Source organism: Adiantum capillus-veneris, chromosome 3, assembly GCF_014529385.1.
Source record: "Adiantum capillus-veneris isolate H3 chromosome 3, ASM1452938v2, whole genome shotgun sequence".
Lineage (NCBI taxonomy): Eukaryota > Viridiplantae > Streptophyta > Polypodiopsida > Polypodiales > Pteridaceae > Adiantum > Adiantum capillus-veneris.
The window spans coordinates 21,436,498-21,577,172 of record NC_140933.1 but is presented as its reverse complement, the minus strand read 5'-3'; the positions used below and the strand labels follow the sequence as shown (position 1 = coordinate 21,577,172).

At 43.4% G+C, this 140,675-nt stretch overlaps 1 protein-coding gene across 2 annotated transcripts; it reads left to right on the top strand.

The window, feature by feature from the left end:
• The first annotated feature begins 19,200 nt into the window (after positions 1-19,200).
• On the top strand, positions 19,201-68,208 carry LOC147460588 (uncharacterized). Of its 2 annotated transcripts, none has more exons than XM_086508039.1 (6): positions 19,201-19,651; positions 19,822-20,368; positions 56,771-56,856; positions 56,931-57,008; positions 61,830-61,925; positions 67,828-68,208. In XM_086508039.1, exons 1-6 carry the CDS (start codon positions 19,358-19,360, stop codon positions 68,092-68,094), a joined length of 1,368 nt encoding a protein of 455 aa, XP_086364165.1. In that variant the 5' UTR covers positions 19,201-19,357; the 3' UTR covers positions 68,095-68,208. The 2 variants fall into 2 exon arrangements, with proteins under 2 accessions (XP_086364165.1, XP_086364168.1); XM_086508042.1 differs by having other exon boundaries at positions 19,203-19,651; positions 19,822-20,364; positions 56,776-56,856.
• The last annotated feature ends 72,467 nt before the right edge of the window (positions 68,209-140,675 follow it).

The following is a 140,675-nucleotide window of genomic DNA, read 5'->3' as shown; positions in this document are numbered from 1 at the left end:
TAGAACGCTGCATCTTACCCAAAATACAGCCTTCACAAACATGTTTGACATGTGCTTCAAGAGGCGGCAAATAAGCAACCATATCAGATTTCTGCAAACGCAACAAACTGGCAAAATTCAGATGACCAAAACGTGCATGCCAAAGTTTTGCATCTGAAATAGCCCTTGAATCTGCAACAGCATTTGCAAAATTTTGTCCACACTTGTCATACAAAGTGAGCTTATACAGCCCACGTCACAAAAGCCCAGATGCAACAATTTCATCACCAAAACTGAGATCATGAACTGTACATCTGTCATTCACAAATTTGACTACAAGTCCAAGTCTAGCAAGTGCGGATACAGACAAGAGATTCTTCTTCATCCCAGGTACATAAAGTGCATCAACAAGTGTGAAAGAACTGCCATTAGCAGCAGTAAGCACAATCTTTCCAACTCCCTGAACTGGATAAGAGGCATTGTTGGCACAAGTGACCGAATTCCCATGAGGGACAGACTCGAGAGAGGTAAACAATTCACGATGTGAAGTAATGTGCTTTGTAGCACCACTATCGAAATACCACACATGTGAATCTGCAGCAACTGACAAGCATGCATCATGGACAGCAAGATTGTAAGTGCACTCTGCGCTAAAAGCCCATTCTGCATCAACATCAGCATCACAGTCTCCTTTCACAGAAGACTCAACAATGGCTGCATTTGTAGTGGAACCAGCATTTGCAGTGGAACCACCCTCTTTCTTCTTAGCCTCTTTGGCCTTCAACTTAGGACACGACTTGATCAAGTGATCATTGGCTTTACAATAATGGCAACGCATCTTCTTTTTGCCCTTATCACCAGAATTTCCAGACGAAGTACTACCAGCAGAAGCATTAGGAACATAATTTTTGCCACTCGCAGCAGAACCATAAGAAGTGGCTGCATTGCTGTTACCACCCTTTCGTTGAGAAGCAATAAAAGCCTGTTCAACTGCACGCTGTCTAGTCCTGTTTTTTCTGGACAGTGACTCTTGCAACAGCAATGTGCATAATGCATCAAACTTGACAACTTCTGGATTTCCTTGGGTCATGAGTCTCCAAGTACTAGCAAAAGTCTGGTAGGAATCTGGTAAGGCATCAAGAACAGTCTGCACAAGGGAACTGTCTGAAATGACTTCACCTACATAAATAAGCTTCTCATTGATATCCTTGACACTAGCAAGGAAAGTGTCCATATCATCTTCCTCATGCATAATCTTCGACTCCAGCTCTTTAGGCAGCAAAGCAATTTTAGCCTCATTGCGGCTTGCATAAAGACCTGCTAGAATATCCCAAGCCTGTTTTGCAGATTTTGCTGAATGGATGTGAGGAACAATGGTGCGCTTCACAGACAACGCAATCAATGCATGAGCCTGTGCATCCTTAATATCCCAACGAGCTTGTTCTACCGTAGGCAAAACAACTCTAACAGCTGCAATCCTTGCAGCAAGACCTGCAACATCCTCAACATCGCCTACATCCTCAGAACTAGGACGTACATCAATGCCCTGCACAATGTTCCAGACACCTTGTGACACAAGAACATGTTGCATCATATAAGCCCACATAGGGTAGTTGTCCTCATCCAACCTGTCCTCAACAGCAAACATCTTGAACGCATCTGTGTTGTTGTTGTCAGCCATGGTAAATGTTGCACCTGATGTGAAAACTTCCCGAAAATACGAGAAACGAAGCGGCCCGGGAACAACCTGTGCTATATAGCATAAAGCGTAGAAGACTATAAGGCACATGTTATGCAGAAAACGGCACTGACAGAAATTCTGCACAAAATGACGAAATAGCCTGTGCAGTACTGTCTGTAGTGGAAACGGAGGCCGAAATGAGCCCAAATCAAAATTCTGAGCAGACCAAGCTCTTCGAGCTTGCCCAAAATTTTTGTCAACCTGCGAACGCTCGTCAAATCTCACTGAAATCGGAGAAAGTGAGCAGGCGTGTGCTGGAGCAGCTGACGACTAAGCCCAGGAGGACGTGACCTGCTCTGATACCAATTGTTGGAATTAGGGTTGCAGAGAAACACACACAGCTTGGAGAAGACAAAGGAAGCTCAAGGCACACAATAGAGAGTGTGTTACTTAGTGTGCAATGGAAAAATAGATAGCTCTAGAGTAATGGGCGTCTATACAATGCACGGGGGAAAAAACCTCCTAAAGAGAGAAAAAATGCCCCAGCGGTCCTAGTGTGTTCACACACATCACTACCACATGTATATGGTAACACAAATAATGGCACAAAACCAATGTAACATTTAATGGCCTAAATACTTGTGTGTAGCAGAAATTAGCATGAACATAGTGGGCATTTCATTAGAATAGATTCCTAATGAGAATTACAAGAGTGCTTGGGTGGAGAGAGCAACAAAAAGCATAACACCTAGTTAGATAGCATGAACATTACTTTCAAAAGAGAGAGAAATTAAGCTATTGACAACAGTTGAGGACAGGATTTGCATGGAGCCGGTCCCCCCTCCAAAAGGCTTTGTATTATGGTTTCTCCCATCAAGAGAGACATTGTACAATACAATTCTTTGTGTTCCTTCAAGACTAGCTAGTGCAATGAAGATGAAAGCTTCATGCACTAAGAAAAAAACTTAGCAAACACAACATCAATTATCCCCGGTCTCAGACCCAAGACCTCACACACCTTCAAAGATGGTGAGACCTAGCAGGGTATGAGAGTAGATTGAGAGGAAGTAAGAGTATTCTTACGAGAAAGATGTACATCTCCTCACATAATCACTCATATTAGCATAGCTGAGCTTAGTAATTAGCATGGTAGAGGAGATGAGCATGCATTGAAGCTTGGCTCTTGGTTGGATTTGCATCAGAAAGCCAAGAGTTGTTGGTGTAGGTCTCCCTTCTTGGAGTAGGTGGTAAGCTTTCCATTAAAGCTTGAGAAGGAGAGAGAGTCTTCTTTACTTCACACATGAGATTGTGTGAGTGTGTGTGTGATAATGCCTTGCAAAAATCAGCCCCCTCTCTCTCTTGGGCGACCCCTCTTGCTATCCTCTCATTGGACCTCCCTAGGGCTAGCCAATGACAATTAAGCAGCATAAGTGATAGACTTCTGACACGTGTCCCCCTTTCCCCTTTTGTGAGAGCTTTAGGTAATTTAATAATTCAACTAAACTCCCATTGGACCCCTTTGCCTCGTGGCCAATAGGAATGAGGCAAGCCATTGGGCTGTTGAATGCTCATTGGACCCCTTGGGAGACTGTCCAATAGTCTTCTAGAGGACTTTATTCTCATTGGTTCTTTTATTAAGTGTTTTTAAATTAATTAAACTAGATTTACTCTAGCCTAATTCTCATTGGTCCACCTCCAAGGCCATCCAATAGGAATTGGGTACACCTTGTGGGCATTTGGCCTAGGGAGCTGACATGTGTCCCTCATTCCCTTTGTGTAAAGGGAGCTTGTGTGTGTGTGTGGCTAGGCTTGCCCCCTCCTCTGTAGGGATTTGAAAAGACTTTTGGGGCACACACAAAGCATCCAATTCCCCTATGGTTGACCTTTGGACACAACCTTAGCATTTTGGAAGTCTTAATGGGCTGAACCTTAGGGTCTTTTTAGCCCATTGTTGCACATGGCTCTTTTGCAGATGGCCCCCCCTTTGGATCCCTATTTTCCCTCCTTTGGATCCCTACTGTGGGCGGTCTGCTAGCTTAATCAATATTCTAGCTTTTTCTCCCCTGGCACTTCCCCATATTAAATGATCAGTTTAACATGAGAAAATCATTTAGGAGAATTAGATATTGATTATTATGACATTACCTCTCTCTTGAAATTATAGTCATCCTCGACTATGGTGTAGAGAAGATAAAGCATATTCATGAGTCCTTTTCTTAGCGGGTAGAGGATCCCTATGTTACCCTACGACATCATTTCACAATGGATGACTAGTCCATTTGGCGATTGAGAGCCTGAGGCTACCGCAAGCATGTCTGCACATTAGTCCTATCAATCTTCCATAGTAGAGTGACAAGCTCTACTTGGTGTTTGGGAGACGTCGTCTCCGCAAACTTGATCTAAGCATGCATACTACTTCATTTTTGTGCACAATAAAGAGAAAGAGAGTCTTATAAGACAAAAACTTTGTTCATTTTTTACATTTGCTTACTCTTGGGAAGCATTGTAAGCATTGACAAGGTTTAGGTTATCCTTTGATTGTATGCCTTGCATCCATCTAGCATCTTCAAAAGGATAATTCTTAAACTTAATAAGATATCGTCGGATAGTCTTACCGCCTCTTAGTACCTTGTCTTCATGTCGGAGAATGGACTCGGGCTGCAGCACCTCCTCTTGGTCCTCGATCTCCGGTGGGTCTTCAATAGTTGGTTCTTGAGGTGGCTCTCCTTTGTAAGGCTTTAATAGGCTCACATGGAAAGCATTGTGTATGATCCAATGATTGGGCAACTTGAGTTGATAGGCCATCTCATTGATTGGCCTAAGAATCTGGAAGGGACCATAGTACTTTTTTGCTAGTTTAGCATAGTACTTTTGGTGGCCCGTAGGATTCTTGCCCGTCGTGTGCCTTAATCGAGCCTTGGGAAACTTTAATAAGACCCAATCATTTTCTTTAAAGGTTTGGGCTCTTCTGTGCTTGTCAACAACAACCTTTTGTCTTTGCTGTGAGATAGAGATAGCATCCTTAATCTTTTGAAAAGATTCTTGTAGGTCTCGGCTGTACTCATCTGCAGCGAAGATCTTCCCATGTACCTTAAGTAGCAAGGGACTTTTTGATCTTCCCTCAATTACCTCGAAAGGTACTTTCCCGTGGAAGTATGTATAGTGTTATTGTAAGCATACTCCACTTAGGGTAAGTACTTCTCCCATTGGGATCTTTGATCTACTTCCGTTACATAGGCTTTTAGTAGATCGAGAATTGTTAGGTTAGCTATTTCACTTTGGCCATCCGTTTGTGGATGATAGGCCGAAGAGAAGTTTAGCCTTGTCCCTAAATTCTAAAAGAGACCCTTCCAGAAATTACTGGTCTTTCTAGGAGCTTGTTTACTGAACCTGTCTACTATCGTCCATATTCCCGTATTCCCATGGATAGACTTAAGCAATCCAAAGATAAGATCCATTGATATGCTCTCCCATGGTGAATTAGGGATTGGCAAGGGTTGAAGCAATCCAAGTTGCTTCCCTCTATCAAATTTTGTCTTTTGGCATATTACACATTTAGGTGATTATGTGAGGAGATGTACATCTTTCTCGTAAGAATACTCCTGCTTCCTCTCAATCTACTCTCATACCCTGCTAGCTCTCACCATCTTTGAAGGTGTGTGAGGTCTTGGGTCTGAGACTGGGGATAATTGATGTTGTGTTTGCTAAGTTTTTTGCTTAGTGCATGAAGCTTTCATCTTCATTGCACTAGCTAGTCTTGAAGGAACACAAAGAATTGTATTGTATAATGTCTCTCTTGATGGGAGAAACCATAATACAAAGACTTTTGGAGGGGGGACCGGCTCCATGCAAATCTGGTCCTCAACTGTTGTCAATAGCTTAATTTCTCTCTCTTTTGAAAGTAACGTTCATGCTATCTAACTAGGTGTTATGCTTTTTGTTGCTCTCTCCACCCAAGCACTCTTGTAATTCTCATTAGGAATCTATTCTAATGAAATGCCCACTATGTTCATGCTAATTTTTGCTACACACAAGTTTTTAGGCCATTAAATGTTACATTGGTATCAGAGCACAAGGTTTCTCTTTTCTTGCTCAAGAAGGGAGGTCCTCAAGCTAGCTATAAATGGTTGGTATTATTAATTGCTTGTTAGTAAGTAGAATAGGGATTTTTCAGCCTTGCAGTGCGCCTGCCTTTGTGCAACTAACGGGGCATCACCGTCCAGAGCTATGGTCTTAATAGTGGAGTCCTATGGGGGTTGCCTACGGCTTAACCACTATTGACCTATTAGAAGCTTGACAGGATCCGGTATTGTTTTGGTGTTGAACGACCCTCTCTTCTAAGCCTGGCAATTAATGGTATTCGAGCCACGGGTACAGTAGCTTGAGTGCTTTTTCTAAAGGGGTAAAGAGGAGTAGCAACTAGGGCTTGAAGTGCCAAAGTACACCTAAAAAGTTTACACCTAAAAGTTGTTAGAATGGCTGACAATAGTAAAGTCAGTGAAATTAATGTTGAGAACTTTGATTTTGCTAATGAGCAAGCTACTAATGATGCTCCGATGCTTGTTAACTATCTTGTTTCTAGGCTTCAACAAGCCATGGGCAATCCATCTCTCCAAAGTGAAGTGCAACGGTAGCTCCGTGCTCACGGGATTCTCCAAGCTCACCACCATGACGAGAGAACACCTAGGAAGCCTCCTTGTGAGACTTCCAAAAGAGGTCTCTCTCCGATTCGGGAAGATGAAGAGAATCCATACGAAGGGCTCAAGAATTTACTTCTTGATGATGCATCTCGTTCCCAAAGGAGAACTCAAGAGCCTCCACCGAAGGAACGAGAAAGAAGTGAGTCTCCCGCCACCTCGACGGAGATGGCTCCACGAAGACGGCGGCCTAAACGCTCTCCATCACCACCAAAGTGGAGAAGACCATCGCACCCTTCTCCACACCATAATTCAAAGAGGGATGATAATGAAGGAGTACGAGCGGAAGTGCGACGCGAGAGAGAGTGCGAGAAGAAGAACACGACGATATGGTGAACTCGCTCTACTGTAATGTGTAGAGCATAGTGAGTTCTTATTAGGTTTTTACAAAAGAATATGTGTACATACCTGGCGGCCCGCCCACTTACCTGGGCGACCACATTGGGCTTTATACCCCAACAACCTCCCACTTAAAGTCCAATGTGGTACTTTAAGTGTGAGAGAAGCTACTATACAAGCTAATATACAAGAGATGTACTACCCTACACCTAATGCTTGCGAAAATGCGCAAAGCTCTCTGAGGGAAGTCCTTTTGTAAGTAGATCAGTAGGATTTTCTGTGGTGTGAACTTTGACAAGCTGAAGTTGCTTATCCTCGAGCATTTCCCTGATTGAATGATACTTCACATCCACATGCTTTGTCTTTGAGTGATTAACTGGATTGCGAGCTAATTGTATAGCACTTTGACTATCACAATATAACACAGGCATCTCTTCTTTGATTCCCAAATCTGTTACTAGTCGATTAAGCCAAATTGATTCTTTGCATGCCTATGATGCTGCAACATATTCAGCCTCTGTAGTAGACTGAGTAACACAATCTTGTAATCTAGAACGCCATGATACTGCTCCACCAGCCAATGTAAAGACGTACCCTGACGTAGACCTTCGGTTGTCTAAGTCACCTGCATAATCTGATTCTGTAAAACCCTTTACACTTAGCTCCTGACTCCCATAGCATATACACATACTCTTTGTAGCTTTCAGGTATCTCAATATTCCTTTCACTGCCTCCCAATGTTTCTTGCCTGGGTTTGACATGTATCGACTTACTACTCCCACTGCAAATGCAATGTCTGGGCGAGTAGCAATCATTGCATACATCAAACTTCCCAGTGCAGACGCATATGGAATCTTATCCATTTCAGCCTGTTCTTCCTCAGACACAGGACAATCTTGTTTGCTAAGTTTCACATATGGTGGCAATGGAACACTCAGTGCCTTTCCCTTCTCCATATTGAAATGTTGCAAAACCTTGTCAATATATTCTTTTTGAGATAACCAAATCAACTTCTTTGATCTGTCTCTCTCAATGCGCATACCAAGTATATGACTTGCCTCACCCATGTCTTTCATGTCAAACGATTTTTCCATCTTTGACTTCAAAGCTGAAATTTCTTCCAAGTGCTTGCCAGCAATCAACATGTCCTCCACATACAAAATAAGGATCAGCCAACTACCATCCTTAGCCTTCTTTGTATATAGACAGTGATCGAACTCACTACGTTTGTAGCCTTGAGAAAGCATAAACTTGTGGAATTTATGGTACCATGCCCTCGGTGATTGTTTTAAGCCATAAAGACTCTTTAACAACTGGCATACCCAATCTTCCTTGCCTTTCTCAACAAACCCTTCTGGCTGCTGCATGTAAATTTCCACATCTAGATCACCATGCAAGAACGCTGTCTTGACATCCATTTGGTGCAACACCAATCTAATATGGCAACCAATGCAAGAAAGCATCTCAATGTAGTCATCTTGACCACCGGAGGGAAGACTTCATCAAAGTCAATGCCTTGTTCTTGCTTAAAGCCCTTGGCAACAAGCCTTGCTTTGTACTTTGGCTGACTATCATGAGCGGTGATCTTATACCTATAAACCCATTTACAAGGTAGAGCCTTTTTGCCCTGTGGTAATTTAACTAGCTTCCATGTCTGGTTTTTATGCAGAGCTGTCATCTCTGACTGCATGGCCAATTGCCAATTCCCAGAGTCCTTCATTTGCACTGCTTCCTTGTAACATGAAGGCTCATTGCAATCAGTCAACATGACATAGTTCATAGATGGAACAAACCTATCAGGAGGTCGCGTGACATGTCCAGATCTACGCACAATAGGTGGCTCAGGCTCAGCCACAACCTGTGGTTCCACTCTATCCTGTCCTTGCTCCTCTTGAGCCCTGACATTTTGTCTTGCACGTGCAGGTCCATCTTCTTGGAAGACAACTCTTCTAATCTCCTCAACCCTCTCTGGTTTAGAATGATATTTGGATTCATTAAAGTGAACATCATTGTTGCGGACAACCTTTCTGGATTCGGGATCCCAAAGTCTGTACCCCATCTCACCAGAATTACCATAGCCTAGAAAGATGCACTTTCTACTCTTTGGCTCAAGTTTGTTCCTAAATTCCTTTGGAACGTGAGTATATGCCTCACAGCCAAAGACTCTGAGATGCTTGTATGAGGGCATTTTGCCTGACCATACCATCTCTGGCACTGAATCCTTCTGCAAAACCTTGCTAGGAGATCTATTTACAAGATGAGCAACTGTTGATACAGCTTCAGCCCAAAACCCATTTGGCAGCTGTGCATTAGACAACATACTTCTGACCTTCTCTTGTATGGTCCTATTCATCCTCTCAGCAACACCATTTTGAGGAGGATTGTAAGGAGCATTAAGTTCACGTTTTATACCTTTTGACTCACAAAAGTCCTGAAAGGCCTTTGAAACATACTCTCCACCATTGTCTGTGCGTAAGCATTTAAGCTTCTTGCCACTCTGATTCTCCACAAGTGTCACAAACGTTTTGAAAACACTAAACGCTTCATCCTTGTGCTTGAGAAAGTAAACCCATACTTTCCTCGAGTAATCATCTATAAATGTCATAAAGTAAGAAGCTCCCCCTAGAGATAGGTTAGGCATAGGTCCACACAAATCACTATGAACAAGTGCCAACTGTGTATCTCTTCTACTGCTTCTATGCTTATGTGGCTGCTGTGTTTGCTTACCATACAGACAATGTTCACAGAATTTAAAATCATTAAATGAAAAGCCAGGCAAATAACCAGAACGAGACAAGATTTCCATTCCCTTCTTGGACATATGTCCTAACCGGCTATGCCACAAAGAAACGTTCGGCTGCTCGGTTACATTGATTACATTTTTAGAGACATTTGATACATAAATCATGTAAAGTCCTCCAGACTTTACTCCATGTGCTACTGTCATAGAACCCTTGGATATCTTCCACATGTTCAGTCCAAAAGTGGTGACGTAGCCAGCATCATCAAGTAAACCTGTGCTGATCAAGCTCTTTGTAATTGCGGGAACATGTCTCACATTCTTCAGCGTGAAAGAAGAGCCATTCTGAAACTTCAATTGAACATCTCCAACACCTAAGATCTCACATGTCTGCCCATTGCCTAGCCGAACATGATCTTTAGTGGTCACATAAGAAGTAAACCACTCCTTGTTTGGAGACACATGAAGTGATGCCCCTGTGTCTATAATCCAGTCACTCAGTGCATTTCCATCAGATGTTGTAAGAAGAGCTGAGTCCATTGTATTCTTCAAGAAGTAGATGTTTCCTGACACTAGACTGTCATCCTCTGCAACAGTGTTTGTCACATTTATTTATTGAATCTTCACTGAGGACTTGTTCTTCTCACCATGGTCTTCAGCTTTCTCTTTGCCTTTTTCTGCTTTCCATTCTCTGCAGTCTCTTTTCATGTGACCCTTCTTGCCACAATGGTAGCATTCTATGTCACTCTTGCCTTTAGCAATGCGGGATTTGCTACGAGACTGATTCCTCTTTCCACCTTTGTACTTTTCTTTGGTCCTTCCCCTGACAACTAAGGCTGATCCTTTTCCTTTGTCCATTGTCTTTCTATTGGTTTCTTCAGTAAGCAGACTTCCTTCTACACCTGCTATGTTCAAACCATCTGGAGGTGCAGAATTACTCAAAGCTGTGCGAAAAGTGTCCCAACTTTCCGGCAATGTGATCAACAGGAACATAGCTCTAACAGGTTCATCAAACTTGACACCTTGAGCTGACAACTGACTATAGATTGTGTTGAATTCATTCAAATGATTGGACATAGGTGTCCCTTCTTTCATCTTCAAGTCAACAAGCTTCTTAAGCCAGTATACCTGTGAGGCTGCACTCTGCTTCTCATAAAGATCACTCAGCTTTAACCATGCTTGATAAGCCGACATCTCGTCTGCTACATTGAAGTAAACGCTTTCTGCCAAAGTCAGCATAATGGTAGAAAGTGCCAATTCATCCATTTCGCTCCATTCATCTTCGTCCATATCTTCTGGTTTTATCCCCTTGAGCTTTATAGGTTTTATCTGCTTCTTTTGTACCAACACGTGCCAAATCTGCTTCTTCCACAATGGGAAATTGGTTTCATCCAGCTTCTTGATATTGTAAAGAGCAGTGTCCTGTGATCCAGCCATAGCTACGCTTCACAGTGGTTTACTTTCCTGGGAAAAATTCGGCAGAGTTTCCCCTGTAAACTGACCTCTGAACCAATATCAACCCGTCAAATGAGCCAAAAAATCTTCGGATTCTGCATAAATTTCGGCAGAGTCTCCTTTGTAAAATGGCTCTGGTGTACTAAAAAACAGACCAAAAAACAGCTCAAAAACACTGTCTCTCTGACACTGTAAGCTGCGGGTAAACCTGTCCTGCACTTGTACTGTCTGTGACTGTCCTGTCAATGTCTTGAAAGCATAGACTGCGACAATGCCTCAACTGCAGTAAAGCAAAGATGCAATCCCAACTGTCTAACTCACAGTCAATACATCCTAGCTGCCTATCTAAGGGTGCTCGAGGGATCGCTCCAAGACCTGTATCACCGAAAGGATCTCAACATTCGAGAATCCCCCAGCTCAATAAAACCTCACTCGACCCTCAACAAAGGCTGCAGTAAATCTGACAGTACATAGACTTCCCACAAAGTCATACATCCACAAATTTCCCACTATATGCTGTAACTGCTGCGGCGGTTGTTTGCTGCGTGACTCACAGCCAGCAAACCCTCAACAGACATACATCATCTCTGACAATACATCCCATGTGGAAGTACCTGCAATGTCAGGATGAAATCTGGAATATCAAGCAGCAAACACAAGCTACCTGATGAACTAGTGGATGTCGCCTACAGTCTGTGTGTAGATGCGCCCGTGTCGTATGTGACACGCCTCAAAGAATTGTGAGCCGTCCTTCGATGTGTAGACAGCCACAAATCCACACTCTGGGAGTGTCGATATCCTCAACACCTGCAGTCGTAGGCCGAAAAACCCCAAATTTGCAGAGTCGGATCTGCACCCGTCGAGACCACATAGTCGAAAATGGTATGCGCAGACCTTTGTCGAAGCCGAACGGTGGCCGAGATGACCTCAGAATGAAATTCTGAGAACACCGAGCCCAATCTGAGTTGGTGACTCTAGCCTCCTGCAGTGCTGCCCCGAGCCTCGATCTGAGCTCTGATACCAGTTGAAGGAGTACGAGCGGAAGTGCGACGCGAGAGAGTGTGCGAGAAGAAGAGCACGACGATATGGTGAACTCGCTCTACTGTAATGTGTAGAGCATAGTGAGTTCTTATTAGGTTTTTACAAAAGAATATGTGTACATACCTGGCGGCCCGCCCACTTACTTGGGCGAACACATTGGGCTTTATACCCCAATAGATAAAAAGCAAGAGAAGAAAAAGGCGAGAAAGAGGACACCCTCTTCTCCATCTTCTTCATCCTCTTTCTCTTATGAAAGTGATGGTGAGGACGACGAAGATCAAGACAAGAAAAAGGCAAGAAAGAGGTCACCCTCTTTCCACCTTCCTCAAATTCTTCACCTTCTGAAGAAAGTGATGGTGCAACCTTTGAACCATCAAAAAGAAGAGGCCATAGGAAATCCTATGCCGCATGGAAGAGGTCGTCCAAGCTGAAGAAGTTCAAAGAGGGAGGGAAGAGCATCTCTTTCCTTACCTATGATGGCACCTTTGGTGCTACGGACAAAGTCTTGGCCTTTATCCCACAATTTGATGCGGCGTTTGGAGATGAGGGCTCCACGGAGTCCTCTAAGCTACGCCATGTAGCTATGCACTTTCAAAAGTCCGCCAGGCAATGGTGGCTAGCCTACGAGCCAACGGTGAAGCTCTGCGAACATGGAAAGCTTTAAGAGATTCCATTATGAAGCAGTTTTTGGCCACCGATGCCAAAGACAAAGTACTCACCGAATGGCGAAGCTTAAAGCTCTCTCCCTATGAATCCATCCACAAATATGTAGACAAGTTTTGGGACCTACAACTCAAAGCCACTGTCTTCAAAAATTTGGATTTCGGAGAGGAAAAGAAACAATTTTGTGCAAGCTTAACCGAAGAAATGGCGGAGTATGTCAACTCCCAAAGGCCACGTACCATATCGGCGATAATACACCATACTATGGTGGCCTCTCGAATCAATTTCCAAACGGGGGCTAAAAGAAATAATAAGCCCACGAAAAACAAGGGTTCCAATGAGCCTAAGGGGAAGGACAATGTCCAAAAGTCTCCTAAGGGCAACTCCAACAAAGCTAAAGAGAAGGGAGTATACAAAGGTAAAAACAAACTCTCTCCTGAAGATCTTGAGCGTTGTCGCAAGGATAACCGGTGTTTCAAGTGCGGCGAACAAGGGCATGTGTACCACGCTTGTCCCCAAAAGAACAACCGCCAAGATCCTCGTAGAGCTACCTTGGTTGAAATCCAAGAGGAGGAGACTCACCAAATTCACCACAAAGGATCTCCTCTATGCCATGCTTGGGGAAAGGTAAGAGAACATGATGCTTTTATTCTCTTTGACCCTGGTTCTACTCACAATTTTATATCTATAGAGTTGGCCACCAAGCTAGGCATACAAGCCTACGAGATGGGAGATGTCCTACCCCCGCAGACAGTGCTTTCAAGGGGCAAGAAGCTTCAGTCACTCCCTTAATCGGAAAATTGAGGCTTCATGTCCAAAGCTATGGGGACAAATAGGATTTCTTTATCTCTCCTCTCAAGCATGAGGATGTAATCCTAGGGGCACCATGGTTTGATCACCTGGCTGCCAATGTTAAATTTCCTGAAAGGAGAATCTCCTTTAAGTTCAGGAAAAAAGACATGTATATAGATGCTAAGGAAATGGGTAACACTATCCCCATTATACATACACCAGCTTTCAACAAGTCAATAAAGAGCTCTATTTCCGTGTACATGATTTTTGTTAAAGATTCTCAAAATGAACCTAATGCTTTAGCAAAAGAAATAAAAGCAACCAAAAGGAATTAGAGTTATCCAATTTTCTCAAGGGGTTTCAAGATGTTTTTATTGACGACATCCCTTGTGAGCTACCTCCTAAACGAGGTAATGAAGACCATGCAATTGAACTTCTTCCAGGAAGTTCACTGCCTAACAAACCTCCTTATAGAGTTTCTCAAGCTCAACAAGAGGAGATTATGCGGCAAGTGCATGAGTTAGTTGAGAAGGGTATGGTTAGGCCTAGCTCATCTCTATTTTGCTCACCTGTGCTATTACTATGCAAAAGAAAGACGGCACATATCGTATGTGTGTCGACTATAGAGCACTAAATAGGATCACTATCAAGAATAGGTTTCCCATTCCACGGGTAGAAGACCTATTTGATAAGCTACAAGGATTGACCTACTTCAATAGGATTGACCTAAAAAGTGGCTATCATCAAATAAGGATAGTTGATCAAGACATTGTAAAGACCGCATTTCGCACCACATTTGGTCTTTAGGAATACATTGTCATGCCTTTTGGCTTGACCAATGCACCAGCCACATTCAACCGCTTGACGGAGAAGCTGTTCAGGCCTCATCGAACCTTCACTGGAGTGTTCTTTGATGATATTATCATCTACTCTAATTCATTAGACGAACACAAGCAACACCTCCAGGTAATATTTCAAGTTTTAAGGGAGAATAAACTTTATGTTAATCGAAAGAAAAGTGAATTTTTCTTGCAAGAGATTCAGTATTTAGGTCACATTATCTCTCAAGAAGGCATCCAAATGGATCCATCAAAGTTAGAGGTAATAAAAGGATGGCCTAAACCAAAGAATCTTCATGAATTAAGGAGCTTTATAGGTATGTGTGCATACTATAGACGCTTCATAGAACAATTCTCATAAATTGCAGGACCATTACATGACCTAACAAAGAAAAGCGTTAGGTATACATGGTCTGCTAAGGAGAACAATGCTTTCGAAAAGCTTATCTCTCAACCTGTGCTTACACTACCGGATCTCTCAAAACCATTTGAGGTCCAATGTGATGCTTGTGGTGATTGCCTTGGAGCTGTTTTGCTTCAAGAAGGGCACGCCATAGGCTATGAAAGTCGACGGCTCGACCCTATTGAGCAAGTTCTAGGCATATATGAAAAGGAACTCCTTGCAGTTCTACATGCCTTAGACTCATGGAAGCACTATTTATTGGGGACTCCTTTCATTCTGCGAACGGATCACCAAAGTCTTAAGTACTTCATGACGCAGACCAAGCTATCCGACAAACAAATGAGGTGTGCAAATTTCCTTTCGCAATTTCATTTTCATATTGCTCACATTGCTGGCAAGCATAATCAAGTAGCTGATGCACTCTCAAGACGGCTGAGAGTGAATGCGGTTTCCATAGCAACTCACAATGATCTATCCTCAATGATAGATGAGTATGCTATTGATCCCGATTTTAGAGATGTGATTTCAGCCCTTGCATTAGGGAAGAAAGAAGAACCATTTACTTTACAAGATGGTTATCTTCTCTATGGCAATAGACTATGTGTTACTAACTCACTACGTGAGAAAGTAATGTATGAATCTCATGCTCCACCTTATGCGGGGCATAGAGGGATTCAGTCTACCTTAAAGGGAATTGAAACATATTTCTATTGGCCTACCATGAAAGTGAACATACAAGAGTCATATTAGCATAGCTTAGCTTAGTAATTAGCATGGTAGAGGAGATGAGCATGCATTGAAGCTTGGCTCATGGTTGGATTTGCATCACAAAGCCAAGAGTTGTTGGTGTAGGCCTCCCTTCTCACAAGCTTGGAGTAGGTGGTAAGCTTTCCATTAAAGCTTGAGAAGGAGAGAGAGTCTTCTTTACTTTACACGTGAGATTGTGTGAGTGTGTGTGTGATAATGCCTTGCGAAAATCAGCCCCCTCTCTCTCTTGGGCGACCCTTCTTGCTATCCTCTCATTGGACCTCCCTAGGGCTAGCCAATGACAATTAAGCAGCATAAGTGATAGCCTTCTGACACGTGTCCCCCTTTCCCCTTTTGTGAGAGCTTTAGGTAATTTAATAATTCAACTAAACTCCCATTGGATCCCTTTGCCTCGTGGCCAATAGGAATTAGGCAAGCCATTGGGCTGCTGAATGCTCATTGGACCCCTTGGGAGACTGTCCAATAGTCTTCTAGACGACTTTATTCTCATTGGTTCTTTTATTAAGTGTTTTTAAATTAATTAAACTAGATTTACTCTAGCCTAATTCTTATTGGTCGACCTCCAAGGCCATCCAATAGGAATTGGGTACACCTTGTGGGCATCTGGCCTAGGGAGCTGACATGTGTCCCTCATTCCCTTTGTGTAAAGGGAGCTTGTGTGTGTGTGTGTGTGTGTGTGGCTAGGCTCTCCCCCTCCTCTGTAGGGATTTGAAAAGACTTTTGGGGCACACACAAAGCATCCAATTCCCCTATGGTTGACCTTTGGACACAACCTTTGAATTTTGGAACCTTAGCATTTTGGAAGTCTTAATGGGTTGAACCTCAGGGTCTTTTTAGCCCATTGTTGCACATGGCTCTTTTGTAGATGGCCCCCCCTTTGGATCCCTATTTTCCCTCCTTTGGATCCCTACTATGGCCGGTCTGCTAGCTTAACCAATATTCTAGCTTTTTCTCCCATGGCACTTCCCCATATTAAATGATCAGTTTAACATGAGAAAATCATTTAGGAGAATTAGATATTGATTATTATGACAACCAATAGACTATAATGCACCATAAGCGTGCCAATGCAAGTAATGAACCGCCTTTGGATTTCAAATATGGAAAAACCACATAGTCACAAAATCGCGATACAAAGAAACACTGTCAAATGTCAGACCCAAACGCAACTCAGACATATAAACTAGTCAGCCAGTCGTTACGTGGAAAATTCGAGTAGTTGTGGACACTATTTAATGTCAAACACTTTAGGCAAAAACGCAATGCAGACAAAAACGTGAACGTTGGAGCCCAAAGAGTTGGAGATACAATCAAAGAGCACTCGATATCAATTGTTGAGTGTATAAGAAAACAAGAGAGTGCTCTGCACTCATGAGTAGCAAGATTTTGTGGGAGCTACAAATCTGCATGCTCACTTTGTTAATGATATGTTTTACAACATCCATCAAGCCAACAACCGCAAGTGAGGGTACCAAGCACTTTAATGCGTTTACCTTCCGCAACCTTGCGATCTGCATCTGACTCCGTCTGTTGAGATGCCATAAGCTTCGCAATGTTTGTCACGTCGCCCAAAGAATCTTCAATTTTTTGATATTTTCGATGGCGTGTGTCTCGAGTAGTGTTCTTAGCCATCAAATTTTCTTTAGTTATTGATGATTGTGTGCCATCTACCCCATCTTATGTGGCATGTGACGCCTCAATAATCTCCTCGTCCACAAAGCCTCCCATTGTAGATGCGTGGGATTCACTTACTACGTTTGCTTTGATGTGCATGTATTCATCCACTATGTCATACCAATCACATGTTATCTTGCGACCAATCCCCGAAGTGGAGTTGTGAAGATGCAAGTTGCGTGGCAACTTTAGACCAAAGGTCTACACCCTGTTTCGGAGTCTTCCCAAATTCATCATGTATAGCTCCACGAACGTGTATGAGTTGTAGTACCCACACGTCCTTCCAGCTCTCTTGTTCCTTCTTCTCCTTGTTGTTCTCATCTATGTTTTCCTTGTGTGGCTGCATCTTCTTCTTCCCTTTTACACCTTTTTCTCCCACGTAAGTGCCCACCTCTTGAATCCTCCTTGTGGCTGGTAGTTTGGTCACCGCCCTTTGTTGTGGCAAGTCCATGCCCATATTGGTAGCCTTGTTTGCCATCATTGTTGTGTGGCTGTCACCTCCACTCGTGGTTAATTTGGAAGAGCTGATCATCGAGCTACATGCTGGGTTTTAGGTTTTAATTGCTGGTCTGGCCTAAAGCCAAATAGAGACCCACCAAAAGGTGACATAGGAAAGCTTCCATGGACCAAAGGGGGGGAATACGAGCTTTGGGTGTATTGGGAAAACACAGGAGTGAAGTCATTGTCTTGGGAAATCTGGGAGTACTTGTCGGGCATTTGAGAGTCCATCTCCCTATTCCACAGAAATCACAAAATTTATGTCTCTCTCTTATATATATATATATATATATATATATATATATATATATATATATATATATATATATATATATATATATATATACATAATTGCTCTCCCTCTCTCACTGAAAAGAAACATGAGGTTAATAACCAATGCAAAACAAAAGGTAAATAACATTTAAGAGACAACAACCAAGAGGCAAAGTGCTAACCGGCCAAGAACCAGAGTGTTGATTAGTGGAAAAGTGCAAATTGCAGCATCCTGGTGTTCTAATTCTCGAATGTAATACCTTGAAAATTAACCTGGTAGATGAAGAACTATAGCTAGGCATCTATGAAGCGATTATGACGAGTGCCGCTTGCAAGCCTACAATGAGCCAAAATTTGATTATGACGAGTGCTGCTCGCAAGCCTACCATGGGGAGACAACAAGCCAAAATTCGGCTCATAGTCTTCTGATTCCATTTTTGGAGTGGTTCAGACGAATCAACACACATCAATCCTTGGAGAAGGAAGAGTGGTGTTAGGAAAAAGCAAGACTCAATCACCCCAAAAGATAAAGACTGTGTATGCGCTTGGCACAAGGTTGCCTATTTCTATAGAATCCATGCATGGAAAGGGCCACCTTGATGTCTCAACAGCGGTACACACAACAATAATACTCTTTCTCTCTCTCTCTACAACATTTCTATCAACACTATTATGAGAACACAACAAAGGAGTTTACCTGGTTGAGAGCGTGCAAATGAGACCACTCAGTGGAGGCAAGGAATGGAGAAGCAACGCACAGGACAACCATTGTTGAACGCGCAGGCCGATGAGAGTTGAACTGTTGAGGAGAGCAAAGGGCGCCATATATTTTCTTAGAGCGGGAAGACTCGTGTATTTTGATTGGCTGTGTGGATGCTGGCCAACCTTAGGGTGGGTTCAGACTGCGCGGTGGAAGAAAGCAAATGTTTTTGCAGCTTCCAGGCGGAAGATGTAAGCATGTATGGGTTCCACTCTCCAATGTTTCACACAGAGCGGTGGTAGAGAGGGAGCGAGCAGCTTGTGTGGAGCGCAATAATTGGCTCGAAGAACTGCTGTCAGGGTGGAAGAGGCGTTCTTCCGAGGGCGGAAGGGGGGGGGGGGGGGGGGGGGGGGGAGGGGGGGGTTGGAACATCAATTGGGGAGGGTGGAAGAGAAGGGGCCCCCTTTTTCCATGACGTGGAGGAACTTTTTGTTACTTCCACCGCCCTATGTGAACGGGGCAAGCCACATGACAATTTTTCATTGGTCCAAGCTAAACTAAAACACTTCCGTCGGACTGATGTGAACCCAGCCTTAGACAACCAAGACTCGCTGGCCAACTTCCCTTGCTGGATGGGCATGCACTGGAGTCCATCTCAGCAGCGCCCACGGATGGCCTCGCGCTGGTGTATAACAAGGTGCGTGATGGCCTACGTTCTGAACTTCATCAAGTGAAGGCGCAACAAATAGCCTGTATAGAGCCCGTTTTCAGCGTTTATTAAAAGCACTCACCAATCAGAACGTAGGCCAAGGACAATGCGGTGGTGTAAGAGGAGAAGAGCAACCAAACTGCGGAGGCTTGGGTGCCTAATCCTGCCTTTCTGTGTAGTGGTACCACCTCTCCTCCTCTACCTCTGCTCCCCACTTTCTCCTCCTTCCCTTTTCTCTTCTCTTCCTCTTTTCCCTCCCTCCTCTTCCTCTGCTTCTTCTTCTTCTTCTTCTTCTGCTTGCGCATCAGCTCTCTGCCTCCATCCGTCCCACTTCTGTTCCATCAGCTGTGTCGCCACCTGCTTCCCGCGCATCCGTGGCCTCTGCTTTCATCCCTCTCAGGTACGATCTCTTCCTTGGAAGACGTGATTAAGCATCTTTCTATTCACGGGGAACGAGAGAGAGAGAGAGAGAGAGAGAGAGAGAGAGAGAGAGAGAGAGCCGTGACCAATCCTTGTGGGTGCACAAGATCAAACTGTGTTGCGCTGTACCTTTGTGTCGTTTGCTCGCAGGTTGATATCTGTAAGGACTTTAGGCAAGACGAGGATTTCAACTCCTCAGAAACCAAAACATGCAGTCATTACAAGAACAAATCATTGGATGTGCCCTCACTCATGAGATTTCATGGAGAGCGCTTAACTTTACCAGTTGTACATTCTTCCTTCTGCATGGGTAACCATGAGCAATGGATAACCGGGCTAGCAATGGTGGCGGACCAAAGATATTTGCCATACGGAAAGCCAAACCCTCATCACGAGGCAGAAAAGCTTATACCTGCACTTTTGATGCATCAGAAAATAAAGGAATTGGCCAACACAACTTTGTATTGGTTTGCCTCTCAAAATGAACTTTCAAAATGGGCAGTTGGTTTCATGCAAGCAGTTGGTATGGAGGGTATTGTGCAATTCTTGGAGCTGCCCAAGAAGGATGAAGCAGCCGTTTGTTTTGAGGATGCTGTGATATTCTCGGCACCAACAAACCTCTGGTACATTCCAGATAAAAGCTGGAACCAGTGGCTGCAAAGAAAAGTTCTACATCACTGCTCTATTCCCTCTGTAGGTAAAGTCAAACCTTTTTCAATGCTTTTAAATGTGGTCATGGATAGATAGACTTGCCTGCATTTCCTTTTACCTTACCCTGAAGAGAGGGAGTGAAGAGTGTGGTAGAGATGTGTAGATAAGAGAGAGAGAGAGAGAGAGAGAGAGAGAGAGAGAGAGAGAGAGAGAGAGAGAGAGAGAGAGAGACCTGATGGGGTCCCAACCAACCCTCTTAAGTGCCCCCCACACCGTTGCCGAAGTGGGATTTGCTTTTGATTGCGTAAATGGAATGTGCGAACTCTATTGACTCGAATGATGACTGTTGCCGCGGTAACTCCTTAAGACGAGGCACCTTTGGATGCTTCTGATGTGGGATTGCGGATTGCCACCAAGGGGTAGATCTGGGGCCGATTTGCACTCCCGTTGTGAGAGGAATGAAGGGCTAAAAATGTAGATCTTGATGATACCAATGATGGACAACAATGGGAGCACTCGATGCCGGCGAGGGAATGGCCAAGCACATGCTCGATGGCTGCCAAAGTACCGGACCGCAATGTGGGTGGCTAGCTAGTGCAGATCTGCGCCGATTTGACAAGCGAAGGGCTGAAAGTTGAAAACGGTAGGGATTGATCTACAAGTTGAGCAAGTGCTAGGCTGAAAATTGCTAAGGCTGGCTGATTTGGTCCAAAAACGCTAGTGTTGATCTAGATCCCAACGTTGCCTGCTGGCTCTTCAAAATGCTATGGTGAAGTGAGCGCTACCAAATCTAATGGTCAAATGTTAGGCCAAGTGCTACCTTTATAGGACAAATTTGTTGGTTATAAAGTCCTTGAGGTTGAGGTAGGGCAAAAGTGGAAGAGTAAGTTATAAAATAAATCATAAAATGATTTAATAAAAAATTTTTTAATTTAGTAGAGTGTTTGGGTGAAACCGTCGGACATCTACCCACCCAAGAATCCGATTGACGTGGGGAATGGCTTGTTGGATTTCTCTAACTTAGAACTACATGCACGCCATGCCTGATGCCCACCGTAGTGTAACAACACCTATCAAAACGCTTGTACAAACCATCTATGCAAGAGGGTTCAAAAATTGGAAAATTGGCTCTAGAAGTTGATGAAGCATGTCCACGTGGCACACAAAGCCATGTGCACGTGACATCCTCTCTTGGTACCGAACTCCATGCACGCCATAAGATGGTCTTGGATGAAGTTCCTTCTAGATGATGTCCTCCATGAGGACTTTTGGGAGAGGCTCCCTTGGGTGATATGGAAATGTCCAAAACATTAGGATGGTGATGATGCACCTACTTGCAAACAATGGACTGCCTCTTGGACCAAAGATGCCCTTGTTGGTTGCCGGCAAATGATAACCTTTGCTGCTCCAACTCTATTGGTGTGAACCACCAAACTGCAAACCGGATGGAAGCTCATAGAGCGGATGGTTGGATATGCAAATGTCGATATCCACGAAGGTTATCTGTCAGCCTATTCTGCCCCTACGCGGAAAGATTGGCGAGAGCAACGCGGAATGGAAGATGAAGATGGATATGTCCTTTGGAATGTCCATGAACCATGGCAAGTCCTCTGTATGATGTTTCATGAAACCGCCAGGTAACTCCTCAAAGAAAGGCTCTTCTTGGGGCTTTGACTAGATTGCCGTATGATGGAAGCTCTAGATGAATCCTCTTCTCTGCAACGGATGTGGTTGCGAATGTAGGCTCACGATGCTTGCGAACTCTTGCGGTGGTTGCCTCAGATTAGAACCCTTAGCTTCCAAATTGATGGCTACCAATTGCGAAGATGATGAAGATGGTGTTGACTTCATGTGCTGCCAAAGATGTGCAGAGATCAATGACGATGCAAGGTCTCTTTTGGAATGATGGAATTCTCCAAGCAGATGGGAGAGATGGTTAAACAATGCCGAGACTCTCTTATAGGTTGATCTGAGTGGCACCTTCCTTTGCCGTCATAGGCCACTAACAAATTTTGATACTCGCAATCAACATCTTCAAGTTTCCAATGCATGTCTTCAATGATGCTATTTGTCATGTGGAAGAAGTTATGATTGCAAATATCCATGCTAGGATTTCTTTATGGCGAGGTGGTCGAGCGCGCACACTAAGTCAACTACCCTCTCACAGGCGCACCACAGCTGTAACCCCCGGTATACAGTGTTTGCATTTCCTACGCTCAAGGCGCACGGTCCTTCACACAATGGCAGGTCGTGCAATTCCCTGAGTGAAAGAAGCGTCCTTGGACGAAATGCTACAACACACTCAAACAATAGAAAGAAAAAATAATTCCAAAGATTAGCGATGCCAGATTAGTGCAAAATTACAAAGCTTTGATACTGCAGCGGAATTGAAATGGTGAAGATCTAGGTTTTACACTTCTAGAAATTCCTTACTTCTTTTCCTTGCATTAGCGATTCCTTTTAGCTTAAATGATGGTTTTTTTAACCTTTCCTTGAAGAAAGGGAATTAGAGAGTGGGGTAGAGATGAAGAGAGAAGAGGAGAATGACACCCGATGGGGTCCCAACCAACCCTCTCAAGGCCCCCCCACACCGTTGCTGATGTGGTATTTGCTTTAGATTGCATAAATGGATTGTAATATCTCAAGTGCAGACTCTACTGACTCGAATGATGACTATCGTTGCGGTAACTTCTCAAGGCGAGGCACTTCTGGGGCTGATTTGATGCACCTTTGAATCCTTCTCGATGTGGGATTGCGGATGGCTACCAAGGGTACACATGTTTTACACTTACATCACTACTGCTTCACAGGTCTAGGGCATGCATGTACGGCTAGTGTCCCTCCGGACTGGCCACCCTCTGCATATGCATTTAGACTGCATCACTGTCCGGACGCCCACTTTGTCCGGGCGTCCTCATATATTTCTATAACAAACTGCTACATGTCAAAGCCTAAAGAAAGGAGCCAACTTACAGATGTGGCCGAGGGGCCTAAACCCTAAGAAGAACAAGTAACAGAAAAAGTCCACCCAACTTATGGGGACTCCGTCCGATGGGGCCCCAAGTGACATAAAGGATTAAAATAAAGCAAGAGCCGCACACACGCAAAAAAACTGATGACGTGGCAGATTTCGGAAAATTGCATTGGCATGATGACGTGGCAGGTTGTACGGATTTCCGCGTTTTGCGTTGGTTGATGACGTGGCAAGCTTTACGGATTTTCGTAAATTATGCTAGCAGCTTTTGGCATTGCTTTTTGGACCAGAAGCTTTTGAGTTTTAAAGGCTTTTTATTGTAACTGCTTTTTAGGCCAAGGGCCTTTAAATATGAGATTAGGGCTCATTCTTTGGCATGCTTCCTGGAGAAGGTGCAGAGTCTGGAGTACCGGCTTGTACTTTGTTGATGTGATATAAAGAAATACCGAAAGGGACGCCAAGGTTTGGGGCCAATACTCTCTGGGGTAGAATTCCGCCACTCCATGTCGCGTGTCGTCTCTCTCTCTCTCTCTCAGTTCAATTGTTAATGAAGTGCTAAAAGTCTGTTCAGTCTGTTCTTCTCTATTGGCATGTGGTGCCCGCCTTGTGACAATGGTATCAAAGCATCATGCGTGTGCTTTTCTGAAAGCATACCGGTCCTACAAAAGAGCATACAGAGCTATATTGGATTTTTATGCGCAAAGTAGGCCAATAGAAAAATGTCTCAACCCCTTTTATTGATGCAGCAATACCTCGATGCCCCGCATACGGTGGACAATGACTCTCAGTCATAAGCTTTTGTCTCAATGGCACTAGTCACACATAACCTGCCATGCATAAGCATAAATTCATCCTTGAGAAGGTAATGTTCATTGTGCTGCCCATTGACAATCTGATGATAAACTCTGGCAAATTTTTCATCATCAGCATACTATTTCTTCATTTCATCAATGATGATAGGGAATTGAGAGGGCTGAAATCTGTGGCTTTCTTGACAATGCATCGCCAACAACATTCTTTTTGCCTTCCACGTGAATAATCTGAAAGTGGAACTATGACAAAATGTTTGCCCAACGCATATGCTTTTCTGACAATTTAGCCTGCGTCAAGAAGCAGTGCAACGTCTGATGATTTGTTTGGACAACAAAATCAGCTCCAAGAAGGTAGTGTTTCCAACTTTGAAGCGCATGAATTACGGCCAGTAATTCTTTTTCATAAATCTGCATAGTCCGCTCTGGACCTTGCAAAATTCTACTTTCATAAGCCACTACACGGCCGTCCTGCATTAGCATTGCACCAATGCTATTGCCACAGGCATCACACTGGACAATAAATGACTTCCTGAGATCTGCCAAAATAATCACTTGCTGGGAAGTCATTTTTTCTTTAAGAAGATTAAAGCTGAAATCTCCTTCTGTGTCCATCGAAAAGAGACTTCTTTCTTCCAGAACGCATGAAAGGGAGAAGCAATCTCTGCAAAATTGCGTACAAACCTCCTGTAGTAAGAGCATAAACCCAGGAAGCTACGGACATCATGGACCGTTTTCAAATCTAGCAAAGTCCTTATTGCTTCAACCTTAGCAGGATCCATTCTGACGCCATCCTTTGACACTATATGCCGGAGGAACTGAATTTGCTCTAAGAAGAATTCACTCTTCTTTGATTAATGAGCAATCTGTTACGGCGTAGCTCATTAAAGACTGTTATCAGGTTTTCTATGCTCCTCTTCATTCTTTGAGTAGACTATTATGTTGTCAAAGAATGTTCCGACAAATTGTCTGTATGGGCAGAAAATCTTGTCCATCATCCAACTAAATGTAGCAGGAGCATTCGTAAGGCCAAAGGGCATTACTAAGAACTCATATAGACCAAACGTGGTTCTAAAAGCAATTTTGTGAACATCTTTAGACCTGATCTTGATCTGATTGTATCCACTCTTCAAATCGATCATGTTGAAAATAGACACACCCTCCAAGCGGTCTAAAATATCATCGATCCTCGGAGTAGGGAACCTATTCTTAATCGTGTTTTCGTTCAATGCGCGGTAATCAATACACATGCGCCAAGAACCGTCCTTCTACACTAATAGCACAGGAGAGCAAAAAGGGGATGAACTTGGCTGGATCAGCCCCTTCTCTAACCGCTAGTTCTCCTGGCTCATAATCTCTTTCTGCTGGGCTGCACTAACCCTATACGGAGGTCTATTCGGTGGGCTACTGCCCAGTGTTGCCAAGAAGCGTGTTTCTTCACTCATGGAACGTACGAAATGTTTCAGAAACATTTCTGTATGAGTTTGGACGTTTCAAACGTAAAGTCAAGGCTCATGTTACATGTAAACCTTGAAGCCTCTTGTTCTTTGTTTCGGTCATGAAATCCTGAATGTCATGAATGTAGCTTCTGTCTTGCTTCTAATGATGAAAGTTAGTTCTATTCTCCCTCTTTTTCATGTCTAATTGTAAGGTAATGCTTAAAACATAGATCTCAGCTTATACCACTTAAACTTACGTACATTTCTTTAGTTTGCACGAAACTTCTATTTTGGCGTTTCTTTCTCGGACGAAACCGTTTCGACTATGGTACTGCTTGGCACCAAATCTATTGCACGATCCTCAGACCTCTCCGGCGGTATTTGTGAAGGTAACTAGTTGGAAAAACAATCACAAACTGTGTTAAACATTCTGATCTGTCTCAATTTAGCACAGATAAATTTGACTCATTACTTCACGTGCAAAAATCAAGTACTCAGAAAGATGATTCTTAATTACAGATGAGATGGCAGAAGGAGATACAATAGTTACAGACTCTCCTTTCAGCTTCACATCCAACACATGAGTCTTTCCCCTGTGTTCCAAGGTCAAAGTCTTGTTAAAAGCATCTAGCACACCATGCACTCTGAACATCCAAGGTATGCCCAACAAGACATCACAGCCCTCCAATGGCATGATAAGAAATTCTTTTGCATCCACATAGGACTGTATATGCAAACGCAGTTTCCGGAGAATGGGCGTCACAGACTCTCAATGGCCAGGGCATGCCAACCCTGCCTCAGTTGTATATCCCATCTCATCAGCTCTAAGCCCAAAGTGGTAGCAGCTATGGCGAGATAAAGTTTGCTCTAGAACCAGGATCAAAGAAAATGAGCACATGCTGGTCCCTAACTTTACCCCAAGCTCTACAAAGCTCACTCGCATCTGTAGCTGGCTTGTCCCCCAGCATATCTGGCACCAAACCTGCTGTTGTCTTGGGCTTTTTCCCTTTTCTGTCCTCATTGTCTTCTGCATGAGTTGGTCTCTTGTTATTGTCCGGACATTTGGATGCAATACGACCAGTCTTTTCACACTTAAAGCATTTTCCCTCAGCCGTCAATGCCTCTCGCTCTTCAGCAGATTTCTTTACAAAAGGCTTCTTCTGTTCCTTTGGCTGCTGTACATTGGGCTGGCCTGTTTTCTTCTTAAACTGCCATGCTTTACCTGTGTTCTGAGGAGTCTGAGTAGCCTGTTTTCTTAAAGGTTTCTTGGCTGAGTATTTCTCAGACTTGTCCTGTGCATTGCTGCCCTTAAAACCACTCATCTGACCCAATAACAAAGCATTCCCAATATTAGCATTCTCAATCAGCTGAGTCAATGTGGTAAGCTTGGTCTTTGTACAATAATTTCTTAGCTCTTTGGGCAGCCCATAACAGTAGTGCTCTATCTGCTCAGTCAATGGCACCTGCCTGTAGGAAGTAATTGGAAGCAAAGCCTTCCAAAACTTTTTGTTATAATCTTCCAAGTCCCTGCAGTAAGTTGCATCTAGATTACGCCATGCTGACATAACCTCAACTTCAAACTCAGTAGTCAACCATGTAGACGCAAACACCTGTTTGAAATAAATCCAAGTGGCAGGAGCCTGTCCTTGTAACAGTAGAGTACTCCACCACTGGCTCGCATTTCCTTTCAAAAAGGTGGCAGCTTTTTTGACCTTAGAAAGATTAGTAAAATTCCCTCCAGCGAATGCGGCATCAAATTGCTGTAAGAAGGAAAGAGCTTTGGTTCTGTCTTCAAATCCACGAAACGTATCAAATTGCATTGCCTGACCACTTCTTTGTATGGATTTTGCTTCTCAAGAGCCGTCATCGGGTCCATAGGATGTGCCTGCAACATAGGTGCACTAACAGGCGGCATTGGAACTGTAGGACCACCGATTACAGGGCCTATGGGCATAGTACTTGCTTGCTGATTTTGAAAACCAGCCGTACCAAAAGTGCCCTGCAGCATGCCAAAACTGCCCTGTACGCCCTGAAAACCTGGTTGCATGCCAACGTTGCCGTACATAGGTTTGGCATCCAAGTATGGTCTGTTGCAAAGCTTGAAAATTACTTCCCTGTCCATTAAAGCCAATATTAGGCTGCTAGAAAGTGGTGGGCTGAACTGGCATAGCCTGTGGAACTGGTATTTCAGCCACCTGTTCTTGAACAACGGGAAGTGGTGTAGGAGCCTCAACTGGCTCCACACGTTGCCTAGGGGATACTATTGCCCTGTACGCCCTGAAAACCTGGCTGCATGCCAACGTTGCCGTACATAGGGTTTGGCATCCAAGTATGCGTACCTTCAAACATTGTTCCTGGCATATATGATTGATTTTCAGACGCATAACCAGCCATGGTCTCAAACACTGATCCTCCTCCAAAGTAACCAGGATGTACATAGCCTGTGGAACTGGTATTTCAGCCACCTGTTCTTGAACAACGGGAAGTGGTGTAGGAGCCTCAACTGGCTCCACACGTTGCCTAGGGGATACTACTGCATCAACAACATGTGTGGCCTGTAACTGATCCCCAACCTGTGTCCCAACTTGATGCAAAGGAACAGGAGGTTGCAGAAGTGCTTGGAACAAGGGATTCTACATAACCTGTGTAAACATGGACACTGCAGCAACAAGCTGAGTCCTAAACGCATCCTGATCCATCAAGGAAGCCGAAGGAACTTGTGGTTCTGCCATAGCAGGTGGCGGTCTAGACGACTCACCCACCTCATAGATAACAGGAGCCTCATGTTTGTCAGCCATAATTGATAATCTGCGTGTGTCTACACCCAAACAAACCTTGGCTCACTCTTTAACGAAAAAGTGATTCAAATCCCGATGGATGGAACCATGTAACTAGCCTGTTCAAAAGAAAAGGGCAATGATCTACTTTCTATTCAATGCTTTCACCCAATTAATTAGTCGCCACTTTACCTGTACTCCAAACGCAGAGAAAGAGAAGAACTCATAGAAGCTAGATTGCTCCTGTGCTGACTCAAGACACCAGATAGGCCCCTAAACAGGCGCCCCTTGCGGTATTTCTTTAATTTAGAGAGAGGGAATGACAATTAGAGTCCCTGGAAAGCAACACTTGTATCGAGCTAGTGCTTTCTAGTTTCGGTAAAATTTCGGCAGCATAACGGCACCGAAATTGATCCGAAACAATTTCCAAGGCTGGCACTCTGTTCCATTGGCATAATCCCTCAGTCTAGAGCGCAAAACAGTAAATTTCAGGCTGCTGTAATTTCTGGTTCAGCTCTGTTTTTGACCTGTTTTGGACTCACTGTGGTCCCTTTACTGTTCCCCGCACCTTTGGCCAAGTGCCCCTTGATTCTAGTAGTATTCTGAGCACAAAACAGCCCCAAAACAGAGTAAAAACAGCAAGCAAATAGTGCTGAAATTACTGCGTAATCAAGAGGTTATTACCCTCTTGGGTGCCTGCTTTGGTGCAACAGCTAGCTACACCTGTTCCTGTGCAAAGAGGCTCTTGCCTCGGCACCGAAAGCATAATTCCCCACAGCTGTACATTAGTCAAATGAGGAGCCCACTTGAGGGGCATAACATAACTGTACGTAGGGTGTTGGGGAAGGAGCAGGTGCTCAAGGTGTTGCAAGAGGGGGCGATGGAAGAGAGAGAGAGAGAGAGAGAGAGAGAGAGAGAGAGAGAGAGAGAGAGTTAGTTTAGCCCACGATTGTGTATTGGGCTTATTCTTTGTTTTCATTAAAAGAATAAGTAAGTGACCTAGAGGGTGTTCACACCCGTCCGGCCGGCCATAAGGCACTTAGCCTTTATTTCTTACAAACTCCCACCTAAAGGCAAAGTGCCTTTGGGAGATTAAAAAATCAATTAACTATGGTACAAGAGCTGATTTTGCGACTTACTCACACCATGCCCATCAACTGACGGCAATATGCAAACCGTTCTGCTGGCAAGCCTTTTGTCAAAAGGTCTGCAGAATTGTCATTTGTATGTACTTTGACAAGCTCAATAGATTTATCCTTAAGTACACTCCTGATAAAGTGATACTTCACCTCAATGTGCTTTGTCTTGGCATGAAAGACAGGGTTCTTTGCCAACATGATAGCACTTTGACTATCACAATGCAACACGGGAACCTTTGCATTAATGCCAAGATCATCCACCAAAACGCATAAGCCATAAAGCTTCCTTACAGGCCTCAGTAGTAGCTACATACTCAGCCTCAGTGGTGGATAAAGCAACACACTTTTGAAATCGAGATATCCAAGACACTGCACTACCTGTGAAAGTAAAGACATATCCTGAAGTAGACTTTCTGCAATCTGGATGTCCAACAAAGTCTGCATGTGTAAAGCCATCCACACTCAAATGCGACTTCCCAAAGCAAATGCACAAGTCCTTTGTGCCCTTCAAATATCTCAAGATGCCTTTCATTGCTTCCCAATGCTTTTTGCCAAGGTTGCTCATGGATCTACTCACCACTTCCACCGCAAATGCAATGTCTGGACGTGTGGCGACCATACCATACATTAAGCTGCCTACTGTTGATGCATAAGGAATCTTGGCCATTTCAACCCGCATGTCATCCGATTTTGGGCAATCATCTGCACTAAGTTTCACATATGGAGGTAGTGGTGTACTAAGTGCCTTTCCCCCCTCCATATTGAAATGCTGCAATACTTTGGTAATGTAATCTTTCTGAGATAAATAAAGAAGACCCTTCTCCTTATCTCGAAAAATACGCATGCCCAAAATATGACTTGCATCACCAAGATCCTTCATGTCAAAATGCTCACGTAAGCTGTTTTGTAATGCATCAAGCTCTTTGACGTTTTTACCCGTAAGAAGCATGTCATCTACATACAAGGTAAGCAATAGGAGGCTTCTATTGCTTGCCTTTTTTGTATACAAACAATGACTGCATTACTTCTTTTGTACCCTTGAGATCTCATAAAAGTATCAGACTTGTGATACCATGCGCGCGGAGATTGTTTCAATCCATACAAGCTTTTATTGAGTCTACATACTTTCTTCTCCTTGTCCTTGACCACAAAACCTTCAGGTTGCATCATATATATGATCTCACGCAAAGTACCATGTAAAAAAGCTGTTTTTACATCCATTTGTCTTAATTCCATATCCAGAGCAGCAACCAAGGCTAAAACGATCCGCAACGTAGTAAGCTTTACTACAGGAGAGAAAATCTCATCAAAATCAACACCATGCTTCTGCTTATACCCTTTTGCAACCAAATGTGCCTTGTATTTTGAAGAAGCAGTTGCAGTGACTTTCTTTTTGTAGACCCATTTACATGGCAATGCTTTTGCCCCTTTTGGCAAATCTACCATGTCCCATGTATGGTTTTTCTCTAAGGAATCCATCTCAGAGAGCATTGCTTTGTACCATTTCTTATTGTGCGTTCTACCAGTAGCCTCTTTATAACAAGACGGCTCCCCACAGTTAGTAAGCATTACATAGTCCATGGAAGGAACATATCTATAAGGAGGCCTACTCTCCCGAGTAGATCTACGCACCCAATGATCCATGGCAGGTGGATTTTCAGCCTGCATATCCTCAAAATCAGCGGGCTATTGAGCCGGTTGCATTTCATTGAACGGCTGATTTTGTGCATCCTCGTGCTCCTCAACTTGTGGCGCATCAATGGCAACTGCATTGGGCTGATTTTCAGCACCATTTTCAGCTTCAAAACACTGCTGTACATTGGGCATTCTTGGCTGTCCATAAGGTACATCTTCCCGAAAAACAACCCTCCTGACTTCCTCGGTCCTAATGGGCTGTTTATGCATGCATTTCTCATTGAAGATGACATCATTGCTGCGTATAACCTTTCTCATTGCAGGATCCCATAACCTATACCCCATTTCACCATCTTCACCGTATCCTAGGAAAATACATTTACAAGACTTGGGGTCAAGCTTGGTGTGTAGTTCACTCCTGATGTGAACATAAGCCTCGCAAACAAACACTCTCAAATGTGCATATGAGGGTGGCTTGCCGGATGACACCTCCTCAGGCACTCTTCCACCCAAAGGCTTACTCGGTGACCTGTTAATCAAGTGAACGACTGTACTAACAACCTCTGCCCAAAAACTATGGGGTAACGCAGCATGTGACAGCATACAACGGATCTATTCAGTCTTTCTGCAACTCCATTTTGGAAGGGTTAAAAGGAGCCGTGAGCTCTCTTTTAATGCCCTTAATGTCACAAAAGTCCTTGAAGCCCTTTGACACATATTCTCCCCCATTATCCGATCGCAAAGACCCGAGTTTCTTGCCAGTTTGGTTCTCAACGTATGCAAGAAACTTCTTAAATGTATCCAATACATCACTCTTTAAGCGAATTGGATACACCCACACCTTGCGGGTCGCATCATCAATGAAAGAAACAAAATATTTCTTTCCCCCTAACGATAATTGTGGCATCGCACATACATCAAAATGTACCAAGTCTAACTATAAAGACTTGGAAGAAAGAACCCTTTTATGTGGTGTTTGAGCGTGCTTGCCAAAAATACAATGTTCACAATGTGAAAAATCAGCAAACTTCAAACACGGCAAATAACCACAATGAGGAAGAGTTTCCATTCCCTTTTTACTCATGTGTCCCAACTGGCCATGCCACAAAGAAACACTTGGCTGCTCGATTACGGCGACAACATGGTCACAAGCACTAGAAACATACAAAGGATACAAAGTGTCACTCTTGGAACCTTTAGCAACAATCCTGGCACCCTTGCATATTTTCCATTTGCTATCACCAAAGGTGGTGTGATAGCCAACAACATCCAATGCACCAATGCTAATGAGACTCTTTTTTAACTGTGGCACATGTCACACATTTTGCAACACAAAAGTCATACCATCTGCAAAAGACAAATGCACACTGCCAATGCCTGCTATATCGCATGCAAAGTCATCACCCAAATGTACTTTACCATGATTGCCACCCTTGTAATCAGAGAACCATTCTCTGTGTGGAGTTACATGAAAAGAAGCACGTGAGTCAAGTATCCACATGTACATATGCTCATCAGAGCCCAAGACAAGAGTTTTTGCATCCAAGGAAGATGCATTAAGCACATCATTGCTACTCTTACTGTCATAATTAGAGGCAACATTCGCCTCTTCAATCACAATTGAGCTCTTTTTGGCTTTCCCAGTGTCTTTTGCATCAGCATCTGCCTCTTTGTTCTTCAATTTCCTCCACGCATAACATTCCCGTTTATAGTGGCCCTTTTTGCCACAATGATGGCACTCCACATCCTTTTTATTACGGGACTTGCTACGCCCTTTGCCTTTCCCATCATTCTTCTCCCTTTGTTGGGATCTGCCCCTCATATGCAATGCATTAGAAGCAGTCACACCGAAGCATTGTTCTTCCTGTTCATCTCTTCCATAAGAAGAGAACTCTCTACATCCGTGTAAGACAATGTAGTGTTGGTATTGCTCAAAGCTGTCCGGAAAGTATCCCAGCTTTCAGGCAATGTGCATAGCAGAAAAGTAGCTTTGAACTCCTCATCAATCTCAAATTTCAAGTTTGTCAGCTAACTGAAAATTGAGTTGAACTAATTGAGGTGTACCGACGTTTGCGTACCCTTCTTCATGCGGAGATCCATAAGCTTCTTAAGCCAGTAAACTTTACTAGCTGCACTCTTTTGTGCATAGAGACCCTCTAATCTCTTCCACATGCCCCATGCAGTGTCCTCATTCTCTACATTGAAAAGCAAACTCTCGGACACAGAAAGCATAATGGTGGAGCGAGCCAGCTCGTCCACCTCTTCCCGTTCCTCACCTCTAATGTTTGCAGGCTTCTGACCCTCTGTCTTGATGGGCTTCGCGTGTTTTTTTTGCAATATCACATTGTAGCATGGCTTCTTTCAAATGGCATAGTTTTGCGCACCCTCAAGCTTCTTGATGTGCAGCAAATTGCCACTTTCACTGCCGGAAGCCATTGCAACAAAGACAAATGCAAAGGCACTTGTTTCTCAAGGCTAAACACGCTGAGATGAGTGCAAAATCAGCTAATAGACCCTGCTGTCCTGAAAAATCAGTACTTCAAAACCCCTCAGAATTCGCCCAAATTGGCGTACATTCCTTGCGAAAACCTTGCAAAATTTGTCCACAAGGTGAAATACATCAAATCAGCCCTGAACTTCGCTGAAATTGACCTAAATTCAGGCCTGTAATTCACTGTTTTGCTGAAATTTCAGACCTGTCCGCCTAAAACACCTGTGAATCTGACCTGTAAGCAACTTGTTTCACCCGTAAAGCTAATATTTTGTCTTTGGGAGGTCAAAACACCTTAAATTCAGCAAAACCCCTCTGCTGTGCACTTGTGGATGACCCTATATAGGGAGCAAGGGGGAGTCATTTGTAGTGTATGCAGCCAGGGGGCAGCCCTTTTGAGGCTAGGCAGCTAGCGGGTAGAGGAGGGGCAGCTCAGCATTTTTGGGCAGCACCCTCACCAGCGTTTTTGGTGCAACCGGTAGCTTGCAGAGGAGGAGCAGCCCAACGTTTTTCCTTGGGCAACACATCATGGGCAGCAGGTCAGTTCCCTAGCGTTTTTCCCCTCAGAGCTCCAACGGAGACGACATGATCGCTATGTTGTAGAGCACCACAACAGAGGTGCAGGCACATGAGAGGAGGTTCCATGCTCTCTACACGAGACATGTTCACCTCTTCTCTTCAGATCAGTTCTCTTGCTAGGAGAAGATCCCGCTAGAGCCTTGGTTCCACAGGAGGCTAGGGCAACCCATGACGAAACCGTGATAGTGGTCTCATGTGCAGGAGCAGTTGGCAGTGTCAGTAGCAGTCTCAGTTGTGTGTGTCTTCGGGTCTATCCATTGGCATGTCAGTTCTATGCCGGACCACCCTTGGTCACTTGTATGAGCAGATTGTTGTCAGCATGGAGAGCCTTTCCCATATCTCTCTCTCTCTCTCTCTCTCTCTCTCTCTCTCTCTCATTCTCAGATGTCCTGTCTCATTCTACCTATGTGATCTCTCTTCTACACATATGTGCCTTGTTCATGTGTTTGGCATTGTAGGTGTTCTAGATCGGAGTCGAGGTACCCACCAAATCACGAGCCAGGTCTTGTCCTTATTGCATCTTCCGTTGCCACCTTTGACATGGTATTAGAGCTCTATGGTTTTACGACCACCTGAGTGCTCGGATATGGTTGATCCGGTGCGGTCTTGGACATGATTGAGAGAGAAGAAGCTTGCTGTTTTTTTCTGGTCTTCTCCAAGTTTGGGGCAGCTTTGGGTATGTGGAGGCCTTGGATCTTCGTCTACAACTTCCCCGCCTTTACCCTTGATTACCCCGACCTCTCTTCACCGAGGGGAACCCGATGGAGACTTCAGAATGTGTAGCAGTGTTGGATTGCTTTAGTTATCCCATATGAAGTCATGTTACCGTACTTTCCTGCAAGGAGAGCAAGCATGCGGTTGTTGGATCCAGAGGGGGAGCTACTAATTTTCGGCTTCTTTTTCAGAGAGAAGTGTTTGTACGGCAGTAGGATCTTCTTCATCCCTTTTGGAGGAGTTTACTATGGCCGTGTTTTCTTCGAGAAGATGGATTGCCTTTTGCAAATGCACATCTTTCTTGGAATTGTCGACGGAGCTTCCTATCCTTTGGGTAGCAGGTTGATGATTCAGTTGCACTTTTGTTCCAGATTGTGGATTATGGATGACAAAGGGGAATTTCTTCCCGACTTGAAGCTGAGGATGTTCTATGATTTTTCATTTTCCATCTCTGGATGGAAGTTGCAGATCAAGCTTCAGTAGACTCTTGTTTATCAGGTATGCAGCAGTTCAGGTACATGTTCCAGTGCATGTGTTGGACTTGGCTTTGACAGGAAGAGGGGGATACTTCTACCTCCAGAACCACTTCTTGTTTGATCATCTGACTTTCTTGGATGAGGTTTAGAGGTGGAGGATGTGGTGCTAGACCCTTAGCCAACAATGACAACAATACGAGGAGATTATATTGGAGTATGGACCCTTCCTTTCTCCATGTTTTCTCCTTTCCCCAGTAGTAGTGTGGCCCTACAGATTTGGTTACTTCCTTGCCCTCTTGTGAGCTTGTCAGTATCAATTGTGGGATAGTATACGATCCTTGTCAGCTAGTCTACACCGGTTTTGGGACAATACGAAAAGACGTGTTTGAGTATGTACACAGTATTCTATTTGTCAAAAAGTAAAAGCCCCTAGGGGTAAGCAGCAAGGCCTCTTGCTACCGTTGCCTATTCCCGAAGGCCCATTTCAAGACATTTCCATGGATTTTGTAACTAATCTTCCACCTAGTTTGCATTCAAGGAATACTCAGTGTTTACCATCGTTGATCGTTTGTCACGTGACACATCCCAACTCTATGTGTCCGTGGACAAGCTACACCATAGTAGGGTTCCTGTCAGTTAAGTCAGTTTAGATTAGCAGTGATCTGGCATTTTTGTGACATATCCTCCGGTTGCACACAGCATGATCATCGGAATTCCCATCGGAATCCATTAGCATCAGTTAGGGGAATTTTCCAGTGCATTTAGCCTATTTTCCTATTTTTGGTTATTTTCACTTATTATTTTTAAGTGACTTTCCAACAAAAGTAGGTAGGGCAATTTTGCTAAGTTAATATATAAGCAAACCCAAGTTCACACTTTCTGGCAGAAGAGGCAGCAGGAGCTTCCCGCTCCACAGGCAACTTCTCAGTAGTACCCCCCCTCAAGGACCCCTAGCGTTTCTGTTCCCTGCAGTAAACCACCATCTCTGGCGTTTCCTCTCTAGCTGTCACTGCCATCTCCATCAACACACTAGCGTCAGCAGATTTATGCCGCCGCAAGGACCATCAGCATTAGCGTTTTTCATTTGCAGAAAAGCCTACTTTCAGCCTTCGTTTTTCATCCAAAAACGCCAGCAAGACCTCAGTTTTCTCAGCGGTTTCAGCCCATGCTTGATCGTCATCAACCCCCAAGTCACCTAGCGGTTGCAGATTCACCTAGCCTGAAACCGGCCTGTACTTTCAAAAAGGGCGGTAGACTTTAGACTTAAACCTTATTTGCTTTCACCCATTTAATTTGTCGCCCACTTTACCGGTACTTTCAAGACACAACAAAGGGGAGAGGGATACAGGCTGCTAGATTGCACCTGTATAAGTAGACCGACACCAGATTGGCCCCTAACTTAGGCGCCCCTTTCGGTATTTCTTTATTGTTCAAAAGAGGGAATAAACGCTGTGGTTCCCTACAAGCTGCCCCGCACAAACTTGGCTGAATTTCAATTGTTCCGGCCCGATTTCGACAGCATAAGTGTACTAGGACCCTTCACAGTCAGTATTCCCACGCATTGATTGACTTTCCCGACGCACATGGGCACTTTGCAAAACCTGGCGAGAATCTGCAGCACGCTGAATTCTCTGTTTTCAGCCCCGAAAATGCGCCAGATCACCTGTATAGCGGTCCCCTCACGTCCCCGAACTTCCTGGGGGTATTAGGGACCGTTTAGGGCCAAAACCCTAAACCTGCAAAAATACACAGCAGGCTGTAATTCCCTGTTTTGGGCTCCGTTTCGCGTGCTGGTCGCACCTGCAGCAAGATCTCGAGCTCCCGCACCTGTAGGGCTACTTGCCCTTTGAATCGGACGAGATTTCTGGTGTGAAACCTTTCCGAATTCACTTGTACCTGCGGGGGATTAGCCGCTAGCTAATCCAGTACCTGGGCAAGAGGCTCTTGCCTCGGCAATCGCGCATGAACCCACATAACTGTACATTGGTCAATTGAAAAGCCCACTAGAGGGGCATAACATATTGCCATAGGGGAGAGAGAGGGCAGTGCGTAGCGTGAAGGGCATCACTCCTGGCACCGCACTGTACATAGGAGGGAAAGGAAGCACTCCATAGCTCTTAACCTGTGACAAAAACTGAAAATGAGCCTCTCCCAGCTTAAAAATCAGCGCCTATTTTCCTGCATGAGGAAAGTGCACCAGAATGTGGCACTCGGCGCATTTACAAGCATTTTCCCGTTTCGGGGTTGCCGCCTAAAAATCTCCCAACCGGTTGCCCGGTTGACTTCACGGCAGAGTAAGAAAATGTTCTCCTTGTCATTCCGGAGGTAATGACGCAAACACATTTTCAGGTCCCAAAATAGCAGTTCCCTAAATTTTAGGAGATGCTGCCATTGCATCTCTCTAGGTCATCTGACCCCCTTTGTACACTACAGCCACACCCAAAACTGAAATGTAGCCTCTGTAGCAAAGGATTCCACTTTGGCTAGTCAATGACCCCACTTTGGCTAACCATAGTCCTTGTCCAACCTTAGTGCTCTCTTGCCCTCAGGCCTGGACTCCCTGTGGACGGTTCCACACTAGCTATGCAATGCAGGGCAGTTAGATTTCCCGAGGGGTGTTTCCAAAAAGTGAAAGTAAATAAATAATAAGAAAGGCATCTATGTCGTACATGCTCCTAGTCAACACTGATGTATTCAACACCTGTCGACACATGTACGACACATACATGCCTATTGTCAACCCTAGTGTATTCAACACCTTGTCGACACATGTATTGCCTGCGTGTGAACCCTGTCCCAATGACATAGTGGTAGCTTCGCACTCTGCCATTGCTTTGAGTCACTAACTTTCCAATGACAAAATGGTAGCTACACATTTTGCCACTGTCTTATAGTACACGTTGGATCCCGTAACACTTTCAAGCATCCCTAAACCGATAGTTTAAGAATGCAGTTACACATGTACTCTTTAATAGAAGCTATTACTGTATCCTTGACAAACTGACAAGAAATACCCACTTCTATAGCACTAACCAAACTTTTGGACATTCCATAAGAGCAATTGCCAAACTGACAATCTGTACAGCTCTAACATTCATGTAACATGTACTTGATTTGAGCTCACTTTAAATACCATGTACATCATTTGTTTCAAAAGCCATTGTCACACTGACAATCCATGTAGCTTTGAAACTCAAGGGGTCAAGGTAGGTTGCAAATTGAAGGCTTCAAGGTAAAGTGATAACACAGTTGGTGACTCTGCAAGTTCACCTTCTTCCATCCACTTAGCCTCCATTGGTGGATAGTTTCTGAACTTTACCAAGTAACGCCTAGCAACCTTGCCTTTCACTTTCCTTTCTTTGTGTGCCAAAATCTGTTCGGGGACCAAGATCTCGTCAAGTTCCTCGACTTCCGGCTGATCTTCAGCTGGCATATCTTCTGGCACATCACCCACATAGGGTCTGAGAAGACTCACATGAAACGCATTGTGAATCTTCCAACTGTCAGGCAATTTCAGCCTATATGCAACATCACTGATTATGTCGCACACTTGAAAAGGCCCATAGTAACGCATGCTGAGCTTTGGAAACAGTCTTTCCTTGCCCTTCATCTTCTTTAACCTTGCCTTTTCAAAGCGTAAAAGCACCCAATCACCAAGTGAAAATACCACTTCACGACGGTGACGATGAGCTGCTTTCTTTTGCTTTGCTTGAGTCTTTTCTAAGGCCACTTTGACCTTCTTGTACATTTCATCCATGTCCTGAACATACTTATCTGCTTCAAATATCTTGTCCTTTGTATGCAGTATGGGAGGAACTTTCTTGCCACCTTCAACTATCTCAAAAGGTGCCTTGTTAGTTGATGAATGCACTGTATTATTGTATGCATACTCCACCAATGGCAAATACTGCTCCCACTTTCCTTTATGCTCTGACACGTAGCACTTTAGCAGATCTAGGACAGTAGAATTTGCCTCTTCTGACTGCCCATCTGTTTGAGGTTGAAATGACGAAGAGAATTTGAGCGTGGTGCCCATATTCTCAAACAAGCCTCTCGAGAACAAACTTGTCATGCGTGGATCACGATCGCTAACAATCGACTGTGGCATGCTATGATACTTGAAAATATTGCTCATAAACAAGCGTGCCATCTGATCTGGCTTTATCTTGTTCCTGACAGGAATAAAATGAGCCTGCTTGCTGAATCTGCAAATGATGGTTCAAATACTATCATTTCCTGTCTGCGTTCTCGGAAGATCAAAGATAAAGTCCATAGCAATACTTTCCCATGGTTTATCTGGAATAGGTAGTGGTTGCAATAACCGTGGTGCCTTTTGCCTGTCAAACTTGACCTTCTGGCAAATTAGGCATTCTCGCACAAAGGCATCCACATCTCTTCTCAATGTAGGCCAATAGAAGAATGTCTCAACCGCTTTAACTGTAGCATCAATACCAAGATGCCCTGCATACGGTGGGACATGACTCTCTTCCATAACTTTGTGTCGCAATGGCTTTGTGACACACAATCTGCCATGCATTATCATGAACCCATCTTTGAGAAGATAGTGTTCACGACGTTGTCCATCCATTAGCTGCTCGAAGACCCTTGCAAAATCTTCATCATTTGCATACTGTTCCCTCATATCATCAAGTTCATGATGATAAGGAATTGACACAGCTGAAATTTGTGGCTTCCTTGACAAGGCGTCAGCCACAACGTTCTTCTTGCCTTCCACATGCACAATCTGAAAATGGAACATGGACAAGATATTTGCCCATCGCATATGCTTCTCAGATAACTTTGTCTGTGTCAAGAAATATCGCAAGGTCTGATGGTCCGTTTGGACAACGAAATCTGCACCTAGCAGGTAGTGTTTCCAACTTAAGAGCGCATGAATCACAGCCAGTAACTCTTTCTCATAGACCTGCATGGTCATCTCTGGCCCTTGCAAAATTCTGCTCTCATAGGCTACTACCCTGCCATCTTGCATTAGCACTGCACCAATACTACTACTGCAGGCATCACACTGGACCACAAACGACTTCCTAAGATCTGGCAACACAATGACTGGATCTGAAGTCATCTTTTCCTTTAAGAGATTAAAAGCTGAAATCTCTTTCTATGTCCATCTAAAGGTGACTGCCTTCTTTTGAAGAGCATGTAAAGGTGAAGCAATCTCAGCGAAATTTCGGATAAACCTTCTGTAATAGGAGCATAGTCTCGAGAAACTTCGGACATCGTGCACCGTCTTCAAATCTGGCCATGACTTGATCGCTTCAACTTTTGCAGGATCCATTCTGACACCATCCTTTGAGACAATGTGTCCCAGAAAGTGGATCTCTTCCAGAAAAAATTCACTTTTCTTTGCATTGATGAGCAACCTATGACTGCGTAGCTCTTCGAATACAATGGCCAAGTGATGCCTATGCTCCTCTTCATTCTTTGAGTAGACTATCATTTCATCAAAGAATATACCAACAAACTGTTGGTGTGGACGGAAAATTCTGTCCATCATCCTATTGAACGTAGCAGGAGCATTTGTGAGACCAAAGGGCATCACTAAAAATTCGTAAAGGCCAAACGTTGTTCTAAAAGCAGTCTTGTGCACATCCTTTGATCTAATGCGGATCTAATGGTACCAACTCTTTAGATCTATCCTGCTAAACATAGCTGCTCCTTCTAATTTGTTCAGAATATCATCAATTCTAGGTATAGGGAACCTATTCTTGATGTATTCTTGTTCAGTGCACAGTAGTCGATGCACATACGCCATGAGCCATCCTTTTTTTGCACCAACAACACTGGAGAACAGAATGGAGATGAACTCGGCTGAATCAGCCCCTTTTCTAATAGCTCGTGTACTTGGCCCATTATCTCTTTCTACTGAGCCGCACTAACCTTGTACGGAGGCTTATTTGGTGGGCTACTGCCTGGCACCAAATCTATCACATGGTCCTCGAGTCTCTCTGGCGGTAATTGAGACGGTAATGAATCGAAAAACAGTCATTATATTGTTGTAAAAACATTGACCTTTCTTTATCTAGCACAAATAAATTTGATTCATCACAATCTGACACTTCACGTGCAAAAACCAAGTACGCAGAAAGATGCTTTTTCATAACAGAAGTAATAGCAGAAGCTGATACAATGGGAATAGACTCCCCTTTAAGCTTTACATCCAGAATGTGAGTCTTTCCCCTGCTCTGTAAAGTGATCTTTTTGTTGTAGGCATCCATGATTCCCTTAACACGAAATAACCAAGGAATACCTAACAACACATCACATCCGTCCAGCGGCATGATGTAAAATTCTTCAGCATCTACATAGGACTGGATATGTAGGCGCAACTTTCCAATGATGGGCGTCACAGCCTCTGTATGGCTAGGACATGCCAAACCTGCCTCTGCTGTATACCCCATCTCTTCAGGTCTGATTCCCAACTTTGAAGCCAATTCTGGGGAAATGAAGTTGGCTTTGGCACCTGGATCAAAGAAGATAAGCACTGTTTGATCCCTGACCTTCCCCCATGCTCGCATCTGAATTTGGCTTGTTGCCCACCATATCTGGCACTAGACCAGCCATGGGCTTCTTTCCTTTCTTGTCCTCCTTGTCTTCAGAATCAGCTGGCCTTTTCTTTGTAGGACAATTGTAAGCAATGTGGCCAGGCTGCTCACAGATGAAGCATTTGTTCTCTGACCTCAGGACCTTCTTTTGCTCTTCCGACTTGCGAGGAAAACGTCTTTTCCATTTCTTCGCTGGTCCCTTTTCTGATTTAGCTGTAGCTTTGTCTTTCCCTGCGTTGGCTGGCTCCTGAGTCCCTTTCGGAGCCTCCTTGGGAACATACTTCTTCGCTGAATTTTTCTTGGCTGATCCTTCCTTGACGCCAGTATTGAATTCACAATCTTCTCCCTTGAGCAAACCATTGCCAGTGTTTGCTACCTCGATGAGCTGCGTCAGAGTAGTGACTTTGGTCTTCGTGCAGTACTTTCTCAATCCTTTGGGTAGGCCACAACCGTATTTTTCAATCTGTTCTGTCAATGGCACAAACCTATAGGAAGTTACTGGAAGTAGAGCTTTCCAAAACTTCCGAACGTAGTCATCCAGATTCTTGCTAGTGGCAGCATTTAAGCTGGTGCCATTCTGTCATGACATCTGCTTCAAAGTCATCAGATAACCATGCTGCTGCAAAAATCTGCTTGAAGTAAATCCATGTGGACGGAGCTTGCCCTTGAAGCAATAAAGTTGTCCACCATTGTCCCGCATTCCCTGTCAAGAAAGTGGCTGCCTTGCGGACCTTTGAAGCCTCTGTAAAGTTTCCCCCTGCATAGGCCTTGTCAAACTGCTGGAGGAATGAGAGAGCCTTCTTCCTGTCATCAAACCCTGTAAAGGTCGTGAATGTCACACCTTTGCCACCTTCTTTGTATGGAGTTGGCCTCTCCAGCGGAGTTAAATTGTCATAGGGAAGTGACTAAAACATGGGAACACTATTAGGGTTCATCTGTGTTTCCTGACCGCAATTAAGTTGACCTGGAAATGCCATATTTGGCTGCTGATTTGTAATTCCAGCCATACCAAAATTTGCCTGTGGCATCCCAAATTGGCCCTGAGTGCTTGGAAATCCTGGTAGCATGCCCGTGACACCATACATGGGGTTAGGCATCATCGTTTGAGCACCCCCGAACATTGTTCCTGGCGTGTAAAACTGATTTCCAGGTGCATGACCAGCCATGCTCTGGAATACCGATCCACCTCCAAAATAGCCAGGTTGTACTGAAGGTGGTGGGAAGACCTGTTGCATAGCCTGTAGGTTGCTTCCCTGCCCATTAGAACCAGTTATAGGTTGCTGAAAAGTGGCTGGTTAAACTGGTACAGCTTGAAAGACTGGCATCTCAGCCACCTGTTCTTGCACCTTAGGCACAGGTTGTGGAGACTGCACGTTCTCCGTCAAGTGTATAGGTGTTTCCATTGATTGTGCAGTATGAATCACCTGTGCTCGAGCCTTAACAGCCTTTTGAATATGATCCAGTGACCCAACTTGCTGAGACGGAACAGGAGGTTGCAGAAAGGCTAAAAACCTCGGGTTCTGCATTACTTGTGTGAACATAGCCACAGCAGTAGCCAACCGAGTCTTGAATATATCATCATTCGTCTGTGGTGGTCTTGAAGACTCACCCACTTCATGTGTCTGTTGACCCTGTGAAGAGGAAACCTCTTCAGTCACATCATCTGCTCTGTCAGCCATAATTGCAATTCCCTGTGTCTAGTCTACGATCCCCTGTGTCTTCAAGCCTAAACTGACCAAGGCTCACTTCTATGGGAAAAAGTGATTTAATCCCGGGGATGGAACCATGAAACCGGCCTGTACTTTCAAAAAGGGCGGTAGACTTTAGACTTAAGCCTTATTTGCTTTCACCCATTTAATTTGTCGCCCACTTTACCTGTACTTTCAAGACACAGCAAAGTGGAGAGGGATACAGGCTGCTAGATTGCACCTGTATAAGTAGACCGACACCAGATTGGCCCCTAACTTAGGCGCCCCTTTCGGTATTTCTTTATTGTTCAAAAGAGGGAATAAACGCTGTGGTTCCCTACAAGCTGCCCCGCACAAACTTGGCTGAATTTCAATTGTTCCGGTCCGATTTCGGCAGCATAAGTGTACTAGGACCCTTCACAGTCAGTATTCCCACGCATTGACTGACTTTCCCGACGCACATGGGCACTTTGCAAAACCTGGCGAGAATCTGCAGCACGCTGAATTCTCTGTTTTCAGCCCCGAAAATGCGCCAGATCACCTGTATAGCGGTCCCCTCACGTCCCCGAACTTCCTGGGGGTATTAGGGACCGTTTAGGGCCAAAACCCTAAACCTGCAAAAATACACAGCAGGCTGTAATTCCCTGTTTTGGGCTCCGTTTCGCGTGCTGGTCGCATCTGTAGCAAGATCTCGAGCTCCCGCACCTGTAGGGCTACTTGCCCTTTGAATCGGACGAGATTTCTGGTGTGAAACCTTTCCGAATTCACTTGTACCTGCGGGGGATTAGCCGCTAGCTAATCCAGTACCTGGGCAAGAGGCTCTTGCCTCGGCAATCGCGCATGAACCCACATAACTGTACATTGGTCAATTGAAAAGCCCACTAGAGGGGCATAACATATTGCCATAGGGGAGAGAGAGGGCAGTGCGTAGCGTGAAGGGCATCACTCCTGGCACCGCACTGTACATAGGAGGGAAAGGAAGCACTCCATAGCTCTTAACCTGTGACAAAAACTGAAAATGAGCCTCTCCCAGCTTAAAAATCAGCGCCTATTTTCCTGCATGAGGAAAGTGCACCAGAATGTGGCACTCGGCGCATTTACAAGCATTTTCCCGTTTCGGGGTTGCCGCCTAAAAATCTCCCAACCGGTTGCCCGGTTGACTTCACGGCAGAGTAAGAAAATGTTCTCCTTGTCATTCCGGAGGTAATGACGCAAACACATTTTCAGGTCCCAAAATAGCAGTTCCCTAAATTTTAGGAGATGCTGCCATTGCATCTCTCTAGGTCATCTGACCCCCTTTGTACACTACAGCCACACCCAAAACTGAAATGTAGCCTTTGTAGCAAAGGATTCCACTTTGGCTAGTCAATGACCCCACTTTGGCTAACTGTAGTCCTTGTCCAACCTTAGTGCTCTCTTGCCCTCAGGCCTGGACTCCCTGTGGACAGTTCCACACTAGCTATGCAATGCAGGGTAGTTAGATTTCCCGAGGGGTGTTTCCAAAAAGTGAAAGTAAATAAATAATAAGAAAGAAATCAACAAAAAGGATAGATAGTAGTCACACGTTGGTGACATAGCCAAAGTAGCTGCATGTCCAGTCACTTAAAAGTAGCTGCATACCCTTTGATTGCACAACCCATGATCACTAACATCATTACAAGTACCCAACATGAGCATTTTCCACGCCATGAACCCTTTTTCCCAAAGTGCATATGAACCACCTCTTATAGTCATTTATTTAATAAGTGACTTTTTGGAATTATAAATCGTGGGATCGAAACTGCTACTGCTCGACCCACTTTTATGCACCTATATATGTGGCCCATGGGGCACTAGCAATAGGAAAAAGACCCAGAGGAACTAGACTTAGGAGCACAAAGCAAGCAGTGCCCGCACCCGATCAGCCACCCCGTCGCGGTAGATCCCAGATCCACTAGCGTTTTCAGTTTTCAGCCCATAAACCAGCCAGCGTTTTTCAGTTTTCAGCCACCCTTGATCTCTTTGGTGACAGATCGGCCCACTAGCTTTGACGCACGATCCAGATCCCATCAGCAGATCTAGCGTTTTCAGATTTTAGCTGTTGAGCCCTTAGCCTTGACCTCGTCGTCGTTATTAGCTTTCACACGATCTGTACACTGTTAAACTTATGACACAAAGGAACTTCATCAATAAGCCTGTGAGTGGAAATTACACTTCAAACGAAACACGGCCTGGGAGCTAGAGTGCTTCCAAGCAGACAATTGAAACTTTGGAGAAAACCTGTACCTTGCTACGAGCTGTCCCACTTTTATTGGGCTGAAAATGACCTATTCTAGCCGACTCCGACAGCATAACCGCAATAGGAGGCTTCAGAGACAATATTCCTAAACAAAAGGTGACTTTCTTGGCACAATTTGAGCACGTTCCCAACCCTAGCAAGAGATTGCAGCAAGTTGAAATCTTTGTTTTCTGCCCCAAAAATGCACCAGATCACTTGTACAATGATCCCCTCACTTCCCCGAAGCTCCTGGAAGTGTTAGGGATCAAAAAGGGTCAAAACTCTACACCTGCAAAAATACATAGCAGATTGTAATTTACTGTTTCGTGCTCCGTTTCGTGAGCAAGTCGCATCTGTAGCAAGCTTTAGAGCTCCTGCTCATGTAGGGCTACTTTCCCTTTGAATTGGACGAGATTTTGACGTGAAATATCTCTGAGTTCACGTGTACTTGCAGTGCACGAGAGCGGAATTATCGTGCTACATAAGACAAGGGAGAAGGCCAGCTTTCTATTAAAGCTGTGAAACCTGCACCCACTACTCACGCACACACTGCAGGCACTTAATGAAGGAGAAGCAATCTTCAAAGGAGTCTGGCAAGATGATCTGGAGCCGCCATGTGTCCCATTTGCTCTTTTGAGTTAAATTCCTAGTACCGGGCCTAAATGACTTTGAACTGGGCCTAGAGATACTTTTACTGCTTGGGTTTCAGTGCCTACTGGCCCAACTCGTGGTGACTTGGCCTTTATTGTTGTGGGTAAAACTCTAGGTTGTTGGCCATTTCACACTGGCCATACAGTGTCCGGTCATTTGTGACTTAGGGTTCTAAAAATTAAGTAAAAATCAAGGGAAAGAAACCATCAACTAAGGTTAGTGGGTTGCCACAGCCTCGTGACACTTGCATCACCAAGCTGTGTGTCCGCCTGCAATGAGGCTTGAGTGCTTCATAATCCCCCTTGGCTAGGCATGTATATGGTAAGTATGTCGCTCCTCCACCCTCTGTTCCTCTCTAGAGCCATCCTTCTGTATATTCCTTGCTATGATCACAATATTCGACCTTGTTGGTGCGAAGTAGAATATGACAGTTTATATGAAAATGCTCCTCCTACAACTATAGTTGCATCACATGAAGCGAGCTTCAGTTTTTACCCTCCCGTATAGCTCTTGTCCATGTGAGAGTGCCATTCCTCTTGAACCTTAGAAGTGCTATGTTACTTATATTTCTTATAAAGCGACTCTCATTGGTTCCCCTTTACTGTAAGGTGCAGCGGAAGTGAATGTTGAACTTTGCTCAAGATGAGTGCTCCAAATTGTGCTCAAGGTTCCTTTTACTTACGGAAGGGAGAGCCTTCCGTTCCTTTGTGAGAGAGTGCAAATGATCACAAACAAAGTGGTAAACAATGTGAATGAAGGTGCTGAGATTGAGAGATAGAGAGAGAAGAATACGACACCAGAATGTTGTCAAACCCTCCTCCGAAGGCCCCGCTCTCTATGGCGAGAGCGGTCTACTACTGATTGCACAAATCTCTACAATGCTTTGGACTTGCCGATGATGTCGACGACGAGATGGGCTGAAATCTAAAAACGCTAAGGGCTGAAATCTGCAAATGTTTATCTGCTGAATTTTCACTCTATGTTGGTGACGATGTCGATGGCGACGATGCGATGACAATGTGCTGAAAACGCAGATGCTGAAATCTGCGTTTTCCGGGCTGAAACTGCAAACTTCGATGGATCTGATCGTGCGGCGAGGATCTGCTGCGGGAGGGTGAGATCTGCGAGGTTCGGGCCTTCTACTGTGGTGTCTAGCTGCTGAAAACTGAAAACGCTGGTGCTACTGGTGGTCTTGTCGCGGAGAATCTGCAAAACGCTAGGCTGTCATGCTAATGCAAAAACGCTAGGGCTGAATATTGTCTTGCTGCAAAAACGCTATGGATCTGCTGTGTCTGCTAATGCCGGGGCTGATCTGCAATGCAAAAATGCTAGTTGTGTTTGATGCAGAAAACGCTAGGGGTCATTTGTTCGGGGTCTTGTTGAGAAGGTGCCTGTTGAACAAGTGTTCCTGTTGCCTCTTCTGCCAGAAAGTGCTAGCGCTGGGTTTTCTTATATACTTGGCTATCAAAATTGCCCTACCTAGTTCCCAACAAAAGTCACTTAAAAATAATAAGTGAAAATTGGCTAAAATGGGAAAAATAGGTCTATGCACTGTAAAAATGCTCCTGATGGGTTCTGACTGTAATCTGATGATCATGCTGTGTGCAAACAGAGGATATGCTGTGTCTGGACATGCATGGTCTACGAACACTCACAAAAGTGCCAAAACACTTCCTAATCTAACTGAACTGAACCCATGTCATCAAGTATCTTGTCCACGTACACATAGGGTTAGATGTGCACGCGAGAGAGAGAGAGAGAGAGAGAGAGAGAGAGAGAGAGAGAGAGAGAGAGAGAGAGAGAGAGAGAGAGAGAGAGAGAGAGAGATGAAATGAAATGAAATGTTATATTAACGTCTTCAAAAGGCCATAGTGACCTATGAGACCCGAAAGTTACAAAGTGGTGGATTTGATACAAAGTCAGAGTAACAAAATAACCTAACAACAGTACAAAACAAATATATATACTATGGGGTCCTAAGTTGGTCGATGTGAGCCAAGCAAAAAACTAAGCAAAAAATGGGCGGCTTGTTGGGATAGCTGAATCACAAGAGATCTAGCATCGGTCGTTGGCGAATCTCATCAATTTCCTCCATGGTTAGTAGTCTGATCGGGCGTCGTGCATGCTTGGTCAGCGTGCTCTGAATTTTCTGTCGTAGCCTCCGTCGATGCTGTGTAGTTCTTCGCAATCGCGGGCGCCTGGATTTCCCCAGTTCAATCGCTTGGTCAATCAGTGTGCCTCTGGTGTGAGACGAGGGGGAGCTCTGTTGTGTGAGTGGCTCTTGCGGCTGTCGTGTGTCTGCTCTGAAGAAGTCTGTGATCCGTCTTTGAGACTGGCTAGCCTCGCGATTGATCAGGCTATCTCTGTGTCTGCGCAGCTCGAGCAAGAACAAACCCAGACATCTCTGATCTTCGTATCCCATGACTCTTGAGAGTGGTCCAAAACCCTCTCTGAACAGGCAATGGAAGCGGCCTCGTATCTCGTAGTAGACGGGGCAGCGGCATGTATAGTGTAGCTCTGTCTCAGGTTCCATGTTACACAAGGGGCATGTCCTGTCCTCTGCTGGTACTTCGTTGTATCTCCCAGTCTCAATCCGCAACTGGTGAGAAGATGTGCGTAACTGGCCAATAGCACATCGTATCCCATGAGACAAGTGGGTATCCATGTATCTGGGTCTCGTCACAAAACCATCTTCCGTAAGCTGGAGAAGGTGGTCTCTGTAGAAAGCCATCTTCGTGCCCAATTCTTGTGCTGGTTGTATCCATGTCCTCCTGGTGTCTAGCTGGGTCAGGTCTTGGCGGATGAGTTTGGTGACCTCTGACTGTGTAAGAGTGAGAGATGGTGCATCCAATGAGTAATGGAATGGTGGCAGCCTGTCTATGCTGAACCCATGTGCCTGAAACCATGATGTCATCTCCCCATACCAGCATGTTGTATCTCCTTGTATGGCTAACTGTCGAGAGGATTCAAGTGCTATGCGAGCATATCTGTCTCTAGGAAGTTCCCATGTGCGGTTTATGAAGGAGACTGATCTGGTGAGCGCCTCCACCACTAGTGGGGGGGCCGCTAGCTCTACTCGGATAATGGCCCGTGGTACTGATGCCTTGGCTCTAATGAGCCGCGAGATCATAGAGACGAGAGGTTTCTCCATGTTCCTCCATCCGTCTGTGCGACCCGGCCTCCCGTGGTGATCCAGTGAAGGTCCCCATATCTCGGTTCCATAGAGCAATGCTGAAGCCACCAAGGTGTCAAAGAGCCAGAGCTTCGTCCGGGGCTCCTGAAACTGAACCTGCGAACACATCCTCTCCAATCTACCCAATGCTGCGTGGGCTCTAGTAAGTCTGGTCTCAGCTGCTCTTCTGAGTGAGAATGCAGGTTCGCTAAAAACCACTCCAAGGTAAGTGTAAGCGTCTGTGTACTCCACAGTCTCCTGGCCGTATGTGAATGTAGGTGCTGACCTCCTTATCCACTGTGGGGTGGTATTAAACACCATAACCTTGGTCTTACCCAGGTTGACAGACAAACCACTTTCGTGGGCAAACATATGCAAAGCATCCAATTGATGTTGCATTCCCTCTGGGGATTTGGAGATCAACACTATGTCATCAGCATATAACAAAAGTGGAATCCATGTCCTTGCCAACAGAGCACCTTTATCCCTATCGCTGTCAATGTAGTCAAAAACCTCATCCACATACATACCGAAAAGAGTAGGAGAGAGCGGACAGTCCTGCTTCACCCCAATAGTGGAGTGAACCGGTGTGGAAAGTCCCTCCGGGGTGCGTACATGCCCTACTACTGATCTGTACAATGCCATGGTCCCCCAAATGAGTTCTGTGGGTACTCCCATTTCCTGTAATCTGCGCATCAGTCTAGCTCTGGGTATTGTGTCGAAAGCTTTGTGGAAATCCACAAAGCTACAATAGATCCGTCTCCCATGAGATCTGCCTTCCTCGATGATGGCCCTGAGTGTCAGGATATGGTCAAGAGTAGAGAAGCCTCTCCTGAATCCTGCCTGCCCAGTTGCACGTATTGCTTCCCTCTCTGCCCATCTACTCAGCTGTTGCTCAAGAATGGATGCATACAACCGTGCCAGTGTGTGCCTAATCATAATAGTGCGATAATTCCCAGGCTCCATGGGGTCTCCTGATTTGAAGATAGGTACGATCGTAGATAGGCTCCAAGTGTCCGGTAGGCCCTCACACATGGCACAATTAAACATAACTGCTAGAAGCTCTGCTAGTAGGTCTTTGGCATGCATGAAATGCTCAGCAACTAGGCCATCATGATCATATGCTCTCCCAGTCTTCATCCTGTCAATAGCTTTCTTCACCATCTCAACGGTGAAAAAGACACATGCGTGTGGGCATGGATAGGGGGGGTTGGGGAGGGGCGACTGTCCAGGTACTGTGTACAAAGATGATGCGTACTGACCCCAGGTCTCTATGGAAGAGATAGCAGGGGGGGGGGGGGAGGCTGCTCATGAAAGAGCCGCCACGCCTCACGCGAGTCTTGACTCAAGAATAGCTGATATAGATCCTGCTCGAGTCGAGCCAAAAAAGCCCTCTTCTTCCGCCGCACCAGGCGTCGAAAGTCAATCTTTGACTGTCTGTGAGTGACGTCCCCCAACAGTACCTCCCTCTGAAGTCTGGCTCTAGTCTGGCGGCACTCCTCATCGTACCAGCTGTTCTGAGGCATGCTCCTTGATCGGCGGCTCTGCTCAGGCTGGGTGTGTGGATATGCTTCTGCTGTTGTCTCATGTAATGTCCGTGTCAGTATAGTAGTTAGCTCCTCTAGAGGTCGCTCCGGGTTCTCAGTGCATAGGCGTCTGTAGATTCCGTCCATGTATACAGAATCCGTCTCCCGTGTGAATGTGTAGCGAGTGGGGGCTGCTACTCGTGGCTTGTGTGCTACACTGAACTGGAAGGAGATGGTCATCGACACCAGAGCATGATCCACCGCCACCCCGACCGATCTGGGCCCAACTGTGAGTTCCTGGATACTAGAGATGAGATTCGGCTGTGCCATGACATAGTCCACTGTGCTGGCTCCATGTCTGTGTGGGAAGCATGTAAAACCTCCCGCAACAGGAAATCTCTGTAGGCTGTTCAAGATGGCCAATCCATGTGTAGTGCCCATGTCTATCAGGTGTCGCCCATACTCAATATATTCCACATCGTGTGATAGTCTGGAAAGGCCCGTCTTTGCAACATCTAGCTCTCTTAGCATCTCCTCTGAAGTATCATAAAACACTGCCTGATGATGGGCAGTCCTAGCATTGAAGTCCCCTAGGATGATAATGTCACCATCCCTAGAGAACTCCCATATGTCATCATCCAAAATAGAGAAAGGGGACTGTCCTCTGGGTGATGCATAAACTGATGTACTCGGGGGAAAGTAGCAAATAGCTAGATAGAGGTATTTGAATTTTGCCTGTCTCTGCTTTCAGTCTCACCCACATGTACCTAGCCTGCTCGTCCCTGTGGGCTATATGTATTAGTGGCTGCAGATCCTCTCTAAATAACACTGCCACTCCCCCCGAGCCCCGCCCTCTGTGCTCTGAGCGTGTCTCCTGTCTGTAGGCTGTCTCCCACCTGTATCTAGTGATGTGAGGCATGGATTGCCCAGGGGCCTGGTGTGTCTCAGAGTAAAAGATGATGTCTCTTCCAGTAAAGCTATCCTCAAAAGCTCCCACATCAAGACGCATAGATCCATTGCAGTTCCAGGCAGCTACTTTGAATGTGGTCCCATAAGTCTCGCACCGTCATGTGGAGCGTCGCTCTAGTATTACCACTTTTCCGTCTCGGTAAAAAGCGATCTTGCCTTTTCCCCTTGCCGCTCTAATCTCCGGCATTACTTCTTGCATACGAGCGATCTGCGAGAGGGTGAGATCATCCTCGAGAAAGATGCCAGTCTCTTTAAGAGTTGGTCTTTTCTTCAAGGACTTCTTCGCTTCCATGGAGGGAAAACGGAGGATGAGTGCTCTTTCTTTTGAGGTTTCTCCTCTGCTTCCATTTTTCTTTATGTTGCCCACTCTCCATGCCCTTGTGTGTGTCGGCTCATGAATCCCCATCAAGGCTGTGAGTTCTTTTACTTCTTCGTCCACATTGCCTTTGTCTTTAAGACCGCAAATTCTCACATGTAAAGCGCGCACCCTTCTCCTCTGCTCCTCCTCTAGTGTCTGATTAATGATTTGTTGGGTGTGGACGTGGGCGTTATCTCCTTGCCTTTTCCTTTCTTGGCCACCTTGATCCATTTCTCGGCTTCGTCCGCCTTCTGTTGAGTTTTGGTAAGAACATCCACCCAAGAAGTCGTCATTTCTTTGTGCTGCTCTTCTCCCTCTTTGATGGCCCGTACTTGCTCCTTGATCGTGTTGATTTCTTCGATTACTGAGGGTTGCAGTTCGCCCTCTTCCAGTGTGTTTCTTGATCGTGCTTCGACGAGATCTTTCTTGAGTGACGCGATCTCTTCCTCTTGGGTCGTCGCTCGGTCTTCCAGCGTGCTTATCTTGCTCTCTTGGATCAGCACGCGCCCTTCGAGCATGCTTATTGTGCCCCAGAGATTGCGGTTCATCTTGGTAATTATCTCCGTCATTTCCTCTTTGCATTTTTGAATGGCGTCCTCTAGGGGGTCGGCTTTATCGTTCATCTTCCTCATGCTTGATCGCCGTCCGCAAGGGAGTTAGATGTACGTGTGCACCCACATTAGCAGCGGGCGCGGCAGCTGGGCGAATGGGGGGGGGGGGGGGGGGGGGGGCGTCCGCAAGGGAGTCACTAGATGTACGTGTGCACCCACACTAGCGGCGGACGCGGCGAGTGGGGGAGCGTGAGGCGGTATGGCCAGGGAGGGGCGGCGATAGTTACAGATGGGAGAGAGGGAGAGAGAGAGAGAGAGAGGGGGGGGGGGGGGGGGGGGGTAAAGTATGGTTTTTTTTTTAATAATAAAATTAAAATGAAAAGAAATGAGATGAAATGTTATAGTAACGTATTCAAAAGGCCATAGTGACCTATGAGACCGGAAAGTTGCAAGGCGGTGGATGGGTCAAAAAAATAAAAATAAGAAAAAAATTAAGACTTCCTACGCGTAGAAGAGGGGGGGGGGGGGCTATGAGACTTTCTACGCATAAAAAAAGGGGGGGACAAGCTACGCGTAGGGCTACGCTAAGACATGCTACGCGTAGGGGAAGCGGGCAGCAGATTCATTGCGCGAGCCGGGGGGGGGGGGGTGCGGGTGCAGAGCAGGGAGCAACGGGTGCGAGAGAGAGAGAGAGAGAGAGAGAGAGAGAGAGAGAGAGAGAGAGGGGGGGGGGGCGCAGAGGCAGCGCGAGGGTGGGTGCAGAGCACACACAGAGAGAGAGAGAGAGAGAGAGAGAGAGAGAGAGAGAGAGAGAGAGAGAGAGAGAGAGAGAGAGAGAGAGAGAGAAATGAAATGTTATATTAACATCTTCAAAAGACCAAAATGACCTTTGAGACCAAAAAGTTACAATTGGTGAATCTGATACCATGTCTGAGTACGGAAATTACAAAGTTACAAAGAACTAACACTAAAACACTAAGGAAAAAGGAAATTGGGGGGGGGGGGGGGCTTATGGGTTCCTATGAAGTCTCTCATTGGTCGCTATCGGATCTCATCGACCTCCTCCATGGTCAGTACTTTGGTTGGGCGTCTTGCATGTCGAGCTAGAGTGATCTATATCTTCTGTTGCAACCTTCGTCGGTAGTGGGAGACCCCCCAAGGTTGTGGGCATCTGGATCTGCCAAGCTCAGTGGCTCGGTCAAGCAGCATACCTCTAGTATGAGTAGGCTTTGAGATCTGCTGTAATGACTGCTCCATTGACTCTCCTTTGGTTGATGTAAAGAAATTTGTGATTCGTCTCTGAAGGGGGCCCAACCAACCCTCTCAAGGGCCCCCCCATACCGTTGCGGATGTGGTATTTGCTTTTGATTGTGTAAATGGAATGTACACACATGCAATACCTCAAATGCAGACTCTACTGACTCGAATGGGGAATGTTGCCGTTGTAACTCTTCAAAATGAAGCACCTTTGGGGCTGATCTTTGGATCCATCTCAATAAGGGATTGCTGATGACCACCAAAGGGTGGATCCGGGGCTGATTTGCACTCCCGATGTGAGAGGAATGAATGGCTGCAAAATGCAGATCCATCTGTAAAAACTGTAATATGCAGCGGAAATGATTGATAGTGGATGCTCAGGATGAGTGCTCAATGCATACTTAAGGTTCCTTTTATTGAATATGAGAGTTCCCTTTACCTCATGTGAGAGATCTGTGGAGATTAGAGAGAGAATGACACTGAGTGAAGGTTCTGTGAGAGAGAGAGAGAGAGAGAGAGAGAGAGAGAGAGAGAGAGAGGTCCCAAACTCCCCCCCAAGGAGCCCCCTCTTTATTGCTAGAGAGGTATTTGCTTTAGATTGCACAAATGATGAAACAATGGTCCTAGATGTTGAGATGCTGTTGGGATCTTGTGGTAGATGCTTGGATCTTTGAAACTAAGGGCTGAAAATGCAAGACGCTAGGGATGCTGAATGGGATTAGCAAGCTCGATGAGGCTATGGGCTGATTTGCTATGGCCGACGTCGAGGGATGGGTTGATAACTGATTTGAGAGCTGAATCTGAAACCGCTGGCTGATCTGCAGTCTTGGGCTGAAAACTGAAAACGCTGGTACTGATGGTTGGATCTGCCATGCGTCGTTATAGTGGAAAACTGAAAACGCTGGTGTTGATGGGCTGATTTGGTGTAAGAACGCCAGAGATGTTGAGGTACTGCGGGTCCTTGGTGTTGGTACTGAGGGTACCGACTTGTGCTTGAGAAGTGACCCCTAGGGTCAGTTATATATGGAATAAAAGCTGGGTTGGGCAAGGCCAATAGAAACCCACGATTTCTTTATAATGTCACTTAATAATGAGTTAACGAACTCACTTATAAGCATAGTTTTTTTCTCACTGGTGATGAAGGTCAATCGGGCTTCCGGGCGCGTCCGCGTGAGGATGACGTGAGAAATGTTTTTCTCACTTGGTAGGGATTTTTACTCTTGGGCCCCAAAATGTGAGCTTGGGTCATTATGAGTGAGGGCGCCTTTTGAGGATCTGAACCTGCTCACCCGATTGTAGCTCTGTGCTCCCTCAAGCTTCACATTGATTGCCTCACCTCCTGTCTTCATTCACGAGCCACATCGATCCTGCCTCCCGTTGCGATGCCCTAGACTCTAGTTATTTGGAGTCATTTGAGTCTACAGTCTTGTTGGTTTTGGAGGCTCCATATTTTGCCATCTCTTGCTTAATGCATTCTGTGGTTTTGTGTTGCTCTCTAGTGTCTTCATTGCAAGTTTATATATATATATATATATATATATATATATATATATATATATATATATATATATGTAGACTATTTTCTAGGCTGCCATATGGTATTCCACGTATGGTATCTTCGGGGGGTTTGAATCGGGCTTATTTCGGGCTTCCATACTTGCCCGAGCGAGACACATGGTTGCCATATGGAAAAACGATCACCTACAATTGGGTTAAAGCGGTTCATTGTGGGAACCCACTGTTGAGCATGCTACTGACCTAGGGGAAGGTCCTTGGCTGCCTTGCCGACCTTGGGCCTCCTTCCAACTCTACCCCTCTTGTGCTGTGGTGATGTCAGCTCAGTGGGAGTGGGCGAGTGGGCTGCATCAGAGTCCCTTTGAGCAGACAGAGCTGAGTCTTCCATCGGAGTCTACTGTAAAAAGTGTATTTGCTGCTAGGGGAAAGTGAAAGGGGGGGAGTAGGCTTGGGGGAGCAGGTGCAAGGAGAAGAGTGGATAAGAGGCGAGGTTGTGTGCATGAATGTGTGTACAAAGGTGAAGCAAGGACCAGAGGATTAAGGGAGGAGCTGATGGTGGGGGAATGACAGGAGGAAGGGGGGAGGAGAAGCTGACGGTGGTGGGAGGCTGCAGTCAGCGCAAAATATGCTGCATATGTCTGAATATATGCGCTGATAATTTGTGGGTGACTGCACTGGATGGTGGCGAGAGTAGGGTGAGGCGGAGCAGAAGGTGCTCGCTAGCAGCTGGCTAGGTCAGATTTTTGACTCATTTCTTTCCTCGAATAATTGGTGTCATTCTTTCTTGCACATTGCTTAATGGACTTGAGAAGCTCAGACTTATCTAGAAGTGTCTTGCATGTTCATGCATTGCCACCTTTGGAGCAAGTTTTGCAATTTAGTTGCCGTTTCTTATTTTTAAATCTTAGTGCAGGAAAATGCCTCCCGACCTGTGAAGACTGCAGCCATTTTAGATCGTAAGGGAGGAACGCGCCATTTTTCAAACAAGCAACAGGTATTTTCTTTCCTGTTTAAGTTTTTAGTAAAGCCATCTTCCTATTAAATTTACAAGAAATTAACCTATTGCAGGTTGCGGAAACAATACACAGAGTGCTGAATATTTCTGTGAGGCAAGGATTCGGTGGAGTTGGAACATTCTGTGAGCAGGTGTGTTTGTGATCTCACAAGCAAGAAGTTTTTCTTTTGGAAGCGCCTTTGGCAAGCAGGATGAATTTACCTACACAACATGGATGTCAAGCGCTTACAGGACATAAAACTCAAAAGACTTATGGATGGCTGCTTGATCGCTAACTGATGCACATGAAAGACTAATTGATTTTTATCTGCTTGATGACTGCAGTTTTGAATTCTGGGTGGTGCCTGTCTGGCCGGCATGTTCGCTGCTTTTTCTTCGCTGTGCTTTTTGTGTCTATGTTGTTTGGCTGAGCCATAGACTTCTCTTTGTTTTGTGGGCATGCCTGCTACTGCCCCTTGTGCCTATCCCCCCTTCCCTCACTTCTCTTAGCCGTGACAGTCAGCCCTCTTTCTTTCATTTTGTGGTTCTGAATTTATTTTGTTAGGTATTGTTTCGTGTTTGTTTGCCTCTCTGTCTTGAAGGTGGGGTGGTGTCCTCCTCTACAGCAGATTTCCTACTGGCATAGCGCTATTGTTCTTCTTGGTTCTCCTGGTTTAGCTTCTTCTCTGGCAGTTATTTTGCAGCCACCTTGAGCAAGAGGATTGACATGTTGCGAGTCTTCTTCGTAGGTGTGCTCCAAATTAGAGGGCTTTGTGTTTCTCTGCCTTGCTGGATCTCTTCTATAGGGTTTTTCTCTCTGTAGCCTGTCTACACAACAATTTGATGATACGATGGGGAGCTGGTGTCCTTCCTCCACATTCGAGCTGTGGAGGTCAGGAGGGTTGCATTTTCTTTGATCTTGCACATATGATGTGGCCTTGTCTGCTAAGTCTCAGCCTGCTCTTGGGCATTTTTGACCTACATACCTTTGCTGCTGCATTTTCAGCATAGCATGCAGGTTTTTACGGCCATCTTCCCCTTTCAGTTCAGCCGGAAGCAAGTCTAGTCCTTGCCATCATTGTGCTCATCTGCAGCCATAGCCTCGCAGATCTACTGGGCTTCTGTAGGAGTGTTTCTCTGGCCTCCACCTCTCCTTTGGGAAAGGAGAGGTGGAGGCCAGAGAAACACTCCATCTCCAACGAGAGAAATTTGACTTCACTGATCATGCTTAGGTTTCGACTAGGCATGCTGGATGAAGACGCAATGTTTGACTCTTTGATGTAGTGAGTGCTCCTTTCCTTGAGCTTGATAGTGTAGCTTCCTTTGGTACTTTTCTTCTTTCTTCGTGACTTTACAACATTTTGAAGTTTAGACGGTGGTGGTTTGCAAGCTTCAGGAAGGAAACTTAAGAGTGGTGCTACTTTTTTATCTTCAGGTGCATCACATTTAATGTAGGTGAGTCGTGTGACCAGGGTCTTGGTCTATTGACCAGACTAGCAATATCTTCATCCTCTATTGTCCGGAGTTTGTAGAGTAGCATCTCTAAGCCCATTTAGCTTCTATTAGATCTTGCCCAAAATTTTTTCTCTAATATCCTGTGCATCATGTGCATTCATCAATGAAGTCTACATAATTATTATACATGGTTATACCCAAGGCTTCTTCATCTTTGACTATTAATTACCCATTATTGGTGGAAGATGATGTTCTAATTTCTCTTAACCGTTTTCCCCAAGTTGATGAGTCTTAGTGATGGAAACTCTCCAATCACTAATGTCTACCTCTTCACAAAATAACGATTACAATGTCATTACTCCATATAAAATCATAACATTCATTGTTGTGATTTGGTGTGTGCACACGTGCTCTATATTTGAGAGCAAACCTCATTGCTGTTGGAAAGAGCTTTGGGATTATCATCTAATAGAGCTCTCTGTTTTGTTATGGGAAACCCTCTCTAGCTCTGGTATAAACACGGCTGTATGTCTCTATCCTTGAGCAATAGTTGAACAGATGGACAGAGAGTGAGGGCGGCAAGCCAGTTTCAGGAGAGACTTCTCCACTCTTGACCATATTCTGACGCTCGGACCCATGAATGAGGAGGTAAACACTCATCGGAGGGTATGCAACAACAGTTGGATGCATTACATAGCTTTGCGGAGGATAGTGGATTGTCTATAGTGGATTGTCACATGGTATCAGCAGCTTCGGCTTTCTATGGCTTGGGACAACGCATCTCCGCATCAGGTTCTCCTCCCAAGTTCAGCATAACCAGTGTTTTCATCATAGTTACCAGGAACGGGAAACTGGAACCGGGAAGGCGAAACGGCAGCTGCCACAAAATGCCATTCCCTGTTACGAGTTCTCACGTTTGAAACACGGAACGGGAACTTAGAATGGGAACGCGGAACGGAGACCTAAAAACGGCCATTCTCTGTTAATATGGTTTTGATGCAAAATCTGCCAGCGTTTTGCAAACAACCAGGCGCGCGATGAGATATGCGTTTTTCGTCGTGGAGGATCCCCCTCCACCTGTGTTTTTGCAGATCAGGTCAGGGTTTTTGCATCAGGCTGCTAGCGCTTCACTTCTGGGATCATTTCATCGCCAGAAACCTCCTTTGCTCCATCTGCGTTTTTCAGCCAGATCTGCGTTTTTGGACAGTTGTTGCGTTTTTGCAGTCCCACCGGCCTTGGCATCCGATGCCTTGCCGGCCCCGTATCCTCTTAGATCTTCAGATTTCAGCCATTACCCCTTGCTGTTTTCTCTGTTTTTCAGTCCATCTGGGGCAGTGACATTGATTCCCCACCCTCCCTACACCATTTGCACCGCTCTAGTCCTTGCCGGGAGCGTACGAGCACGCTGAAAATCTCTAGACAGCAGCGTTTTCATCACCTCGCAGTTGTGTTTTTCGGTGGACAGCAGCCTCTTGGCTTGTGTTTTTCATAGAGGATGAAGTTACCTCCTGCCAGGACACCATCCGATGGTGGTCCATGCGGTCTCTCAATGACTGCTGCAGTTCGCGGTATCTTCGACAACGGCTTGATCAGCTACGGGCGTACGATCCTTGGGAGATCCATTCATTCCAACCATCATTCTGCGGATGCGCACTTCAGAGGGGGTGGTGACTTGTGGTTTGCTATGGACACACCTATGCACTCATAAGAGGAGTTCACACGAGATATGGCTATGCTCATGGCATATGGGATCACGACATTCCCAAAGAAGACACCACCATCTTTGGTGGACAGACATTTACCATTTGACCTCGACATGTCAGATCACTTGCTTACACAGGAGCATCTACATGGACTTGGGGAGAGGATCTTGGATCTCTTCTTGGACATGTTCATTGCTTGGATCTACAGGCTGGAGAGGGACTTCAGTGCTTTGGACTCTCTTGGAGAGTTTACCCGTGAGATGCAGGAGATCAAGCATCATTACGCGACTACATCCGGAGTCACCCGGAGCTTCGCTTGGATTGTAGTGCAGTTGCTGTTCTACACTCCTGATCGTTTGGATTGCTACCTTTTGAGTTGCTTACACTCACCCTCGATAACCTTACAGCAGACTTATCCCCCGACCTGGTCAACAGGCCACTCCCAAGTCATTTACATTGAGAGCCTCACCGAGTTGTAGTTTGGTGGCGTCGTTGGCGTGGATTTTGTTTTGGTTAACATATGAAGCCAAAGTCCAGTTGACCAATATTGCTACTCGACACATGTACTAGGGATAGGTAGCACTATCCATGATGTAAGCCACGTGGGTGACAACATCTATAGACAATCGCAGAAGAAGCCATGGAATGAAAAAGACACAAGAAAATAAGAAGCAACAGCAAAAAACACACATACACATGCACCCAAAACAAGCTTAGCATCACTCATGCACACAATTCATGTGGTAGCAGGATCTGCTTTCTGTTTTAGTTTTGTCTTGTGTGTGGTTTGTGTATGGGGGACTCCTCTCTCCTCTCTACCAAGTTTTTCTTGCAGCTTTATTCTCTCTGGAGTTTGCTCCGGTTCCCTCATCTGCTTCCTGCTGAAGAGACGGGCAAGCGTAGAATATCCCTTTGGTAAACCAGTTGCATGTAGTACTGAATGTCACATGACTAATTGACAAACTATCGTGGCAAAAGAGAGTCAGAGAAGGAGAGTGTAAAGATGAAACGTTTTATGAAAATGGTCTCTACTTAGAGCTTTTTCTCAGTTGAAAGAGCTTTTAGAGAACCTCTTGTCAATGGACAATATTGGTAACAACCTATGGGATGAACCAAGCATACAATTTACAAAAGAACAAAGGTAAAGCCAAGCGAATACTCTGTAAGTTAGTAGATGGATTTGCTAGATGTGCTCTCAAAGGTGTGTGTGAGCTTGAACCACATGTTCCATACTGCATCTGTTGGTGGGTGGTGTGCGGCCGCGCCGCCCATCTTATGAATTGTATTATCAGGCTACCTGGGTCCTGGGTTTACTTAGTCGAGAAGCTGTATCAGCCTTCGCAGATATCCTACCTAGTGGCTGACCAACATGCTTCCCAAGTAATGAGGTACCCTTGAAGAGAAGCATGGCCAATGGTGACTGTCTGACAAGATGAGATAAAACAAGGCTAAGGGGTGACCTGCACTGGCCTGAGTTTGGTGGTGTTTTTTGCAGGACAGTTGCTAACTGCGCAGCAGTGTTTTTTAAATAAGCAGGAAATCTCCATGCTGGGACAACGTTTAGGCATGATACTCAAGGCAACCGACTTTTTTTCGTGTGTTCAAAAAAGTCTTTTGGCTGCTGATCTTTATTTTAGCTATCGTCTTTTTAAACTGCATTGTTTTCTACTGTGCCTTCTGTGTTTCTTAACAACCATTTCTATATGAACTCTATTCAGGAACTTAGGTCTCTTTTAGGAACTAGTTGTCAGGCGGGCTTGTATCCTAGATTTATGTACTAATGATCTAACAAACATTCTTGGGCTCTTTTTCCAGGTTCAGACTGTTGTTGCGGAGGATCTTCTTATTGTTCCCCATGGCTCACAAAACACAAATCTCGTATTTGCCCGCCCAGGGACTGTTGTCATTGAGGTTCTCTCTCTCTCTCTCTCTCTCTCTCAAGATGGTCTCATAGGTCATTTTGGCCTTTTGAAGACGTTAATATAACATTTCATTTCATTTCTCTCTCTCTTTGAGGATGGATTCTAGTAGTAGTATCTTTGTTCTAGTTCTTTTTTACCTAGACATGGTATCACATTCACTATTTTGTAACAAATTGGTCTCATAGGTCATTTTGGCCTTTTGAAGACATTAATATAACATTTCATTTCATTTCATCTCTCTCTCTCTCTCTCTCTCTCTCTCTCTCTCTCTCTCTCTCTCTCTCTCTCTGTGCTGGATCTCTTGTGATCTAGCTATCCCAGCTAGCTGCTTAGTTCACACCTAGTAGTTTAGGATTCCATAGTATTTTATTGTGACATTTGTCATTTCATTTTTGTCATCTTGTTACTCTGACTCTGACTTTGTATTAGATCCACGACATTGTAACTTTCTGGTCTCATAAGTCACTTTGGCCTTTTGAAGACGTTAATATAACATTTCATTTCATTTCATCTCTCTCTCTCTCTCTCTCTCTCTCTCTCTCTCTCTGTGTGTGTGTGTGTGTGCTGCCCGCTCTCTCCTACTCTATTTGGTATGTATGTGGATGAGGTTTCTGACTACATTGAGAGAGATGGTTATAGAGGTGCACAACTGACAGGGACATGGATTCCACTATTGTTATATGCTGATGATATTGTGTTGATCTTCGACCCTCCGGAGGGGATGCAACATCACTTGGATGCTTTGCATAGGTTTGCCCAGGAAAGTGGTTTGTCCGTCAACCTTGGTAAAACCAAGGTCATGGTATTTAATACCACCCCATAGTGGATCAGGAGGTCAGCGCCCGCATTCACATACGGCCAGGAGAAGATGGAGTATACATGTGCTTACACTTACCTTGGAGTGGTTTTGAGTGGGCCAGCATTTTCATTGAGGAGGGCAGCAGAGACTAGATTGACCAGAGCCCATGTAGCATTGGGTAGATTGGAAAGGATGTGTTCACAGGTTCAGTTTCAGGAGCCTCGGACGAAGGTCTGGCTCTTTGACACTTTGGTGGCTTCTGCATTGCTTTATGGAGCTGAGATTTGGGGACCTTCATTGGATCATCACAGGAGGACAGGCCGCAGTGATGGATGGGGAGACATGGAGAAGCCTCTGGTCTCTATGATCTCGCGGCTCATTAGAGCCAAGGCTTCAGTACCACGTGCTATCATACGAGCAGAGCTAGCTGCCTTCCTACTAGTGGTGTGAGGCGCTCACCAGATCTGTCTTCTTCATACACCGCATGTGGGAACTTCCTAGAGATAGATATGCATGCCTTGCACTTGAGTCCTCTCGGCAGTTAGCCATGTAGGGAGATACAACATGGTGGTATGGGGAGATGACATCATGGTTTCAGGCGCATGGGTTCAGCATAGACAGATTGCCTCCCGTCTAGTACTCATTGGATGTGCCCTCTCTAACTCTTACACAGTCCGAGATCACCAGGCTCATTCGCCAGGACTTGACTCAGCTACATGGATACAGCCAGCACATAAGCTGGGCACGAAGATGGCTTTCTACAAAGAGCATCTCCTCCAGCTTACGGAGGATGGTTTTGTGACGAGGCCCAGATACATGGACACCCACTTGTCTCATGGGATACGATACGCACATCTTCACACCAGCTGCGGATCGAGACTGGGAGATACAACGGAGTACCAGCGGAGGCCTGGACATGCCCCCTGTGTGACATCGAGCCTGAGATAGAGTTGCACTACACATGCCACTGCCCCGTCTACTACGAGGTACGAGGCCGCTTCCATTGCTTGTTCAGAGAGGGCTTTGGACCATTCTCTAGAGTCATGCGGTACGAGGATCAGAGATGCCTGGGTTTGTTTTTGCTCGAGCTGCGCAGACACATAGAGAGCTTGATGAGAGGAGAGGCTAGCCAGTCTCAGAGAGAGATCACCGACTTCTTTAGAGCTGCCACTGGACACCCGGAGGAGTTACTACCACAACAGAGCTCGTCGTCTTACACCAGAGGCACACTGATCGACCAAGCGACTGAGCTAGGGAGATCCGGACGCCCACGATTGCGGAGGACTACACAACATCGACGGAGGCTGCATCAGAGGATTCGGATCACTTTGGCTCGACATGCACGACGCCCGGTCAGACTACGGACCATGGAGGAGATTGATGAGATCCGCCAGTGACCAATGCTGGATCTCCTATGATCTAGCTATTCCAGCTAGCTGTTTAGCTGCTTAGTTCACACCTAGCAGTTTAGGATTCCATAGTATTTTATTTTGTCATTTTGTCATGTCATCTTGTTACTCTGGCTTTGTATCAGATCCACACATTGTAACTTTCTGGTCTCATAGGTCACTTTGGCCTTTTGACGACGTTAATATAACATTTCATTTCATTTCATCTCTCTCTCTCTCTCTCTCTCTCTCTCTCTCTCTCGTGCGCGCTAAAACCTTTCTATCACCCAAGTGTCGTAGATTGGTTATGCTATTTCCCTCTTGAATAACAAGTCTTGAGTTCAACTCTCCTCGTCGGATAGATCTTTAAGGTTTCTTGGGATAGTTTCCTACGGCGTTAAAACATTCTTCTTCTTCTTCTTCTTCTCTCTCTCTCTCTCTTTCTCTCTCTCTAGATGAGCATGGATTCATCACCAATGAGATCACCCTCTTGTATTGGGCACCCATTGTATGAGTGGTCACACATACCCCACACAGTTCCAACTAGTAGCACTTCTAGATTCATTTTTTTGCACCCAATCAGATTCACCAATTTGTAACGCATTGGTCATTTTGTCCTTTTGAAGACATTAATATATCATCTCTCTCTCTCTCTCTCTCTCTCTCTTCTTCTTCTTCTTCTTCTCTCATTTGCTTTTTACCTTTTCATGATATTTTGTACCTTGACATTGTATTAGATCCAGCAAGATTGTATCAGTTTGGTCTCATAGGTCATTTTGGCCTTTTGAAGACGTTTAATATAATATTTTATTTCGCTCTCTCTCTCTCTCTCTCTCTCTCTCTCTCTCTCTCTCTCTCTATGCAAGAAAAAGAGGCTGATTCTCTTACTTGAAAATCTCTTAGAACGCCCATTTGGCAACTATTTAGACAGCAAGTCCATCATTGTTTACATAGCAGCCTTGTAGGCATTAAGTGGAAAATTGTAAAGCCAAACAAAGGCCAGGGTGAAAAACCTCTCCTACAGAGAGTAAAAGGTGCCCTGGTAAGCTAAATGGAGAGGATGGTAGTAGTCTCTGAAAGATAGGTACTTTGACCAAAAGCCCATCCAACAAATGCAAATCAAGAACCAGAGCCATCAGAAGCCATCAGCGGTGAAGATGATAGTGAGCAGCTATCAGAAGCTTGGTGTCAGGCAAAGCCCGCCGACTGGTAAAATCTTACAGCAAAAGGTAATGGAGGAAGAGAAGGGAGAGAGCAGTTGGGGATGAAAGTGTGGGTGAAGAGGCAACTGACATCACCAAGAGACTTCAGCATGATGACACAAGGTGAGTAACAAAACATTGCACCGTAGCGGACAAGGAGCTTTCATCTAGAAGAGCGAGCAATCCACTTGCTGAATGTAGCTCCTGAAGACCATAATTGAACAGGGAACTCTAGGGAGACAGTGCAAGAGGCTTTGAAAAGTGTGTCCAAGTGAAAACCGACCGAAGAGTCTTGGGAGAGCAAGGAGCGAGGAGCGAGGAAAAACAAAACAAAAAACAAAAGCAATAGAAAGGAAAAAACAAGAACATTAAACTTAAAGGATATACATCCAGGCACGTGCACACACACGCACTCACTCTCTCTCACACACATCCTCGAAGGCAAGTCCTTAGAGTGCAACGAAAACACACTCGCACTTTCTCTCTCTCTCTCTCTCTCTCTCTCTCTCATACACACACACACACACACACACACACACACACACACACACACACACACACACACACACACACACACACAAAAGGAGCAAAAAGACGACAAACCCCAAACTAGCAGGGCGCCGATGAAGGAGTTAGGGCATCGATGAAGGAGTTGGACCAATTGAGGGAGAAACGCTCGAACAAATTCCAGGGAGTCTATGGCACCAAGAGGAGGATGGCTGGTGTGGGAGGTGACATCGCGCGAGCAACCTTCTCCAAGTAGATAGAGGTAGCGGTTGTGACAGGCTTCATGTTGATGGATGATAGGCGGCATCTCCGGAAGCGAGAATGTGATAGGGAGAGGGGCTTTGTAAACCTTAAGCGACCACCATGGTTTAAAGTACGGTGGCTGCTTACGGTGGGGAGCCGTTCGTCTCAATGGAAAATCAATCCACTGCGCCTATGGCCCACCACGTGGAGGTCCTCCCCCGAAGCGAGAATGTGATAGGAGAGGAGAGGGGCTTTGTAAACCTTAAGCGACCACCATGGTTTAAAGTACGGTGGTTGCTTAAGGTGGGGAGCCATTCGTTACAGTGGAAAATCAATCCATTGCGCCTAGGGCCCACCACGTGGAGGTCCTCCCCCCTCCTCTCTCCCCCCCCCCCCCCCCCCCCCCCCCCCCCCCCCCCCCCCCCCCCCCCCCCCCCCCTCTCTCTCTCTTTTCCTTTCGCAGATAATGGAGGGCTTTGACCCTTTTCATTACATATCCAAGTTATGGGTCTGTAGGCATAAGAAAATAAATGGAACTAGTAGTCAAAAAACCCTCGAAACATTCAGTGACAACAAACCACAAGGAAAAACTACGAGTGATGTGAGTTTGCAAAAGATGGGTAATACATCAAAGGCTAGGGACAAAGGATGTAGGGAAGCCGAGAGCTGAAGCAGAAACAAGCCACTTAGACATTGACGAGGAGGCTGAAAACTCCACCAAAGAACCTCCCAATTCAGACTCCAGATCCCCAGTGCCCATGGCTCACCCTAGTGCATATTGACGTTGCACCAAAAATCCGGGAGAGAGAGAGCCTCTAGCCATCCCTAGTAGTAATCAACAGGGCTATGACATTCTTCAACATGTAAACAACAAGCACAGGATGAGGCAAGACCCACCAGAACCCAGCACACCTCCAAACCACCCACCACCAGTCCACGCCCCATAGTGTCCACCAAACACAAAATTTTCGCTTACGGTCATGTATGGCAAAAATTTCAGGCGTATGGGGATGTTTGTGTATGGAACAGTATGAAACAAATTGCATTTTTTGACCTAAGTTTGGGGCACCTAATACTCCATATGAGTTCTTGCACTTGGCATTATCTAATTATGGTTTGCCCTCTTTCTTACATCCACTATTTGTTAGTCTCTACAGTGTAGACGCTACGGATGGTTTTTACTTACAGCTCAGCACAGTCAAGCCTGTCTTCATGCTGGCTCATGCCATACGGAGTCATGGAGTCTAGTGGCTTGTTTCTTCTCATTGTTGGGGACGCAACAATTTTCGTCTATGCCTATAGAAGACTACAGCCTAGGCTTTGGAGTCTGCTTATGAGATTCTAGTTATGTAACATAGTAGTCATCAGCCATTTTGTGATTTTCGAGTATCTGAAATGCAGCATGTTATTAAGCAATTGTTTGAAAAATCAACACTCACAGCAAGGTTACAAAAAAATCATTGGGCAGTTGTCAGGCTTGAGGCTCCTATTTATGTAATATGCACTTGTACATTCTTTTATATTGCATTATATAGACGCTCATCTGTATTATGCTTCTTATGATGCAATAATCAAGATTTTACTAGTTCAGCCTCATCGTTAGTACCTGACTTAACATGTGCATGCACTTGTGTTAATTACAGTTTTTGTGCTGCTCTATGCTTTAATAGGTAGCAGAGGAACGTTTTGGTGGTTGCTTCTCAGTTATGACTTTGTGGTACTAGTATTAAAAAATTATACCTTCTGTTGCAGGTTTTCCCATACCTGTATTATACAGACGCATTGCGAAATGTCACTCATGCTACTGGTTTGGAAGTATATGCAATTCTTGGAGAAAAACCAAGGAGGGACTTCTTGATGTGGCTTTTTTCTCTTGCTGGGTGGGATGTTTGTTTAACGTTCAAGTGGTGCAAAAATTATGCCAGGCGGCAACCTATTACTGTTGATATTCAAGAGTTGGAGAAAATATTATTTCATGTTAGCCAGGAATATATACAGCCTCTTGCATCATCAACTTGAAGTCAGATTTTGAAGGTTTTTGCAACATAAAATATTCTGATTGTTTTATGGAGCCGTCTTCTGGGATGCTATGTAGTCTTGAGGAGGCACTGTCTATAAAAAGTAGTCATATGATCCCTTGTCTCTGGAAGTCTGCTGTTTAGATCGGAGTGGCAAAAATGGGGCTTGCCTATTTTTCTCTTTTTGTTGGTAAAACACGTCTGTTTAGAGTTTCAAGTTCATCTAGGATTTCTTTAGCGAGGGAAAGTGGGTGGTTGGTTCAGAGGACGCTCTTTGCCCCTTGAAGGAGTTTGACATGTCGGTTTTAATTAATAAGACAAAATAGAGTCTCAACTTGTTGACTTGCGGATTGTAAACTCGTATCTCATTTACAGGTTGGTTGAATTGCTACTTGGATCATTGCAAAGGAAATCATTGTAGCTCCGACCAATAATATCCTTGAAAAAGCTTTTCTATCTTTGGACTACAGTTTTACCATCCTTTTCTATCTTTGGACTGCAGTTTTACCATACTTTCGACTAATGAGTTGCATGCAAGAAAGGCTCTCTTTAGGTATTTCCCTAACGGTGGCCCTTCAAGGAAACTTGCCTTTGGTAATTCATCAACATGCACTTTGATAATAACCTCACAATTTGAATTTTGCACTTCATGCACCACAACATGATAGCCTTTGCTCATTTCGGAGTTGCAAGAAAGGCTTATCTTTAGGTATTTTGCTAATGGTGGCCCTTCGCCTTTGGTAATTCATCAACATGCACGTTGGTAGTAATTTCACGATTTGAATTTTGTACTTTATGCACCACAATATGATAGCCTTTGCTCATTTTGGTATGGGAACTATGCGCATTGGCTCCTGAAAGGAGAATTTTTTAATGAAGGACATCATTGTGGTCAATTCCAATGAGATAATCCATTGCTAAAGATGGATAGCATTGTACTCACAAACTAAATCCTTTTTATCATGTAAGATGCAACCCCAATGGGCTACATCAACCTCTACAACAAGAAAGGGTCCAAGATAGAACCATGACGCACAAAGTTTACATAGCAAAAAGGGAGGGTGCATAGCTACACATGTGGCGAATATCATGTGGATCGAGAGCACGCTCCCATCTCAAAAAATGGACTTGGCCTCTTGTAGAAGGCGAAGACGGCCCTAGCAGGCGAGAATTGTCTCTTGGAAAGCCGAACGGTGGATCAATCACACGTTAGTAATTACCGCAGCAATTACTACAATAACTTTTAGAAGGGTATAAATAGGACTCATTACATTGTAATTGGGTTTCTTGCTTCTTAGTTCTTTTGGCTTTAGCTTCCAAGTATTTCCGTGCTACAATCTCTTCACCTTTAAGTTCACCTGGTAATCATTATTGCTGTAATCATTTGAGCTTCAATTTGTTACACCTTGTACTAGTTGTCCCTGAACTATGAATCTAAAACTATAAACACTTTTCCAGTTGTCTACTAGATCTCTCATTTCATTATACTATTTTAGTTTAGATAACTATTTCAGTCCAATTTCCATTCTCTATTCCAGTTTCAATAACTAAACTGACGACTTACCATTGGCCTTAAATTCAAACATTGGAATCAGCTATTTGAAGAGATCATCTACAATTCCATTTTGGCGATCACGGTGGTTAGGGTTGATTGCTCGTTGACCAGAAAACTCTTATCTTCCGGTTAGAATTTTTCGTTGTAGTGATGGCGTGCAAAACCAGTCATGGTCGTGAACCGTCACACCGTGTTAACTTTGTTCTTGAGGAGTCAGAAAGAGACTGATCCTAAGAAGGACCCGGTGACTGAGGCTGAGGCTAAGGAGGAGCACAGTCGTGCTGATGAGGCCAAGGACTCTGAGCACTCCAGTTAGTCCAAAAGAAGAAGGGTTGAGCGGGAAGAACGCAAGGTCAGGAGTTCTCGGATCACACATAGGGATGTTGTGGCCAAAGGTAGCAAGGGTATTTGTCACAGTTCCAGTAGAAAAGCCAGAGAAGAGACAAAAACTGAGACTGACGAAGAAATTGATTGGGATGCTGGTACATATCATTACAAGAAGTCTTCAAGACGGAGTCAGGTTCCTAAGGTCAGAAGAGGCCGAGATGACGTTGACCGGCATGATTATACCTCTTCATTGAAAATTCTTTTCCCAGTGTTCAAAGGTGGAAAGAAAGATGATCCAGATGTTCATATCCAAGCTTTTCAACAGTGTGCCGAGTTGAAGAATATTGATGAAGTTGACTGGGGGGAATACTTTCCTCACACACTAAAGGATGCAGCAAGGAAATGGTATTACCATTACCCAGCTTGCCAACTTAGATCATACAACAAATTGCTGAAGGCTTTCAGATTGGAATATTCAGACAACAGAGATGATGATGACATCCTTTGCGAACTGGATAAGATAAAGCAAGGAAAATTAGCAGTCAGAAATTATGTGGAGAAAATTAAGGAGCTAACTAGGCAGCTGCAAGAGCCACCATTAGAAAAGAGGTTGCGAGCATGGTTTTTAAATGGGTTCCATAGTAAAAAGCTTACGGAACAGGAGGCGTCCGCACCAACAAATAAATTCAATGATTTGGTGCAACGAGCCCTGAAGCTTGAACAACAGGCAAAGAAGGAGAGGAGTCACAAGAAGAAGAGGTCTAGTAGTAGCAGTTCTTCTATTGAGAATTATGATTCCAGTAAGACCTCCAGTAGCTTTGAAAGCAGCTCAGATGAAAAGAGCAAAGACAAGGCCAAGAAAAGGTCTTGGTCCAAAAAGATTGATGAAACGGCCCGGCAGATTGCTGAAATCAGCCAGATCAGACAACCAGTTGGAAGAATGGAAACCTGGTGTTCAAAGTGTAAATCTAAAGATCATATTTCCAATGAATGTCCACAGTGTACCTATTGCAAAGCATATGGTCATTTATGGAACAATTGTAGCATTCACATTCATCACTTTAAGAAGGAAAAATATTTGCCTGTAGTGGCATTTACCAATGCTGAACCAACCAGAGTGGAGACAACCAGTGTAACCCAAGAGGAGAAATCAGGTACCAGTGGTACTGGTATCGGGCGCGGCAGGTACCAGGGAGGTACTGGCCTGGGCCGAGATCATGGTAATTTCCAAAACCGAAGCCTAAACTGTTATACTTGTGGAAACTATGGGCATTTTGCGGCTCAATGTCCAGAAAAACCTACTACTGCGGCTACTGAGGTAAAGGTCCTAGAGCCAGTTCCTATACGAGCAGTTATACGCAGCAAAGGGGTGGTCATTAAGGATTCCAGATGAACCGGCAAAACCAGTTAGTCCTGAAAGTAGCAAATGGGCTCAGCAGAGAGAGGTGTGGAAGGCAAAGGGTAAAGAAAAGGTAGTTGATAAATGACAGGAGCAGAGGGAACTGTCGGCTAAGATCACAGAAGATTTAGCCAAGAAGCTACCAGAGCAACCAGAAAGTTTTGATGCCCGGGTCTTTCAGAAGATACTAACCCAGTCTTCTTAGAAAGCACAACCAGATCAGTCAGGGTCTGGGATTCCTGAGGCTATGTTGGCTGCAGTTCAGGGACTGATGGAGAAATTAGGGAACGTTAGATCAGATACAACTGTAACAGGAAACACTGAAAGAGGCACCGTACATACCAGAATAGAGAAATGGCACTGTGCAGATACTCTCGATTCCTCAAGTTCTGATAATAACTCTAATCAACATAGAGAAGAAATTCATGTTAAGATTTGTGACAGAATTTAGAAACTCATAGTTGAACTAGATGATTAGAAAATCTTTACCTGAAGAAGCGAAATTTATCATACAACGAAGAAAGGCTGAAGCAGAAGCCATAGCAGTTGATTTGGATGCTGTCTAAGATGATGAAGTGCCGGTGATCCACGTAGACTACAAGGTTAGGAAACAGTGGGAGCCACTATCTGGTATCATACTGGATGGAGGAGCAGGAGTAAATATCCTGGGGGCACACCTTCAACAAAGAATGGGAATCACAAACCTAAAACCAGCACCTTTCAAAGTTTGAATGGTGGATCATCGAGTTGTGCAGGCAACTGTGATGATAGAGAGTATGCAGATAAGGGTGGGCAAAGAAAAGTTCAAGACCAGCTTCATAGTACTAGATGTGCAAGGCGTATATGGGATGCTACTGGGACGCCCATGGTTGCGAACAACACAAACTGTTCACGACTATGCTATTTGACAATACAAGGTGCTAGTAGTAGAATTCAGATTCAAACGAACAACACCTGGAGCTAGAGAACGGAGTTGCGACCAGAAGAGCTTTGCCAGAAGTATAGGGTGAAGAAAATTGAGAGGATGCTGACGGCAATGAATATTTTTCCACTAGCCGAAATAGATCTAAACGCGGTATTATTAGACAAAGATCAGGCTGAAAAAGCAAAAGAAGCAATTTTCAGATCAGTTCATTGAACTGAATTCTGGGATTCAGCTAACTGCAAGGCCAAAAGATCTAGTTGATCTCAGTATGCCAGCGGCTTCTGAACAAGTACACTCTGAAGAAGTCACTTAAAATCAGAATAGCAGTTCAAAGTTCAAAGATCCGTCTTGGGATTATGCGGAGGAGTCAACCAAAAGAAAGGGTGGTGGGCCTAACTAGTTGCTTCCAGATGATTAAGAAATAAAAGAATGGAATCTAGGTTCTGAGAAAAATCCTAGATTAATCAAAGTCAACAAGCATTTGAATCCAATAATGAAAGAGAAGGCCCGACACATGTTCCATCACTACAAATATGTGTTCGCATGGGAACATACTGATCTCAAGGGAGTAGATCCAAAGGTATGTCAACATCGAATACCATTGAAACCAGATGCCAGAGGAGTGCGGTTGCGACGATACTGAATGAATCCAAATTATGCTAAGAAGGTCAAGGAAGAAATCAATAACCTTCTGAAGCCTGGATTCACTACTGAAGTAGCTAGTAGTGATTGGTTATTTCCCAATTGTGGTGGTACCTAAGAAGAATGGAAAGCTTAGAGTCTGTGTGGATTATCAAAAGCTGAATGCTCAGACCATCAAGGATCCCTTTCCATTACCCTTTATGGGCATGCTGCTTGACGAAATTGCAGGTTATGAGATGTATATCTTTATGGATGTTTATAGTGGTTATAACCAGTTATGGATTGCTCATGAGGACCGGAGTAAAACTATTTTTATTACTGAGTGGGGAGCATTCATGTATCTGGTTATGCCGTTTGGTCTTTGCAATGCTCCAACGACTTTTCAACGATGTATGATGGAAATATTTAGTGAATTTCTCCACCGATTCCTTGCCATATTTATGGATGACTTCACTGTATATTCAGTAGAGGATAAGCATTTACTTTTTTTGGAAATGGTTTTCTAGCGTTGTCAGGAAAAGAGGATCTGTTTAAATCCATTCAAATCTGTTTTCTTGGTCTGGAAAGGACAACTACTGGGACATGTAGTGTCCAAAAATGGTATAGAAATGGCCAATGACAAGATTCAGTGTGTCCAACAGGCCAAGGTGCCCCGCAATGCATCAGAGCTAAGTTCTTTCTTGGGATCTACAGAAGATCTGTGCATAAGTTTGCTTCCTAGGCATTACCTTTGTATAAGCTCACAAAGAAGAGCAGCAAGTTCAATTGGACTGCTGAATGTGAGGAGAGCTTTCAGAGGTTGAAAAATGCTATTATCAGTAAGTTAATACTTCGACAACCGAATTGGGAGGTCATTTCCATGTACATGTAGATGCTTCAGGACTGACGATGGGAGCAATATTAGCTCAGCCAGAAGGGAGGACTGATTATCCAGTATATTTTTCCAGCCAGAGATTCAGTGAGGTTGAACAAGGATATACAACTACTGAAAGAGAAGCCCTACTAAATTTTGACATTATTTGCTGGGCAAGCTATTTCACTTTTACGTGGATCATCAAGCATTATTATTTTTTATCAACAAAGTCATTATTCAAGACAGACTGATAAGATGGATGATGTTCCTCATGAAATTTGAATTTCGCATTTTTCATAAGCTCGGTAAAACCCATTGTGGTGCTGATTTCTTGTCCGGGAGTGCGGATGGCTACTCTGAGGCATCCTTGAGAGATGAGCCAGTGGATGCAGAAGTGTTTTGGATGATAGCTGAGGAAACAACTGATCCAGAATTGTATGATGTATATCAATTCCTTTCTAAGGGAGGATTCCATAAAAACTGGACTCAGAGTCAGAAGAAGGCTCTGATTATTAAGAGTCTGAAGTTCACCATCATTGGGAGTAGATGGGGTTCTTTGAAGATGTGTGACTATGGAAGGGAGAATGCAAGTTATTTAAGAGGCACATGATGGGGATTCTGGAGGACATTTCTCCATTGATATTACTTACAAGAAGATTTTGCAGGCTTGATTGTGGTGGCGAACTTTAATATCTGATGTTAGAAGCTTTTGTAAAACATGTGATATATGTCAGAGGATGGGCAGACCCACAACAACAGATATGACTCCCCTAACTCCCGTCCAGCCACACTGGGAGTATTTATGAAATGGGGTATGGATTTCATGGGTCCATTCAAGTAAATTACTCCAAGGAAGAAGCAGTATATATAGATGGCCACTTGTTATGTCACCAAATGGGTGGAAGCTAAGGCTCTTCCCGACAACACCGTGAAGTCTACAGCTGTATTCTTATTTGAAAATATTATCTGCCGATATGGATATCCTGTGGAGATTGTATCTGATCAAGGAACACACTTTATAAATAATACTATGGACATTCTAATGGAAATGCTCTCAGTAAAGCATCGGAAATCAACACCATATTATCCTAGATGCAATGGGCAAGCAAAGAGCAGTAACAAAACTATCAAGACTATTCTCACCAGATTGTGTAGAAGGAGCCACATTAGTGGCAGCTTATAAGGTCACCACTGGACTAACACCATTTATAATGGTGTATGGCACTGAAGCTGTCGTGCCTATGGAATTTGTAATTTCCAGTCTCAGGATGGAAGTAGAGTATGGATTGGATTTTAATCACAAGATTAAGCGGAGACTGGAGGAGTTAACACAGTTGGATGAGTTAAAACAAAGAGCTATGCTGGAACAGGAAATCGTTCAACAAAGAAGGGAACACTGATACGATAGACGAATCAAATTTAGGGAGTTTCAAAAAGGAGATTTGATTCTGCTCTATCAATCTAAACTGGGTCCTAAGAAACCAAACTTAAAGATAGCTTGGACCGGTCCATATGAAGTCGATTGGGTATTTTCCAATGACACAATAGGGTTGAAAGATTTATCTGGATTACTGCTGTCAGTGTTTATAATGGGGCCAAAGTCAAGCTATATTATTCGAATGACAAAGAGACTTCCATGGATAATGATACTGGTATTCTGGGAACAGAAGGCCAGGAAAATTCAGAATCAGTTATGTTAAGCCTTTTTCACGTACAACCAGTACCAGAGCCAGTCAAAGGGTCAGAAAAGTCTCAACACAACAAATCCATGTCAGTAGTAGAACCAGTAAAGTGTCAGAGCCAGTATCAGTTTTTATGGGGAAAAGGGCCAGTGGGACTGTCTATGATAATCATTTCAAGGAACATGGAGAGTATTATAATGCCAATGCATGTATGCCACGTCATTGACGGTGCACAAGACTCTAGGAACGGTAAGTAGTGGAGCTTTTATGGTGCGAACATGCATATTAGTAAGGCGAGTATGCATTTTTCTTTATAAGTCTCCTGCGCGACGTTTGCCTGCTGTTACACATTCGCCATCGCCAAGCTCTGAAGCTTCTTCACTACAACCACAAACTTCTTCATCCGACGCATCTGTCGATTGCTGTCTGTCTTTACTAGCCACACCTGTATTCGAATTTGAATATTCAAGTAAGTCTTCTTCTTCTATTGATTCATCGTCTTCACAGTACATAGTTAGGAAGAAAATGTCGGAGAAGATGCAGGAAACCATAGAGGAAACCTCGACACTTATTGTCGCTACTAAAGCTTCATACCACTTATTCCCCATAGTAAGATACAACGGTATGTGTTTACCGAGCAAGCAGAGGCGTTGCTACAACTATGGGATTTGCATGTGGTAGTGCAAGCCACAAGAATTAAGTTTGACACGGCTATAATCAAGCAGGTTCTTGGATCCTTTAATAGATGAAGGCAACACCGTAGTGTATGGTAGAAAAGTGTCAGCAAATCTGGACGACATTGCTTATGCTTTCAAGATGCCAAATGACCCTTGTGATGGGGCTTTTGATGATACTTGGAGCCAAAAGTTTGTGAATCAAAAGTCTGGACGTCCCCGTTGCTTATCGGTTTGTGGCTGAAGCTGTGAGTTTGGAAAATAATCCCACATATGTCTCAGAAAAACTATGTGGCATCTAGTCTCTTTGCTATGTTGTTGGCAAAGAGACTAGATGCCACAACTTTGATCAGCTTATGTCAGATTCTGTCTCATAATGTGCTTTAGCAGACTGCCAAGCTAAAGTCTCAGACTGTTTTTAAAGCCTGGTATGTTTGACAATTTCTTTATTGGGTAACTTCTCTTGATGCTCATGACCAGGTACGAATGGCTTCAATCAGAAACCCATTCCAATGACTAACAATGTTGACTTATCTTCAAATAAAGAAGCCCCAGGAACTTAGTCGCTTTGGGGTAAAACAACCCAAGATATAAGTGCCACTCAAGTAGAAGAAAATCCTCTTGACAGCCTGCCAATGCTTAGAACTTGGGCTATGTATAAATATCTGGCCTCATATTGCATACATAAATAAGGCATCCAATAGCAGTCTGATAAAGAGTGACATTTGCATGATCATTAGCATCATGAAGAATCAATTTCTCCATTGGACTAGCGATAGGTTTGCAGTCCTCAAGTCCAAACTTAAATAGTAACCTCTCTATATAGGTTGTTTGACACAAGGCAATACCACTACCACGCTGCTTGAGTTGTATGCACAAGTAATGATGCAAACGTCCCAAGTCTTTCATATGCAAAGTAGCATTCAAATCAGACTTAAATTTAGCAATATGTGTCTCATTTGGACCAACAATCAACAAATCATCTATATAAAGAATGACGATGAGAAATACATCACCCTCACACTTGACATACAAAGTGCTTTCAATTGGACTATTACGAAAGACTTGTTTAACCAAACGTTTGTCAACTTTCTCATACCAAGCATGAAGAGATTGCTTCAACTTATACAAAGATTTCTTACATTTGCACACTTTATCTTCTTGTCCTTTCTTGAAAAAACCATGAGACTGTGTTACATAAACTTCCTCAAATATATCACCATTCAAGAAAGCAGTAACAATGTCTGATTGATGTACATCCCATCCAAATCAGGCTGCCAATGCACATAGAAAATGAGTAGTACTCATCTGAAAAGTGGGAGCAAAAGTATCTTCATAATTTATGCCTTTTTGTTGTGCATAACCTTTTGCAACCTTTTACAACAAGTCAAGCCTTGTAGCGATCAATCTCACCATTTGGCTTACGTTTTCACTTGTGAACCCACTTTGTACTAATGGCCTTTTTGCAAGGAGAAAAATCACATAAAGTCTATGCGTCATTTTCTATAAGTGCATCATATTTTGGTTGCATGGTAGCCATCGAATTTTCAAAATTTTGTGCTTCATTAAAAGAAAGAGGTTCCTCCACACCACATAAACTAGAGATATCCAAAGCGTAACAATATGATGCATAAGATGCATGGTGAGAACTTAAATGAGTACGAATAGACATAGGTGCATCCAATTTATTGTCACGCAAAGTATGCACTAGCCATTTTGGCATACCTCTAGCGTCCTCATTCTCATCCCTTTACACATCAAGTACATCAAGTACATCTGCATGAGCAATAGTAGGCTCAACCAAAACATTCTCAAAATACCCCATAGGTGGTACATTTGCCTCATTGGAATTTACATTCAAGTTTCCACCATTAAAAAAGAGGCAACAAAGTTCCATAAATGTCTTGTGAGCTTACATTAATGTCTTTGGTATATGAAACCAAGATATGTTTCTTCTGTGGATGATATAATTGCATTTGCAAAATTCTGCTCCACACTTGTCATACAAAGTGAGCTTATACAACCCACCACACAAAATGCCAGATGCAACAATTCCATCTCTAGAACTAAGATAAGCTATCCACAAATTTGACAATAAGGCCAAGTCTTCCAAGTGCAGATATAGACAAAATTTGACATCAAGGCCAACTCTTCCAAGTTCAAATATAGACAAAAGGTTCTTTTTGATCCCTAGTACATAAAGCTCATCAACAAGTGTGAAAGAATTGCCATTCATAGTAGTTAGCCAAAACTTTCCAACTCCCCTCACTAGATAAGAGGCATTGTTGGCACAAGTGAATTGTATTCCCATGAGGGACAACCTCGAGAGAGGTAAATAAGTCACAATGTCATGTAATGTGCTTTGTATCACCGCTATCAAAGTACCGCACATGTGAATCTATAGCAACTAACATACATGCATCATGGACAAAAGGATTACACTCTGCACTAAATGTCCACTCTACATCTACATCAACATCAACATCACATTATCCTTTCCTAGAAGATTCTAAAATAGCCGCACTTGTAGTGGAACTAGCCTATTTCTTCTTGTCCCCTTTTTTCCTTCAAATTAGGACAGTGCTTTATCACGTGATGATTAGCCTTGCAATAATGGAAATGCATCTTGTTTTTGCCTTTTTCACTAGAATTCCTAGACGAGGTGCTGCAAGAGAAAGCATTAGGAATAGATGATTTGCTTCTCATTGAAGAACCATGAGAAGTGGCTACATAGTTGTTACCACGTTCTCTTTGAGTAGCAACAAAATCCTATTCAATTGCATACTGTTTGGCCGTGTTCTTTCTTGAAAGTGAATCTTACAATAGCAATGTGCATAATGCATCAACCGACACCTTGAGGATTTGCTTGGCCATAAGTCTCCAAGTACTAGCAAAAGTCTAGTAAGAATCTGCTAATACATCAAGAATAGTCTGCACAAGTGAATTGTCAAAGGCGCCACATCCTGGCCCATGATTCCCCAAATAGGTATGTACATGATAGTGACCACAATAGCCACTTTAGCATATATCACAATTTGTACATTATTGCTTTTCTTTCATGCATCAAGAAGTGTCAAAAGTGAGGTGAATGTTTTTATTTCACACTATGTACGTGCCACGGCACGACATCCACCCCCTCTAAACCTGCACATCCTCCGGTATGTACCACAATAGCATTTATTAAGCATTAAAACTCATGGTCAGACGCCATATCTTCACTCTCATCCTCAATTTGCATATAGTTAGACCCATCATCTTCTTCACTAGATTGTGCATTAAATGGATCAGCATCCCCTCTTCTTTTGAATCATATAATTCTTTTTCCTGCAATGGGAATTTTTAATTCTGTCCCATCCAGTTCACGCAAGGTGTAAGTTGCATTTCCATGCGCATGTTTGGAAACATAAGGACCAAACCATATCTTTGCAAGCTTCCTTATTGTTGGTTTTCAAGGCTACTATCATACACCAACACCCAATCACCTTCTTCAATGTCTATTGGTTTGAGTCTATGCCTCTTGTCAAATCTGTCTTTGTTTTCCAACCTTGCATTCTTTAGTCGAGCTTTTGCAAGCTCAATGTCTTTAGGCCTTGTTTTCAATTCCCGTATGCGCATGCAAGAAGGTTTTCTCTACTTATTCCATCTGCCCATGGCAACACATTCCATCTAAGAATTACATATTCAATTGGCATCACAGGTTTTTGACCAAACATCAATTCAAAAGGCATGTAGCCGGTGACTGAACTATGTGTTGTACGATCAGCCACAATGCAAATTGCAGTAACTTTGGCCACTCTCCAAGCTTACCTTCACAATACTTAGCTAAATCTTTGATTATTAAAGGATGCCCTATTTCTCTTTTCCATTTCCCTCTGGGTTATAAGCACAAGTTAGAGCTAGTTTGATGCCCATTCTAGAAAAGAATTCCCTTGCTTCATCAACATCCAATTCTCCTCTATCTGCAATGGCTAATGTATAAGTAGGATGTAGTCCATCATGATGCCGTACATTTGAATACATTTGGCATGTCACACAAGACTCCACAAACTCAACCACATCCTTGTACATCCCTTTCCAACAATACCTTTCTTTTACTTGGCAAACGTTGCCGATACACCTCTATGTCCTGCCCATAGAATTTCACGGAACTCCTTGATGATTTGTTGTTGAGTAACCTTATTGCATACTACGTGCAATGGTGTTCCATCTCTTCTTTAGGATGCTTCCATAAGTATCCATCCCTCAAGAAGTATCCATATGCTTTTCTTCTTATCCTCCTAAATTCCTGCTTAGTCCAATCATCTTGCTTCTGAAGAATACGTAAGTAGCGACCTATCAAGAGCCATTCATCCTCATATAGTTCCTCTGAAAAGGACTCAAGTGAAGACACAAAACATGCATGACTACTCTTTGCATGATCAATAGGGTAAAACTTTGTGCCTACATCATCTCCCTCAATAATCATGTCTTGTTCATCTTACCTTGCCCTAGATAGCATATCTTCCATGGGATTGTCTTTCCTTGCAATATGCTTGAACTTAGGATTCAAGGACTTTATGTAGGCTATCCATTGAAACATTGCAATATCAGGAGTCGAACAATTTGTGATCATTCCAAGAAGAGGCAAACAATCAGTTTCCACAACCATTGATGCCCCTATCAAGTACTCCTTGTCACACCTCAATGTTGTAACCACCCCCCATAGTTCCTTTCTACTTGTGCATAATCTCGTTGGCAAGAACTCAGAACCTTGGCTCCAAATCTCACCACATACCTTTTTCCCTCATCATCATCTTGCCCTACTGCCCACCCTATCCCTGTAGGACTCATGTCCACTATCACAATGACAGGTCTCTCACATGCATAGTCTACCTTTCTCAAGGTTGGCGATGAAAGAACTAGCTTCTTTAGCTTTCTCATGGATTTTGTGTGCTCTTCTTCCCACGAAACTTCTGATTCTTTCTCAACAACCTATAAAGGGGATCTGCTACATGTGCATAATGTGGTAACCAAATAAGATAGAAGACGCAAGCACCAAAAAATCTTTGAACTTCAGTTATAGTTGTACATACTTCTTTCATGTTTTTGATTGCATCCATCTTTTTTGGACAAGGCCTTCACCATAAGGACCACACATATGCCACACAATCAACACTTCATTAACTCCAACTACAGATTTTTGTCCTGACATGGTAAGATTAACTTCTTCCAGCCTTGACAAAATCTTCTCACAATCTTTGACATGGTTTGCAACAAACTTATGGCACCCCCTTGCATCCATAGCTTCATCTTTATATTTGTCTTCACATCCTTTGATGGGCACATCATCAAGAAATGGCAACGTGATTTGAGGTATGAAGTCACATAGAACCCTTGTTCATCCCATTCATCGTGTGCGCAATTGAAGTCATTGCTCCTTGAGGTAAGGTACACATCCTTACCAATCCCAAAGGTGTTTTCATAGTTTTCAAATCTCTACTCTCAACATCCAGCTGAAATTGATCGTACCCTGAATAGAGATCCCCCATTGAGTAAATTGACCTTCTAGCAAACACCTCTGTGAATTCCTGATGGTAACCTTGTTTATAGGTTGCATATCTTGTATGAACCGCAAAGCTCCATTCTTCTTAGGCACATTGAACCATGTGTTCGAATATGGCGCACAAGAAGGCTCCAAAATACCCATGCTAATCTTTTCATTGAGTAATTCTATTAAATTTGGCAAATGTGCTTTTGGAATCAAAATTGGACGTAGATTCCAAGGTACATGAGGGATAGTGAAGATCACCATAGATGCAACAACATTAGGATCAACACACCCTATCTTATGTGGTTGGAATGCAAAATCCTTACCGTGTCTTGAAAGCATTTCTTTAAAACTCTTCTTCTCTTCTTATGTTAAAAACTTCCACAACCAACTTTTATCTCTTTTAGGGATTCCATTATGAACTTGTGTCCAGTTCTTTTTGGATCCCTGAGATTTGGCTGCAAGGAGGCTTGCTCTAGCTTTTTCTTGCAATCTGATGGTAAAGGTAAGGCCACTGGTCTCACTTTCTTTGCACCATTTTGTACTTGGTCTCCACATGCACTTCAAGTCCTTCATTAGCATTGAAACCTTTTTGATCTTTAAAAGCTTCAATCACACCATACATTTCCATAGAGCATACTTCCACAACGTGGGTTCCATCTTGCATGCTAGAGTCCATTATAGCCTCAAGCTCAAGCATAGTATCTACATGAGAAACTTGTTCAAAGAAACTTAAAATGCATTCACTATCCTCTATGAAACCATTTTCCTTCATGTATTTCTGTACCTTATATACACATTGTCGTGCACTTGTTTTCATATCCTCAAGCTTCATAAAACATACTAACCCATGCTCTGTTAATCCCTGGAAACCTGTAGAAAAAGCTTCTTCTTGCTTTGGGTCATGCGAGAATCTTTTTCTTCTTGTACCATTTCAATACTGCTTTACAATGGTACATGGCCAAAACCCCTTGTCTCCCTGTACTCTTTGAACTCTTTTTCGCTATAGGATACTTACAAAGACTATTGCGGTTCCTCTCATGATTCATACACACAATAAAAAATTGCATAGCTCGCTTCCCATCTCTTCTCTTTATCCTAGAATAAGCAGAACCATCATCCAAGACCTTTGTTTCCATGCAAACAGCTGTGATGTATGGCTACCCAAGGTTATGAGGATAGGTAGACATCTCTTGCACAAAGAAGTTTTGCTCATCCTTCACATTACCAATTATCACTTTCACATTTGGACAAGCCCCAAAAAGCTCTCTTGATGGGTTATTTGTGGCTCTAATCATCCACTCATGGTCTGTGTCTATCGGCCACTTACCCTTCATGTAAAGACTCTTGGACATAAGATTGATTTGAGTGCCATGATCTATCAATGCAACATATGGATCCTCAAAATCACCCACCTTGACTAAATTTTCTGTTGTAGCTCTTGCCCAATGACTTTTGGCATAGTGGCTTTTATAGGAGAGTTCATCTTCATCATCATCTACAAATCTAGCATGTGCATCTCTTTGAGAAGAGTGATAGCATCCTACCACACTTTCATTGCAATCACTCTCTTGGACATGTATCCCATGTGCATTAAGTGACTCCCCTTCACCCTTAGATTGTGGAAGAATAGACTCAGTGAGAGTTTGCCTCTTTCTTTTTATGGTATCTATAATTTCTTCATGAAACTCACCTTTAGCAATGCCAAGAACTTCACTCAAGGTAAACTCAACTTTGCTATTCAAAATGCTTTCCTCCAATAATTGCTTTGAGTTTGTGGTAGCCTCAATGTCAGATTGTAGTTTGTATGCATGGCCTTTTGCTTTGGCTTTTCCTTGCTCTTTCTTCTTCCCTATAGATGCCTCCTCCATAGGAATCTCAGGAGGAGGAGGCACCTGTGGTGGGGCCTCATAAGAAGGTCCTAAATCCTTTCTTCCTCTGGCTCTTGTAACCCTCTTTGAAGTAGAAGAACTTGCATCTCCATTATCACATCTACACTTCTCTTCCACAATTGCTTCATTGTTATAACATTTTTCAAGATAGGCATGCACTGATAAAGAGTCCACAGGGTCATCCCAACCTGTTGTATGGCATATGCAATCATCAGATTCATGTAATACCTGTTTAGTTACCTTCCCCTTTTTGGCTGAGGCTACTGCATATGGCCACAAGCTATCAACCTCCTCAAAAGCATATGGAGTAGACTTTAATGATTTCTTTGGAATTAGCTCTATGTTTGCTCCATAGGTAGCAGCCTCCACTACAGAAAGAGCATGATTGGTTGCCATATCCACCACTAACTTCCGCATAGCCCCTTATCCAAAGTTAGTCCCTAATGGCATACCTGTCTCTCACAGATGGATCTTGCCATCCTTAAAAAACACAAGATCTCTTTTCAAGGCATCACTGAAGCTATCACAATCCCTTCTGCCATGGTCTGTGCCATCACACCTTATGCATCTGTGCACAAATCCTCCTTTGCTTTAGGATTTTTGTCATGTAGGTTGTCCTATCTCTTCAAGCCTAGTCATCTTTAACTTCATTTCTCGCATGCCCTTAAAAAGCTCATCAAGCATAGAGTTATCACCTTTTGGACTCACACTAATAGGCTTTGGAGGGATCTCAGACATGTGGGAGGTAGAAGTAGCACCATTCACCACCATCTTATCTCTACAACGTTGCCTCTTAGCAAGCAATGAGAATGCGTCCTCAACCTCTTTGCACTCAGCCTTTAGACCCTGTTATGTATTCTTGTCTTCAAGGAGTAGCTCTAACTTTTCTTGAAGCTCACGACCTGCAGCTTGAAGGAACAATGCGCTCTTTTCACGATCCAAAGTAGCACGATCTGTTCCTGACAACTGAGCATAGGGCCGCTCAAACTCTCTCAACAGTGATGGAAAGTCCTTCTTTTGGCTTTGCAACTCATTCCAAGAAAGTTATTTTTCTAACCCTTTCAAAGTCCTCCATGAAGTATTACTCCTTTAGGGCTAATTTGAACTGCTCCCAACCTTCTCCATGCTCCTCCCTGATTCCCCTTACATGGTCTCTAATCTTGGGGACCACAACAAGCTCATTAACTATGAATCATGTCCACCTCTGGAACCTGTTGTAGCTCTGTCTCCTTTACATGACCACGAAGAAACTTTGTGACATCTTTCTCTTCAAATTGGTCCATTTTGTTCACAATAGCTTGAAGGGCTTTGGTTGCTGACACCCTCCTTCTTTCTGCAGCTTGTTGCATAAACATGGCGAATGCTTGAAACATTTGCATTGTGCCTTGATCAAAACGCATGCCTTGTTTCTCTATCTGATCCATAGCTTTAATTATTGGTATTTAAACCTTTCAAAATAAGTTTTTGAACCCCCACCCCAGTTGCTTCGTGTCGGGTTCACAAAAAATGCCGAATTATGTGCGATCTAGCTGGGAAGGTGCAAAACCTCTGGCTGTGAGAGTTCGTGATGAGAGTCACAAACACTTTGCAAAAAAGCGTTTGTGGAGAATCACCAACCCTATTTCTAAAGATGACACAAAATCTAAGACCTTTCGTGACAGGATAGTCACAAACCCTCTTCCCTATTATGCTTGGGATTTCCTTGTTTTTGTAAGAAAGTTCACGATGAAAGGTTCAACAATTAACATCCAATTTTACTTGAAAAGAGAAATTAAGAACACATAACTTTCATCCATGAAACTACAACTCTCATGGAAGCACAACTTTCAATCATAACCCAAACCTCTTTCATGGAAACATGTAGCCTCGTCCTCAATTACATAGTTGTAACTTCAAACAGTTGAAAGGAATACTCAAGCTTCCACATTCTTAGCGACCATTTTCTGATTTTGTAGAGATTTAAGAGCTTCTATATTGAAGCCCACACACCATTTTGATATGGAGAAACCCTAATTCACTCCCTCACAGGCTCAGATACAAGGTTATGAAGAGGCGGGACTGCCCTACACATAGATTGAGCAACCATGGAAGCAATTGCACAGTAGACAAAAATTGTAGGTTTTTCTGTAAAAACCAGCCCTCTCTCTCTTCCCCATGAAAAAATGTGTTGATGTAACTAGGTCATTTTCAACTCATTTTTGACCCAAAAAATGCCATTTTTGATGCGAAAAATCCCTAAATTTCTGGGATCACTTGCATAAACATAAAAAGCATAGATAAGTATCATTTTTTTGGTCAATATACCATTTTGGGTCACTTTCCATGCAATTTTGCAACGGTGCCTGTTAGCTGTTGGCAGTTTTTGTTGGCATCACTCTTTATATTCGAGATGAGTGTGCCACCACGAAACACTTGGAGTATGTACATTGTCAAACCAAATTAAGAATCTTATCAAGTGGGAAAGCATGCAAAGGTGTCACATTTAGGCCCACGATTCCCCAAATAGGTATGTACATAATAGCGACCGCAGTAGTCGCTTTAGCATATATCACAATATGTATATTATTGCTTTTCTTTCCATGCATCAAGAAGTGTCAAAAGTGGGGTAAATTTTTTTATTTCACATTATATACATGCCATGATACGACAAAATGCCATGTAGCACAACCCAAAGAAGAATGTAAGGGACCTATTCTGCAAGAAATTGCATTGACAAAATTTTGCATGAAAGGAAAAAATTACTTGTGCAATTCTGCCTATAGTGGAAACGAAGGCCAAAATAAGCCGAATGAAACTTTTGAGTAGACCAAGCTCTTCAAGCCTTCTCAAAGGATTTGTTAACCTATTGACGCTCACCAAAGCTCATCCAAATCAGAGAAGGTGAGCAGGCATGTCCGGGCAATGTTGGCGATTATGCCCAAGAGGATGCAATCTACTTTGATGCCAATTGTTGGAATTAGGGTTACAGGAAAATACACACAAATTGGAGAAGATGAAGAAGCTCAAGGCACTTAGTGCATAGTGGAAAGATAAGTTAGTCCTAGAATGTGGGCATATATACAATGCACGGGGGGAAAAACCTCCTAACAAGGAATAAAATGCCCCGATAGCCCTATGTGTGTTCACACATAGGGCAGTTCACACACATCACTATCTCGTATATGGTAACAAATGCCCCCTAGGAGTGATGCCACAAATGAGAGCTGGCACATAGTGTATAGGGAAGTGTCATGCCCTAAGGACATGATCAATCCAGAAAGGGGAGTAAGCCCAAAGCTTTGTGGAAAGCTTCGAACTTCTCATGAGGATATGCCTTTGTCAATAGATTTGCAAGGTTGTCTTGTGTTGGTTGACCTAGGGTTGCAAGGAAACACACACAACTTGGAGAAGATGAGGAAGCTCAAGGAACACAACATAGAGTGTATTGTTTAGTGCACAATGGAAACATAAGTTAGCCCTAGAATGATGGGCGTATATACAATGCATGGGGGAAAAACCCTCCTAATGAGGGAAAAAATGTCTCGGTGGTCCTAAATGTGAAAACACACATCACTACCTCATATATGGTAACAAAAAAGAGCCTAAATCTACTACAAGTGCAGTTGTTGTAGAATCTTCTAGAAATGGAGATTATGTTGTTTATGTCGATGGAGTGGGTATTTAGTGCAAAGTGTACTTATGATCCTTTTGTCCATGATGCATGTATGTCAGTTGTTCTAGAGTCACATGTTTGGTACTTTGACAGTGGTGCTACAAAGCACATTACTTCACATCATGACTTGTTTGCCTCTTTTGAGGTTGTCCATTATGGGGATACTGTCACTTCTGCCAACAATGCCTCTTATCCAGTCAAGGGAGTTGGAAAGATTGTGATAACTACTGTGAATGGTCGTTCTTTTACACTTGCTGATGCACTTTTTGTACTAGGGATAAAAAAGAACCTTTTGTCTCTATTTGCACTTGCAAAACTTGGTCTTATTATCAAATTTGTGGATGATAGATGTACAGTTCATGATCCAAGTTTTGGTGATGAAATTGTTGCATCTAGAATTTTGTGTTGTGGGTTGTATAAACTCACTTTGTATGACAAGTGTGGAAAAAATTTGCAAGTGCAGCTATGGATTGAAAGGCTATTTCAGATGCCAACCTTTTGCATGCATGTTTTAGGCATATAAACGTTGCCAGCTTGCTACGTTTGCAGAAATCTGAAATGGTTGCTTCTTTGATGCCTCTTGAAGAACCTTTTAATCATGTTTGTAAAGGCTATGTGTCATAAAATCTAATATCTAACCAATCCAAATGATTTTCTTATATTAAACTGATCATTTAATGTGGGATAATAAATGGGAACAAGCATTAGAATATAGACATGTGCTTACGGATCTATCTCAACATGGGGCCAATGGAAAAGGGGACCAAACGAGAGATGGTCTATCAAAGAGCAAGGTTAACTAATGGAGCTTAAAAGACCTTAGGGTTAGCTTCATTAAAGACCTCCAATGTGCTTACGGATCTATCTCAACATGGGGCCAATGGTAAAGGGGTCGAAATGAGAGATGGTCTGTCAAAGAGCAAGGTTAACTAATGGAGCTTAAATGACCTTAGGGTTAGCTTCATTAAAGACCTATAATGGTTAGTGTTAAAAGTTCTTTGACCTTAGGCAAGCTTGAGGTGGGAACCCCACCTAAGCTGAGGTGTTTGTCGTGCTTGTTGATGACTAAGGTGCATGCTTGATGGCTAAGGTGCTTGAGGTGCTTGTCATACTTGATGACTAAGGTACTTGAGGTGCTTGTCATACTTAATGAGGAAGGTGCTTGAGAAGCTTCCCATGCATGGGGGGTAAGGTGCTCGAGTCAAAAAGAGACCCTACAAACTTAATGAGGAAGGTGCTTGAGAAGCTTTCCATGCATGGGGGGGGTAGGGTGCTTGAGTAAAAAAGAGACCCTACAAACTTAATGAGGAAGGTGCTTGAGAAGCTTCCATGCATGGGGGGTAAGGTGCTTGAGTAAAAAAGAGACCCTACAAACTTAATGAGGAAGGTGCTTGAGAAGCTTCTTATGCATGGGGAGGGTAAGGTGCTTGAGTCAAAAAGAGACCCTACAAACTTAATGAGGAAGGTGCTTGAGAAGCTTCCTATGCATGAAAGTCTCAAAGTTAGGGGAATCTTTGACTTAACCTTCCACTCACCCAAAGGGCACCCCTTTTCTCAAAGGGCACATGGGACACATGTCAGACTTTCCCTATGCTTAACCACATGGTGTGCTTGAATGCTATTGGTTGGGCTAAAGAGGGGTCCAATGAGCTTCTAGTTCCATCCAACAAATATGTAGATATTTTCAAGCTCTCTCTCTCTAAGGGGTAAGGAGGACACTTGTCCAAAGACTAACCATGTACTTGAATGCATGCTGCATGTGATTGGCTAGGAGGAAGAGGGGTCCAATGAGCTTGAAACATGTGTAAGCGGCTACAACTCGCCCCAAGCAATCAATGGGGGTGCTAGGGGGACACACACACACACACACACACACACACACACACACACACACACACACACACACACACACACACACACACACACACACACACACACACACACACACTCATTTTGTGGATTCATTCTCACTTGGTGAAAGTTGAGGAACTCCACCTCCTTCTCCAAGCTTGTGAGAAGTGAGAGCCTACACCAACACTCTTGGCTATGGAATGCAAACCCAACCAAGAGCCATGATTCAATGCTTAAGCTTGCCATCTTCTCAATCTTCATTACTATGCTATTATGTATGCTAGCAAGAAGAGTGATGATAAGTGAGAAACTATTTCTTTCTCCTATGGAATGTTCCTTCTTCCTATTCCCTACCCTCATTCCCCGCTAGCTCTTTCCACCTTCGAAGGTGTTTGAGGCTTTGGGATAGTTAATGCTTTCTACAAAGTTTATGTTATGTTTGTGATGCATGAAGCTTTCCATCTTCATTGCATCACCTAGATCACACGGAACACAAAGATTGTATTGTACCAAGTCTCTCTTGATGGGAGAAACTATAATACAAATGCCTATTGGAGGGGGGACCTGCTCCGTATGAATCCGGTCCTCAACTATTGTCATGTTCTCTAAACTCTCTCTCTTGCAAAAGTATTGTTCATGCCAAGTTAACTAAGTACCATGTTTATGCTGCTAACATCAATTAAGTTCACCCGCTATGCTCACAAAGTAATCTCACAAAAGTGATTTATCTAATTTCCTAATTCCCCTACTCTCAAAGTTCATACGCCATTCCCATTACATTGATATTAGAGCATTTGGTTTCCCTTTTCTTGCTTAAGAAGAGAGGTCCTTAAGTAGCCTATTAATGGTTGATTTTGTTAATTATATTAGGGTAAGTGGGACTGGGATCTCTTATCGGTTTTGTTGAGCCCACTATGTGAGATATGGTGCACACCTTGGGAGCTTTGGTTTTAATAATGGAGTCTTTTCAGACTTGCCTACAACTTTACCATTATTGAGCCATAAGAAGTCCGAAAGGAGCTATCCCTCAACAACTCTGCTATGTTAGACCCACTCCACTACTCTCTATAATTAACCAATTTGAGCCGTGGGTGTAGATACTTAAGTGCCTATTTTCAAAGGCTAAGAGGAGTAGCAACTAAGGTTTTGAATTGCCAAAGCATACACTAAGTAAACACATACGTTTAATTAACATGGTTGACAATAACCAAGAGAGTACAATGAACATTGATAACTTTGATTTTGCACATAAAGGTGCTAATGATGATGCCCCCATGTTTGTTAATTATCTTGTTACTAGGTTGCAACAAGCTATGGGCAACCTTGCTTTGCAAGCCAAAGTTACTCAACAACTTTGTGCTTATGGGATTTCCTTTCCTATCCAAGAGGAGAGAGAGCTTAGGAGGCCTCTTGATGAGACCCCCAAAAGAAGACTCTCTCCCATACGAGAGGAATCCAAAGATCAAGAAAGTAATGAATCCCTAAATTCCTCCGAAGCTGTGGCTCCACGAAGCAGGCTGACTAAACGATCGCCAACTCCTCCCAAGAGGAAACGATTAACCCATAGCTCTTCTCCTTGTCACTCCAAAAGGGAAGAGAGGAAACCAAGGAAGAAAAGGGCAAGAAAGAGGTCACCCTCTTCTCCTTCTTCTTCATCTTCCTCCTCTACCAATGAAAGCTATGGCTATTCTCCTAGAGAATACAAGAGGGGAGGACATCGCAAATCGTACCCTGCATGGCAAAGGTCACAAAAGCTCAAGAAGTTCAAAGAGGGAGGAAAGAGTATCTATTTCCTTACCTATGATGGCACCTTTGGTGCTACTGACAAAGTATTGGCCTTCATCCAACAATTTGATGTGGCCTTTGGAGACGAGGGCTTCACGGAGTCCTCCAAGCTACGCCATGTAGTTATGCACTTCAAAAGTCAATGGTGGGCTAGCCTTCGTGGCAACGAAGAAGCCTCAAAGACATGGAAAACTCTACAAGTTTCCATCATGAAGCAATTCCGTGCAAGTGATGCAAAGGACAAAGTGCTTACCAAATGGCGAAGTTTAAAGCTTCTCTCTCATGAGTCTATCCACAAATATGTGGACATGTTTTGGGATTTACATCTCAAGGCTACTATGTTTCAAGAAATAGAATTTGCCGAGCAAAAGCAACAATCCTGTGTGGGATTACACCCAAAGAGATGGCCGAGTATGTCAACTCTCAATGGCCTGGTTCTATCATCAAAATAATCCACCACACCATGATTGCTTCATGCATCAATTTCCAACAAGGGGCTAGACGGAATGTCAAGCCCATGGAAAATAAAGACAAAAGTGATGCCAAGAGGAAAACCAATGCCTAGAATTCTTACCAAGGCTATTCCAACAACAACAACAATCGGTCCAAGGAGAAGGGAGTTTACAAAGGTTAATATAAACTCTCTCCTAAAGAGCTAGAAGCTTTTTGTAAGGACTACACAAATGTTTTAAGTTTGGGGAGCAAGGCCATGGTTATCATCCTTGCCCCAAGAGAATTGCCGGCAATGAGACTCCTAGTGTTAATCTCCACTTGAATTTACTGGGTGGTTTTATGGGCGTTGTAGTAAAAGTATAAGTCGTTTTGGTAATGGTGGAAAGAAGACCTAGGGTATTTCGATTGGGAGACACCCTAGATAGTTCAGTTTCGTGTCCCTCATCTCGATGAGGACAATAGATTTCCCTTGATCATTAATACGAATGATATGCTTCTTGTCACTCATAACAAGAATGAGGGACCAACCCTGCCTACTCTTGACAAGCTGCACTTTGGGATTGTAATGCAAGACAGCTGAGTGAAGCACTATGTGCACCACTTTGCAGAATGGTTTGTTCTTGGGACTAGCCAAATCATTGAAGTGTACGTCTGGAACGCCTGAAGCAGGAGAGACTTGCAACAAAGGTTAGAATTGTGCTTGTCTCAATCCCACAGGTGCTTGAGTAGGTGGATTCCAAGAGAGGTGTGCAGTAAAAGCTCATGGGGTGCCAAGCCTTTTAAACATATGCTCTTTTTAAAACTTGAGCACTTTTTGAAAAGAGTTTCCACAATTCAACAAGGGTAACATCCTCCTGCTAGATGACAAATATTACATGTGCTACTTGAATGATGAAGACTCCTATGTTATCTTGCCTTCTCTAGAGGACCGGACAGAAGATCAATGGGAGAATTTCCTATATCATGAAGTTTTGCCATTTGTCTACGAATGGAAGATATCAAAAAATCGATCGAAGATAGTCACTACATGTGCCATGGATGTAAGAAGAAAGCAAGAGCAGTCTAAGTTTGTTGAAATGGTGAAAACATGTTGAAGCGGTCCGGGGCGGGTAACAAGAAGAGCAACCTCTAGACACCCTTCAAGGCTCCCGTGCTGCTCAATGGGGCTGGGACACAACACAACACAACACAAACCAAAACAACAAACCCACAGCCAAATCCCAACTACACAAGGGGCACCACCTAGTTTAAGAGCGAACTAGGACGCAAAAGAGGAGAATCGTTAGAGCAACCCACAAACAAGCAAGGAATTTACACTAACCCTAACACCAATGGAACACTCTCACACACTAAAACACGAGAGAGAGAGAGAGAGAGAGAGAGAGAGAGAGAGAGAGAGAGAGAGAGAGAGAGAGAGAGAGAGAGAGAGAGAGAGAGAGAGAGAGAGAGAGAGAGATGGTGCTCGGGCTGCTTTGAAGTGTATCGTTAATGATCAAGCAAACATAAATATATATATGTAAGAAAGAGAGAGAAGGGGGAAGGGGGTGCTTGTTGCACTAATGCCTTCTTACAAATCTGTCATGACCAATCAAAGTGAGATTAGTACTTGTTCAACATAGCCTGAGTAAATTACACCACAACACATCACAAGAAAAAAGCCACCCCAATCACTGTCTTAAGGCTAGGGGAGTCCTCTCCACCCTGTCGCCCTCTTACAGCATGTGGGATTTATGGCTAAATTGATAACAATTCCTGGAGACAAGCTATCAAGAACTTAAATAAAACACCAAGACACTTACACATCATTATTGTCCATGACTTCACGTTGGAAGGGAGACAAGGTATCTATGCTTAGTCCAAATTCACCCTCCTTGATTCAGCAAATGTTGGGCTTACACTAGTAGGAGAAATGATAGATTTCCTACTCTCACTTGAATGATCACTCTCTCTTATAATGGCATAGAGTTCCCTTGCTAATCACCCCTAATACAACACATACATATGCCTAATGCCAATGAGATTCCACTCAAGAGCTCCTTCTCAAGAGGTTGAGCTTGGCTTCTCAAGCTATAGCATAGTGCTCTTTCTTCCCCTTGTTTGTGCTAGCTACACCCTCCTTTTATAGCAATTTTGAAGGCTAGGGTTACTCCTCTAACCATGGTTGGGTTAGATTTTCAGCAATTTACCTAATTTCTTTTGCTTGGAATTATCAAGAAGTTGGTGGGGAAAGAGAGAGGAGAGAGATGGAGGTGATATGACTTTTTATAGTGGGTTAGTGTTAGTAGAGTTAGTATTTTTATCAATTTACAAATGGAATTGGATATTTACAATGGGAGTATCCATGTAGGATACAAATAAGGAAGAAAAACTCTTAAGAGGTAAGAAAAGGTGGATTTCTTACAAGGTTGATGCTCCAAGTGTCTTGAGTAGGGCCCATTTTGACGCTTGTTGACGGTCCAGTAGCTTTGACGGTACATTTTTTCTCCACTCGTGACCTTCCTTGAGAGACAAGGTAATTGAAGCTGAGTAATCAACCACCATGATGCTGTCTTTTAAGAGAAGAGGCTGAATTTGTGGTTTTTTTGATAGATATGGGTAATTTGGAGGAGGAAAAATGAGACTAGGTGGTCAATTTTGGAATGGAATTGTGTGTGGGAGGTATGAGTTCACCATGGTTTCTCTTATTCTTCAAGGTTGAGGAGAAGGTGAGTAGGGTGCAGAGAGGAGTGGTGAGAGAGGTGGGGATGATGAGTGGAGAAGTGTGTGTGAAAGAGGAAAATGATAAGGTGGAAGAGAGAGTGTGGCTGCATAGCATGGGAAAACTGGGGTCCACTAATAAAATCATAGCTCACAGCTCGTAGCTCAAAAAAATATGAAAAAATTTGAGGCAAAAGTTCAGCCCACGAGCTACAACTTTTGTTTGTATCACCGTTTCAAATTCGGAGAGCAAGTGAACTTTAAAAATTCAGCAAAACCGACTGTTTTTTTTCACTGCACAAAGTCCTTGTGGGGTCCTTCTTTGGATGATTCTTTTGAATACCTCCAAGAGTGAGCCCTCCATAGTGCATGTATGCATGCCACCTACCCTTGAACTTATTTGGTAGGTCTATAATTGAAAATATTGTTGAGATCATGATATAAGTGAATAGTACAACTAAGAAAATCAAATATTGAGGGGTCTAAAAAATATGTACATGTCAAATATAAATAATATAAGTGGAAAAAATATAAAGGGGTCAAAAGAAATCTCTCTCATTATGAGACTACCATAAAAAGATAAATTTTTTTGGTGTTCTAATTTTTTAGAAAAAAAACAAAATAGATGTAGGAAGGGAAAAATCACAATAGTGAAAAAATATACACATAAATAAAACTAGTTTTCTTTTTGGATTTTTGTTGGGGTGGAGTTACACCAAATATAAGAGAAGCTTACATGAAAATATTTCTATATGGAATAAAGAGTATGAAAAATGGTAAGAAAAATTGTGGTAATGGTGAGGCAATATACAGAGCATAAATAACACACCTAGGTAGAAATATTTAAATAAATACCAAAATAATTATGAAAAAATCTTTTATTTAGGCCCTATATACAAAGAAATATTTACACACGCATGGGCCATAATATACTTATATTTTTTATATTTTTTATTTTTTTGGCTCAACTAGCCCAATGACTAGCTAATTGAGGGCTTTTTTATTTCAGTAAGGAGATATGGGAAAAGTCCCCTAACTCACACACACCTATATACAGTGAAAGGGTTAGGGTAACCACCGTGTTTGAGTGATTTGATAGGGTGAGATAACTCACTATGGCAATTACAGAGAGCCGAAAAACGGCTATCATTAGCCGTCCCCCAGGATGATGGTATATTCATGTACCATCATAAAGAATCTTTTCCAAAGAGAGTGCTTCAGAGTCCTTGACAAGATCTTCATTGTTTGGCCCCTTGGAATTTTGGTTTGTGTTACACTCATGCTTCATGGAACAATACTTACATGAGATAGTTGCCTTTTGCTCTGGTAGATCCTTTGGTAGAAGGCGACTCAAATAAGGCTTCAAGCGATACCCGTTTACCTTCCTGGAGTGCTCTTTCCCATTCAAGTCCATAAGTTGATAGTAACTTGAATTGAAAGCCTTCTTGACTATGTATGGCCCCTGTCATCTTGTTTCAAATTTGGCATCAAAACGATTATCGAGTCGATTGTCATACCTTAGCACAAGATCTCCTTCATTGATGCCTTTGTCCTTCAGTTTCTTGTCAAGCTTCTCCTTTGTCTGTGTGGCTTTCCTCTTATAGCACTCGTATGCTGCTTCTCTTTTCCACTCAAGCTCAGCTAAGGTAAGAAGTCGATCCATCCATGCTTCTTGATCATCTTGTGCTGATTTGCCATGAAGTCGCATTGTTGGAATGTTTAGCTCAATTGGCTGTAAAGCCTCTTGACCATAGACCAAGTGAAATGGTGTGAACTCCGTGGCTTCCCTATATGTGGTTCGATACGCCCACAAGGCACCATCCAAGAAGTCATCCCACAACTTTGTCTTGTTTTTCACCATCTTTCTAATGATGCCTGCAATGACACCATTAGCTTTTTCTACCAAACCATTTGATTGGGGATAGTAGAGTGTACTGTGACAATGTAGAATGTGAAGTTCTTCACAGGCTTCTGTGAGCAATCCCTTTCTAAACCCTGGACCATTATCAGAAACAATCTCCAAAGGTGTGCCAAATCTACAACAAATGTGAGTGTAGACGAATTTTCTCACTGTCCTCTCATTTACCTTTGCCACACTTTGTGCTTCCACCCACCTAGTCATATAGTCTACAACCACTAGAATGTAGAGTTTACCATTTTTTGTCCTAGGCAGAGGACCCATAGCATCAATGCCCCACTTTTCAAAGGGTCCATTTGCAAGCACGATTTGCCTTGGACCATAAATCAATCTTCTATTCCCATTTACCTGACAATTGTGACAACTTTTACACCAATGTTGGACATCCACATGCAGACTTGGCCAAACATACCCCGCAAGCAAAATCTTCTTCACAGTTGATTCTTGGGAAAAATGACCACCACATGCCTCTTCATGCAAACCTTTTAGAATGGCTGGAATTTCCTCAATAGTTGGTACTCTTCTACACACTTGATCCTTCCCTCTTTGATAGAGGGAGCCTTCTAGGAAGAGATACATGCTTGCCTTCTTCATGAGTCTCCTCTTCTGAGCTTTTGTGAAGTCTGGTGGAAACTCACCCTCCAAAATGTAGCCAATGATGGGAGCCAATGACTCCAATCCCTGGTACCTCGGTTGCTTCACAGCAGCCGCCACCATGATGACCTGCACTTCTTTCCTTACACATGCAACGGCTTGTTGTGCAAGTAAATCAGCATCTTCATTTTGTTTTCTAGGAATATGATATAATTGCACCTCCTCAAATTGATTAAATAGCCTACGGATGGTATGAACTTTGGCCCTTAGTCTTTCATTTTTGCATGCCCAAATGCCTAAAATCTGCTTCACAATGAGAAGTGCATCCCCTTTTACCATGAGACGTTGTATACCATGGCCAATGCATATTTTTAAACCATGAAGTAGTGTGTCATATTCTGCTTCATTGTTGCTAGCTGAACTTGGTAGATTGAACTTCTCTTTCATGACCACCTCTCCACTTGGGTTGAGCAACACTAGCCCTCCCCTTGCTTTTCCTGTGGCTCGACGAAAAGCTCCATCAAAGAACAAGGTAAAAGCATTAGGAATACTTTTTGGTGGTGGCAATGGTAGGGTCTTTACTTCAGGCACCTTAATCTCCTTTTCATGCACCCTATAAGTGAGAATCCCTGCCAATTGTGCACGCACACTATCTTCTACCTTGAAAGAGTATTGAAACTCTTGCAACTCCATAATCCACTTTGAGATCCTAGTACTAAGATTCATTTGAGATGACACCCAAGGGAACAAATTCTCTGCGGTGAGAATTACAAAAGGTTTTGGGAGCAAGTAGGATCTAAACTTCCTTATCGCAAACATGAGAGAAAGCATCATGAGTTCTGCCTCCGTGTAGCCTCTCTCTAAAGCATTCATGACCCTACTAACAAAGTAGATGGGCCGCATCCTGGTACTGTAGGGATCTTGTTGTAACAAAACTGCACCAATTGTTTCTTTCCCAGCACTAGAGCTAAAAAAGAATGTGTACTCCCAACAAGGAGGCATGAGTGTTGGTAGCTCTGACAAAATGGCTTTAATGTTACAAAAGTACTCTTCAAGCTCATGAGACCATGCAAATTCTACTTGTTGTGTCAACTTTTGCAAAGGGTGAAGTAACTCCGAGGCTAAGTGAATGAAGCGTGACATATACTTGACCTTTTGAATGAATGAGATGACCTCCTTAAGACTCTTGGGTGATGGTAGCTCAATAAGAGCCTTTGCCTTTGAAGGATCCACTTCAATGCCTTTGTAAGAAACTTTATGACCAAGCAAGATTACTTCATCCTCACCTATATGGCACTTGTCGGGGTTGAGTTGACCTCCCATGTCGTAGAGCTTCTTTAAACCTTCTTCCACCCTTTGTAGATGCAATGATTTTGAGCTATAAATACAGAAATCATCAATGAACACCCTAATTGACTTTCCAAAGAATGCTTGAAACACCATATTCATGAAACGTTGGAATGTTGCAGGAGCATTTGTCAGACCAAATGGCATGACTCTAAAAGCATAACAACCCCAAGGAGTGATAAAGGTTGTTTTCAATTGATCTTCCAATGCAATCCCTATTTGAAAGTAACCTGAGTAACCATCGCACACAGTGTACTTCTCATGACCAGCTACCTCATTTAGTATCTCATCCTGGAATGGGAGGGGAAAGTGATCTCTTTTTGTTGCCTCATTGAGGGGACGGTAATCCACACACACCCTCCACTTGCCATTTTTCTTAGGAGTGACAACAACAGGAGAGACCCACTCTGAATTCTCCACTGGATAAATGAAACCTGCTGCTAGAAGCTTTCTTACCTCCTTGAGTAGAGCCTGCTCCTTTATAACTCCTAGCCTTCGTAGCTTCTGGGCTTTAGGTGTGGCCTCAGGCTTTAACTCAATCTTGTGTTGAACAACATCTACCCCATGCACGTAGGTGTAGTCTTTAGCAAAAAGCCTAGGAAACTTCCTTAGCACACATTTGAACTCCTCTCTTTCATCCTTTGTAAGTGTTGTTGATAGCATACCTTCCAGCATCCCTTCATCTTGAACACCTTCGTTCTCTCGAGGACCTACCTCCTCCAAGCCTTGACAAGAGGTCTCTTGGTTGCTTGGCTTAAACCTTACCCCCATGACTTCGATGGAAGACTCCTCTTTAGTAATGCTTCCGCTACTTTCTTCTTCTGAAGTGCTATCGGTCCAGCCTTCCTCCGTCTCGCTTTGTGATGATTCTTCATGGAGCTCCTCTTGGAGTTGCTCCTTCATGTCAAAGACAACCTTCTTATGATTGTCATTCCTGCAAATTAATTTTCCACTCTCCCAATCCTGCAAAGCTCGCATTTTCATTAGCCATGGTCTTCCTAGGATAAATGGATAACCACTTCCCTTGGTCGACATAACATAAAAATCCACCACTTTCTTAATGCCAAAGGCCTCTACAAAGACATTTGTACAAATGCCTACACACCTAGCCTTGCTATTGTTTGCCATCTTGACTTTGATTTCAGGTGTCTCATGGATGTGCATGCCTAGTCTTTGCATGAGTCCCTCTGTCATGATGCAAATTTATGCACCCCCATCCACTAGACCTTTCCTAACCAATCTTCCTTTGATGTAACAGTCTAGCACCGGTGTAATGTCCTCATTCATTTCAGCTTGTGCAATTTTTACAACAGGCACACTCTCTTTTACCTTTCTCCTAGTGCTAACTGCCCTTGTTAAATCCCTCCTAACTTGTGGACATAATGCAAGAAATTGAGGCCATGAAATATCAGGATCCTTACCTCTCATGTCTACCAACAAGTTGTACGGAGCCATACCATGTCCAAGAGGGAAGTCTTGGAGGTTGATACGACGTCGAGTCCTCTTGGTTTCCTTGGTCTCCTTTGCCTTCTTGCCTTGTCCATGGTCACTGTGTGATGTGACTCCTTCTTTCTCTTTACCTTTTCCTTGGCCACGCTTAATGCCATTGGCTTCCATGTCAACCTCATTTAAATTTTTCACCTCTACCACATGCACATTTGGATCTGGCAAAGGTGGAACTCCTTCTACCCCTTGTGGAGGTGGTCTTGGTCCATTTGGCCTTTGTAGAAGCCTTGGTTGTTGACCAACTCCTTCTCCTGCATTCATCACTGGGTAATTCAAGTTAGGTCTCCCTGGCTCTCTACGGGGCCAAGGACAATTATACATCCCATGTCCAGACTCTCCGCAATTCCAACATTGCAAGACTCTCCTAGTTCGTGGCTCTCTCTCTTCTGACTTCTTTGCTTGTCCCTTTGGACCTACAGCTTGTGGAAGGTGAATTGACAGGCTGCTTAAAGATTCATTTAACTTCTCAATCAATTCAGCCGTTACCTCAGGAAGCTCCCTAGATGTTGATGCTTGTGACTTACCTTTGGGTCTAAGACCTTCTATTGGAACCTCTCCCCTTAAGCACTTGAGTTTCCTATACTTCTCAGCAGCCCTAGTTTCCGCTGCATCGAAAGTAGCAGGTGCACCCGCCTCAACTTTTACCTTAAGGTCAGGAAAGATTCCGGCTATGAACCTCTCCTTCTTTAAAAATTCTGCACCATCACCAGGGTTAGCAACATTTCGTATCCATAGAGCCCAAAGACGTAGAAACTCTTGCTTGTACAAGTAGTAGTCATCTAAGTCTTTTTGCTTATGAGAAACAATGTCTTGCCATAGTTTTTGAGTGTTTTGGGGATCAAAGAAGTATCTCTTAAAACGATTCAAAACTTCTGTGTAATTCCCCTTAACTTCCTCAGGCAAAGAGTCAAACCAAGTACTAGCATCTTTCCTAAGGACCACCTCAAACATTTCTACACGTTCTTGATCGGTTACTATCCTCTTGATACGGCAAGACATCTTGAAATTTGCTAAAAATAATTCTGCATCCTCTCCAGGCTCTCCAAAGAAAAGAGGATATCCAGAATTTGGCGTTGGCTCTCCATTATTATGAAAGATTACAACACGAGTTACAATAAGGGATACAATAGAGATTTAGAACCACTCGCCTGCAAATGAAGAAGTAAGAAAATAACACTCTAGGTTTTCTTCTTCAGCTATCCAAGCTTCAATGAGGTCTCGATTTGTTTGATCAAAACAAAAAGGTAGACTATTGATGAGCTCTAAGAAGGGTTGAAATTCTTCAAAGCTAAGGCGATAAACAGAAATCTCTAGAACTTCATTTTCTGGATCCAAAAGAGCAACCACGTCCCAAGTGATAAATTGCACTTGCTCTACAATTCCCAACGCACAAGCGGTTTGTATAAAAACTAGATCTTCATGCTCGTCGAAGGCCGTGAGAAAGTAGCAATTGACTAGGAGCTCCTTTCCTTCGAGTTCCACACAGTCGGAGTGAGGCAACCTTCTCACAATTTCATAAAGAACATCCTCATCAAGTCCAATCAAGTTTGCAAGATTTAAAGACTCCACTTGTGCTACAAAATTCCTGGACAAAAACTCCTTAGGATTATGGTTAAATCATTCAAAAGCATAAAGAGATTTACAATGTCTCTATGAACAAAGTGTCATAGAAAGTAGAGAAGGATGAGAATTTATACAAATTTTCAATCTTCTCTATGCTCTCTTTATTAAGACAAGCTCTGAATAGCTCCCTATCTCCTTTGTTGAAAGCGAAAGGAAGACTATTAATAAGACGCAAATGAGGGAAAAATTCACCAAATGTGAGTCTATGAAGCATGAACTCTGGCCGCAAGTTTCCTGAAGAGTCTTCCTCAATGGTGAAATGCACTCGCCAAACGCCAAATTTCACTCTGTTTACCAATCTTAGGGCACACACTAGTTGGATGAATGCGCGGTCTTCCTTAGTGCCCAACAACAAGAGAAAAATGGAATCCACGCGTAGGACCTTTCGTCTTAACTTCACCACCCTCTTATTAAGAGGGAGACGCCTTACTACTTGTTCCTGCAACTCAATTGGTAATAGAGCTAGATCTCTAAGGATTGAACTTTCACTGCACACACATTCCCTGTTAGAACAAATGATCGTCTTTTGTTTCTTGTAACAAACTTGGACAAAGAAAAAACAAACATACACACTATTTTGCCAGGCTGCACTTCATTTTAAAATAAAATGAACACATGTACATCAAAAGAAGTGTGGTAGTTGATGAGAGGTAGAATGACAGGGTTTGGTGATGCAAGAATTTCTCCTACTCTTTGGGCACCAAACATGAACACCATTCGTTGTTGAAAATGGATCTTTCTACTAATTGCAGCGTTTATTCTAATGCGTGGAGTAAAATGAAAGGGAAAAACCTATATTCTTGGGCCATTATCCATGGCCTAATGCATGTCCTAATGCTTAAAATAACACAAAAATATAGACGTCCAAGCTAATATCGTACCTAATGAGAGGCAAAATAAAAGGATTTACGGAAGTGTTTATCTCGGCTAACCTAAGAGGACCTAAAATCCTACGAATTACCCGTTGAAATTGCAACTTAGTACTAAAAATTATGTGTATCTTTTGCCTTGCAATGGGAATGAAGGGATCATACAAATTCTCATGATTCATGCAAGCTACTTGATTATGCTAAAGGTTGAGCCTTCACAAAACATACACAAGCCTTTCCTCAGTGGGGGCACCAATTTGAAGCGGTCCGGGGCGAGCAATAAGAAGAGAAACCTCTAGACACCCTTCAAGGTTCCCGTGCTGCTCAATGGGGCTGGGACACAACACAACACAACACAAACCAAAACAACAAACCCACAGCCAAATCCCAACTACACAAGGGGCACCACCTAGTTTAAGAGCGAACTAGGACGCAAAAGAGGAGAATCGTTAGAGCAACCCACAAACAAGAAAGGAATTTACACTAACCCTAACACCAATGGAACACTCTCACACACTAAAACACGAGCGAGAGAGAGAGAGAGAGAGAGAGAGAGAGAGAGAGAGAGAGAGAGAGAGAGAGAGAGAGAGAGAGAGAGAGAGAGAGAGATGGTGCTCGGGCTGCTTTGAAGTGTATCGTTAATGATCAAGCAAACATAAATATATATATGTAAGAAAGAGAGAGAAGGGGGAAGGGGGTGCTTGTTGCACTAATGCCTTCTTACAAATCTGTCATGACCAATCAAAGTGAGATTAGTATTTGTTCAACATAGCCTGAGTAAATTACACCACAACACATCACAAGAGAAAAGCCACCCCAATCACTGTCTTAAGGCCAGCGGAGTCCTCTCCACCCTATCGCCCTCTTACAGCATGTGGGATTTATGGCTAAATTGATAACAATACCCGGAGACAAGCTATCAAGAACTTAAATAAAACACCAAGACACTTACACATCATTATTGTCCATGAATTCACGTTGGAAGGGAGACAAGGTATCCATGCTTAGTCCAAATTCACCCTCCTTGATTCAGCAAATGTTGGGCTTACACTAGTAGGAGAAATGATAGATTTCCTACTCTCACTTGAATGATCACTCTCTCTTATAATGGCATAGAGTTCCCTTGCTAATCACCCCTAATACAACACATACATATGCCTAATGCCAATGAGATTCCACTCAAGAGCTCCTTCTCAAGAGGTTGAGCTTGGCTTCTCAAGCTATAGCATAGTGCTCTTTCTTCCCCTTGTTTGTGCTAGCTACACCCTCCTTTTATAGCAATTTTGAAGGCTAGGGTTACTCCTCTAACCATGGTTGGGTTAGATTTTCAGCAATTTACCTAATTTCTTTTGCTTGGAATTATCAAGAAGTTGGTGGGGAAAGAGAGAGGAGAGAGATGGAGGTGATAGGACTTTTCATAGTGGGTTAGTGTTAGTAGAGTTAGTATTTTTATCAATTTACAAATGGAATTGGATATTTACAATGGGAGTATCCATGTAGGATACAAATAAGGAAGAAAAACTCTTAAGAGGTAAGAAAAGGTGGATTTCTTACAAGGTTGATGCTCCAAGTGTCTTGAGTAGGGCCCATTTTGACGCTTGTTGACGGTCCACTAGCTTTGACGGTACATTTTTTCTCCACTCGTGACCTTCCTTGAGAGACAAGGTAATTGAAGCTGAGTAATCAACCACCATGATGCTATCTTTTAAGAGAAGAGGCTGAATTTGTGGTTTTTTTGATAGATATGGGTAATTTGGAGGAGGAAAAATGAGACTAGGTGGTCAATTTTGGAATGGAATTCTGTGTGGGAGGTATGAGTTCACCATGGTTTCTCTTATTCTTCAAGGTTGAGGAGAAGGTGAGTAGGGTGCAGAGAGGAGTGGTGAGAGAGGTGGGGATGATGAGTGGAGAAGTGTGTGTGAAAGAGGAAAATGATAAGGTGGAAGAGAGAGTGTGGCTGCATAGCATGGGAAAACTGGGGTCCACTAATAAAATCATAGCTCACAGCTCGTAGCTCAAAAAAATATGAAAAAATTTGAGGCAAAAGTTCAGTCCACGAGCTATAACTTTTGTTTGTATCACCTTTTTAAATTCGGAGAGCAAGTAAACTTTAAAAATTCAGCAAAACCGACTGTTTTTTTTCACTGCACAAAGTCCTTGTGGGGTCCTTCTTTGGATGATTCTTTTGAATACCTCCAAGAGTGAGCCCTCCATAGTGCATGTATGCATGCCACCTACCCTTGACCTTATTTGGTAGGTCTATAATTGAAGATATTGTTGAGATCATGATATAAGTGAAAAGTACAACTAAGAAAATAAAATATTGAGGGGTCTAAAAAATATGTACATGTCAAATATAAATAATATAAGTGGAAAAAATATAAAGGGGTCAAAAGAAATCTCTCTCATCATGAGACTACCATAAAAAGATAAATATTTTTGGTGTTCTAATTTTTTAGAAAAAAAACAAAATAGATGTAGGAAGGGAAAAATCACAATAGTGAAAAAATATACACATAAATAAAACTAGTTTTTTTTTGGGATTTTTGTTGGGGTGGAGTTACACCAAATATAAGAGAAGCTTACATGAAAATATTTCTATATGGAATAAAGAGTATGAAAAATGGTAAGAAAAATTGTGGTAATGGTGAGGCAATATACAGAGTATAAATAACACACCTAGGTAGAAATATTTAAATAAATACCAAAATAATTATGAAAAAATCTTTTATTTAGGCCCTATATACAAAGAAATATTTACACACGCATGGGCCATAATATACTTATATTTTTTATATTTTTTATATTTTTGGCTCAACTAGCCCAATGACTAGCTAATTGAGGGTTTTTTTTATTTCAGTAAGGAGATATGGGAAAAGTCCCCTAACTCACACACACCTATATATAGTGAAAGGGTGAGGGTAACCACCGTGTTTGAGTGATTTGATAGGGTGAGATAACTCACTATGGCAATTACAGAGAGCCGAAAAACGGCTATCAATGTCAAGTGGGAGCAATGACATACCTCCTGCACCATATTACAAGAGGGCTAGATACATGTGACTATGTATGTAGATATAAGAATATCCATGATGGGTTTGATAGTGTAACTCATGATGGGGACTTCTTATGCTTTGTAAAATGTAAATGATTTCGACATTGTATTGCAAAATTATACATTGATTTACAATTTGAAACTTGATTTGCTCATCAATTGACTATTCCCTTGTATGCTTTGCATGTTTTTTTTATATAATTTGGTTTCAAATTGTTTAGCTATTTGGAACCACCTATAAGTGGGAAGAAGTGTAAGCTGTACCTCTTGTAAACTTGAGACCACTTGCAAATGGTTGAGAAAGTTGTTTTAAGTGGTCTATGAGATTAGAAATATGTGTATAAGAGTGTTTTGCCATTCCCAACCATACCTCAACGAGTATAATGTGTTCTAAAAAGGCATGGTATCAAAAAGCATGCTAATGTAGATTTGCTCATACAGAGTATCACTCAAGGTGTAGACATTTAGGCTCATCTTTCTTAGGATACAAGGGAAACTTAAGGCATCTAACCAAGTGAGAGTACATGGAAGCAGGAGGTCTATCATCTTATAACACGTGCGAATTGGAGCATCCCTGATTTTATCGTAAAAGTGTCCCTTAACATAGTAGGAGTTCTTCTTTATCTGATTGTGCTAGGCATTCTTTTGAGTTGTGGTGGATAGCCTCTTCTTCGAGCAACACCTTATTATATAAAAATCAGAGTCTTCTTCCTCAATGTTGACTGCAAAGTTATCTCCAACATGCAAGGCATCACTCAAATCATCATGATGGCCAACATACATGGGTGCATCAATCTCCTCATCGCTTGAAAGAACATCTTCATCTATGTAAGCCTCTGGTAGTAGGATCTTCAAGTACGGCCATGCTTCTACATGAGCTTTTTTTGCACATCTTCTCCATTGACCATGCACACAAGTATGAAAGAAGAAAGACAAGTTTCTACACCTCAGTGTAGTCATATCTATAGAAGCAAAACCATTAACACAATGCAAAGAACGTGGTCCACTCACTGGCATGCAATCCCATTGTATATCTCCAGACACGTCACCAACCTTGATTTTTCCCAAAAGACCCTATCTACTTTATTCATTAATGAACAAGAACCTTTCCTATTGTTTATTATGGTGGGTCAATGCCCTCTTTATGACTGCTCCAATGTCGTCACATTTACCTTTTCCATGACTTGACCCAAAATAGTTGTGCATCACCTCAAGCCTAGTAAGCTAAGAAAACCTTGCAACAAAGCAAAAAGGCCATTGTGCTTTGAATTGTGGTCCTACACCCTCTGACCATGCCCAGTGTTGCTTTAAACGAAAACCATGGTCCTTCAACCACTGGTCATGCAAAAGAAAGCAATGTTGCATAAACAATGTTTCGTGCACATTAACATTAGATATATAAAAATGGAGATTCTTTTGGATGTTGCCCATTCTTGAATGCACGTAATAGATATAAATCAAAATGCTCACCTGACTAAAATACCAATGCATGGATTGGATCTCATTTTGAATTTTAAAACTATAACTTTCGGCAATGTCCACCAAACATAACAACATCACTTGGAAAATTTTGTAGACACTCTGAATCGACCGGCTTGCCATCAATAGATGTAGTTGTGTTTGATGAACTTGGTCAGCTTGTCTTTCATGAACTTGGTCGGCGTGCCATCTATAGATGTAGTTATGTTTGATGAACTTGGTCACCTTGTCTTTCATGGAAAGTGGAGCTCCCAATCTGTTGAATAACAAGATCTTTCCTTTTGTGGCGCTGACCATCTTCGGCCAGTTTGTGTGTCTCTACACCAACAAAAACCTTTGCAACCACCATGAAGTTTTTGTTTCTATGTACCTCAAGAGGACAACATTTGAGTAGTTTAGCACCGCATTGATCGCATTCTCTTGGCAAGCATTTTTGTAAATGAAATATGGAATTTTCTAGTTTGGGATATAATAAGGACTCCCATAGTGTTGTAGGCCTCTCAAATGTGGAATTTGCAACCACACATATATTGCGACTTAGTGCACGATCGCAAACCTTGCATCTACATTGACAAGAACCTCCATGTAATACATACCTTGTTGCATTTGATTGAAGCCTCTTTGATGTACACAGCCTACATGTGATACTCACATCAACATGTATTATGGCCCTTTAGTTTTCGAACAAAGAAAGGCTTTATACTCTCAAAGCATCTAAGAGAGCTGTGTATGGTAGGATGCATGTCTTGAAACCTTCTGTACAATTCTACGTGCACAAGAACGGAGGCAATGATGACAATTAATAATGTGAGTTGCCACTGCTGTCTTTCAAAGATAGCAGTAGCAATGTACAAAAAGTTGAAATGGTTTGAAATGATTAGCAAGTGGTTAAACCTGCTAAAAGTTGTTTACCTGATTGAAACCGTCATGAACAAGTTGTTAAAACCACTTTCAGGTTTGTGAAAGCACTAAAAGAGGAACTTATTAGCACTTGGAAAAATTCTAGCCACCTCAAAGTGGTGAAAGACGTGGAAGAAATTCACTTGAAGGCAGCTTTTGAGGTTGATAGTACCGCTTAGAAGTGGTTTTGCATGATTGAAAGTGGGTTTTAACCATTTCTAAGCGGTTCAAACCACCTCAGAGTAGTTGGAACAACTTTTCAGCTTTTGAAACCACCTGGAAGTGTTAAGAAGCACTTGGAAAATTCCAACCACTTGAAAGTGGTTAAAAGGAGTCATCAAACTACCGAAAAGTGGTAAGAATCTATATAAGCACTTGGAAAATTTCCAACAGCTTGAAGAGGGTTGAAAGCGGTCATCAAACTTCTTGAAAGTGGTGAGAACCTGTATAAGCACTTGGCAGGTTTTCAACCATCTAAAGGTGGTTGAAAGCTATCATTGAACTATTTGAAAGTGGTGAGAACCTTTATAAGCACATGGAAAATTTTCAAGGTCCACCTAAAGGTGGTTGAAAACGGTCATCAAATTACTTGAAAGTGGTACTTAAGAAGAGTCTATAAGCACTTGGCAAATTTTCAGCCACCTGAAAGAGCATCCTCATTTTACTTGAAATTGATTTGAACACCACAAAAATGCCTTGAGGTGGTATTTGAGGTTGCTAAAACCACTTTGAAGTGGTTTCCTAATTATAAGTGGTTGTGATAGTTTGGCAATGGTCAGGATCAGTTAAGAGTGGTTAAAACTACTTGTTTCTTTTTGAAGCCACTTCAAAGTGTTTAGAAGCACCTTCAGAAGCTTATCAAAATCCAACCCCCAAAAAGTAGTTAACAACAATCAATAAATTAGTTGAAAGTGGTTTTTAAGTGTCTTCTAATTGCATTTTACCTAATGTTAAGTGCTATCAACAACAATAGCCACATAAAGTGGTTTTACAGGGTTCTACTCGCTTTTTAGTCGTTGTTAAGTGCTTATACAAAAAATAGCCCCTAAAATTGTCGAAAGCACTTAACCTTTTGCTTCAAAGTGGTGGTTGAAAGCACTTTACTTAGTGCCTATTCTTACTATGTAGGGAAACAAAGTTATATTGCACGGTTTATAATACATGAGGTTGGTTTAGCAGATGCAATGGATGCTTAACGACAACCTTTCCGTCGACATGCCTTTGGCATACATCTTTCTTATTTGGAGAGACTCGGGTCTCTACTGACTAGAAACCAAACAAAAGATCCTTAATGTCCTCTATGATGCATGTAGAATGATGAACTTGTCATTGACATACTATCTAGAAAACGAATGTTTTCATTCTAAAAGTGTGGTTGTGCATTTGCAAAACCAATTTTTCTTCTATGTATACTGAGTGACTTTGCATTGGTGAAGGGCCTTGCATCTACTTCATCCCTAGAATTAATGCAGGACATCACTCTTGCCCTCGTAAAAAGTATTTATGTGGCTGAGTGCGAGAGCTTGACTTCTGACAAGGTGCTAGGAATGTTTGAAAGCACTATTTTCTATACAATGTGTTGTTCTGTAGGTTATTGGTTCTTGAAGTAGCTGATCAAATATCTCTCCTTGGAGTTTGTTTGTTAATCCTTGAGTTTGCTATTGCTAGCACTTTGACATAGCATGCATTTGCCTCTCTCTTTGTTCCCGTTTCTGTATAGCCCAATACTCCCGTAAGCATCTTGTGAAATTCTTAGGAAACTCTGCTCGGTGTGCAATGATGGGCATGGAGCCGGGCTAAATAGAAAGAGCTCAAGGCATGAACATACATCCATAAAAACCACGAAGAAGAGCTCAAGGCATCAACATGACAAAACATCACACACACAAACACACACACACACACCTAGTTTCCATCCTGTCTGCTTAGGGGTAGGGGAGAGAGAGAGAGAGAGAGAGAGAGAGAGAGAGAGAGAGAGAGAGAGAGAGAGAGAGAGAGAGAGAGAGAGAGAGAGAGAGAGAGAGAGAGAGAGAGAGAGAGAGAGAGAGAGATATGGAGAAGATCTATGGACACAAAATAGAAGAACGTGCACAGAGAAGGAGAGAAAGGGGATGCTTTGTGCAAAACATGCACGCAGAGAAGGGGAGAGAAGGAGAGCCTAGCCTACATACCACATTCAAGGAGTGGGCATTCAAAATGCACACCCTCAACGCATTCCCTCCCTCAAAATCACTTGAAAGAGGAATCTCCAAGACATTCCTTTTTGGACCACCAATACATGCTTTGACCCATGTAGGGGTAGCCCAAGCATGCAAATATATTTTAATGGATTTTATTTCAATATATGAGAAAAGTTTGATGGTTTAACTTTGGTATTGCTAAATTGGGTAAAGTTACAGGAGTTTGAGGAATCTGCTGGCCAAATAGGTTGGGACAACACATTGAAAAGGCAATGCCTTTCACGTCCACATTCCAAATATACTCATTCAACCAATGAAAAACTTTGATGATTAACTTTGGTATTGCTAAATAGGGTACAAGTTACAAGAGTTTGAGAACTTTTGCTGGCAAAATAGGTTGGAACAGCACTTAGAAAATGCAATAACTTTCACGTTCGAAGTCCAAATATACTCGTTGAGCAACTCAAATCAAAGAGAAAATGCCATTTGAGCACATTTAGAGGGTTCAATCCATTAAAAAGTATTATATATCATGTGAAAAGTGACAATACTATTTTGATTTTACATGAGATGGCTTTAAAATTTGCCTTCTTCTCAACCAAGACAAAATCATGTTTTACTAAATCAATTTAGGTTTTCTTTAAAATCTCCAAATGGTATTAGATCTATTATGTATACAATTTGAAACAATATTAAAATGTTACAAAAAATATGAAGAGTTTCCAAATACAATTTCTCTTTGAGATACGGTTTTCTATCTTTGAATTTTTTCAAAACTATGGGATAAGTTATGTATCTATATTGACTCCTATCTTTTTAGGTCATGGATTTTAGCTCAAAAAACGACAACCCTCGTAAGAATACCATGCCCGCCCCTAAACCCTAAACCCAAGTTAGTGGGACGTCATATAAACACGTCACCTACAAACTTTTGGGCATGTCTACTTCCCCTCCTTGTGATGCAAGGTCCTCCCCATGAGTAATAACCTGCAAAATGTGAACAATAGTTAAAGGACCAACCATAATAGCAAGCCATGTGCAACATGTCAAAAATATCCTCAATAGCCTTACCTGTTACATTGCCTTGCTTCTACCCACACGTGTGCCTCCTTTCATGGTTTTTGGGGATGGAAGTGAAGAAGAAGCTGTGCATGGAAGCCCCTTATTCCTTCCCTAAATCCTAACCATCCACCATTGGCCTACACACTAAACCATGGTCCTATCATACTCCAACTCCCTCACTAGTGCCCATGACCCTACATGCAAAGCCAAGGCTATCGAGCAGGTGAGAGAGAGAGAGAGAGAGGGGGGGGGGGGGGGATTTTCCACCTTATATTCATGGTATACATCCCATCGGTGTCACATCAACCTATCTCAATGATCCCCCTCAAAGACACACCCATTGGACTTGGCATGCCTAGTCACATTCTAGTGCTTCACCATGTGGCACCTCATATGCCTTGCCTTGTTGGCACCCACCCCTTGGGCATCCAAAAATCCTTGGACCACATGGACAATTGAGATCCCCTTGTGTTTATTTCCATCGATGCCATCTTGATGGTTGCTTAGTCACCCTCAATGGCTTATAGTTGTAATGAGAGACCCGGCATTTGTCAAATAATTGAAGTCTTCAAGTACAACAAGATAAGAACTCACCAAGTCCTTGAAAAGGGCTTCTAAGGGCTACATCTCACTGAGCACTTAGGTCGCTTGTAGTGCATAACATGCATAGTGCGTATGTAGTAACACACTCTCCCACATGGACATGTAGTGGAACCTCCATGCACTGCAGCCCCCACAAACTCCACAAAAGTTCTCCAACTATGCAGCACATGGAGACCTTCAGTTGCATGTCCCAGTGCCTTGACCACTTTCCACATCTTAATCTTGGCTCATGTTTTTCTTTTTAGTTTATTTTTGGTAGATTAGATCGGTGTACTTTGAGGCACTTACCTTCGATGCGTTGACTGCACACGAGTCGTTGCATGAGGATGAGGTGTTGGAAGCACAATGAGAACATATTAGGACTCAAAGAGGGGGTTCCCCTAAGTGCTTATGAAAGGATACCCATACATGAAGGAGGAAACAACCTCACTTTTTAGCAACTAGACCAATGACAACTCCTCTAGCAATGTTGGTATGGGATACTCTAAAGGTTCATAGAAGTCTTACCAACGCATAGGAGACCTTCCAATCTTTGCCACTTATTGCAGGCCTACAAGACTCTACTTTGAGTAGAGAGAGAGAGAGAGAGAGAGAGAGAGAGAGAGAGAGAGAGAGAGAGAGAGAGAGAGAGAGAGAGAGAGAGAGAGAGAGAGAGAGAGAGAGAGAGAGAGAGAGAGAGAGAGAGAGAGAGAGAGAGAGAGAGAGAGAGAGAGAGAGAGAGAGAGAGAGAGAGAGAGAGAGAGAGAGTTCTTTTGAATATTGTAGGAGTAGCGAGCATGCCCATTTGCATCCTTTCAAGAAAGGTGGAAAAGACAAATTTCATCACATCATCCATCTAACCTGACTCTCTGTGTGAATGTGCCCTTACTGAGACTAAACGACAAGAGGGAGATAATTCACAATACTTGAATAGAAAAACTCACCATTAGAATTGAAATCATCTTTAGAGCACATTTGACTCATAGTTAATATCTAAGGTGTGTGTGTGTGTGTGTGTGTGTGTGTGTGTGTGTGTGTGTGTGAGAGAGAGAGAGAGAGAGAGAGAGAGAGAGAGAGAGAGAGAGAGAGAGAGAGAGAGAGAGAGAGAGAGAGAGAGAGAGAGAGAGAGAGAGAGAGAGAGAGAGAGAGAGAGAGAGAGAGAGATCCATTATCGTCCATTGAGGTACCCATGGGACCAAAGATGCATACAAAACTGTTTCTCATCTCTAGAAGGGGAGGGTTGATAGTGTCTCCTCTCACATGAGAGACATGAGAGAGGGTGGTGTCCATTACCTTGAATGGAGAGTTCTTACCGTTAGACGTCTCATGGAAGGACTTAGTGCCAGTCTCACTCCATTTTTACAAGAAAAACGAAAAGTAGTGGTTATGTGGGTAGCATTGGGGGTTGCCTTGGTACACCAAAAATATTCAACGATTGTGCATCCTCCACTATAGACTACCCATTTTCCAACTGCTTTGGCTTCACCAAACTTGGTTAGCTCTTCTCTCTTACACTGGAGTTGCATAGGAGTCAATCCTCTACAAACCAAAACTTGGTGTTCTTGAGATTCTTTGATTGGTACAACATAGTATCATGGGCTACTTTGAACTTAAATGGTATGGTTCCATGAGAGCGGCCATTTTTGGTGGCATGTGAAGTTATGGACTGCATCTATGATGTGTTGAGCATTGTATCAATTGTTGGCATCAAACTAGCAAGTTGACATACAGAAGCGTGGAATTTACCTGCTATGTACCACTCTTGAGGCAATCCTCTGATCCAAAAATTGAGGGATGCAACATCTTGATGTTTAAAGTCTGTATCTTTTTGTTGACATGAGCTTGGATCTGGGATTGAAGATTTGTGGTTATCTTATTGAACACGTGCTTGAGCAGTTTTCAAGGCCTTTGCCTCCATCCCAGCTTTACTAGAAGAAAGTTTTACTCGGTTTGTGAGACATGCTTCAACTGCATCTAGGGTTGTTTGAGTATAGGCATGGGGAGAGCTTTTAGAGGGAGCCTATGAGGGAGCTTTCTTAAGAAAACAAACCTATCGGTGTTAATCTATTGAAAAAGATTTACCTTTGTCTTTTTAGTTCGATTTCTTAACATTAGACAAAAAGCTCTCTCCCACACTTGATGGTTGATGATGGGGGTTGTGGGAGAGACATTGGTGCAACCAAAGTTCGTCCTAGGAGTTGGTCTATGCCAAGCAAAGAGGGCAGGTGAGTGCAGTGCAAAAGGCAGGGCAGGTACCAAGGCCCTAGGCAACCAAAGGGTAGCGGAGGTGTATGCTCGATGTGTATTTTTAGGCCAAAAGTGTGCTGCAAAGAGCCAAGCAGGTTGGTGGCCTTCTATGCCCGAGATGTGGGTTTTTTGTGCTAAAATGTAGTGCTCAGTGTGCTCTAAAAGCCGGTCCAGACGGCTTGTCAAACGGAGCCCCGGTACTCAAGATATTGCAGTTTAAAGAAAGAGTGTGTAGCAGATCCCCGACGGACAGGGCAGCTGGGGACAGGTAGCCCAGGCTGATGTCAGTGCATACATGTGTAGAGCTCGAGTTATGGATCATGCCTGTCTTTTCGGATTGCGAATCGGAGCTTTGGGGAGCAAGTTAAGGCCAGTTGAAGATTTTTCGGGGGTCGGGTGTGAGCCCACTTGACCGCATTGGGGGATTTGCCATCTGAAAGTTTTGCGGCTTCGCCAAGGCTCTTGGTAATAGTGTGCACTATGTGGAGTTAGCACGAATCGATGGTGCGTCAAGCGGGTACTTGATCAGTAAGTTTGAAATTGGCAGCAGGTGCTAGGGAGGATAATGCAGGTACTTTTCTTGGTTTTTGGCAGCCTTGAATAGCGGGCTTGAAGGAGACCCAAGACAATGAAGGTTGCCCAGGGAGAGAGGACACAGTGGAGTCTCAGACCGAGGGCAAGATGTGGGGACCGGAGTACGGCAGGCAAGGCAAGTAAAGGGGAAAAAGTGAGCTGGGGGAGGTTTTTTTGAGAAAAGGCCGCCACGTGGCAGTAGTAATGCCCCACATGCGCAAGGCGCATGCCGGGGCCAAGGGTATGTGAGCCAGGGCGTAAGCCCTCATGAGGATGTGTGAAGGGAGAGCTCCAAGTGAGCTCCGCGAGCTATGGCTTGGAGTCGTGAGGCACTGCCAGCGCTGTGCGCGAGCTGCGCAGGCCGCCTTGGGCTTTGGGTGGAGGTTTTGCCCAGCCAGTGGCGCACGGCGGCCATCTTGCCCACGGTGCGCTCGCAGTAGTGACGTGGTGTGTCCGCCAGAGAACAATTCCCACGCCTGGCCCTTGAGGCCCCAAAACTTTTAAGGGGGTTCTCCCCCACCCAATAGCGACATCGCTATTGCGAGGCTCGGGAAGGAGTCCCACGGCATAGTAAGTTAGTAGAGGGCAGTAGGCAAAGAGAAAGGAGAGGATTGAGCCAGGAGGCCTTCAAAGTGTGCAAAGACAAACCAAGGAAGCCGGACAAAGGGAAGACCAAAGAAGCAAAGGCAAGACCAAGGAGGACCAAAGAGGGGACAAAATGAAAAGAGGGAGAGGCCAAGAGGAGTCAAACAGAAAGAGGGGAGAAAAATAAAAAATCAAGCAGTGCAAGGTTGAGGCCACAAAGGGGTAAAAATTGAAGGGAAAAAAATAAAAAATAAAAAGGCTAGGGGGCAATAGCGACGTTGCTAATGCCCCCCCCCCCCAAAGTGCAAAAGAGAGAAAGAGAGCAAATGGAGCAAGGCGGTGCCCCCCTCCCAAAAGATACCAAAAATGGGTGCCATATGGACCAATTAAAGGGAAATTTCCCAAATTGAAGACCCCCCCCTATAAAAGTCAAAAATGGATCAAATCAGGGGCTTTTTCTTGGCTTTTGGAGGCCGTTTTGAAGCCTGCAAAGTGGAGCTTTTGGACAGAGGAGTGTGCCTGTCAAAGCCCTTTGTATCTCTCTTGTGTAAATGGCCATGGTGATGGCAGTGTGAGTTTGTATAAGTGTTTGTGAAGTGCAATCTAGTCACTGTTGCCCCTTCTTGCTGTTGTTTCCCCTTCCCCTTCTCTTTCTGCTGATTTCATGGTTCTCCTCGGTGTCGGCTGTGTGGAAGTGTGTGCCCCCCCGGACCGACGGTGTTTTGAGTGAGAGAGTGAGATTGAGTTGTGGTGAGTGCGTGTAAGGGTGGAGACAGACCGTGGTAGCAGGTGTGCGTCGTGTGGTGGTTTTGTGGAGTGTGTGAGCAGTGGCAATCGAGCAGGCGATGGTCTGTTAGTGTGAGTTGTGTCTTTGAAGGTGTTTTTTGAGAGGATAGGGGTGGTGTGAATACCCTGAGCTATAGAGAGGCCTTTGTGTTCGTGCCGGGTGTGTTCCCCATTCCCCCTCTCCAACATGCACAACAAGTTAACTGAGAAAAACACAACTCATTGTCACGTTCTTGAAATATAGAGACAAGAGAGTCTCTTTGATTGCAAGTTTATCGAGAAGACGTTAACATTCTCTCAATCCACTTAATCAAATTCTCTTCATTCATGTATTGATCAAATTAATTGGACTCCACTTTGCAAAGCATTTTTCAATAACTATTCCTATATTGAAAAGACTATCCAAAGCAATCATATCTACAAAAAATATCAATCCACACTATGTGAAGAGATCTTTGAAGCATCTACTCTAGGCCTGTGGTGGGAGGATCTAATTCCACAATATTTGGTTGTGGCTCTAGCAAAAATGCTGCATGTAGTGCATGATCCACCTCCTCTGCAAGTTTTTTATCTCGCTCTTGAATCTCTCTTAGTTGTTGAGCTTGTATTTCAAGAATAGATCACATTATGTTGGACAATCCCTCATTGCCCTCGAATATTGTCATCATTCGGCCCATCTGGCTACCCAACAAAGCCATCGTCCCACAGTCACCTCTGTATTGCACTACAACGTCGTCATATTGGGCAAGTAGTTGCCAAAGAAACCAATGCCCACATTCCATACCTCTTGCACATTAAAGATAGTCAAAGATATCAAATAAGCTTCACTAAGTGAAAGTGGCGTCAACGTGTACCTCGCATAGGTGTCCCATCATCCTCTTTCGTCTAATCACTCTCCTCTAGTGAATCGAACCATGCATCGTCTAATGGTATGTCAATCGCCTCTGATTCTAGGTGTGCTCTTTTCTCATTGTGGACACTAGCAATGTGCGCGCAGTCCTACAAACCTTCTTGCATATTGGTGTCTTGCAGACAACCATATTCACGTGGTCCTCACGCCCCCCCAGCAACAGTGACGATATCGCGTACCATTCCACAAATGTCTAATTGGCAAACAACTACAAACTATCATCTAATGTTGATAATGCTAGACAGACAAGCTGGCCAAACTTGCACACCTCTATTTTGTTCCAATCCGGCAATGTGCAGTCTGATAGCCCATATGCAGTTGCATTGCTGGGCAAGAAAATAATGGAAGCATTCACTATAGAATCCAGTGGTGACCATCACGCAACAGGCAAAGACGCTTCTCCACCATGTGTGGCCTCACAAAGCTCAACAACTCCTTCTTCAAGTCATCATCTGTCTTGTCCAAACTAAAATGCACAATCTGAATATGGTCGGCATCGCTCTCTGCAAATACCCTCAAACACAACAAGTGAGATTTTTGACATGTATCGTGACTCACTTCAAATTTTTTCACATACTGATTGATGGATATGTAACCATTGGCATGCCCGAAACATGCAATATTTCTATTTCTAAACTAGTTTCAAAATCGATAACCTCCTTGACTGACATTCCACTTCTCTTTCCTGATCACCAACAAACACCCACATTTTAAAAGCGAATGAAGAATTGTTCACCTTGTGGACCTTTGTTAAACATACTCACGCTTCTCACTTTTATGGACAACCCCCTGTGAACGTGACGCCTCCCCGGACTACTCCATCTGCAAAGTAATATCATAAAGGTCATCTAGCACTAACTTGAATGAAGGGAAATAGGTAACATACAATTGTGTAGGTATGTATCATGATACCTGAATTGTTGTTTCAAAACCCCCCAATTCAGGTATTTGGACATTGGACTCTGCTATTGTAATTATTTGTGTACCTCCACGTTCTCTTGACTCTCTTTCCTTCACAGCATTGTTGTGTGCCTTCCCCTTGCTCGGAGGGAAGTATCCTTCTCCATACTCTAAGAACCAGAGAAAATCCTGGTAGACTCTGCCCCTAAAGTTACGTGCTATCTGCATTGGGTTCAAAATATGCTCTGGTTTTTCAATTTTAAGCATTGCCTGCAAGCTCCTGATCCTTTTTATGTTAAACTTGCGCACAACTATCTAGCACAAGCAATGGTATTGTTAGTATCATTTTTAAATTTATTTTTCATTGGAATCGCCAATTGTGCATACCTAAAAAGACACCTTTTTCTTGCATCTCCTAATGCCTTGCTCACCTCAAATTGTGATCCCTTTCTTATAACACCGAGCTTGTAAGCAAAGGTCTTGCCTTTATGAATCAATTTAGAATCCTCGATGAACGAGTCCAGATCCAAACCAGGCATCGACTGCAAATGTATACTGTGGGTACAATTGTATACATTATGTGACTCTTGAATCATGGAAGACCAAAAAAATTTGACCCTCAACCACTCTCAAAAAACTACAGACTCTCATGTGACCAGGATAAGTTTGAATACATCAAACAATATATCTCTATGATTCTAGTGCTCATCAAAGTATATCAAATGCACCCACCAGTTTGAGGAATGTCCAAGCTCTTAACTTTCCTGGATCAGAAGAGGCCATGGCCTGCAGGATGTGTTTTTTTGTCAGAGGGTAGAGCTACACATGACAACCTGTACAATCTTTCCTCAGTTATCCACTTGGGTTGACTTGTCCACTCCATTCTGCACAAGGTCCTATGCACAAGTACAGAGATGTCGAAAATGAGACATGCAATTTGAACATTTATTATAGCTCCTAAACTAATCCAATATCCCTCCACCATTCATCTCCCAATGCAAGGTCAATAATCGCGAGTGCATATCTTGTCATTTTTTTTAGATTGCGTGTCTGCCTCAAAGAATACTTTTTTGTATTGGGCTTGGAACTCGGTTGGAAGCAAAGAATCCTTCTCTACCACAATTTTCTTCAAGGCAAGCATATATTTGTCCTACAGACATGACACCAGTGATCAAAGAAATCTACACTCCCAACAACTTATGTCAATTGTTCATTGAGTAGTCAAAAAACACGTACTGGATGAAGTAGCTGACATAAGTGTGATGGGCACATTGTACCATGACCTCTTTTCGACCCTTTTGTCGATGTCTGCTTGCATCTAACTATTCATCACACATGGCAGTTTCTCCATGATTTCTTTCATAGAAGCAAGACCCATTGCCCGTACCATCTATAAGCATGTCCGTGTATGAAGTGGATACGTATCCTGTCTCATTTAATATACAACAAATAGAAGAAATTAAACTCAAGATACAAACTTACACTACTTTTATCCAACTGCACACTTAAATTTGCAAAAGAGTTCTTACTTGTTTATACAATTGCTATGCTCAACATGTCGGCCTCATTGGCAAGGGCAATCACTTAATTTAGATGAAAAAATGCAAGAATTGGATGATCTATCATTCATTCATTCCAACTACAAACCTTGCAGAAATAAAGCACACGGCTGGGTTGTCGGCGAGGGAAACAAAGAAACGCTAAGCTTGTTGTTCGATGCATGCGTGCCCAACCTATCAAACTCTTTGCTTCAAAGTGTCAAGATGCTCGCTTTTTTCGAGGGTCGATATCACGGTGATGGGCCTTCAACTGAAAAACCTGGGCCGGCTGTTGTTGCTAGAGAGATTGACGATAGGATCGGCAATACCCACTCTATCAGCAACCGACAATAGGGGGGATAATATTACAGCTGCCAGAAAGAGAAAACAGGCAGCAACAGTGAGCTATGAGGAGGAGAATGATTCTCATCGACCAGAGTATATCACAAAACATCCCACAAAATTGTAGAGGATTCCAAGCATCTACTATAGAGACCATTCAAGTGGACAGAGAACACAAGGAGGGTCTAGTGATTGTGGAGAGAGACATTCATAAGACAATGTGGGAAATCCTTCGAATACCTAAGGGAAGCAGGGTTCAATGTCAAGGGTGGTTAGGATCCAGAGTCGGTAAATGTAAAATATATATAAAGAACATGGGAGGAGGTGTCATTGTGCCATTCTTTTGGGTATTCGCACATGGGAGAGAGGGGATGAAAGTGGTCACGGAAATGGTTCAAAGGCACAATTCATGTGGATTATCAATGATAGTGTGGATCACACCTGGAAAATATGTAACAATATCACCCAATGCCCAGCAAGAATCCCAAGTATATGGCCTGTGGAAAAGGGGATAAACAAAAGTACTTCAGAGTTTCTGGCATTGGAGACAAGAGGCTTCAAATTAGAGAAGACTGCAATAAAGGAGAACAACAATGTGCGTTATCGACCAGGAATATCTATTCAAGCCTCCAAGAGAATTGACTCGACAATCAGCATGGAAGCCCGTATTGTGAACCACATTGTCGTAAACTAGGCATACATGAAAAAATTCATGGTGGAGACATCTAATTCCCAAGTCCGAGGCGACAAGTATGAGGTTCATATTGCAAATAGCCCGATGTGTACATGTGGAGACTTTGCAGAATGAGTGGCACAAAGCAGACCATATATAGCCTGCACGCATATTTACTACATCTTCCTCTGCTATTTTGGCTTGGATCTAAAGTGCAATATGTTTATTCATAAAAGAAAGTTAAGAAGTGAGGATCTACTCAGTGTCTTCAACTATCACCACCCACAACATGAAACAGAATTTTAAGAAACTAGTATTGATCACATCTCCAAGTGCAAAATGCAAATGCATGCACGAATTGTAATTGCTAGTTTCATATTTGGATTTTTTAAAAGGTAATTCACTGATGTAAATAGTGGATTGAATCTAACCATCCTTGTACTGGTAAAGTGCGAGCATCTTTTATAGCTACAACATGTTACATGCTGAATTGTTTTTTTTTAAAAGGGAGAATTTCATGTTTATGGTAGGGTAGCTTGTATCTACACATGTTGACACTAAGTTTGAAGCATACTATTTTCTAATGGGCATGTTGTCTTGAAGGATCAAATGTATTATTAGAAAAGGAAAAAAAAAACCTTGCTTCAAAATCTCTCTGTGTCTGGAGTGTTGAGAAGTTTTTCGTTGCAAACGTTTCTCCATAGTTGGTTTTATGTTTGGATTTTTTTTTGAGGTAATCCATTGATGTAAATAGTGGATTGAATCTATCTATTCTCATACTGGTAAAGTGCAGAGCATATTTTATAGCTACAACATGTTACATGTTGAATCGATATTGTATTTTTTAGGGAGAATTTGTTGACACTAAGTTTGAAACGTACTGTTTTCTAATGGGCATGTTGTCTTGAAGGATCAAATGTATTGTTGAAAAAGAGAAAAATAAAAGCTCCCTTCAAAAACTCTCATTTTATAGAGTGTTGAGATCTTTTTCGTTGCAAATATTGCTCCATAGTGAGTTTGAGGAAAATCTCTCTCATAAGCTCCCTCCAAAATCTCCCTCGATTCCCATCCCCGGGAGGAGGTTCTCCTCTTGTAATGCTTGGACTTGTGTTTGGAAGGCATCCCAATTTGAGGCTTGTACGCCAGGCGATTTCTTAGGAGATTGCAACACAGATGCAAAAGACTTTCTTCCATTAGAGATGATAGGACTAGAAAAAGGTGTACTTATAGGTATGCAACTAGCGGTGATTATGTTTGATGCTAAACTAACAGTCAACTGCATTACTACGTGTAGACATGGGAATGGATGTTAAGCTTTTTTGTTTCCATGTGGTTGATGAAGGTCTTGTTCCAAAGTTTGAAAGGTTCTCACCTTAGACTTTAAATTTAAAAAAATCTCAAAATTTGTAGGTGGGATTACCCTAAACCTGGGTGTTTTTCGAACATTGAGATGAGAGAGAGAGAGAGAGAGAGAGAGAGAGAGAGAGAGAGAGAGAGAGAGAGAGAGAGAGAGAGAGAGAGAGAGTACAAAAAGAAATGTTGCAGACATGGCCACGTGGAGGGGCTGAGGGGGACAAGAGATATGAACAGCATAGATGACCACGTGGAGGATCCAAAAATTATCCAAAAGGAATGATCTACTTGGAGTACTTACATCATCATTCACTTGCTTCCCTCTTATCCTTCCTCCTTGACCTCTTACCTCCCAAATATTAGGATATATATACACACACACACACATATACACACATATATATACCCTTATACTAAAACCAAAACCAAAACAAAAAAGTAAAAGAGCAAGAGTCACCGAACAATGAGATTGAAACATATAAGATCTAGTCCATAACCCAAAACTCACAATGACACATCATGCCCAATGGCACAACCCTTACGCTTTTTGTTGAAAACTAACCAAAGTCTATCTCTATGTACATATATGGCTAGCTCACCAGAGTCATCCACTCTTACTTTTTGTGAGGGGTAACCTCCTTTACCTCTCTCAAGTGTTGGCACATGATCTACCATGTACCTTACCTTCAAATGGGACTTGGTAGCTAGTCTAACATGTGAGAAAATTTTGAGGCATTAGAATGGTTAATGTGTCTATTGACCACGAGTTATCCCTATGCCATAGAGGATACTATCCCATTGGCACGGGCTTACCCCTTCGCACAAAATGACTACCCACAGATGGTAGCATTCTTGATTAGCATACATGCACATGATTATGAAGAAGAGCCAATAGATGACATCGAGGAAGCCTATGGTCTCCCTGAAGATGACTATATTTATCTTGATGATGAGGATAGAGGCCTAGCCTTGGTACTACTAGCCAATCTATACAATATTCTCTTCCCTTGATCCTATAGTACGATGCAAATAGATAGGTTAGGACTCTCTATTTTGTTTTAACTTTGTTTAATAAAGGGTTGGTTCCTCTTCCCACTGTGTGCCTCATAGAGTATTTTATATTGTTTTCTAATTTGTACACGAACGCATTACAATAGCTTTTCTTTCAAACATCATACAATCTTTGTCATGTCCACTCATCAAATTGAGCATGGTGGCCATCACAAAACATTACTATTGCTTGTTGTATTTTCTAGCAACCATGCTTGCCTATTTTAAGAGTGATTGTTAACAAGGTATTTAACATATTTTCTTAGTATTAAACCTTAGATTCAACATAATTTTATGTCATAGTCCCTTGTTTAGGTTTATTAGTCAAGAATTTTGGCTAAGCTACTTTAACCAAATTGGAGCATTAGAGACCTTCATTTAATACTGTAGAGAATTACTCCTGATTTTAATTTTTACGTTAGGTTCTTAATCCGACATTATGAAGCACTGCGTGCAATGTGCTCGTGCTTTCTAGTGGGCTTACTCTACATTTCCCTTTAGCTTAGGTATTATAAAGGGTGTTTTCCATTGTGATGAGTCTATGGAGGGTAACAGTGTCAAATGATCCCCCAAAGATCATTCATCACGGTGGTGCAACTAAAGCTGGTCGATGCTATGAAAAGTGCAATGCAGGAATATGTAGGCTCTCAAGGGCATGTCAAGATGGTTGAGAAACTTTGGAGATCAAGAGCATTCAAGGAGCAACGTATATGTATGCTTTATGTGTTTTTCAGGGCCAGAATGCTTTGCTATGGTGCATGCATGTAAAAGGTGGATGGTTGAAGGGTGCAAAGTGTAGAAATGGGATTGCCAAAGTGGTTGGCAGATCCATACTAGATTAGGCAGCTACAGATATATGCTTAGAGCAAAAGTGAATGCATGGGCTTGAAGTGCTTGTCTTATGTTGCATGTTGATCTTTCCCAATCGGCAATCGGAGTTCAAACGGCCAGGATATGAACAATTGAACTTTCACTAGGGGACCAACTATGTGCCGATTTGACTGCCTTCGTAGGTGTGCCATCTAGAGTTCTCTCAGCCTTGCCATGGTTTTTATGGGTGCTATGTGGCATATAAAGGCCATAGAAGTTGACAATTTGTTGATCGGGTTCCTGGTTATCAAGTTACATGAGGTTGAAGTCGATGTCAGTAGCCGACATCAATGGAGTTGGCACGGATTGTAGCTGGAAATTGGGACTTTCGGTAAGTTTTTGCGGCTCAATCATCAGGCTTGTGGGCACCAAATGGAAAATGGGGTAGAAAAATAGGGAGCTCAATGTTTTCTTTCAAAAAAATTACAGCCTTTGGAGGGTAAAGCGATGGAGCAATGCCACGTGGAAAATCTTCAATCCCACATGCGATGGATGGTGTACAAGCGCAGGGGTTTATATAGTGGAGTGTAATCTCTATTGTACTCAAAGAGGGAGAGACAGGGAGTCCTCTCTAAGCTCCTTGGCTATTGCTTCTGGCGCGTGAGCGTCGGGCACTGCCGTGGTGGAGTTCCGGATGTGAGGAGGTCTTGTGGTAGCCAGTGGCCATTCTTGGGGATGTTGTTGTGCAAGGTGGTGCTCTATAATGATGATGTGGGATGACCCATAGGGTGCGGTCTCACGTGGCCTCAACTGGTCCCAATTTTCTAATTGAAGGCAGAGTCCCACCAAGGGCTTGTCATGGTGCCATGACAAGCCATTACATCCTCCAAGGGGTAGGCCCACATGCATCAGAGCCTGCACAGAGTAAGGAGAGAGGATAAGAGGGATTGTATTGGTTTCTCTTAAAGAAGAAGAATCTTGCCATTGCCCTAGAGTTTGTCAATTCCCCTCCACCTCTCCTCTCTTTTTTGCTGCTTTGCTTTTGTGTGCGGTTGTGGTGTGTGTAGTCGAAGTTGTGAGTATGTGCTGTGAGTTTAGATTCTCCAAGGTGTGTATGTGTGTATGTTTTAACAGTGTGGTAGGTTCTTGTAGAGGAAATTGTGTTGTTTTTAAGGTGATTCTGAGAGGAGTGGGGTGTGGTGAGTACCTTGGGCTATAGAGACCATCTTTTGGTGCCCCTATGGAGGAAGAGATGGAAACACAAAGCTACAGGCCAATTTTCAACAAAGAAGAAGATCTAGAGGAGTGGATGACCAATTTTGAGCTATATATGTTGTCATTGTATATGCCAAACGAGGATAGCAAGAAACAAAAGATTTTGTTGTTGATGATGCGGGAAAAGCAAAGACATGGTTTTATGCTTTGGAAGGAGAACCAAGATTCATGTGACCAGCCCTGCGGACCTGCTTTCTGCAGGACTTTTGTAAAAGAGGTATCTCTTGTCGATATGGATGCCATGTTAAAGACTTTAAGCCAAGACATGAATGAGGAAATTGGTGTTTTGGCGTTTTGAAAAATGTTGGATGGAATCTGGAACTGCCATGCAATTGGCCAATGGTTATATTTTTTTTTGGAGAAGTTCATGGCATGCTTGCATCCCAAAGTTCAAGAGAAGGTAGATTTGAGAGCCCAAAAATTTAGAATGGTGGGGTTGCAATTGTACGAGAAAAGAGCAAGAAAATTAAGAAGAAAAATTGAACAAGGCAGATTGGGCTACAAAATTATGGCTCCCAATCCGCTTCCAAGTTTGAGAGAAGAAGCATAAGTGGAGAATCAAGAGAATCGAGGAGTGGCAAAAATTCCTCAACAATGGGTACATATTGTTCAAGATTTAGATGATAAAATGCAAGAGCTTCATTTAAATGTAATGAAAAGAGGGTCCCTCATCCACTAAGGGAAAGAGGTATATGTACCCACTATTTGGTCAAGGAAGAGGACAAGCACAATTCAATGGTCGAAGGGAGCAGTAGGTAGTCAAAAACCAGGCACCACATGCTCCATTAGGTAATAATGAAGTGCATAGAGTTAATATTATTGGGGTTGACAAGCAGGAAGTTGATGTTATGGCAAACAAAAGGGCAAGAGGTGAAAGGGAGATAGAGATGGAATGGGAAACCAAGGCTAGGAAGGGCAAAGAGAAGGTGAAGGAAGGCAAAGAGAAGCCAAAGACAAGCAAGAGAAGACAGTGTCAAAAGATTAAGCAAACGGACTTTCAATTGGGGTGTGGTCATCCAAAGTATGATTTGGTGAGTGATGTTCAAAATAAAAAAGCTAATATTACCTTTGGTTGATTTCTGGCATTAAACCCCAAAATCTAGCCCTAAGGGTAGGGATTTGGACTGATATGCTTCTATTAGTTGATGTTTTGATTGAGAGGAAGAAGTAGGTGCAAGCCTATATTAACGGTGGTGCCCAGATTTGTGTGCTAACCGAGTCTGCTATCAAGGATATCAAATCAAGATTGTGATGAGGTCCAATGTACAGATAAGGATGGTCAACCATGCCAAAGCCCAAGAGTGGCGCATGACAAGAATGTAAAATTTATAGGAATTGAATGCCTCATTGATTTCTTTGTGATGAAAGCAAGTGAAAATGCATACCCAGTCATCTTGGGGAGGCAATGGTTGTTGGCAATTGGGACCAAATCAGGATTTGGAAAAGGGGTTTTTAACCTTGTCCGATTGAGAGAATGGTGGACAGATAGTGCTTGACTTGAAGACTAGGGAGAGCTTCCCAATCTTGGATTGCTTTGTAGATTCTCATTCAAGGGACACCTAATATTAGGTCTTCTTTCATATGTTCATCCGCTAAACATATGAAAGTATGAGGGAAAGAGAATCCATAAACGATAACATTCAAGTTGATTTTCTCTAGGGTTGGAGTGACTCTTTTGTTACAAACCTTGACAATGGCTCATACTCAAGTGGTTGAGTAGTTGCTTTGCGATATGTAGAATAGCTGACTGCATTGAAGCGTGCTCTTGTATATGCTACAGTCTTTACTTTGTAATCCTCTTTCAAATTCACGGTGATTCGCATATCAAGACCATACATCCACTCGTCATCAGTCTTGACTTCATCCTCTGCTAGGGGTTGAATTTGGAGAAAATCGAGTGGTGTAGCTTGAGGACCGGTTGTCTTGAAAGTTTCTGTTTTAAAACTTGAATTTGCACTTCCTCTTGGGTCTCCTCAATCACTTATTGTCGTTTAAGCTTTCTTTCCTTGGTTGCATTTATTCTTTGCAAAAGATCATTAGTCAAGGGAAGGTTATATTTACGGAGTCGACACCCACTGATCCAATTTTCCATACTTTCCCCATCTAAGGTGGCTAGTATGACTGCCCCACTCGGTGAAACATCTTCTCAATGACAAAAGGACCATCACTACAAGAGGTACTTAATAGTAGCGACGCTCGTAGTGCGACGCTCAAATGTGAAAAACCACGACATCGCTATAAGCGTCACTATGAGCATCGCTAAGTTACTTGTAGCTTAGCGACGCCTATAGCGACGCCATCAGGGCTAAAAAAAATAACCGAGAGCGTCTGAAAACTCAGATCTCAGAACTGAGTTTTCAGCGCGCGCTCAAGCAAGCAAGGTAACGCGCACTTTCCCTCTCTCTCTCTCTCTTTCTTCTCCACACACACACACACACACACGGAGAGGAAGGAGAGCCAGGTATGCTCCTTCCCTCTCCTCACTCTCATGTTCCCTTCCCCTCTTTCTCTCTCCCTCTCTCTCTCTCTCTCACACACACACACACACACACACACACACACACACACACACACATTGTGTTTTTGAGAGAGAGAGAGAGAGAGAGAGAGAGAGAGAGAGAGAGAGAGAGCACAAGCATTAAAAAGAAACGCACACACACATGCATAAACAAAGAATGCACATAGACATTGAGAGAGGAAAAGAGAGAGAGCATGCATAAACCAAAAACACACACACACATGCATAAACAAAGAATGCATACACACATTGAGAGAGGAAAAGAGAGAGAGAGAGAGAGAGAGAGAGAGAGAGAGAGAGAGAGAGAGAGAAGAAGAAGAAGAAGAAGAAGAAGAAGAGAGTTTTAACATCATAGGAAACTATCCCAAGAGACCTTAAAGATCTAGTCGATAGGAGTTGAACTCAAGACCTGTTATTCATGAGGGAAATGGCATAACCAATCTATCACACTTCGGTGATAGAAAAGTTATATCATTTTTCTCCTTTTTTTATTGGTGTGCACACACACCAAACCCACACACACACACCCGAGAAGAAGAGAGTTTAATTTAACATCGTAGGAAACTAATTAAAGAGACCTAAAAGATCTAGCCGATGAGGAGTTGAACTCAAAACCTGTTATTCAAGAGGGAAATGGCATAACCAATCGACCACACTTGGGTGATAGAAAGGTTATACCATTTTTCTCTTTTTATTGGCGCGCGCACACACACACACACACACACACACACACACACACACACACACACACACACACACACACACACACACACACACACACACACACACAAGAAGAAGAGAGTTTTAACGTCGTAGGAAACTATCCCAAAAGACGTTAAAAATTAGGTTAGATGTAGACTTACGTTAAATTAGAGTTAGGCTTATTTAAGTTAAATTAGATTAAATTTAGGTTTATTTTTAATTAGATTTACGTTTGATTAGATTTAAGTTTATTTACCTTAGATTTAGATTTACGTTATATTAAATTAGATTTAGGTTTACGTTATATTAGATTAGATTTAAGTTTATTTACGTTATTTACCTATTATTGAAAGGCATAACCAATCTACCACACTTGGGTGATAGAAAGGTTATACCATTTTCCTCTTTCTATCGTGTAGGATAAGGTCAGATTTAAATTTATGTTGTCAGGAGTTTTTTGGAGCAAGGGATTGCGCATATGTACATACACATGCATGGTGCATGAAATAAAGTATTGCCCATTTTCCAGAGCCAGGTGGTTACGTGGGGCCCACATGTGTAGAGGTAGGACAAGGTGTACATAGTGCATCGATTTTCACTATTACCAGTACGACTGTGTTTTTCCTACAATAAGGAGGAGTTGGTAGCGCGTAAAACTTCTCGAGGAAGCTATCTGCGGGCCGACGACATGAGGTAAGCAGGTGCGTCAGATGGCATCGAGTGGCGTCAGGAGGCCGAACGGGGTCAATATTTGCACGTGGAAGAATACGGACACAAAGTGGTGTTTTCTTGTGAGAGTTATGCAGAAAGGTCATCATTAGGACCACTTTTTGGGGCCACTTCACGTGGTGGCGAGATGCATTATTGGAAAAAAGCTGAGTGCCAGGTGTGCGAATGATGCAAAAAGGTGACAACTATGCACTGCGAGGTCAATTTTTGGCCTGTTCGGGGTCCGTTTGAGGTCATCTAAAAGACCAAGGGTGCCCAACTAAAAAAGGTAAGTGTGGGAACTGAAAAAACAGAGAGAAGACCAGGAAAAACGTGGAGAAGAGAAGAGGAACAGCCGCAGGTGTGTTTTTTGGGTTTTTGGAGCCTGTTTTGGCCGTAAACTGTTCATCCGAGGTCGGATTTGAGCACTTTGACATTGTAGACTGGGGTTTTGGGCCGTTCCGAACGCGATGGCGCTGTCCATTTTGCCAAATTCCTCACTCTTTTACTGCTGTTTTTTTGTGTAAGTTTCTCCTATGAGCGAAGTTTCTGCTGCAGTTTGTGATTGTATCTGGCTTATTTTACCCATATTGTGTGAGCTGTTTGCCCCATTGTTGTTGGACCAAGCTCATTTGTATCTAAACATCAGAAATTCTCCTCTTTTGAGCTGAGTTTTTTGGGTGTGTGTGTGTGTGTGTGTGTCTGTGTGGAGTGGGCAAGTGGATAGTCTCTCTCCTCTCACTCCAGAGGTGTGTTCCCTGTCTCGGCCAGGTGTGTTGTGTAAGCCGAGTGGTGCCCCATAGTGTGTGTGTGTATCTTCCCAAGAGTGTGTGTCGGGTCGTTATAGAGGCGCTGTGTGTGTTTTCATCCCGCTCACAACGTTAGATTAGATTCAGGTTTATTTAAGTTAAATTAGATTAGATTTAGGTTTATTTTGAGGACACCGAAGGATTATACTGCCTACGCGTTTGAGAGTGGCCGATGTCTCGGCCAGTGCGTCGGAGATGCTTATGAGTGACTCGAACACTATGTCGGGGTCACCTAGAGGCCTGGATGATGAGCATTCATCGGACAGGGTTGTTATAGATCACGGGAGGGACATGCCAAAGTGATACGCCTACCTCATCAATCGTATGTCCGATGAGACCATATGACCCCTGAGGGGAAGCAAGTGATGGGCCGCATACAACAGTTGTGTAGATGTGGATGGGCCTCACATGTACAAATACTTCAATGCAAGAGTTTAATACTAGCTTTGATGGGTAGCTTTGGAAATTCCATAAGGGAAATCTCACTCTACCTATAGAGAATCACAAGAGGTTAGCACAAGAATTATTTTCAATGTAGGTTCTTGCCTACATAAATGTCTTATCTTCCAGGAGTGGGCCTATCAAATGTTTTAAGGAGGATAATTATAGGCAAAAAGGAGAAACACTGTTCTGTTTATTTTTTATTTTTGGGAGGAGGGGGGGACTTTCTAGCTTTGCAAGGACACAAAAGAAAGCTTTTTAATTAATGGACAAAAGACACACTTACAAGACTTTGTGATTGTATCTGGCTTATTTTACCCATATTGTGTGAGCTGTTTGCCCCATTGTTGTTGGCCCAAGCTCATTTGTATCTAAACATCAGAAATTATCCTCTTTTGAGCTGAGTTTTTTGGGTGTGTGTGTGTGTGTGTCTGTGTGGAGTGGGCAAGTGGATAGTCTCTCTCCTCTCACTCCAGAGGTGTGTTCCCTGTCTCGGCCAGGTGTGTTGTGTAAGCCGAGTGGTGCCCCATAGTGTGTGTGTGTGTGTGTATCTTCCCAAGAGTGTGTGTCGGGTCGTTATAGAGGTGCTCTGTGTGTTTTCATCCCTCTCACATTCTTTTGGTGCCCCCACGGAGGATCTTCTTCGAGTACCTTCTGCTTCGAGCTTCGAGCTTCGAGCTTCGAGATTGGGGATTACAGGTTGCAGGTTGCAGATTATAGGTTATAGGGACAGGTACAGGTACAGGTGATTCACACAGGTACAGGTAGCTGGAGTACAGTGATATACTAACAGTGATGTCACTTGCAGTTGTTGTGGGTATGCATCACTTGGCGCCTATTTGAGCGCATTGTCTGCTGGATTGTATGTTACTTGTGGATACTGCCATTGTACGCATTTGTGGAGCCATACTTGGTTGTATTTGGCAGTCCCAGCCATTTCTGAGACTTGGTCTGGAAGATAGTCATTTCTGATACTTGACTATACGCGATTTGCATTATCCTTCGTGTGAGGGTCGATAGCGTGAGGTTTTTATTGAGCTGGGGGATTCTCAAATGTGGAGATCCTTTCGGTGATACAGGTAGCTGGAGCACCCTTTTTGTGACCTCGCCATAGGCTATGTACTAGTGATTCCTAATTGATGCTTGGGTTCTATTGTTGGCAGTTTATGCATACATAGACAGTCTATATTTTGGGTTCACACTGCTCTACTTCTGAGGAAACTCTGCCAAAATTTTTCCAAGTTATGATGGCTGGTTTTTTGGTATTTTGAGCCATTTATGCTGTTATGCTGCTGAAATTTTGGCAAAATCAGAGGTTGAGTCAGGTGTGCCTTCTTGGGAGCTTCATGGTTGGCTTTAATGGATGATCAAAATGGCCCTCAGTTCACTCCTTTTCATTTAACTCAAAGAATTCAGATTAATGTTCATGTTTTCCAGAGGATGGTTCAGTTAGGGCCACATGTAGGTTGCAGCTTGTGCATAGTGATGTTTGTGGGCCCATGCAAACTCCGTCCTTGGAAAATTACCTATACTTCGTGACTTTCACTGATGATTACTCCAAGAATGCATCGGTATATCCGCTTAAAGCTATGTCCAAAGTGGTTTTGTGCTTCAAGCAATTTTTGCCTATGGTTGAAAATGTCTCGAAATGTACTATGGGCACCCTCCGTTCTGATCGAAAGAGGGAGTAAATGTCTCATAAATTTAATGCATTTTTTATTAGTCATGGGATAAAACACCAATATATAGTGCCCTTTATTGCTAAGAGGAAAAACAGGTCACTTACAAAAATGGCATGATCTATGGTCAAAAGTCAAGGTTTGCCGCATTCGTTCTGGCTTGAGGCCATCATGTGTGGCACTTATGTAGTAAACAAGTGTCCTATAAAAGCTTTGCAGTCTATGACTCCATATGAAGCATGGCATGGTAGAAAGCCTTCTATTAAGCACATGCGTGTTCTTGGTTGTTTGGCATATGCTTTGGTGCCACAAACACATCGCAAAAAGTTGGATGATAAGGCTGTCAAATGTATTTATGTTGCTTATATTGCTGAAAGAAAATGTTACAGGTTGTATCATTCACAAACAAAGCGTATCTTGGTCTCACGGGATGTTGTGTTTGTGGAAGATTCTGTTTAGCCCTTGTTGCTGTCATGTACTAGAGACAGTAATGTAAGCTCACATGTTATGACACTTTGTTGCCTCTTTTCAGTGGTGGAAGTTTGAATGTAAATTCCAATGAGAAAAATATACGACCTATCGGGGTTTCTAAAAATGTTATAGATTAGCCTATTACTGATGCAGATGTACATGATGTATTTGATGAGGAAAGGGATGAGAATGAGCAGGCTAGAGGTATGCCTAAATGGCTGGTGCTGCATACTTTGCGTGGTAGTAAATTGGATGCACCTTTCTCTTGGTGTACTCGGTCAGCTTCTCGCCATGCATCTTATGCATCAGATTGTCATGCTTTGGTTGTGTCTAGCTTACATGATGTTCAAGAACCTCTATCTTTTGATGAAGCACAGAATTTGAAAAATTGGATGGCTGCCATGCAAATCTAAATATGATGCACTTATAGAAAATGACATATGTACTTTATGCAATTTGCCTCCTAGCAAAAAGGCCATTGGTACAAAGTGGGTTTACAAGTTGAAATGCAAGCCGGATGGTGAAATTGATCGCTATAAGGCTCGACTTGTTGCAAAAGGTTATGCACAACAAAAAGGCATAGATTATAAAGAGAATTTTTCTCCCACTTGTCGTATGACTATTGTGCGTTTTCTATGTGCATTGGAAGCTTATTTTGGTTGGGATGTACATCAATCAGACATTGTTACTGCTTTCTTGAATGGTGACATATTTGAGGAAGTTTATGTAACGCAGCCTCGCGGTTTTGTCAAGAAAGGACAAGAGGATAAAGTGTGCAGATGTAAGAAAGATTTGTATGGGTTGAAGCAATCTCCTTATGCTTGGTATGAGAAAGTTGACACTCATTTGGTCAAACGAGGTTTTTGTAATTGTCCAATAGAAAGCACATTGAATGTAAAGCGTGAGGGTGATGTACTTCTCATTGTGGTTCTCTATGTAGATGATTTGCTGATTTGAATGCTACTTTCAAGATGAAAAGTTTGGGATTGTTGCATCATTACTTGGGTATACAATTAAGGCAGTGTGATGGTGGTATTGCCTTGCGTTAGAAAAGTTACATAGAGACATTGCTTTGAAAGTTTGGACTTGAGGATTGCAAACCTATTGCCACTTGCTTGGAAACATGTTTAAAGCTGAGTCTTTGTGATGTTGGTGATCCTGTCAATGTCACTCTTTACCAAACTGTTGTTGGCTGTGATGGCCGATTTTTGAAAATCAAAGAAAACAAAAAGGAAAAAAAACTTATTTCTCCTCTGCTGGAGCCTTGGTGACACTGCTGGAAGGCTCGGCAATGCGTGGTAAACCTCACGACGCCCTACGGGCATGGCACCCCCCCCCCCCCCCCCCCCCCCCTTCAATTGGCCGGCCTTATCACCCTCAGGCCCCCGCTTGTCTATACCCCAGCCTAGCCGACCGCCTTCGTTTTCAGATACCCCTTCTCTCTCTCTCTCTCCCTGTAGTTATTTCCCCGGCGGGCATCGGATGAAATAACCCCCCCCTCTCTCTCTCATTTTCCCTACATATCTCTCTCTAATATCCTCTCTCTCTCACCCACATCCCCCCCTTACTGACCACCCTCGCCAAGTGCAAGCCTCGAGCACTCACCCAAAACCTCTCCCGTTTTCCCTCTCGCTCTCCCTCTGTGTCGAGCTGCATGTGAACTCCCGCTCTCCCGTATTCTTACCCTCACCCTCTTCCTCCCTCACACTCTTTTTTCCCCCCCTCTCATTACCCCCCCCTCCCCCCCCCCCCTTTTGGCCCGCTAATATTCTCCCTCCCCCCTGTTCCCCACCCGCTCGCCTCACCCTCCCCTCGGCCTCACTCCCCCTCCCTTGGCCCGCTATCCCCACTCTCTTTCTCCCCCCCCCCCCCACACCATTGACTTCTCCCCCTCCTCTCTTCCTTGAGACACCATGCAAAACAAAGAATAGGACAACCCCCCCCCCCCCCCCCCCCCCCCACGGTGGGCACCCACCTATGGATTCCCTCTCTCTCTCTCCTATCCACGCCACCTCATCCTCTCTCTTTCTCTTCCGTATCAGCCCGAAGACGTAGCGCAAGAAGCCGGGGCCCAATGCTCTCCCACACCACACACTCACACCCTCATCCTCTCCCTCTCACACCCTCATCCTCTCCCTCACTCAACACCCCAATCCCCTCTCCCTCTCTCGCGCTCTGTTTCGGCACCACCCGCCCGCCATCTCTCTCTCTCTCTCTCTCTCTCTCTCGGCCTGTACAAGCGCAGCACGGCTTCTCTCTCTCTCTCTCTCTATACATACACCACACACACCCACACAGACACCCCATGCACACACACACACACACACACACACACACACACACCACACACACACACACACACACACGCATACCATCCCCCCCCCATCCCCAAGCACACGTAGCTGCCACTAGCTGCCAACATAGAGAAAAAAAATATATAAAAAACATATATATAATATATATAGATAAGCCCCCGTTCCCACCGCACGCTTGCGCACACATACAAATACACACACACGCACTCACGCATGCGCACCCATATACATATATATATATATATATATATATATATATATATATATATATATATATATATATATATTTATATATATATATATATATATACACACACACACACACACATCCGCCCACATGCACATACGTAATACACGCACGAATATACGCAGATAAATATAAGGAAAAACAAAGGATTTCACGACTACGACGACAACGAAAAAGAAGGAGGACCGAAAGTACGCCCCGCCAACAACAAAAAGAGGAAATGCACCAAAGGCATGCCTCGGCCGACCCCGAAAAGAAGTACGCTCTACACCGACTCACCGGCAACACACCATCTGCCGGCAACACGCAGCCACAACGCCGTTTCCAGTAATTTATAGGGTATTTTCATCATTTCTCCAGTTTTCACCTGAGCCATTGTAAATTTCCCATTTTTTTGTAAATATCCTCTCTCTAGGTGATGGTCACAAAGGCCCACCTAGAGATACTCATCTTTTAATAATCTCCCAAAACAAAGCAAGGGTCAACCACACCAGGCCCACCACTTGCTTTGTCTCCCCGATTAAGCTTACCCTAATCACATTGGGATTACCATAATCCAAGCAGCCAACACCTATAAATTGGCACTGAGAGGTCACTATCGGGGGGGGGGGCAACAGTCCATGAGAAGTCAGCACTTGGTAGAGTGTAGTGGGAAGAGTTGACACTATCACCATCACGGGGAGGGGGTTTGTGTGTTGAGCTTGCCTTGGGAATTGCACCATGCAAAGGGAGTCACGTCCACCTCTCGACTCCAATGGTCGATGCATACACGCACACACGCTCTTGATAGCAAGCTCCACAATCATTGAGTCGTCTTAGAGAGCGCACCAAGTAGTTTGCACCATCTTTTCTGCCTACCTCTCTATCACAACGGCGTGTCATTTGTAAATAAAGCATAAATAATTCCCCCTCACACCCCCGAGGGTTTTCATCATTTGCAAATCTCTCTCTCTCTCTCTCTCTCTCTCTCTCTCTCTCTCTCTCTCTCTCTCTCTCTCTCTCTCTCTCTCCGTGTGTAAGTTTGCGGTGTTCATATCATCGTGGTTTGCGTCCTAGCCGCTTAAAGCTAGGTGGTGCCCCCTGTTCGGTTTATCGTGCTCGAGGCGCGCCATTTGGCCCCCGACGTTTTAGAGGCCGTCGGGGTTCGGGGTTCGCTTTGCTCCCGTTCATTTGGTGCCCCCACTGGGGAGGGCTTTCTAAGACCGTTCAGTTTACAATGCTGAAAGTGACACTCACTATCCATCATGGATGAATGGCTGAAGGAATTTTCTAACTAGAGGACGAAAGAAGAGGAGACGAAGGAGGCACTAGCCACCTTCATTGACGTGCTACTGCCAGGCTGCAGTGTCGTTAGTATTCAAGAGGTAAATTCTCCATCTCGTGTTGCTCGTTCTAACCATAAACTGGGAGCATCAGGTGGGAGGTCGGCGAAGTGTCATCACTGTTGTCAACCAAGACACACTGTCAATGAGTGCCAGCAACGAAGGCAGCGAAAGGGTTGAAATCATCTACATCGACATTCATCGCGAAGAAGTCATTCACATCAAGGAAGGGAAGAAAACGGTGAGGCCTCTTTTCCCTAAAGAAACTGCAGTGAAAGTTATAACTCCAAAGTGGCCTAAAGGGGCTGCTCGAGCCAAAGGTAAGGAGAAGATAAGATAGTCTGGAAACACATGACTCCGAAGGGAGAAGCATCTGGCCAAGCAAGTGCTTCAATCTCAGAAAGCCGGATAGTACCCAGCTTGCCAAAGAGGAAGTCATCCGAAGCTAGGCGGCGGAAGGTCGCCTACTTTTTAGCACGACGCATGCGAGTGCTACCAATCCACTTCGACAATCTGGAAGAAGTGGTAAGAAGATTCCCATGTCCTAGGGAAGAGTGATTCGGCTACTGCTCTCACTGTTTTGGAAAGCGAGTGGAGGATCTTCCTCCTCTCCCTGTACAACTTATCCTGAAGAAGCTCTCTACCACGGGTGAAACCTAGTGGGCCGGGGACGAGTTGCCACTGAATGGAGTAGAATTCATACAACACGCCGACTATGGAAATTACCTGCAATTGCTACTAGCCAAGAGGCTGGGAGTGGTCAGACGCGTCGTCATCACCTCGTACGTGCTGAGCAACGAAGGAAAGGTAGAGTCCATGAAAGGCGACGACCTCTTGTGGATGTGCCGACTCATCAACACTGGAACAGTAGGAGTATAAGTAAGTATTCCACCCTCTGTGCATGATGGAAAACGGGCCGATGACATTTCCATTCAGATTCTTGCAACATATGCATGTGAATATCTATGTAGATAGGAAAGTCTTCTACCAACATAAGATCGTATACCTATTCGGTGCGGAGGTACTAGGAGAAATCCTCAATTCCCCAAACCCTATCATTCTCCCCATATTGAATTATCATCATTCCTTTAATGTTTCTATCTTTATCATGTTTTAACCTATCCACCTACCTCTGTAAAAAGGCCGCTATGAGCCGCTACTGTTGTTTTAAAAAAAAAAAAAGTTCGTAATTTCCCGAGTCACTACCATGGCAAGTGTTTCTTTCCCCACGTTCAGTGGAAAGAAGGGAGAAGATCTCACCACCGACTTTTTGGATGATTTTGACATTGCTTGTGTCGTCTCCAACAAAGATGACGACGCTTCACGACTTAGAATTTTTCCTCTATTGATGAAATTAAAGGCCAAGTCCTGGTATAATGCATTGCCCCAGGCTACCAAGAATGCATGGGATGTGTTAAGGGATGATTTTGTAAAGAGGTTTGGTGGAGGCACAACCTCGGAGAAGCTATGGCAGCTACTGATAGAATTAAAGCAGGGAGGTCTGCTGGAGTATGCCACCTACAAGTCCAAATTTGTGGACTTATCGGAGAGATGGGTTGCCTCATTGGAGGAAGACGAAGGAGCGCCTAATTTCCTAAAGAAGGACCGTTTCATTGCTGGTCTATGGTCGCTGCTTAAAGAGAAGGTGAAGGGAAGGTTTCCTGCAACATATGAGTTGGCAGTCGAAGTAGCCCACCTTAAAGACAAGAAGCTGTGCATGCAAGCAAGAGTAAACAAGTCAGAGGAAACAAGCTCGGCCCGACCAAACCCAGTGACTGCAACAACCAACCATAGAGTCCAACCGCAAGAGGCATCAGAGGAGCAACAAGACCTGTTGAGTCGCATCACCACCCAACTAGAGAGTTTATCCGTGCATCTGGTGCAGCAAGGGCATGCACCTGGCAGGAATCCAGAACAAAGAAGAGGACAACGAAGGTAGAACCAAGACATTGTTACAACTGCGGGGAAGACGGCCATGGAATGTACTACTGCCCACACCCGAGGAGGCAGAATTTCAATAGAGGGGGGAGACAGAATCAGATCTCTCCGCCAAGAGCAAGACCACCACCACCTAGGCAACCAAGACCGATCCCACCGGTTCAAATCCTTCGACCACCTGTACAACAGCAACCACCACCCCAACCTCTCATTCCGTCACTACCCCCACCACCTGCTGTGAACCAAGCAGTGAGTGTTATTAGCTTGGAGGCTAAAGGGAAGGCGAAGCTAGAAGAATCAGTTCAAGAGAAGCACAAAGGGAAAGCGAAGGTAGAAGAAGTGGATTCTATGGGAGTGAAGCGTGCCAGGCATGAGGAAGCATCTCAAAGAGAAGAGAAGATGAAAGGGAAGGACGAGTCTAGCAAGCAAGCAGCTAAACCGCGGCGGAAGATAGACATCGTGGACATCTCACTAGGTGAGTATGCAAAACCCTATGACTTAGTTCAGGATGTGTTAATGCAGGGCCCGAAGGTAACTTGGCCCCAATTACTCCACCTTGCACCCAGAATGAGGAGGCAATGGACAAAAATGGTAAGTACCAGGAAATCAAGGCCCAAGATAGCTGGGGCTATCTCTGGAAGGGATCTCGACGACATCCTACCAACCATGGACGCTCACATAAAGGGGCAACTAATCTCAAATGTATACATAGATGGTGGCACGCAAATATGCATCATGAGTGAAAAGATGATGCACCATCTAGGTCTAGAGGTAAGTAGGCCGGCACCCTGCCGAGCCAAGATGGCAAACAATGTAAGAGTGAAATGAGTAGGCATTGTAAATGTGGTCAAAGTAAAAGCATTCTATACAGAAGTGGAGGTAGACATCTTCCTCATGCCACACAAAGGGGAGGGCTACCCCATCATTCTTGGGAGGCCTTGTCTTATGGGTATGGAAGTGAAACAAGACTGGAGCACCGAAATGATTCAGATGAAGGACGATAAAGGGAAGTCCATATTCTACGACATGAGGACTGGAAAGTAGTGCAACATGATCTTGGAGGCTTTAGAAGATGAGTCACCAGTGACTATTCGTCTACCTCAGGAGAAGCTGACACGACCACCACCGACGGAAGTGACAGTAGTATCGAAGTGATGGACGTCATTCTTAAAGACCCAAACAGATTGACACAATCTGATACACCCTTGACAAACCAAGAGGGATCATCATTGTAGCTTTACGTGCAGGTCCTCTTTCTCCTTCCTTCTGTCATTGCGTGCCTTCGTTGAGGAACATTTAAAGAAGGATGGCCTTCTCCTTCCACCATCCTTCCATCTCTGCTTTCCTTTCCTTCATCTCCCTTTCCACTTGTGTTATCCGCTTGTTTGTAAGCATGAAGGTCGCTTTCGTACGGGAATTGCAAACTGGTGAAGCGTTCATGACCTCCATTGTAACGGTCCTTGTTACGCAGACCCTCAGTTTTGCTCGTGTTTAGTAACACTGCTGAGTACTGATGGGGTTCTGCTGCTCCAACCCGCACTGGCTAAACATGATGGCGACCTGCTGTGCAAACTGTCCCAGGTCTAAATGTTCTGAGGGTGAAACTGAAGCTTCTGCTGGCTGAATACTACTGAGAGTAGAGAATAGAATTTTGCTGGCTGAAAAGGCTCGAGTACTACAAGTTGAATGGCCGAGTGCTGAATACTGAGGCTCGCAGTGGTAGCTGCTACAAGCAGGTTTCATCTACCCTGTCGAAGACTCAGAATGGGTATCCCCAGTAGTAGTCACACCAAAACAAAATGGTAAGTGAAGAGTCTGTGTGGATTATAAACCTCTCAATGCAGCCACAAAGAGGGATCACTTTCCCCTCCCATTCCAGGATGAAATACTCAATGAGGTGGCAGGTCACGAGCGATACACAGTGTGCGATGGCTACTCAGGATACTTCCAGATTAGCATTACGGAGGAAGATCAGAAGAAGACGACCTTCATCACACCTTGGGGATGTTTTGCCTACAGAGTGATGCCGTTTGGCCTCACTAACGCCCCGGACACATTTCAACGCTATGTGACTTTTGTTTTCCAACCCTACTTTGGAACATCAATACGGGTGTTCATAGATAATTTTTGCATCTATAGTTCACGAGCCCTTCATTTAAGCAAAGTCTATGATGGCTTAGCCAGGCTACAAACCTTGGGTGGCCAGCTCAACGTGGATAAGTGTCACATTGGTGAAAGCAAAGTCGCTCTCCTTGGTCATGTAATTTCAGCAAAAGGGATCGAGGATGACCCTAGCAAGATTCAAGCCCTGGTATCTTTATCATCACCCACCACCGCTAAGCAGCTGGTTTCTTTCCTTCAGAAGGTAAGATACTTACGTAGGTTCATTCACTTGCTATCTCAAGTGGTCCGTCCCCTACAACAACTCACCCAGAGAGATGTCTTCTCATGGAGTGAAGAGAATGAGCAGCAATTTACTGAGGTAAAGCAAATCCTAACTAAGCTTCCCACTATTTCACCTCCTAAGTGGGACGAGCCATTTTATGTGAACCCTAGTGTGGCAAGTGATACACTCAGAGCCGTGCTAATGCAAAAGGACCCCAAAACTTCTTTCATGCGTCCTATTTACTTCTCTAGTCGGGTCATGACCCCGTCAAAAATGGGATTTACTGAAGTAGAACACATGGTTCTGACACTAATGTTTGCTACCACAAAGTTCTGCTCCTATCTCCTACCTAGACCCTTTGTAATCCTGACAATGGAAGAGGTTTTCCCATATGTAATGCGACACATGGATGTCTCATCTAGGATCTCAAAATGGTTGATTAGATTACAAGAGTTTGACTACACCATGCAAATAGAAAACTCCACCAGGGATAGTTTGGTGGGAATTCTCACTCATCGCCATTATGAGAAGAAGCTGAAGGTCAACACGGAAGCAAAGGAAGAAACACCAATGGTAGAGAGTCCTAAGCTAGAAAGAGCTCACTCTCTTTTCTTTGATGGAGCATACAAGAGAACAATGGATCAGTCTGCAGCAGGCATAGTCATTTTCAATGAACGGCAAGAAAGAGTATTCTCCATCGGGCAGTTATTACACTCCCACTCCAACAATGAAGCAGAATATGCAGCCCTAATTCTTGGGTTGGAACAATGTATTTCACAAGGAATTCAACGCCTAAATGTGTTTAGCGATGCTTTGCTTTTGATAAGGTAGATAAATGGCACTTGGGATTGTACTTGGTCAACTCTGCCAAGTTAAGGACCTTCTAAAGAAGTTTGAAGCAGTGAAACTATTTCATGTCCCCAGAGAAAAAAATCAGGAGGCAGATGCTCTAGCCAAAGAAAGAATACAAGACGT

Bases quoted from the DNA above. Each gene is read 5' to 3' on its own strand.
- LOC147460588 (XM_086508039.1), top strand. From the start codon at position 19,358: ATGCGGTGGTGTAAGAGGAGAAGAGCAACCAAACTGCGGAGGCTTGGG. The intron at 20,369-56,770 runs GTAAAGTCAAAC...TTTAAATCTTAG, and splicing joins CTGCTCTATTCCCTCTGTAG to TGCAGGAAAATGCCTCCCGA. The intron at 57,009-61,829 runs GTGTGTTTGTGA...CTCTTTTTCCAG, and splicing joins TTGGAACATTCTGTGAGCAG to GTTCAGACTGTTGTTGCGGA.